Genomic DNA, 144,179 nt, shown 5'->3' with positions numbered 1-144,179 from the left:
CAGGGGTCAAAGGGAACAGAGATGCCAAGTATAATCTGCAGCCACGTCCGAATGTCTTCCCAAAGCGGGGCCACTTTGGTGCAGCTCCACAGCATATGCAGCAAGTCTGCCTGTTCTCCACATTGTTTAGGACACAAAGGGGAGTATCCTTTGCCAAACTTCGCTAATCTTGTTGGGGCCAGATACCACCTCATAAGCACTTTATATGCATTCTCCCATAACGTGGTGCATATGGAGCTCTTTGCTACCGCCAGCAGAATATGGTTCCAGTCTTTGTCTTCTAAATTCTCGTCTAAATCTATTTCCCATCGTTTTTGGTAACTAAGTCTGGTGTCATTGTCGTTTGCCGTACACACTACCTCCCGGTATATCCTAGATGTGAGTCCCGCTGTTACGGCTCTTCTAGAGCAGAGCTGTTCAAAATTGGTTCTTTAGGTCGATACAGCAGATACAGTATAAGTACTACAATTCTAAGGTGCTAATACAATTATTATTATATTTTATATAAGGATGATGCTGACCACAATTATTTAAGGTATTACATTATATCAATATTTCAAATGTAGAAAATAATTTGATACCATGCAGTTTTTCCACATAGTAATGCCAAAATACGGCCCATATACTTGCAGCCCTTTTACAAGGATAATAATAAAAAGTAACCAGAATAAACATAGCAGGATCAATACTGTCATCTATTCAGCAAACATTTAACTAATGTATACATAATTTGCAGTTTACAGAAAATGGGACAGCTCCCAATCCACATTCAGACCTTGTGGATGGAGGCTGTCCATGCAAAAAATCCAAGACATTTCTTTCTGATTCAGTGTTTTAAGTATATTGCCACCTCTTGTTGAGTTAGGAACGTGTTCCAGTCCCAAAAAGGAAAAACCTTTTAAGCCCCCATACTGACATGAGGAGAAATGTCGAGGAACCGGGTGCAACAAGTCCTTTTTCTTTATTAGCCGTACATGTTCCTGTAGGGAATGGATAGAAGTGCAGCGCAACTGCGCATGTCTGAAAAAGGCTCCCGGATGTCTTGTTCCAAAAAAACTTTATTAGCACACACCAGGGCTACACCAGCATCTCCCCCTCAACGCGTTTCACCCTTACGCAGAGGGCTTCGTCTTGGAGTGGGGAGAAGTGGTGACAGCCTCTTAAATACCTAAAAGCCCGCGAAAGCGGCATTAAAAATTTAACCCCTTCAGTGCTTTTAGCCCATTAGCTAATATCAATGCTGTTAAATCCTAATGTCTGTACAACTCACTTTAAACATATTCTATGCATAGAGAGCTTGTTAAATATATAGTCAGACATACATAATTGCAAAAATGATAAGACTGTTTGGCTGCACATTCCAGGTATATAAATGCAATAAAATACTGTTGTCAACACTGCAAAAATGATGTAAGTATGCTCAACACTTAATTCACATTAAACAAGGTCATACACTTATAAGTCAATTATACAAATAAGGGCTTCCTAGTGCTTGAGTTTAAACACATTTATTGACCCATGACTTATAGACCAGTGAATGAAGGGAAGGCAGGTTAAGGGAGGAAAGAAAGACAAGGGAAACAAGGGAAGAGGGGTAGGAAAGGAGGGGGGGGGAGATGGGAGGGGGTCAAAAGGAGGGGGGGAGGGGGGAGGGAGGGGAGGAAAAAGGAACGGGGAGGAGGGGGGGAGGGGGGGAAGAGGGGGGAGGAAAAAGGGGGAAGAAAGGTTGGAATTGAGAAAAGGGACAGTGCGGAGACTAGATCAGTTCAAAATGCACACTAGACGTTCTGTTCCAAAGAGGACTGTAATATATACATATAAGCATTCCACATGTGACACTCCTAAATATATATCTTAGAGAAAACACCGTAGATCCCAATCCACATTAAGTCCATTGGGTTGTAACGTGTTAAGTGTGTGGATCCAGTGCGCCTCCCTTTGATGTAGGAGCTTGGTTCTATCACCTCCCCGAGGGGGGAGGACTATGTGTTCTATAGCGCAACAACTGAAATTGTCCACAGAACCCAATGGACAATTATTAAAGTGGATTGGGACCGGATGTGTCATGTCTAGATTTTTGATGAGCCTTAAGTGTTCTAGAATGCGGATTTTTAAGGCTCTACTAGTAAGCCCCACATACTGTTTCTTACATCCGCATTGTAGCAGGTATACGACATAGTTAGTCTGACATGACATAAAGGTTTTTATCTGATATTTTCGTGTTTCCTATTTGTCAGTGAAATGTGTAACTTTCTTCATTTTGGGACAAATCTTACAATGCCCACATTTAAATGATCCAATCAATTTTGGAAAAAAAGACAGTTTATTTTGGTTGGTATTAGTTGTTTTCAACAAACTGGGTGACAAGAGATTCCCTAGCGTAGCTGCTCTACGAAACACTATTTTGGGTCCCACACATGCCATTTTATTTAATAAAGGATCTAGCGATAGTGTGGCTCAATGTTTGCGTATAATAGTTTTAATTGAGTTCGCTTGTTCGCTATAATTTGTAATAAAGAATGGCGCTTCTGTGTTCTCGGCCTTGGTGTCTATCTGTGTACTACTGGCTGACATATTAGTAAGGGTATTCCTATCTATGTTCAGTGCATGCTGGTATGCCTGGTCAAGGTCTGCACCATCGTACCCCCTCGACAGGAACCTCTCTCTCATCTTGTTCGCCCTGTGGATAAAGGCCTCCAATGTGGAGCAGTTCCGGCTCAATCGCAGGAACTGCCCCTTTGGAATGCCTCTAACCAGAGGGCGTGCGTGACAACTTTTATAATGAAGCAATGAATTCCTGGCATTCTCCTTTCTATAAATGTCTGATTGAATTTTATACTCCATATCCACATATAAATTTAAATCTAGAAAATAAATTTGGTTTTTATTATATGTGTGAGTAAATTTCAAGTTGAGAGTATTATCTGCCAGGTATTCAAAAAACCTCAAAAGGTCCTCCTCCCCACCACTCCAGATCAAAATCAGGTCGTCAATGTAGCGTTTGTAGAACACCACATGACGCCTGAAAGGATTGGAATCTCCAAACACGTGGGACATCTCCCACCAACCCATGAACAGGTTGGCGTAGGAGGGGGCAAAGGATGTCCCCATAGCTGTCCCACGTGTTTGGAGATAATACTGCTGGTCAAAGAAAAAATAATTATGCGTGAGTGAAAATCTGATACTATCCAGAATAAAAACTATGTGTGCTGGCGAGAGAGTGGAGTGATGTTGTAAAAAGTACTCAGTGGCTGTGAGGCCGTGCTCGTGATTAATAATGTTGTATAGGGAAGCCACATCCAGGGTAACCCAGATGTAGCTAGAGTGCCAAGTGATAGGTGCTAAAAGAGATAAAACGTGCTTGGTGTCAATAATGTGTGAGGGTAAAGAAACGACCAGTGGCTGTAAAAAGTGATCTATATATTGTGATAAGTGTTCACCCAGGGAACCAATAGATGAAATAATGGGTCTACCTGGGGGTGCAGTGAGTGTTTTGTGTATTTTGGGCAGGTGATGAAAGATGGGAATGATAGGATCTGGAGTAGTGAGGAAGTCCCGTTCACTAGGCGAGAGAACATGTACACTGGCGACACACTTTATTCGAGCTCGGCTAGTCCCACGAATTCGGGTATACCCGGGTGTATTGAGGTTTGTGACTGTTTTCTGCCCGAGTGCATTGAGGTATTTTCCAGGCAGGGATTGAAGCATTTTATTCCCGCTGGCTGCAATACTGCACAGTATATATATATATATACTGCATTACAATTCATGAATTTATGCCATCTGGTAGACACGCGAAGCATTGCAGCCTATTAAATCCTAATCATTATCATTTAACAGATCAGACGCCCGTCAGCCAGGCATGAACCCAGGCTGGGAAGGCAAATGCAACGGGGCTTGTCAGAGGTGAGGAGCGGCGCATTCCAGGTATCTGCCAGGTACATACTGGGTATTTGCTCGAATAAAGTGTGTCGGTGCAGTAAAATCTCACCTTCGTCCAAGAGGTCCTGGAACTCTCTAATGAAAATAGGAGTAGGGTCCCTGTCGAGGGTATGGTACGCTTCTGGATCCCCCAGCTGCCGTTTGGCCTCCGATACATAGTAATCTCGATCGAGCACCACTGTAGCGCCACCCTTATCTGCTTTCCCAATGAGAATAAGGTTATTGTTACTCAGAGATTTTAAAGCTGCCCTTTGATCCATTGTGAGATTGTCTCGCTGCAAACCCCTAGGTCATATGCCTTTGGCTAGGAGTGAGAGATCTCTCTCAATGCCCTTCTGGAAGATGTCAATGTACTGACCCCTCATATGTGAGGGGTAGAACACCGACTTCTTCTTAAGGCCAGAATTTATACTCCCCAGGAAATCCACAGGATCATCTAGGGTATTGTTCTCCATGAAGAGATCCCTAAGGTCCTGCTGATTACATTGATCCTGAAAACCTAGAGGAAAGGGGACAACTGTATTAGCATCATAAATGGGTAACAGAGTATTGGACACATTACTTCTGGTGGAGAAAAAACGTTTCAGGGTTAGTTTCCTTGTAAATTTGAAAAGATCCACCATTGTGGTAAACAAGTTGAATGATGTGCTAGGCGCAAAAGATAGTCCTAGATGTAGAACGGACAGTTCTGATTGCGTCAGTTCATACTTGGAAATATTAATAACATTGCTGTTCTCAATACTTAAGTTTTCAATCTCTTTGAGGGCATCCCACTGTAGATTCTTCCTCCTGCCCCTTCTTGTCTTTCCTCGTTTTTTGAAGACTTCTTACTGGCCGGTCGATATGGATGCATCATCTCACTGGTGCCCGCCTTCTCATCTCCAGAAGATGGGTAGAAATCGCTCTCAGAAAGTGAAAAAGACACAGCATGTGAAGTTAAATCATTGTCCCTGTTACCTTTCAGGATGGATCTATTACCCCCACCCTCCTTATAAGGTTTCTTCGCTTTGGGTTTTCCTTTGCTTCTAGAGGGTAATTTCTGCCACATATACACTTGATTCACCTCATAATCTGCCTTATCGCGCTCAAATTTTGATTGTTTACTTAACATGATGGTTTTTTCTTGTTTATTGAGCTTGCTAGCTGTTTTCAAATCTAGCTCTTTAAAGTTCTCCATGTGCGAAAAGGCTTTTAATTGGTGTTGCAATTCTGCTATTTGTTTGAACACAATTTTGTTTTCTTCAGATTTAAATCTGATGATCAAGTCCATTAATTTAAATGAGCAATCATTGAGAATGTGGCACCATTGTTGCTCAAACTCCCCATTCACAAAGCCAAAGGAGGGTGTTTTGGTATGTCTTAACCCCCTGGGGATACGCTTGACGCGGCTGTAATTCTCCATAGTAGTGATTTCCCACCATGTGCGTTGCCGTGATAGTAAGCATTTCTCCAACTTGTTGAAGTGTGCCTTGAGGTCTGCAGTGTCCTCACAAAACAATTCTTTGGTGTTGCTAAAAATAGCCTCAGCTCTGTGCAACCGGTTGGCAGTGTTGCAATAGCTAAATAAAAATTTGAGCGCGATAAGGCAGATTATGAGGTGAATCAAGTGTATATGTGGCAGAAATTACCCTCTAGAAGCAAAGGAAAACCCAAAGCGAAGAAACCTCATAAGGAGGGTGGGGGTAATAGATCCATCCTGAAAGGTAACAGGGACAATGATTTAACTTCACATGCTGTGTCTTTTTCACTTTCTGAGAGCGATTTCTACCCATCTTCTGGAGATGAGAAGGCGGGCACCAGTGAGATGATGCATCCATATCGACCGGCCAGTAAGAAGTCTTCAAAAAACGAGGAAAGACAAGAAGAGGCAGGAGGAAGAATCTACAGTGGGATGCCCTCAAAGAGATTGAAAACTTAAGTATTGAGAACAGCAATGTTATTAATATTTCCAAGTATGAACTGACGCAATCAGAACTGTCCGTTCTACATCTAGGACTATCTTTTGCGCCTAGCACGTCATTCAACTTGTTTACCACAATGGTGGATCTTTTCAAATTTACAAGGAAACTAACCCTGAAACGTTTTTTCTCCACCAGAAGTAATGTGTCCAATACTCTGTTACCCATTTATGATGCTAATACAGTTGTCCCCTTTCCTCTAGGTTTTCAGGATCAATGTAATCAGCAGGACCTTAGGGATCTCTTCATGGAGAACAATACCCTGTATGATCCTGTTGATTTCCTGGGGAGTATAAATTCTGGCCTTAAGAAGAAGTCGGTGTTCTACCCCTCACATATGAGGGGTCAGTACATTGACATCTTCCAGAAGGGCATTGAGAGAGATCTCTCACTCCTAGCCAAAGGCATAGGACCTAGGGGTTTGCAGCGAGACAATCTCACAATGGATCAAAGGGCAGCTTTAAAATCTCTGAGTAACAATGACCTTATTCTCATTAGGAAAGCAGATAAGGGTGGCGCTACAGTGGTGCTCGATCGAGATTACTATGTATCGGAGGCCAAACGGCAGCTGGGGGATCCAGAAGCATACCATACCCTCGACAGGGACCCTACTCCTATGTTCATTAGAGAGTTCCAGGACCTCTTGGACGAAGGTGAGATTTTACATGTTCTCTCGCCTAGTGAACGGGACTTCCTCACTACTCCAGATCCTATCATTCCCATCTTTCATCACCTGCCCAAAATACACAAAACACTCACTGCACCCCCAGGTAGACCCAATATTTCATCTATTGGTTCCCTGGGTGAACACTTATCACAATATATAGATCACTTTTTACAGCCACTGGTCGTTTCTTTACCCTCACACATTATTGACACCAAGCACGTTTTATCTCTTTTAGCACCTATCACTTGGCACTCTAGCTACATCTGGGTTACCCTGGATGTGGCTTCCCTATACAACATTATTAATCACGAGCACGGCCTCACAGCCACTGAGTACTTTTTACAACATCACTCCACTCTCTCGCCAGCACACATAGTTTTTATTCTGGATAGTATCAGATTTTCACTCACGCATAATTATTTTTTCTTTGACCAGCAGTATTATCTCCAAACACGTGGGACAGCTATGGGGACATCCTTTGCCCCCTCCTACGCCAACCTGTTCATGGGTTGGTGGGAGATGTCCCACGTGTTTGGAGATTCCAATCCTTTCAGGCGTCATGTGGTGTTCTACAAACGCTACATTGACGACCTGATTTTGATCTGGAGTGGTGGGGAGGAGGACCTTTTGAGGTTTTTTGAATACCTGGCAGATAATACTCTCAACTTGAAATTTACTCACACATATAATAAAAACCAAATTTATTTTCTAGATTTAAATTTATATGTGGATATGGAGTATAAAATTCAATCAGACATTTATAGAAAGGAGAATGCCAGGAATTCATTGCTTCATTATAAAAGTTGTCACGCACGCCCTCTGGTTAGAGGCATTCCAAAAGGGCAGTTCATGCGATTGCGCCGGAACTGCTCCACATTGGAGGCCTTTATTCACAGGGCAAACAAGATAAGAGAGAGGTTCCTGTCGAGGGGGTACGATGGTGCAGACCTTGACCAGGCATACCAGCATGCACTGAACATAGATAGGAATATCCTTACTAATATGTCAGCCAGTAGTACACAGATAGACACCAAGGCCGAGAACACAGAAACGCCATTCTTTATTACAAATAATTGCGAACAAGCGAACTCAATTAAAACTATTATACGCAAACATTGGGCCACACTATCGCTAGATCCTTTATTATATAAAATGGCATGTGTGGGACCCAAAATAGTGTTTCGTAGAGCAGCTACGCTAGGGAATCTCTTGTCACCCAGTTTGTTGAAAACAACTAATACCAACCAAAATAAACTGTCTTTTTTTCCAAAATTGATTGGATCATTTAAATGCGGGCATTGTAAGATTTGTCCCAAAATGAAGAAAGTTACACATTTCACTGACAAATAGGAAACACGAAAATATCAGATAAAAACCTTTATGTCATGTCAGACTAACTATGTCGTATACCTGCTACAATGCGGATGTAAGAAACAGTATGTGGGGCTTACTAGTAGAGCCTTAAAAATCCGCATTCTAGAACACTTAAGGCTCATCAAAAATCTAGACATGACACATCCGGTCCCAATCCACTTTAATAATTGTCCATTGGGTTCTGTGGACAATTTCAGTTGTTGCGCTATAGAACACATAGTCCTCCCCCCTCGGGGAGGTGATAGAACCAAGCTCCTACATCAAAGGGAGGCGCACTGGATCCACACACTTAACACGTTACAACCCAATGGACTTAATGTGGATTGGGATCTACGGTGTTTTCTCTAAGATATATATTTAGGAGTGTCACATGTGGAATGCTTATATGTATATATTACAGTCCTCTTTGGAACAGAACGTCTAGTGTGCATTTTGAACTGATCTAGTCTCCGCACTGTCCCTTTTCTCAATTCCAACCTTTCTTCCCCCTTTTTCCTCCCCCCTCTTCCCCCCCCCCCCTCCCCCCCTCCTCCCCATTCCTTTTTCCTCCCCTCCCCCCCCTCTCCTTTTTACCCCCTCCCATCTCCCCCCCTCCCCCCCCCTCCTTTTCTACCCCTCTTCCCTTGTTTCCCTTGTCTTTCTTTCCTCCCTTAACCTGCCTTCCCTTCATTCACTGGTCTATAAGTCATGGGTCAATAAATGTGTTTAAACTCAAGCACTAGGAAGCCCTTATTTGTATAATTGACTTATAAGTGTATGACCTTGTTTAATGTGAATTAAGTGTTGAGCATACTTACATCATTTTTGCAGTGTTGACAACAGCATTTTATTGCATTTATATACCTGGAATGTGCAGCCAAACAGTCTTATCATTTTTGCAATTATGTATGTCTGACTATATATTTAACATGCTCTCTATGCATAGAATATGTTTAAAGTGAGTTGTACAGACATTAGGATTTAACAGCATTGATATTAGCTAATGGGCTAAAAGCACTGAAGGGGTTACATTTTTATTGCCGCTTTCGCGGGCTTTTAGGTATTTAAGAGGCTGTCACCACTTCTCCCCACTCCAAGACGAAGCCCTCTGCGTAAGGGTGAAACGCGTTGAGGGGGAGATGCTGGTGTAGCCCTGGTGTGTGCTAATAAAGTTTTTTTGGAACAAGACATCCGGGAGCCTTTTTCAGACATGCGCAGTTGCGCCGCACTTCTATCCATTCCCTGACTTGCATCTCGGCGGCGGCACGCAGGAGGAGGCGAGGAGAGCGGTCCCACAACCGGAGGAGCAGGTGAGGTTAATCTTTCCCCCTGCACCGGTTGAATTAGTGGCCTTGTTCAGCTCCCTCACGCCTACCCCAGTGTCTGATATCCTCAGACCTGCCTCACACTGAAGCGCTTGACAGATTTTCAGTACATGTTCCTGTATTCTGATTTTTAAAGTTCTGACTGTGCGGCCAATATACGTCTTGTTGCACCCGCATCTAATCATGTAAACAATATAACTGCTGTTGCAGTTAATAAAGGATTTTATTGTTTTTCGAACCTTCGGTTTGAGGCAATCAATTGCCTTTGTAGGTCTGGCATATTGGCACATATTACACCGTCCACATTGAAAGAAGCCTTTAGGAATAGTCCTGATTTTATCTGCACTTTGCGTTGAAAAAAGGCTAGGTGACAGGTACAGTAGAGGCAACGTTTATTCTTTTTTTTTTATAACTTGCTTTTATTGGTTTTTCAAAGGTATTACATACAAGTGTCATATTTGTACCATTCAATACTTTGCTTGACAAACAACAGCTAGACAAACTTGGGAGGGGTAGACGCGACATTGTTGGGGAGATGGGGAGGGGAGGGTTACTAGGGGTGGAGGGGGGGGGGGAAGGGAAGGTAGCCCTGAGCAGGTATCTTTGTTCTCTTTCTTCGCTGGTCTTTCCATGGCACTGTGTACTCGGATTGATCAGTGTGCGTATCGCTCATGACTTGATTTTTGGAGGAGGGTCATTTAAGTCGCCTTGTTCTATTTTTTAAGCTTAGTTTTGGCGTCGCATTTCCTGCTTTTTTGCTCCGACCTTGAAGGAGAACCCATTTGTCACTATTAAAGCCAGACGGCGGCATTGCTCATCCCTGGGATATCTGTCTGCGCCAACCATAGCGACCAGAATTTGTGCCAGTGTCGTTGACCAGACTTGTCAACTTCTCCATCTGGCAAGCGAACCAAATTCTGTTCCGGATTTTATCTATTGATGGAATTGCGTTCTGGTTCCACAGTGCTGCGGTCTCGCACCTCATTGCCGTGGCAAAATGTGCTATTAATTTGTTGCCCGATCTAGAGACCTCATCTGTGGGCTTACCCAACAGGAACACCCATGGGTCCAGCTGAATTTTGAGGCCTAAAAATATCCTCTGTAGCCAATCTCTAATTTGTGTCCAGACAGGCATAAGTCGTGGACAAGACCACAGTATATGTACCAGATCTCCCCGTTCCCCGCACTGTCTGGGACAGAGCGGGGAAGCACCCGCGACAAATTTTGCTAATCTAACTGGGGTGAGATACCACCTCATTAGTACCTTATATGAGTTCTCCTTCAATGTCGTACATATCGAACTACTGGCCGCAGCCTTGAAGATTGCTGTCCAGTCATCGTCTTCTAATGGTCCTGTCAAGTCCGTCTCCCATTGTGCCATGAACCTGGTTTTATGTGAGCTGTCTACTGTATATCTACCCTGACCACCTCTCTGTAAAGAGCAGAAATTAGTCCCCGCGTATCGGTTCCCCGATCACAGAGCTTCTCAAAATTGGTTAGCGGCGGCCTAGTCGGGTGTTTGGTATAGAATGCCCGGACCTGGAGGTATCTAAGAAATTCAGTGTTGGGTAGGTCTGTTTCTGACTGAATTAGGTCGAATGGTTTAATCGTGTAACGCCCCTCCAGGTCTTTTAGTCTTCTCAACCCCCATTTCTGCCAACGTATGAAGTTCTTATCAATCAGCCCTGGAGCAAAGTCTGGATTTCCGTATAGGGGAGTCATCAGGGTATGTTTTGAGGTTAATGAGTGATTATTTTTAGCCGTATCCCAGACCGAGAGTGAGTTAAGCACAGAGGTCAGCGGGTTTCTGAGATCTTTTAATCTAGATTTAGGGTACCAAATTAGGTCCCCAAGCTCTAGCGGGGCGCATACCTCCCGCTCCAGTGCCACCCAGCGCCTTTGCTCTGGATCACCATGCCATTGTGTAATTTGGCATAGTTGTGCCGCTTTGTAATATGCCATCAAACTCGGTACCGCTAAGCCTCCAGTTTCCCTAGGTCTTTGCATAATTGACATTTTTACCCGCGGTGTTTTGTTTTTCCAAATGAATCTAGTAACTGCATTCTGCAGGTCTTTAATGTCTGATCGCACTACGGGTATCGGAAGCGTTTGGAACAGTTACAGTATCCTAGGGAGGAGGTTCATTTTCACACAATAGATTCTGCCAATCCAGGATATACCGTACTCGGACCAGTCCTTTAATTCCTTCGTGAGGGCTCTTAATAGTCTTGGATAGTTCTCTTGATATAGATTGGAGCTACGATTGGTGAGATAGATCCCTAAATATTTTATAGCCTTGGACTGCCATTTAAACTGGAAGTTAATTTCCAATAGTTTCTCTGTTTCCTTTGGGATATTTAGATTTAGTGCCTCCGATTTAGCTTGATTTATTTTAAAACCAGAGATTCTACTGAATTTTTCCAGTAGAGCAAACAGATTGGGCAGCGAGGTAAGCGGTTTCGTCAGAGACAAAATGATGTCATCTGCATATAGAGCTATTTTATGCTCTTGGGAGTGGATTTGTATTCCCGATATATCGGGACTGCGACGTATGTGAGCCGCTAGCGGTTCCACGCATAACGCGAACAACAGGGGCGAGAGTGGGCATCCCTGTCTGGTCCCGCTTTTGATTTTAAACAACTCTGATGGGAAACCCTGATGTACCACCCTGGCAGTCGGAGTTGTATACAATGCTTTTATTGCCCCTAAGATTTTACCTCCGAACCCAAATGCTCCAAGCGTGGACTCCATGTATGGCCAATCAATCCTGTCGAAGGCTTTCTCTGCGTCTAAACTTAGCACTATTCCGCGGACCCCGTTGGCGTTGATGTAATTAATTATATCTATTATCCTTCTAGTGTTGTCGGCCGCTTGTCTATCTCTAATAAAGCCAACCTGGTCCGGGTGGATAAGCCTTGGCAGGATCACGCTCAATCTATTGGCCAGTAATTTGGAGTATATCTTAACATCCGAATTGATTAAGGAGATCGGCCTATAGCTTTGACAGTTTGTGGGATCCTTGTCCTTCTTGTGAATTATAGATATCGACGCCTGGAGCATCTGTTCCGAAAAGGGTTCCCCCGCCAAAACTCCGTTAAATAACTTGAGCATGGGCGTTGCCAGAACCCCGACAATTTTTTTGTAGTATAAATTCGAGAACCCATCGGGTCCTGGGGCCTTAGAGGGTTTTAGATTCTTAATGACCGCGGTCAGCTCCTCCAGAGTGAAATCAGTCTGAATTGCCTCGCGCTCCAATCTGTTCAGCCTGGGAAGGGATGCCTCCTTTAAGAAGGTCTGTAATAATTTGTTCGTTTTAGGGTTGTGTGTTACCTTCTCCCCATTATAGAGCTGTTCATAAAAAAGTCTAAACTCTTCCACTATACGTTTAGGATTGGAGGACATCTCCCCCGATTTAGTTTTGATGGCCTGTATGTTATACACTGGCGACACACTTTATTCGAGCTCGGCTAGTCCCACGAATTCGGGTATACCCGGGTGTATTGAGGTTTGTGACTGTTTTCTGCCCGAGTGCATTGGGTTATTTTCCAGGCAGGGATTGAAGCATTTTATTCCCGCTGGCTGCAATACTGCACAGTATATATATATATACTGCATTACAATTCATGAATTTATGCCATCTGGTAGACACGCGAAGCATTGCAGCCTATTAAATCCTAATCATTATCATTTAACAGATCAGCCGCCAGTCAGCCAGGCATGAACCCAGGCTGGGAAGGCAAACGCAACGGGGCTTGTCAGAGGTGAGGAGCGGCGCATTCCAGGTATCTGCCAGGTACATACTGGGTATTTGCTCGAATAAAGTGTGTCGGTGCAGTAACTTGGTTGTCTATTCCTGATCCTGTTAGCTAGCATGGTATCCGGTTTGTTGGCTTTCTCAAAAAATTTCCTCTTGGTCCAACATGACATGAGTCTCTCTCAGCCTGGGATGTGAGGAGGAGGTTAAGTTCTATCCTTGCATCCTTCAACTCCTTAAGAATGTCCCCTCTACCTGATCGGCTATGTAGTATAGAGAGCTCATGTAACCCCTTATATAGCTGTGTCAATTTTATTTCCCTCTGTTTTTTCCGTCTTGCTGCTAGGCTAATCAGCGTTCCTCTCATCGTGGCCTTATGGGCCTCCCACAGTGTTATATGGGAATCCACTGTGCCTGTATTCGTAACAAAGAATTGCCTGATCTCATCTTTAACTGTCTGGGCTAATTCAGGGATCTTGATCAGGGACTCGTTTAGTTTCCAATTTGCCCCCGGGCTGATTGGCCTAATTTGCGTGCATCGTAGCTCGATCGATGCATGGTCCGACCATGAGATGTCATGGATTAGAGTTTCGGTGATTTGTGGGACCATTCTGCTCGATACAAAAAAGTGATCCAGTCTACTATAACTGTCATGTGGGTGTGAGTAAAAGGTGTAAGTGCGCTCGCCTGGGTGTTGTTCCCGCAAGATGTCTACCAGGCATCCTCTTCGTAACCCTTCTATAAGAGCTGATGCCCCATTTGTCTTGTTTTTTCCTTTCTCGGTGATCTATCTATTCGCGGGTCCAGAACCTTGTTAAAGTCTCCCGCTAATATTATGTTGCCCACAGCCCATTGTTTGAGCTTAAGAAAAAATCCCTCAAAGAACTGAGGGTCGTGTTCACATGGGGCATATATACATGCCAGCGTGGTTCTACATTGTTGTATCTGGCCCACCAGTATTATATATCGGCCTCCTGGATCACGTTTTATCTTTTCCAGCTCAAACGGGACTCTGTTATGGAGTAAAATGGCAACTCCTTTTTTCTTTTCTTTGGCTGAGGCGAGATAAAACCTTCTAAAATTTTTGTCTATAAACCCTGGGTTTTTGTTAGAGCAATAATGCGTCTCTTGAAGAAACAGAATATCAATTTTCCTACGCTTAAATTCTGCAAAGGCGATTCTGCGTTTTTGGGGGGAATTGAAACCCTTAACATTTTGTGACAGGAACCTTAGAGCCATGTTTGTGTGTGTAGTGAGTCTCTGTGGGTGCGGTGCTTTTGCCTCCTACCCGTGCCTTGGAATTTCTGTGACTGCCAGTAGCTGTGTTGTTGACCTCTTGTCGTCGGACGACCTCCTGTTGGGTTACCTGAGGAAGGAGTGGGAAAACACAGAAGGAGATGACAGGGAACATATAATCCCGTAACAAGTACAGGGGAAACCACCTTGGTCCTAGCTGACCTGTGGTTTGCTGCCTGGGAAATCCGCCAGTATTCTGGATACTCTTCTTTTTCTGTCCTAGATTTTGAGATGTGTACCAGATCACGGGTTCCCAGGTCTTTGACCGGGTTGCAGCTTAAGGCTGCAGTCCAGCCCCAGGGGCACATGCCAACGGGTGGGGATAAAGGCAATCACCAGCCCCCCCCCGCCGGCAGTGTTAACATTGTCTTATGATAACAATATTCCTTAATCATCTAAAGTTTAAACTCAACTGTATAATTAGTTAGCTAACTAGAGATTATCTCCTGATCTTAGCCTATGTATCTGTCTGACTGTTCACGACTACTCTGTATTATCTATACTATAATTCTCCTTAAAGTGTCCCCTCTGCTCCTCAGCCGGGGAATGCGCGCACCCCTCTGCGGAGACCCCCCTCCCTGCTCGGCGTGTCTTTCATTCGCCTCCTTCGGTTTTCCGCATCAGGCGGCTGTCCCTTCTTCCTGGTAGACGCTGTCTCTGACGTCAGTTCCCCTGCGACGGGGCTCAGCGAAGGACCGCCTCCCGACATCCGCCGGATCCAGCGCGCATAACCGCCTGCGCGCAGCTGAAGAAGGAGGTGTGTCTCGGAGGTGGAGCTGACCGGAGCTCCCAGCTTTCGCGCCCAAACTGCGTCCGCCATTCTGAATTGGCGCTTCTTCCTCAGCTCGTCCCGCGGATCTTGCTGGGACGCCATTTTGGTAGGTAAATGGAGTCTCGCTTCCCTTAGTCTTTTTTTTTTTTTTTTTTTCCCTAGATTTTCTGTGTGTATCAGCAGGGACTTTACCGCTTGGGCCCGGACTATCGGGGGGGGTAGTCGTCAGGCAGCTTATAGGTAGGGTGATAGTCTCTTTATTAGTGGAACAACCGGGGTGTTAACAGTAACTCCTAGTTCTGCAGAAACTAGAAAACAGCCAGGAGACTCTTCTTTCAGGCAGGTCTTGAGGGTCTCGCTTTATCCTGCCGGTGGCCGGCTGGAGGGCCCACCTTCTCCCATTCTGCCTGCCTTGGGGGGCGTTCTACCGGGGGTTCGATCTGCAGCATGTTCGGTATGTCCAGTCTTTTCAGGAACTCCTGGCCGTCCGATAGGTGTTTGAGGACATGAGACCGTCCATGCTGCACCACAATCAGGGCGAAGGGAAAGGCCCATCTATATTTTACGTTTTTGTCTCGTAAAATTCTAGTAACCGGTTGGAAGGCCTGGCGTCTGGATAGCGTGATCGGGGAAATGTCCTGATAAATGGCCATCTCTACTCCCTCGAATTTCACTGTAGGGGTGGCCCTGGTGATTTTGCAGATTTCTGCTTTTGTGGTGAAGTGGTGTAAACGTAGGATTACATCCCGGGGGGATTGTTAGGCAATGGACGTGCCCTCAGTGCTCGGTGGCACCGGTCCATGACCAATTCTGCCTCTGTCTTTCCCGGCATGATGGAAGTCATCCACCTATTCAGCATTGCTTCCGGGTCTTGTATCTCTTCAGGGATCCCCCTCACCCTGAGGTTGTTTCTTCTGTCGCGGTTCTCGCTATCCTCGTGGCGTTCTTCCAATTCTGCCACTTTCCGTTCCAGCATGGTGACCCTGGAGTCTGTCTCTTTTTGACCTCGTGTGGATTCCTCCATTTTTTCCTCGAGGTCGTTCGTGCGGTTTCCAATATTTAAAATGTCTTTCCGCAGGTGTTCCACCTCGCCTCTGAAAAAGGTTTTCAGATCGGAGAGAAGCTGCGCTATCTCCCGTTTCATGGCGCCTGTCGGGTCGTCCGTCCCTACCTCTATCTCCGGTGCGGAGTCAGAGTCTGATGCCGCCATGCTGTCCGTTTCCCTAGGCTTTTTAGCCCCCACGAAGTAAGTGCGGACATCTACCTTCTGTTTTGACTTTTTCTTGTGGCCGCCATGGAATTGTATGCTGTGGGTATTCCTATATTGCGTGCTGCTAATTTGCTGCAGCTGAGTTGAGTTTTGCTATCAATATTTATTTAATTCTTGCCGGCGGGTTACGGAGCTCTCAGTTCAGACCTCCATCTCCGTTCCCGTCGCGCATGCGCCTCGGCAACGTTTATTCTAACATTTGCCGTAAACTAGCCGGGTTACATTCTGGGTATGTGCTGGGTATGTGCTGGGTATGTTCTGGGCTAGTTTGAGGCACGTTTAAGGCATTTCTGCATTGACTAACGACCCATAGGATTAACACAGCAGGGATCCCTGGCAGTCCAATTCAGTTTGAATGGGACTGCCAGGGACCCCCGCTGTTAACCTGATAGGCCATTAATCAATGCAGAAATGCTGGGGCTAGTTTAAGGAAAATTTAAGGCATGTATTCAGAATGTACCTGGGTGTTTCCTGGGTTTTTTGGGGAATTGCCACTGGTTTTTGTTCGAATAAGAGTTGCCTCTACTGTATGATGATAGGGGTTTGGCTCTGTGAAAGACGAATTTGGGCTTTTCACTTGTGATATCATGTAAGTCACCGTCCAATTTAAATTTGTTCCAGTGCTTAACTATGATGGAACGAATATCATTTGATTGACTAATCTGTCTTGTAATAAACAGAGGCACGGATTGGGTACGGTTACCCCTTTTCTCCTTGACCTTTGTTGAAAGAAGCTCTTCCCTTGACATTGCCCTGACCAGGGTATAGGTTTCCACTAGATCCTTTTCTAGGTATCCCCTGTTTTTAAATCTAGTAATCAACAATTTTGCCTGCTTAGCAAAATTATCCTCAGTTGAACACAATCTTCTGAGGCGCATGAATTCCCCCATTGGTATACCTTTTTTGAGGGGCAAAGAATGGTTACTATTCGCCGTAAGATAAGTGTTTCTTGAGTTGGGCTTTCTGTACACATCAGTCTGAATCTCTCCCCTTATGTCAATATAAATAAGAATATCCAAAAAGTGTATGTGATTACTACTGTTCTCATACGTGAAGATGTAGGTTATAATTATTAGAATTTAACGACTGGATAAACAGATCCAGAGTGTGTGTGTCACCCTCCCAAATAAAAAACAGGTCATCACTATACCGACGATAAAAAAGAATGTGCTGCCTAAACAAATTCAAATCACTATAAATAAAAAGTGATTCCCAAAACCCCATAAAAAGATTTGCATAAGATGGTGCAAAAGACGTACCCATTGCAGTGCCAGTGAGTTGCAAATAAAATTGTGAGTCGTAACTAAAATAGTTGTGCGTGAGCAGAAAGGTGATAGATTCAATCAAAAATACACAAAGTGCAGGGGAGAGATCAGATCTATTCAAAAAGTGTTGTGCAGCCTCTATGCCCTGTCTATGATCTATAATGGAGTACAATGATTGAACATCCATTGTGACCCAGATACAGTTAGTATTCCATTTTGTTGTTTTTAAATCTTCAATTAAATGTCTGGAGTCTTTTATGTAAGAGGGCAGACTGAGCATTAGATGCTGCAAAAAGAAATTGACATAATGTGATAAAGCATCTCCCAAAGATCCAATTCCTGACACAATAGGCCTACCTGGAGGCTGCGTCAGGGTTTTATGGATCTTTGGGAGATGATAAAAAATAGGTGTAATTGGATCTGGTGTGTACAGAAAGCCCAACTCTTTTGGGTCCAAGATATAAAGGACTTCACCTAATTCCAAATGTGATTTAAGTTGGTCAAGGTATTTTTTGGTGGGATCGGTGCTAAGTTTTTTGTATGAGGCAACGTCTCCTAACTGCCTGAGTGCTTCTTTATTATAATCTTCCGAGGACTGAACAACAATAGCTCCTCCCTTGTCTGCTTTTTTAATGACAAGGGATTTGTCTTGTTGTAAATTGGCAAGTTCTTGTCGTTCAGCCCTCTAAAGATTATCCCCTTTTGGGTAACCAATCCTAATCCCCTCCGCCAACACCCTAAGGTCCCTCTCGACTAGTTTCTCAAAGGTAGAGATAAAGGGACCCTTAGAGTTATTGGCACAGAAGATTGATTTTCTTTTAAAGCCCGTACGTTCGTGTTGGAAAAAATCCATGGAAAGATCATATGGGGGTAAGTTACCAACTTGGTCATCAAGGAGACCCTCCAAATCCGCCACTGCACAGTGCTCCCTATAAGAAAGAGTTTCTCTATTAATATCACATACATTCAAATCAACATCCTCAATAATGCCAGGAGCCTCTCCTGATTCGTTTGCTGAGACTTTGTTTGCTGAAAAGAATTTAGTTAGGGCCAGCTTACGAGTGAAACACTGCAAGTCTATGATGGTGTTGAAGAGGTTAAAGTTACTTTGCGGAGCAAAATTAAGCCCCTTATTCAGGAGTTTATGTTGATCTAAAGTCAATGTGATGTTGGAGATATTTATAACATTGTCCTCCATCAATTGTACTTTTTCCTCTTTGTGGCCCCTCTTTGGAATTCTCCTCTTCCTTTTGGACCTCCGCGTCCTAAAAAAGCAGGTACAGAGGAAGAGGTGGATGGTCTTACATCATCTTCACTGGTAAACGTGGTATGGCTCAATCGATTCGAGGTAGAGGAATCACGATATACCCCACCTGGGTTTTTCTTCCTCCAAAGATCATCCTGTTTTTCTTTTTCAAACGTGATTGAGGTAAATCTATTTTCCCCTTCTGAAAGATCTGAGTCCGCACTTGAGACTTCAGCATATTTATTTTTAAGAATGGATTTCTTAGGGGTTGGATGGTTTACACCCTTGCTCTGATTACTGTTATCATTAGATCTATTCTGGGGTGATTTTGATCTACCTCTAAATCTGTTTGTATTGGGATTTGGGGGTCTTTCCCAATAATACACTTGATGTCTAAGATAATCTTGCTTGTCTCTCTCAAACTTTGACTGTTTTTTTTCCAGGATCGTGTTCTCCACCTCGTCTATATTCTGGGACAGGATAAGATCATTGTTAGAAAAATGTTCCATTTTATTAAACGATTTTAGTTTGGTTTTCAGATCATTAATTTCTTTTTCTAGAGCAGATCTCTCCTCCTTTTTATGAGTTATAATTAATCCCATGAGCTTGAAGGAACATTCATCCAGAGCTGTCCACTTATTTTCAAAGTCTTTATTGACAAATCCAAAGGTGGGAGATTTTTTGATACGTAGCCCCCTTGGAATTCTATTAACTCTCACATAGTTATCCAAGGAGGTTATGTCCCACCATAATCAGATATTAAGTGATAGTAGTTGTTCTAACCTCTGAAAATAATTAACCAGGTCAGATGATTCCTCACAGAACACTTTACCAGTTTCATTGAAGACATGTTCAGCTTTTCTACTTCTTTTAGTGTGATCGCTGCATCTAAACACAAATGTATCTGCGCCATCCTCCTGGACACAATCTTCAAATGTGTCATCCATTAGAAAAAATAATGAAAAGTCCCTATGTAGCAGTCCTGATTAAAAAGAACTCCAAATACTCAGTAATTGTGAAAATAATTTCAATGCATGAAAAAACAAAATGACTTAAATAATGTGCACAAAAAAGCCACAAGCCAGCCTGCAATACCTTTAGAAGAAATATATATATATAATATATGCCACTGTAATCCATAAGAATTAATCCATCCTGAACAGAACAATGAGCTACCACAATGCCTATAACATAGGTTGGTAAGGGAATAAACCCTAATAGGGTGCTGCAAACCGGTGTCGGTTGAAGACCGTTATCACAGTCTTCAATGAATTAGTGGTTAGTTTTACTTCATGAGCAGTGTGAGAGGTTCCCCCATTGAAATTCACCAGTTCATAGAGACAGATGTATGGTATATAATACTCAGGCACATTTGGGGTTAACCGCTTATGGGGAAAGGGAGACCTCTAACCTGACCGGAGTGCTTGTCCCATCCGGCTGTTCCTTCTCTGGCGGGTCACGTGTTCCCAGCGGGTCCTTGAGCAGGGAGTGCAGAGACTCACAGAGCTGTCTCAGTCGTGCCTGTTGAGCTGTCCGTTGGGGGGAGAAAGAAACCTCACCGCTGCTCTCCTTTTGGCGTGCATCCGTCCCAGCAATAGAAGACAAGGTAAGTGAAGAGGAGGGGGGGGGGGGTTTGGAGCACTGCAGTAAAAAGTACCAGGCTGGTGGCAGCGTGCAACAAAAAAACTTTAATGCGGCATATAAGCCCTGATTAAAAAGACAGAACAATTCTCTGATGCGTTTCGTCTAAGCGACTTTTTCAAAGAATGCTATACTACAGCCAGAGATGTGCCTTAAATACCCATGTATTCCCGCGCGAGGATTTGAAACTCCCCGCCCACTGTGATGTAATCTAAACCACTTAGTGATTATGCAAATTTAGAGGGAACGGCTCACAGGACCTAATGCAGAAGGGTTTTAACCCTTCTAATGCTGGATGCAATAAGGGAAACAATATCTCAATAATATCAGGGGATGGGTATTTAAAAATAGGGACAATCTTCTGGCTGTCAAAGCAAACTGGTATGTGAAGGACAATACACAACAGGACAAAACAACAGACTTTACAAAAAATAAACATAAATTAAGTAAGTGATACATAGTGTCATAACACCATACAAACATAGGTGACAATCTTAACATATTAAACTATATAAACCTCTAAACAACTATTCTAAAAAACTAAATATATTCATATCACCTATTGTGCAAATAATTAAAAAACATGTAAAAAGCATGTTACAGATCAAATGTCCATTAAAAAGCTCATTGTTCTGTTCGGGATGGATTAATTCTTATGGATTACAGTGGCATATATTATATAATTTTATATTTCTTCTAAAGGTATTGCAGGCTGGCTTGTGGCTTTTTTGTGCACATTATTTAAGTCATTTTGTTTTTTCATGCATTGAAATTATTTTCACAATTACTGAGTATTTGGAGTTCTTTTTAATCAGGACTGCTACATAGGGACTTTTCATTATTTTTTCTAATGGATGACACATTTGAAGATTGTGTCCAGGAGGATGGCGCAGATACATTTGTGTTTAGATGCAGCGATCACACTAAAAGAAGTAGAAAAGCTGAACATGTCTTCAATGAAACTGGTAAAGTGTTCTGTGAGGAATCATCTGACCTGGTTACTTATTTTCAGAGGTTAGAACAACTACTATCACTTAATATCTGATTATGGTGGGACATAACCTCCTTGGATAACTATGTGAGAGTTAATAGAATTCCAAGGGGGCTACGTATCAAAAAATCTCCCACCTTTGGATTTGTCAATAAAGACTTTGAAAATAAGTGGACAGCTCTGGATGAATGTTCCTTCAAGCTCATGGGATTAATTATAACTCATAAAAAGGAGGAGAGATCTGCTCTAGAAAAAGAAATTAATGATCTGAAAACCAAACTAAAATCGTTTAATAAAATGGAACATTTTTCTAACAATGATCTTATCCTGTCCCAGAATATAGACGAGGTGGAGAACACGATCCTGGAAAAAAAACAGTCAAAGTTTGAGAGAGACAAGCAAGATTATCTTAGACATCAAGTGTATTATTGGGAAAGACCCCCAAATCCCAATACAAACAGATTTAGAGGTAGATCAAAATCACCCCAGAATAGATCTAATGATAACAGTAATCAGAGCAAGGGTGTAAACCATCCAACCCCTAAGAAATCCATTCTTAAAAATAAATATGCTGAAGTCTCAAGTGCGGACTCAGATATTTCAGAAGGGGAAAATAGATTTACCTCAATCACGTTTGAAAAAGAAAAACAGGATGATCTTTGGAGGAAGAAAAACCCAGGTGGGGTATATTGTGATTCCTCTACCTCGGATCGATTGAGCCATACCACGTTTACCAGTGAAGATGATGTAAGACCATCCACCTCTTCCTCTGTACCTGCTTTTTTAGGACGCGGAGGTCCAAAAGGAAGAGGAGAATTCCAAAGAGGGGCCACAAAGAGGAAAAAGTACAATTGATGGAGGACAATGTTATAAATATCTCCAACATCACATTGACTTTAGATCAACATAAACTCCTGAATAAGGGGCTTAATTTTGCTCCGCAAAGTAACTTTAACCTCTTCAACACCATCATAGACTTGCAGTGTTTCACTCGTAAGCTGGCCCTAACTAAATTCTTTTCAGCAAACAAAGTCTCAGCAAACGAATCAGGAGAGGCTCCTGGCATTATTGAGGATGTTGATTTGAATGAATGTGATATTAATAGAGAAACTCTTTCTTATAGGGAGCACTGTGCAGTGGCGGATTTGGAGGGTCTCCTTGATGACCAAGTTGGTAACTTACCCCCATATGATCTTTCCATGGATTTTTTCCAACACGAACATACGGGCTTTAAAAGAAAATCAATCTTCTGTGCCAATAACTCTAAGGGTCCCTTTATCTCTACCTTTGAGAAACTAGTCGAGTGGGACCTTAGGGTGTGGCGGAGGGGATTAGGATTGGTTACCCAAAAGGGGGTAATCTTTCGAGGGCTGAACGACAAGAACTTGCCAATTTACAACAAGACAAATCCCTTGTCATTAAAAAAGCAGACAAGGGAGGAGCTATTGTTGTTCAGTCCTCGGAAGATTATAATAAAGAAGCACTCAGGCAGTTAGGAGACGTTGCCTCATACAAAAAACTTAGCACCGATCCCACCAAAAAATACCTTGACCAACTTAAATCACATTTGGAATTAGGTGAAGTCCTTTATATCTTGGACCCAAAAGAGTTGGGCTTTCTGTACACACAAGATACAATTACACCTATTTTTTATCATCTCCCAAAGATCCATAAAACCCTGACGCAGCCTCCAGGTAGGCCTATTGTGTCAGGAATTGGATCTTTGGGAGATGCTTTATCACGTTATGTCGATTTCTTTTTGCAGCCTCTAGTGCTCAGTCTGCCCTCTTACATAAAAGACTCCAGACATTTAATTGAAGATTTAAAAACAACAAAATGGAATACTAACTGTATCTGGGTCACAATGGATGTTCAATCATTGTACTCCATTATAGATCATAGACAGGGCATAGAGGCTGCACAACACTTTTTGAATAGATCTGATCTCTCCCCTGCACTTTGTGTATTTTTGATTGAATCTATCACCTTTCTGCTCACGCACAACTATTTTAGTTACGACTCACAATTTTATTTGCAACTCACTGGCACTGCAATGGGTACGTCTTTTGCACCATCTTATACAAATCTTTTTATGGGGTTTTGGGAATCACTTTTTATTTATAGTGATTTGAATTTGTTTAGGCAGCACATTCTTTTTTATCGTCGGTATATTGATGACCTGTTTTTTATTTGGGAGGGTGACACACACACTCTGGATCTGTTTATCCAGTCGTTAAATTCTAATAATTATAACCTACACTTCACGTATGAGCACAGTAGTAATCACATACACTTTTTAGATATTCTTATTTATATTGACATAAGGGGAGAGATTCAGACTGATGTGTACAGAAAGCCCAACTCAAGAAACACTTATCTTACGGCGAATAGTAACCATTCTTTGCCCCTCAAAAAAGGTATACCTAAGGGGGAATTCATGCGCCTCAGAAGATTGTGTTCAACTGAGGATAATTTTGCTAAGCAGGCAAAATTGTTGATTACTAGATTTAAAAACAGGGGATACCTAGAAAAGGATCTAGTGGAAACCTATACCCTGGTCAGGGCAATGTCAAGGGAAGAGCTTCTTTCAACAAAGGTCAAGGAGAAAAGGGGTAACCGTACCCAATCCGTGCCTCTGTTTATTACAAGACAGATTAGTCAATCAAATGATATTCGTTCCATCATAGTTAAGCACTGGAACAAATTTAAATTGGACGGTGACTTACATGATATCACAAGTGAAAAGCCCAAATTCGTCTTTCGCAGAGCCAAACCCCTATCATCATACAGTAGAGGCAACTCTTATTCGAACAAAAACCAGTGGCAATTCCCCCAAAAAACCAGGAAACACCCAGGTACATTCTGAATACATGTCTTAAATTTTCCTTAAACTAGCCCCAGCATTTCTGCATTGATTAATGGCCTATCAGGTTAACAGTGGGGGTCCCTGGCAGTCCTATTCAAACTGAATTGGACTGCCAGGGATCCCTGCTGTGTTAATCCTATGGGTCGTTAGTCAATGTAGAAATGCCTTAAACGTGCCTCAAACTAGCCCAGAACATACCCAGCACATACCCAGCACATACCCAGAATGTAACCCGGCTAGTTTACGGCAAATGTTAGAATAAACGTTGCCTCTACTGTACCTGTCACCTAGCCTTTTTTCAACGCAAAGTGCAGATAAAATCAGGAATATTCCTAAAGGCTTCTTTCAATGTGGACGGTGTAATATGTGCCAATATGCCAGACCTACAAAGGCAATTGATTGCCTCAAACCGAAGGTTCGAAAAACAATACAATCCTTTATTAACTGCAACAGCAGTTATATTGTTTACATGATTAGATGCGGGTGCAACAAGACGTATATTGGTCGCACAGTCAGAACTTTAAAAATCAGAATACAGGAACATGTACGGCTAATAAAGAAAAAGGACTTGTTGCACCCGGTTCCTCGACATTTCTCCTCATGTCAGTATGGGGGCTTAAAAGGTTTTTCCTTTTTGGGACTGGAACACGTTCCTAACTCAACAAGAGGTGGCAATAGACTTAAAACACTGAATCAGAAAGAAATGTCTTGGATTTTTTGCATGGACAGCCTCCATCCACAAGGTCTGAATGTGGATTGGGAGCTGTCCCATTTTCTGTAAACTGCAAATTATGTATACATTAGTTAAATGTTTGCTGAATAGATGACAGTATTGATCCTGCTATGTTTATTCTGGTTACTTTTTATTATTATCCTTGTAAAAGGGCTGCAAGTATATGGGCCGTATTTTGGCATTACTATGTGGAAAAACTGCATGGTATCAAATTATTTTCTACATTTGAAATATTGATATAATGTAATACCTTAAATAATTGTGGTCAGCATCATCCTTATATAAAATATAATAATAATTGTATTAGCACCTTAGAATTGTAGTACTTATACTGTATCTGCTGCCAGAATCACGTTACATGATTCTGCTTCATTGTCCCTATAAAAGCTTTCCTGTTTTAATGGACATTTTATCTGTAACATGCTTTTTACATGTTTTTTAATTATTTGCACAATAGGTGATATGAATATATTTAGTTTTTTAGAATAGTTGTTTAGAGGTTTATATAGTTTAATATGTTAAGATAGTCACCTATGTTTGTATGGTGTTATGACACTATGTATCACTTACTTAATTTATGTTTATTTTTTGTAAAGTCTGTTGTTTTGTCCTGTTGTGTATTGTCCTTCACATACCAGTTTGCTTTGACAGCCAGAAGATTGTCCCTATTTTTAAATACCCATCCCCTGATATTATTGAGATATTGTTTCCCTTATTGCATCCAGCATTAGAAGGGTTAAAACCCTTCTGCATTAGGTCCTGTGAGCCGTTCCCTCTAAATTTGCATAATCACTAAGTGGTTTAGGTTACATCACAGTGGGCGGGGAGTTTCAAATCCTCGCGCGGGAATACATGGGTATTTAAGGCACATCTCTGGCTGTAGTATAGCACTCTTTGAAAAAGTCGCTTAGACGAAACGCGTCAGTGAATTGTTCTGTCTTTTTAATCAGGGCTTATATGCCGCATTAAAGTTTTTTTGTTGCACGCTGCCGCCAGCCTGGTACTTTTTACTGCAGTGCTCCAAACCCCCCCCCCCTCCTTTTCACTTACCTTGTCTTCTATTGCTGGGACGGATGCACGCCAAAAGGAGAGCAGCGGTGAGGTTTCTTTCTCCCCCGAACGGACAGCTCAACAGGCATGACTGAGACAGCTCTGTGAGTCTCTGCACTCCCTGCTCAAGGACCCGCTGGGAACACGTGACCCGCCAGAGAAGGAACCGCCGGATGGGACAAGCACTCCGGTCAGGTTAGAGGTCTCCCTTTCCCCATAAGCGGTTAACCCCAAATGTGCCTGAGTATTATATACCATACATCTGTCTCTATGAACTGGTGAATTTCAATGGGGGAACCTCTCACACTGCTCATGAAGTAAAACTAACCACTAATTCATTGAAGACTGTGATAACGGTCTTCAACCGACACCGGTTTGCAGCACCCTATTAGGGTTTATTCCCTTACCAACCTATGAATACAAGTGAACCCAATTGTACTGCGTGCTCTGAGTAGGGCAAACTCACTCCCCTGCCACAGCATAAACACATCATCAACGTAGCGCACCCACATACACCATCAGCCCATGAACTCAGGATGACAGAAGACATGCTCTTTCTCAAACCAGGCCATAAAGATGTTGGCATATGTGGGTGCGACATTGGATCCCATCGTAATCCCCTGTACCTGCACATAGTAGGAATCCTCAAACAGAAAATAGTTTTCTCGTAAAATTATGTCTAGTAGATCAATAATGAGCTTTGGTGTATATAATCCATATCATATGAGAGAAAAAAGGACCCAGTCTTCCAGCACTCTGTCACAACAAATGTAGAATTATAAAATTAAAATACTTTATTGATAACCAAGAATAAAAAATAGGGTGTTAAAACGTAATTAAACGGTGTGTTATAACAGCACTTGACTGTATCCTTCATAACCCATCCGAGATAAGGTGGGTAGATATAGTGATAAGATCCCTTATAGATATTCGGGATCAAGGCGCTATCTGTTATAGCTTCCTAAAAGATATAGGAGATGGGTCTATTGGAGCTCACTTAGAGGTTAATCTCAGTATTAGTGTATCAGTGCATGTGTTGCGCACTCAAGTGACACACCAATAATATAAGCGTTTTATGGCATAGTAAGCGACAGGTTAGACCATATCTGCCCCTGCTTGAAATAGCGCTGCTCGCTTGATAATCTGGCTAACATTGAAGGTGCTAGGTCTATGGTGGAATCGTATTGTGCCCACAGATGAAATAAAGCGCAGGCTACTAAGCAAACAAAAGGTAAGGTATAATTCCGTTGGCATTGATCAGGTGTGTATTTGATATACCATGGACACCTATACTGCAGAAAAGTAATTGATGCAGACCACCATATGTGCTGCTGATATGTCGTAGGATTTATGGATGTGCTCTTAATCCACAGGGCTCACCTATATTATCAGTTGAGTATGGCTGCATCAATATTGAGCTTGATGGTGCAGTGTGATTACCAGTCATACATTAGCCATTCTGTTTGAATCCACATAAATACACCTAGTGCACATTCACAGTCACTGATCCCAGGGCTGGGTGATATGGTGCATAAAGGAGGCGGCTAATGTTGAAGCAACCTCCACTATAATTGTGGTGGCTAGAGCTGGTATCAACGCTGTAAACTGCTCAAAAGTAAGTCTGCCAGTATACGGTGAGTACACTGACAAAATGCCAACCGTGTCAACCGGTAGGTAAAGCGGGTGTATGTGGGGTTGCTGATGGGATGAAAAACACACTGTATGATCACCCCACCCCCCTTATTAACCCTTGATGACAGATAAAAACCTAATACCAGTTTGTGGGGGGGAGCGGTCTATCTGTGAATCGCATGGTCCCCTATATCAGCGCTGATCTTGGTTATATCAGCGCTGATATGCTCGAGGACCTGCCTGTCTGTGAGTGAATAGACCCTGTGAGGTAGTAGGATCCCGCGGTACAGTGACACAGCGCGATCCTAAGTAAACATACACGCCGGGGGAAACCGCAAGTCTAACAAGAGGTTGCTTCAACATTAGCCGCCTCCTTTATGCACCATATCACCCAGCCCTGGGATCAGTGACTGTGAATGTGCACTAGGTGTATTTATGTGGATTCAAACAGAATGGCTAATGTATGACTGGTAATCACACTGCACCATCAAGCTCAATATTGATGCAGCCATACTCAACTGATAATATAGGTGAGCCCTGTGGATTAAGAGCACACCCATAAATCCTACGACATATCAGCAGCACATATGGTGGTCTGCATCAATTACTTTTCTGCAGTATAGGTGTCCATGGTATATCAAATACACACCTGATCAATGCCAACGGAATTATACCTTACCTTTTGTTTGCTTAGTAGCCTGCGCTCTATTTCATCTGTGGGCACAATACGATTCCACCATAGACCTAGCACCTTCAATGTTAGCCAGATTATCAAGCAAGCAGCGCTATTTCAAGCAGGGGCAGATATGGTCTAACCTGTCGCTTACTATGCCATAAAACGCTTATATTATTGGTGTGTCACTTGAGTGCGCAACACATGCACTGATACACTAATACTGAGATTAACCTCTAAGTGAGCTCCAATAGACCCATCTCCTATATCTTTTAGGAAGCTATAACAGATAGCGCCTTGATCCCGAATATCTATAAGGGATCTTATCACTATATCTACCCACCTTATCTCGGATGGGTTATGAAGGATACAGTCAAGTGCTGTTATAACACACCGTTTAATTACGTTTTAACACCCTATTTTTTATTCTTGGTTATCAATAAAGTATTTTAATTTTATAATTCTACATTTGTTGTGACAGAGTGCTGGAAGACTGGGTCCTTTTTTCTCTCATATGATATTATTAGTCTCCATCCAGTCAGCACCTCACTGTGGTTAGCATAAGCTGTGCGGGTTTTTTCTGTGTGTATATAATCCACCCTGATCAAGAGTGTCCCTCACTGCTAATATGCCTTCTGTATGGGGAATAGATGTGTATAAGCTATTGACAGCTAGTGTCACAAGGATAATGTAATCTGTAAACGGGGGTATAGTTTAATTTTCCAAAGGAAATTAGATGTATCCTGTATAAAGGATTTCGAATTAGACACAAATGGTCTCAACAATTTGTCTAAAAAAATGGCACATGGCTGAAAAATAGATTCAGTACTGACTACGATAGGTCTACTGGGAGGTGACCAGATTCTTATATATTTTAGGAAACGGGTAGGGTATCAGTGTAATAGGGTCTTCTGCCCTTCTGCTTTCTAGACAGGACGCCACCCTCATGTGCAAGGCACACAATCTGTTCGATCTTCATGGCTACTGCAGCAGTAGGATTTTGTGTTAACTTCCTATAGCTATCAACATCACTCAATTGTCTAAGAATTTCAAGCCTGTAATCACATCTATTCATAATGACAATAGCTCCGCCTTTATCGGCTGGCTTTATGATGATGATGGATTCTAATTCAGAGATAATATCTCTTTGCTTCCTCGAGAAATTCAAACGTTCGTATGGTCTTCTGTTCTTTTTTAGCACCTCTATATCATTTTGTACCTGGTTGATAAATGTTTCAATAGTGTGATTAGTGGGTAGAGGGTTAAATTTACTTCTGTTCTTGCTTTCCTCTGTCATCAGATGAAATGGAGAATCCGGCTTCACCTCAACTGATGAGGGTAGTGAAAATGTGGTGTGTGTTAGAGAAAAACCTTTTCAATCTCAGGTTCCTAAAGAATTGTGCCATATCAACATCAATGTCTAGATAATTGGTAAAGTTAGTGGGGACAAAAGACAACCCTTTATTCAACACTTCTACCTGTTCGCTAGATAATATCTTATTGGAGATGTTGATCACCAGTTCACTTTGCATTCCTCTCTGAGACGGACCTGGAGCTATGATATTTGCGCCCCGCCCTGCGCGTCCTCCGAGTTGTCCAGGGGTGGTCTTTGTTCTAAAAAAGTACGTACCCCAGTGAATGATTCGCTTTCCGTGGATTCTAGCAAATCTTGTGTTGGTTGTGAACCTTGTTGGAACCAACGTCTATCGTCTCTTTGTTGTCCCCTCCATTGCCATTTATATACTTTGTTGTTGGTGTAATCTTTGGCATCCCTAAGGTACTCACTCCTTTTACGTGCCTATATTTCCTTGCTAAAATTAGCCAGACTCTCATCCAGTTCTTTCTTAAAAGTGTTCAAATCTGATTCGGATAGTGAGGTTTTAAGTGTCTCTTGCAGGGTTGTGATCTGAGTTTGAGTGTCAACCAGGTCTTTTTGAATATGTTCTATTATGAGTATTATTAAGTCGAGACAGCATTTATTAAGAATGTCCTCCCACTTAGTGCAACAATATTTCTGATCTGCAAACAGAGTTGGCCTCAGATTACACCTGAGGCCCCTGGGAATACGCTTAACCCTATAATATTCCGCTAATGTGGTGGCATGTACTGTAACTCCAAGTTTATTTTAGGCCTCAGTACTTTCTCCAGATCTTTCGGAGCATCCGAGGAATGATTTTCAGATAGAAAATCCCTACTGCCCAGACATAGAGTGGCTATGCGTGTAGCATCTAAATGTGTATAAGCAAATGTGTTAGCACTCGAAGTTATTTCCTGTGATAGAGACATCAGGTCTCAATAATGGTACAAGTCTATCCAAGGGTAAATAAAGGACAAAAACAAGTGATTGACAGCACTCAAGACTATGAAATGGTAACTGAGTATTGGGTGCAATAGGAACAAGTGGGACCCAGGCTCCCCCTACAACAATAAAATAACACAACCAATGTTCCAGCACGCTCAACATGTAAAAAACGTGAACCAAGGTGAATGCCAAAATGAAAATATTTAATGTAAGTACCTGACAATGATAAACTTGGAGATATGCAGAGCAAGACTCAGGCGCAAACTCTAAAGTGGGTGAGCAAACGTGGGGGGGGAGATAAAATCAATAAAATATTACCGTAAATGCTGGAAGCTAGTCGCTCCACATGGAGTGACACAAACTGGAACAGAGAATCCTACTGCTCAGACCCCGAAAAGGATATATCCGAGATCCTTAGTGTGCAGACGAAACAAAGGAGGAAAAAGGGGAGAGCAAAGGATCAATCAGCTGCTACGGTAAATAAATAATAAATGAATAATCAAAGAATAATGAAAAGTCCATAGTATATAAATGCACAATCAGCGTGACGTTGAGCAAATAAGACAAAGTTAACACAAGGGAGTTGTGCATGCAACACTGATGGTGGAAGGGAAATGATGGAAATGAAATAATATTTGAGATATGTCACATAAGCGGAAAACAAATGTCAGTGAACCCTAGCTTCGAGCCAGCTGCTGAGACTCATAATGGAGTGCACCTAACAAATAATATGCCACTCTAGTAGGAGGGCACCTGACTCGCTGGATCCTGTGAGGATCTTCTTCCGCTTCTCCCTCTAGAAGATAGTGGTCGTGAGCTTGAAGCTCTGACTATCGCAAAAAGGGTATAACAGTCTCTATAAAGTATCTTAATGGCACAAAACTTGGACTCCTGGGGTCCACAGGATGGCATGTTGAAGCAACCGGTGTACGTATATGCGGCACAGGCCCATTACCCGGTGCTCCTTTGGGAGGTGTCCCTTCATCTCTGTTCGCATTATGAGAGGGTCCTTCCATAGGATCCTCACTTTGTTGCATCACGGCTCTGAGTTCTCATCGGATCCCTCTGGCTCACTGGCCAATGCTCCAGTCTCAATTTCGGGATCTTTTGTCTCCTACTTGCACAATGGGTAGCAGATGGTTACAGTGCCAGACCTGTACCCTGCCATCCGGGTCTCGTATGCAATAGACAGGGAGTCCCAGCCTGTGTTTGCCAGGAATCCCTAGCTTGCGCAGGAGAACGGCGTAGCCAGGCCGATGTTCCCGATGGCGGACCTTGTGGTCATACTGCCGTTTGTTGCAAGCATTCAGATGAGCTGATGCTTTATCTGCTAGCTGGTAGGCACATTGTAATCTGTCTTGGGGCCATTGTATGTACTTGCAGTGCGTCCTGTTGGGTTCCCCCATCGGTAGATACCCTCAGACGGGTGACCACAGGCATTTGTGCCTCTCACCCGAACATTAGGAAATATGGAGTGTATCCTGAGGATTCGTGTCTCGTGTAATTATAAGCGTGAAATGACTCCACATGTTTGCTCCACTCAGTCTTCTGAGAGCTCTTTAGGGTGCCGAGCATGTCGAGAAGGGTTCAGTTGAACCTTGTAATGCTTGCGCTCACAACGAACAAGGGGTGACCCCGGTACTTAACTGTGGTGGGAGAGTATAGAACACGCCCCCACAGCAGTGGAGGCACGTCTGGAGAGTGGATAGTCAAGGTAGCTGGGTCACATTTAGAGAGAGTTGAATGGTCTTGATACTTGCCGAGGTCTGATGTAGGAGCAAGGAGAGTAGTCGGTAGCCGGGTGCTGTTGTAAAGGGGTTGGAGCTAGTAGAATAGTCACTGTTCGTGTGCCGTGGTCAGGGATGGAGAGATACGGAAGGTTAGAGGCAAGCCGGGGTCGATATCCAGAGAAGGGCCCAAAGTCTAGCCGGGTTGGTACACAGGAGATCAAACACAGAGACAGGCATGGCAAGGCAAAACAGCAGGAACAGGGACGTGGGAACAGCAAGGCTACAATAAACTATGTTCAGTCAAAGAAAGAGTTTGACCGCTGAGCATATATGTGTGTAAGAGTCCAATGAGACAGGGGGGTGGAGCGGAGGAGCGGCCTCTGCATAGGCAGGGATAGGCTGTGAGGTGCAGGAGAGAGGTGAGCGAGATAATAAATGTTGACATGCAGCTGGGGAGCGGTGCGGTCGTGCGTCGCATGTGGGGGGTGGAGCCAAGTTCCATAGGGACATTGAAAACCCTCCGTGGGTGCGCGCGCTCTGTAAGGTGCGCGGGAGGCTGTAAAGCAGCAGGTAAGGAGGGAGCAAGCCACGGGGGATGCGCTCCCCGATTCCTTACAGTAAGGTGTGCGAGAGGCTGTGAGCAGCAGGTAAGGAGGGAGCACGCCGCGGGGGACACGCTCCCTGATTCCTTACAAACCTTTCCGACGGCTCCGGATGAGAAGGCGTCATTCTGGACTTGTCAATATAGCAACTCCCGGATGAGTTTACTTATGAAATCCCGTCCTTGATCCATGTGTAGGCAAATCGGTAGCCTGTTCCAATAAAATCTTTGCCCTTCTGGTCTTTGGTGGAGACGGCTTGGGCGTAGCGGGTGTAGTGGTCCTTTATCACAAGCACATTCACAATACCCCTCGAATCTGGCTCAATACATAAGAAGTCCATACATATGTGGTCTAGGGGACCAGAGCTCTTCAGATGACCATAGGAGCTGCTCTGGTAGGCAATGTCTTCCACTGTATACAACACGAGAATATGCAACAGTGGTGCTCTAACGATTACATCATCCATGGCCAGAAGAACCGGTCCCGAGTTAGGCCGAAAATCTTGTCCACTCCCAGATGTCCATGGTCATCGTTTAGAGATCATAGGACCATGTGCTGTAGGTTCCTGGGTAGAACCTGCTGCCTTCTATCCTGATGGTTGTGAAATGGAACCATCCGATGAAGTAGACCATGATGGCAGGAGCACGGTTCACCAATAAAGTTTATCTTGATGGAAGGCCTGGCGTATGGCTTTAGCCACCGTATCCCGCATCTGGTATATCACCATTTCTTTACAAGTGATAATTTTATCTTGGGTGATGTTTATGCCTTCTAGGCAGCAATAGGCGGCAGTTAGTGCCTTTGATTGGCAGGCTAGCGAGTTGGCAACCCTCAGCTCAGAGAATGTCACTTTGCCCTCCATGATGGCAGCCGTTGAGCACATGGCTCGAATCCAAGGTCCAGGGATTTTTTCCCAGAGGCAGTCGTCCTGTGTTGTACTCAGCCCAGGTCTTCTGGACAAAGCATTGGCTCTGATGTTTAAATGCCCCAGTTTTTACTTCAATGTAAATTGAAAGTTGGAGCAGGAAGCTAGCCACCTGTGGCCCGTGGCATCCAGTTTGGCCGACGTCAAAATGTACATCAACAGGTTGTTGTCCATTCATACTTCAAAGGAAATTTCATATAGGTAATCATGGAGTTTGTCAACTACCGCCCACTTGAGGGCTAGGAATCCCAGCTTGTGGCTGGGGTAATTTTGGTCACTGGGGGTCAAGCTATGACTCACATATGCCACGGAGTGAAGACAAGCAAGGTATTTCTGGTGCAGTACCGCTCCCAGTCCTTTGAAGCTTGCTTCCACATGCAGGATATATGGATGCTCGGGGTCGGCATAAGCCAAGACAGGGGCTTCTGTGAGACTCTTTTTAAGACAGACAAACTCCTTTTTGCAGGCAGATGTCCACTTGTCTCCGAAGGGTAGCTGTGTGGAGGTGGCCTTCTGCCGAAAATCGTCTGGATATAGTTTCAGAATATTGTTGAGGACCTTGGATTTGCTAGAGTATCCTTCCACGAAGCGATGGTAGCACCCGCAGAATCCCAGGAAGGAGCATAGCTCCATTATGTTTTCTGGTCTTGGCCAGCTCACCACGGCTTCGTCTTTAGTGGGGTCGGTGGCCACTCTGTCTGCAGACACTATGTGACCCACGTAGGTGACTGACGTGTGGCAGAACCGGCACCTGCCCAGTGACAACTTCACGCCCTCCTTGCCCAATCTATCTAACACCTTTAGAAGGCGTTCCTCGTGTTCTTCAAGAGTCTTGCCAAAGACGATAATATCGTCCAGGTATACTAGACATTCCCGGGTTTTCATATTACCGATGGTCTTCTCCATCAAGCGATGGAATTTTGCCGGGGGAACCACAAATGCCTTGGGGCATGCGGGTAAACTGGTAGAACCTGAGGGGACAGACAAATGCCATCTTCTCCTGGTCTTCAGAGCTCATAGGTACCTGGTAGAACCCAGACCTTAGGTCCAGCATGCTGAACCCCTGGCTTCCCGACAGCATGTTGAGGAGATCTTCGATCCATGGCAGGGTGTACTGGTCTGGTACGGTTCGGCTGTTCAGGGTCCGGTAGTCCACGCACAAGCATACTGACACATTGTTTTTGTGTACTACCATGGTCGTGGATGCATAGGGGCTACGAGATTCAGTCACAATGCCTGCCATCTCCAATTCCTATAGGACATCCCTCACATCCTCCACATCTTGGGGGTCGATGCGTTGGGAATGCTCCCAGAATGGCGTGGTTTCATTCAGCCGGACGGTGTACTGGGCGGTTTTGCTGCAGCCCACATCCATTTCTCTGGTGGAGAACACTTCTCGGCCATCCTTCAACTTGACAATTAGCTGTTCCTTCCATTTGGCTGACAGGGTCGATTCTCCAAAGTCAAATGGCAACACGGCTGGCTGATTTTGCACGGTAGCGGTGTTCACGTGTGCCAGCGTCTCTACGGGTGTAACTGGGTATATTCGACCCAGTCTTTGACCTTGGTCGAATGGCATGGTGTACGGAGCGATATTCTGAATGGATCACCTTGATCTTCCGAGGAATCAAGGACTTCCACTCTCGTACCACTGGCACTATCTTGTACCCTCTATTGACGTCTTCCTCAGGCTTATCTCTCTATAGGGAGATGTACTGGTCGGCCTCATCACGGCCCGGGTAGAAGCACACTCATCCATGTACTTCACTCCCCCTTGTGGAATCTCGGTCAACCCGCATTGTTACTGAAGAGTTCCCCATATCCCTCTTGGGCATAGACCCTGCAGCACTCTTCTTTCAGTACTCAGAGCTTTCTCTCAGGGCCCAGAGCGTCCTGAAAGGTAGAGACTAACTAACTATACAGTGTGCAGGAGCTCTCAGGACTTTTACATATGGATCTGTTTAGGATAAAGGAAGAAAACCTACATCAGTGGATGTGATAAGTTTAAAAGTAATTATTTTTATTATGAGTATTTATTTGGCTTATGCCTATTTTTTTAAATGATATATCAAAATGTATAACACTACGGGAAGCTCTTGCGCTGTGTTTTATTGCAGAATTTTTTCAGCAATGCCAAATAGTGGATTTATATGCACTCTGTGGGCCTCATTCAGAAAGCCTCGATAAGGCCCTTATCGAGCACTTATCGACCAAAATGGCTACTCGTATTCAGAAAGCCTCCATAAGTGCCCGATAACAGCCTGTATCGACGCAAAATTTTATGATCAAAAGAAAATCGCCAATTGAGCGGCGATCAGCCGCTTATCGACCATTTTCGTGAGGATCATAAACTCGCGTGATTCAGATACCCGCGAGTCGCCTTCCACGGCCTATCGCAGCCCTAAAAGGCGTTTTTCCCCCTCAAATGCAATTCACCTCAAACTTTAGGTAAATTGGTGGGGAGATGGCCTCGATGAGCTGCGATGTGTCGGGACTTAGAAAAAATTAGGCCCTTTACCTGCCTCGGATTGATGCCGGGGGTCTCCGGAGCTGATAGCCATTAGTACCAGCACAGGAGCCCCCCGGCATGCATCCGATGCAGGAAAAATGCATTTACAGCAACTTCATTACCTTAGCGGCTATCCGCAAAGGCAATGAAGGGGTTAAACACCCGTGCCAGGCTTACTGTGGCTAGGGAGGGTGGGTGAAGGGGGAATTTGGCCCTTAGTGGCTGTTTAGGCCTTGCGGGGGGGTTGCGGGGGGACTTAACCCTTTCATTACCTTAGCGGTTTATACCGCTAAGGCAATAAAGGGGTTAACCCAACCGCTACCCACCCGCAAGGTCTAGACACCCATTCTTAGGGCTAATACCCCCTTCACCCATCCGTGAGGCCTAAGCACCCACCCCTGACTGACTATACCCAACCTGTACCCATTGAGTAGTATAGTGGTACATCATACCCATATAATAATAATATGGGCATGATAAGCCTCTATAGCACTCAATGGGCACCCTAATTACAATACATTAACACACAAGACACACAAAAATAAAACATAACTAAACTCCAAAAAAAACACACTTCACTAAATAAAAACAGTAGCCAGCTAATCCAATCAATACAAGCAATAACAACATCAACAATGAATTAATTAAACCATTAACCAATCAAACAAATGAATTCCTAAACCGACTCAAAATGAATAGTAACACTAACCAATCAAAACAATTAATTACTACAACATTATTGAATTTAAACAGTAAAATAGAAAGAAAGAAATTCTAACAATATCTGAACTAACCATAAAACGCATTAGCTAACATACTGTAATATAACATTAACTACAAACGAACACCAATCGCAAACCTTATATTAGCATTAAGCATGAACAAACAAACAATCACATCCACATAATAAACTGAAATGAAAAAAAGCAACAGCAATACCAAGTGAGAAATGCCCCCCCAAATATTGGCATAATAATGTATTAATCTGTACCCTAAAGTGGTACAGATTAATATATTATCAGTCAATGTGCCTCCCCCAAAAAATCAAAAAACACATCCAAAGAATAAACCTGAAAAAAGAGACATTTACAAACATTCAATATATTACTTACCATTAGAAGCGGTGGCCCTCCGACTCCCGGGGTAACAGGAAGCTCACGTACCTTGAAGGCCTCCAACAGCATACGATGCCATCCGCCATGAAGATCCGGATCAGGTACCCAAATCTTCTTTTTTCTTTCTTTAATCACCTTCTTCTATCTTCATCTGTAACCATTTCTTGATCTTCTTTATCTTCTTTCTTCATCTGTCAATGCAAAATACCCCATGGTAAATCCCAACCGATGTTGTCTCGTCAGCTTCTTGGACTCAAATGAGGCGTCACGGCCTTAAATAGGGCTTGTGACGTCACATTAAGCATCAAAATGGTTAACAGCCACCTGATTGGCTGTTAAAACCATGTTCCAACTTTATTTTTATTTTTTTGGACATGACGTCACTTAAAGGGAATGATGCCAGCCAATCAGAATGGCTGTGCTTCATTTGCCTTTAAGATGACGTCACGAAGCATGGGAACCAATTCCACACTCTGATTGGCTGAAATACCTTGTGATACAGCGGCCATCTTGGATTTCGTGACGTCATCTTAAAGGCAAATTAAGTACAGCCATTCTAAGTGGCTGGCATCATTCCCTTTAACCCCTTAATTACCTTAGCGGTTAATAACTGCTATAATCATGAAGGGGTTAACCCACCCTGCCTCGCTATCCACCCGGGAGGCCTAAGCACCCACCCCGGACTGACTATACCCACCCTGTACCCATTGAGTAGTATAGTTGTACATCATACCCATATAATAATAATATGGGCATGATAAGTCTGTATAGCACTCAATGGGCACCCTAATCACAATACATTAATGCACCAGACACACAATAATAAAACATAACAAAACTTTAAAAAAAAACACTTCACTAAATAAAAACAGTAGCCAGCTAATCCAATGAATACAAGCAATAACAACATTGAATTAATTAAACCATTAACCAATCAAACCAATTAATTCCTAAAACAATTCAGAATTATTTTAAACAGTAACCAATCAAATCAATTAATTACTAAACCAACTCGAAATTAATAGTAACATTAATAGTAACATTAACCAATAAAACCAATTAATTTATACAATATTAATGAATTAATTGAAACATTAAACTACAAAGAAATAAATAAAAAAATATCTGAAATAACCATTAAACACATTAGCTAACATAATACATCATTAACTAAAAACGAAAAACAAACATTTGATTTCAATCAAGCAGAAAAAGACCAAACAATGACATACACTTAATATGTACATGTAGAACACGTAGTTAAACCTTTATTGCCTGGCCTTGATTTTACATTTGAGTGACCTAAATGACAACTTCGTGCCAATTTTGACTTAAAGTTAGCGGCCTTCCTAAAAATAATATATGGTCTAGATGGTAGAATTTCTGATAAATCACTATCCCTTAGTCCATATAATAAACCAATTCCACAATCTGATTGGTTGTTGTACACATGGTATACAACAACCAATCAGATTGGGGATTTAGTTCCCACAATCTCATTGGCTGAAATACCATGTGACGCCGGCCATCTTGGATTTAGTGACATCATCTTAAAGGCACAAAAAATTATACCTGCGCCTCAAAAGTCAATAATATAGTGAAAGTCCTGACCATATAGCATGAACCAGTCCTGTTGAACTGAATTGCTTCTCCTTCCGCATATGCGGGCTCGATTTCTCATAGGAGTGTACGGCCGATACACAGCTGCACGTGGAGGTGGAGAGATAACGGGGAGCTCCGTTTGAGTGGTTTTTCGCACGGCCGGGGACGGTCTTTCACCGGTGGAGATTTCAGTCCCTGAGAGTGGACACTACCCGTGGAGATACTACTTGCTGTGCCTACCTTTATCTAGCTTCTTGTAAATAGGGTTTCAATTTTGCCCTATCTAGAGCAGCAATCATAGTCCACCTTTTATGTGTATGTCACATTTTTTATTAAATCAGTCTATTTCAATTAGCTCATTGTAGGTTTTTTAGTTTTTTTATGTTTGCATAATCTATGTTTGTCTATTTGTAAGTCACATTTTGTCTATCAGCAGTTTCCTGGGTCTATAAGTGTTATACATGTATCTATTTGTTATTATTTTAATTTGATATCCTATACAGTTATACACTATGACTGGTTTCTGGTTTTCTTTCCATATGTTGTGAGACTACTATCAAGAATCATCAGAGGATTTCTAGTTCAACAGGACTGGTTCATGCTATATGGTCAGGATTTTCACTATATTATTGACTTTTGAGGCGCCAGTATATTTTTTTGTGCCTTTAAGATGATGTCACTAAATCCAAGATGGTCGGCGTCACATGGTATTTCAGCCAATGAGATCGTGGGAACTAAATTCCCAATCTGATTGGTTGTTATATACCATGTGTAAAACAACCAATTAGATTGTGGAATTGGTTTATTAAGTGGATGTCATAGTCTGGTCTTTTTCTGCTTGATTGAAATCAAATGTTTTCGATTGTTTTTCATTTTTAGTTAATGATGTATTATGTTAGCTAATGCGTTAAATGTTATTTCAGATATTTTTTTAATTTATTTATTTGTAGTTTAATGTTTCAATTAATTCATTAATGTTGTATCAATTAATTGGTTTCATTGGTTAATGTTACTATTAATTTCGAGTTGGTTTAGTAATTAATTGGTTTGATTGGTTACTGTTTAAAATAATTCTGAGTTGTTTTAGGAATTGTTTAGTCAGTCCGGGGTGGGTGCTTAGGCCTCCCGGGTGGGTAGCGGGGCAGGGTGGGTTAACCCCTTAATGACTATAGCGGTTATTAACAGCTATGGTGATTAAGGGGTTAAGTCCACCCGCAACCACCCCCGCAATGCCTAAACACCAACCAAGGGCCAAATACCCCCTTCACCCACCCCCACTACCCACAATAAGCCTGGCACGGGTGGTTAACCCCTTCATTGCCTTAGCGGTTAGCCGCTATGGTAATGAAGTGGCTGTAAATGCCTTTTTCCTGCATCGGATGCATGCCGGGGGCTCCGGTGCTGGTATTAATGTGTATCAGCTCCGGAGACCCCCGGCATCAATCCCATGCAGGAAAAAGGCCAACATTTTTCTAAGTCCCCACTTATCACCGCTCATCGCCGCATCTCCCCATCAATCTGCCAACATTTTGTGGTGTATAGAATTGGGGATAAGATCGCCTTTTTAGGGCGGCGATAGGCGGCGATTGACGGCGATAGGCGAATCACGGCTACTAGAATCGCGCGAGTTTATGATCATTCCGAAAAGTGTCGATAAGTGGCTTATCGCCGCTCAATCGGCGATTTGATTTTGGTCATAAGATTTTTCGGCGATACAGGCCGTTATCGCCCACTTATCGAGGCTTTCTGAATATGAGTAGCCGTTTTGGCCGATAAGTGGTCGATAAGTGCCTTATCGACGCTTACTGAATAAGCCCCTATATCTTTACTATATGCACCTACATCCTGCAGGCACAAGATTGCTGTACAGTATATCAGGAGATTGCACACACCACGATCTCAATAGCATTTATATTTAATTGCTATTGCAACTGAACTAAGCACACCATGTTTGTATTGTATGAATGTATGTATTTTTATTTTATTAATTTATACAACAACAAGCTTAATAAACATTACATTCACAAGAAAAGCCAGACACCTCATGATATGGGACGGAGAGGACACTATCCTAAACAGTTTTTTTTCTCCTAGATAAATTAAGGGATACCTTATATAACCCCCCACCTGAAACTGAGTGCTCAATATCAGTCAATCACAATCTAGCTCCCTTCTTATCTAAGCACCAGCTATTCTGCCCAGATGCCTCTCTGACCAATGGGTGTACACCCCAAAAATGTTGGTTAGTAAGTGGGGCTGCTAGTTGAACTCTTTGTTGGGAAGTAAGTGGGGCTGCTAGTTGAACTATTTGGGCTACCTGTAGCTACGTACTTACTGTAGCACATTGTTCCCAGGTTGTAATAATTATAATACCACATACTGTAGCACAATAACTATTCAATATTTTCATAAATACCTTATGCATACAATGTACTGTAGTAAATGTTTTCTTCTTTTTGTGATTGTAACATTTGAAGTAAGTTTCTTAAGAAGGCAAGGTAAAAGTCAGCTCTGATTTAGAAGTTTTTATAATCCCTGTGAAATTGGCATGAAAACATAGAAATTGACAGTAGATAACGGCTGCTTAGTCTTGTCTGTTTATTTTTTCAACTTCTTGCAAAACCCTTTACTATTCTTATCTCTGGCTGTTTTCTTCAGTTAGGGTCACCTTGACCGTGCAATTTAGTTTAGTCTATTAACCTATATATCTCTTGAGGGATGCCACTCCATGCATTTCCTACACTGTGAACAAGAATTTTCTAACACAACTTGAGTCTTCATCTAAACCAACATGGATCCTTGTTATAGTATCTTTGTTTTGTATCTATTTCATTTTCCACTGTTTGTTAAATAGTCTGAACAGATGCACATTAACATACCTGACTCAAGTACAGTAATTATATATACACTAATACAAATATTGCTATGCAGATGCAATACACGCAAGAGCAAGTACTGAACAAAGCCATTAAGTAGTCGAAAAAAATCCAAAAGGGTACGGCATGTGTGTGTGTTCACATTTCATTCCAAAGGGCATTTATCAAAAAAATATGAAATTACTCAGTGAAGATTGAAATGTAAAATTGTGCTTAATCACATTTATTTGTTTTTTTGTCTTCTAAACAATATTCATGGTATTATCCTGATAAGAGTGAGTTTTTGTACAAAATAGTATGCACTTTGGCCCCTACATAATCTGTCAGAGAGGCATCTGAACTTAATTTATTTGGATTTAAGAGCCTAGATTCATACCCGGCAAAGAGAAGTCACTTTACACCATACTAGATAATAACCTTAGGCCTGGATTGATTAAAGTTTGATAAATCCGCTATAATGTTCTTTGTTATGGAAAAAAGAAATAATAGAATCATTTTTCTGATTTAACATCATATTCATTAAGAATAATATATGCACAATAGCCAGAAATTAATAATTTAATTTGCATATGGCAGTTTGGTGGTTATGCAAGATTACCTCAATAGTCACTATCGCAATTTGAATCGCCTGGAAAAAAAAATTAACATGCAAATACAAAACAAGGCTAACCTTCGGTAATGTACTGTACTATAAATCATTACATTATTTTATGGAAGGAAAAAAACCATGTAACCCCTTGAAACCTGAAGGGCTTCCAATGCATAGAAAAGGAAGCCTGCAGGCAATGAAGGGGTTAAAGGCCTACACAAACACCCTACCATTACACTAACTACCCTCCCCTCTTTTCATAGCAAATAGATTTAGAAGGCATTGCTTGGCAATGCCTTACTAAGACCAATGGTGAATAAGGGGTAGCACCAACCACCCTCCTGGGGCCCTAACCAATGTCCGCAGTATAGTGTAAAAAAAATAGTGTGTGTGCCGAGCACACAAATTTGAAGTGCATCTTCTTTGTCTTTGGTCACTGTTTTGTCACAGATATTGTATTTGTGATGGTGAAATTTTTAATTCAAATTCAAAACACAATGTCAGTGACAAAATGCAAAGAAGTTTGACTTAGAACACGCATGCTTGTCACACACCTCTGTTTTAGTTGTTTGCAACTAACTGTTTGTGTGTGTGTGCGTTTGTGTCTTTGTGTGTGTGCATGTGTGTGTGTGTGTGTGTGTGTGCATGTGCATCTGTGTGTGTGTGTGTGTGTGTGTGTGACTGTTTGTGCGTGTGTCTGTGTGTGTGTGCGTGTGTCTGTTTGTTTGCGTGTTTGTCTGTGTGTGGGTGTGGGTCTGTGTGTACAGTATGTGTACGTCTGTGGTGTGCCTCTGGTGCGTGTGACTCTGATGTCTTTGTGCGTAACTCTGGTGCCTCACGTGCCTCTGTTGACAAGCTGGGTTGCTGTTGCTCCTGCGCATGAGCGGCATGCCGAGCCGATGGCTGCTGCTCACGTTCACTCTGCCCGGCCACCACTACACATACGCTGAGTCCGGCCACCGCTGCGCATGTGCACCGAGCCCGGCCGCCACTGAGCATGTGCGCAAAGCTCGCCCGTCACTGCATTTATGCGAACCTGGGGGGTGACAATTGGATCATGTGCATGAGTAGTGTGCTGAGCCAGCAGTTGCTGTGCATGTGCGCCGAGCCCAGCCGCCACTGAACATGCGCGCTGAGCCCAGCTGACACTGCGCTTATGCGATTGTGTGGGGGAGGGTTGACTATTGGGTACTGTTGATGCGCTCTATGGCCCACAACCTCCTCTTCTGCACATATAGTGTAACTTCCGTGCGGCTTGAAATGGTGCTTTTTTGCGTATGTGTGAGTGCAACGGCTGCACATGATGGGCACGCGCCCTTTAGTAGCGTGACGTCATTTATGTTACTGTTTTTCGTTACAATGCAAGGATTTTTTCCCATGAAAAAACTGTATGTGCCAGTGTTGCAGGGTACATGCAATCACACATGCGGGTTCTCTTGATAAGGCTTATTTATTGAGCCTTAAAAACATACAGCACACAAAAACAAAATTGCTTCTCTTCAGCATACAAAAACAAAATAGCTTCTCTTCAGCATAGAAAACAAGGCAGCTTCTCTTCAGCATGCAGGACACACTTTTTTGTGAGGTCTTTTACTGGGGCTGCAACTTCCGAGTAGTTGGGGATGAACCGCCGATAGTACCCTGCTAAACCCAGCAGGGAGCGTACCTGCGTTTTTGTTTGGGGGGTCGGAACTTCTTTCAGGGCAATTACCTTGTCGGCTAGTGGCCTTACTTTTCCACCTCCCACTGCATACCCTAAGTATTTGGTTTCCGCCTTACCTAAGGCACATTTATTAGGGTTTGCTGTGAGCCCTACCTCTCTTACAGATTTGAGGACCGCTTTCAGCCTATTTAGGTGGGCCCGTCAGTGTTTACTATAAATGACAATGTCATCTAGGTAGGCTGCGGCATAAGCCCTATGGGGTCTCAGCACTTTATCCATGAGTCTCTGAAATGTGGCTGGGGCTCCATGCAGTCCAAATGGCATTGTCACAAACTGGTATAAACCCATGGGAGTGGCAAAGGCTTTTTTGCACTTGTACTTTTCCTCTAAAGGTATTTGCCAGTATCCTTTTGTTAAGTCCAGCGTGGATATATATTCCGCGTTACCAAGGGCGTCAATTAACTCGTCCACCCTTGGCATCGGATATGCGTCAAACTTGGATACCGCATTGACCTTTTCGGAGGTCCATATAAAATATTACCTTCCCATCGGGTTTAGGGACCATAACTAGTGGACTACACCACTCACTGCATGATTCCTCAATCACTCCTAAGTGTAACATTTCTTGTACCTCCTTCTCTACCAGGGCCCTACGACTTTCAGGCAACCTATAAGGACGGGAACGTACTTTTACCCCAGGTACTGTCTCTATCACATGTGAAATTAAATTAGTTTGCCCTGGTAAATCAGAAAAAACATAATGGAATTGTAACAAGTCCCCTTTTTTTTTCAGAGGACAACTGTCTACCCATTGGGATTTTATTGTCACCCACGATGTTCTCCCGTGGGGGCTGAGGACCCGGCTTGCAATAATGGTCCACCGTCAGTGAAAACCCAGTAACCGGCAACCCTTGCTATCTGTCCCCGTAAGGAAACCTGCAAAACTTCCAGCCTGAGCCTGATTTCATGTACAGATACCAGCAAGCTTGCATGTATCAAAAAGATTTCCAGCTTCATCAGCTGTCAACTACAGCAGGCCCACTGTCACCTGTCAACTACATGACACATGTATAATGGAGAGTACGGCACTCATTGCTCATCATCACCACCCATTTGGCAAAGTCTATAATGAAGGTAAATACAGTATCATTTCTTAAATTAACTACATGTATTACAGTACACTAAAGTGAGTGTGTTACGGTACTTACACTAGCTGCAGTTCAAGCTGCCGAATTTGATTCTTTTTTTAAAATAACAATACATTATGCACACAGACAAGTGATTAGTTACTGCAGATCGGTCCGTTTTCTTGTAATCAATCGCTTTGCTCATGGTTATTTAGTTCTATTATTTTATTCACAATTCTAGAAAATGTAGTCCAGCAATATGATTGGCTGGGCAGTTTCTACAGTAGATACTGAACAATTGGTGGACAGCTAGGCGCTTGCGTGTATGTCTCAAGGTTGTACTGTACCTTGTTGAAACGCATATGCATATCATCACATCCCCACCCCCCACCCACCTCGCACACAAAGTCTTTCTACAGTATCAAGACAACGGTAATGCAACCGCTTATCAACACCCCCCTTCTTGTAACCTTCTTGAAGGAACCATTATGTGAAATGTTATACGTTACTCACAGTACTGTATGTTTTATAAAATGTGACACAATGAAACAATGAAACAATTTTAAATATGCTACTGTTTTTATTTTTTTTGGAGTTAAAACATTATTTTATAAATTTTGAATAACAGAACAATCAATCAGCAGCAATAACGGAAATATATAATATTTTATTTTTCTTCATAAAAGAAACTTTGACATCAAGCGGAGAACGGCAAATTGAGGGATTTCGATGAACCTACAATATAATATCGCTTTTTTGAAACGTTGCTTGCGCATTGATGAATCTGATTTAAAAATCCAAATACTGGAGGCAACAATTTAGTGACAGCCTAATTTTTGATTAGGATAGAATAATTGTGAGCTTTTTAGAAAACCTTAAACAGAATGCTGCTGTTTTCATATTCAATACTTTTCTACATACAGTACTGTAATATAGTACACTTGCACGTTTAATTAACTCTTACTGTATAAGAAATCCCCAAAATAAAAAGTTATAATCTTTATTCTATACAGTACAGTATGTATTTATTGTACAGTATAGTATATGTATAGTGTTATTTAATTCTACACTAGTCATGTACTGTACGTACTTTATGAGGTGGGTGGCATAGTACTGTGATTTTTATTTGGGGGTGTGGGGTTCAAAACATTATGACATTTCTTTGAACTAATAATCCAGCATACAGCCCTCTCCCCCTCCCCTTCCCCTCCCCCCTCCAACCCACACACAAGACCAAACCATTCATTTGAAATTGGTGGCTTTGTGGCTTTGTTTAATAGTTTAATCTACCCGAGAATGTTCTCACATTTATGCGTGTATGTCTCATTGGAACCTTGTTGAAACGGAGACAGTATGCGTGTCATCACATTGAGGCGCCTGCGTGTATGTGAACAAGAGACACCACACACACCACACCTCCGAGCCATTCATTCAAATTCTTGTAGGCCCTTACTGTGGAATGAATCCTCCCCCAAACATATTCATTCGTACACAACGGTAATGCAAACGCTTATCAACACCCCCCACCCGTCCTCCCGAGCCAAATTCTTGAAGCCTTCTTGAGGGACTGAATGATTTTAAACAACCATTATGTGAAATGTTATACTTATGATTTATAAAAGGTGACACAATGAAACAATTTAAAACAATCAACTTTTTTTTTTTTTTGTAAAACAATATTTTATAACTTTTGAATCAAGCAGCAAAGTCCATCTCCATCAGTCTTTCCTTCCAGGGACGAGCATTTAGATGCCTCAAAATGCCATTGAAGTGTCTCTCACTGTTCTCATTGAATGATCGGTAATAGTAAAATACCGCTGCACTTCCGCAAAATTGCTCCGCTTAAATTTTCTGGCAGAGCCTTTTTGATTATATTCCCTTCGTAATTAACGTTGTGGGTCCACCCGCTGTAACTGATGTGGTTTTTGAAGATGTACAGGGCATATTTCTGGGCTATACCAGCACATGAAACCTTGTATTTCACCCTGACTTTCTGGGTCAGGTCACGCAAGGTGATGTCTGGCACTGTCTCAATGCAAGCGTGTGTGCTAGGAGCGGGTGTGCTTCTTGGGAGTGGGTGTGCGTTTGGCAGCGGGCAAGGCTAGGTGGTCTTGGAGGATGTTTTCCTCTTGTAATCGTGGCCTTATCGGGGATGTCATCTCCTGTCGTGGTCTTACGGGGGTTGTCATGTCATCCTCATCAATGACATACAGGCACACGTATTCTGCAGACGGAGGGTGTGCGCTTGGTAAGGACCCTTACTAGGAAACGTTTTTTCCTCAATAAAGATATAGAAGTAAGGAATTGGACCAGTTTAACTAATACAGAAGCAACTATTGCTCAAAATGATGAGGATTATATGCATTCAAAATTTAAACCGAAATCGAAATTCTTTCCCACTTTTGCAAAAGGTAACCACCTTGATGTGTTCTTTCAATTAATAACCAAAGATTTAGAAAAACTTGCAGATAATAAAAGCAAAACACATTATAATCTGACCAGAGCACAAAAAGAAGCATTAGATGAGTTAGCATCAGACACAGATATAGGGACTCATGCACTAAGCTCCGAAAAAATATTTTTATCAAGTGTTGCCGATAGGCATGATTTTGGCGATTTGCCCTCGCAGTATTCAGTAAGGACCGAATCCATGCCAATCCCTGCCGAATCTCTGCGAAAGCAAAACGCCGATGAGCCGGTGATAAATAAACCTGGCTCCCGATAACCTGCCGATAGGCCGTCCCCTGCCGATATGTGTTTGCAGCAGAGAGAGAGACCCGCTGGTCTCTCTGCGCAAACATCGGCACAATAAAAACATATCAAAACCACTTTTACTGATAGTGTACATGTGCAGGGGGTCTCCGGAGCTGAACCGCATTGGTTTCAGGTCCGGGGACCCCCTGCTTCCTGAGATACAGGCCCCTTTATGAGGTGCCGGTATCCCTCTGCATTTAAAGGTCCCAATCACGTGACCGTGGAATTTAAACAAAGCAGAGGGATACCGGCACCCCATAAATGTGCCTGTATCTCGGGAAGCAGGGGGTCCCCGGACCTAAAACCAAAGCGGTTCAGCTCCGGAGACCCTCTGCACATCTACACTATGAGTAAAACATAGATCAATAAACACTCATTCCTTACCTTTGTGGCTATGTGCTACGGTAACGAAGCAGCATGAATGTATTTTTAATAATAGTGTAATGTGAGCAGGGGGTCCCCTGAGCTGAACCACGTTGCTTTGTGGACCAGGGACCCCTGATTCCCGAGTTACAGGCCCCGGTATGTGTCATCGGGTGGCAGTGTCGCCGCCATCTTTATAGCATCCCACTCGCGCTGTGTCCGCTATAAATATGGCGGCGACACTGTAACCGATGCCCCAAACTGGGGCCTGTAACTCGGGAAGCAGGGGGTCTCTGAGCCACAAATCAATGCGGTTCAGCTCAGGGGACCCCCTGCTTCCGCACAATATTATTAAAATACATAAATGCTGCTTCATTACCATAGCGTATAGCCGCTAAGGCAATGAAGGGGTTAAGGCAGAATAGCATGTTTATTGGGGACATTTGCCCCCAATTAACATAGCAATAAACAACATACACCCCCTATGTATTTAAAATACATAAACAACAATAAATACATTAAATACATATAGCACTCACCCATTTCCGGCTACCATGATGAAGGCCATCCTCATCTTCATCCTGGCCATGCCCCCTCTGCTGCTGCAAAACAGACACAAGAATGAAAACATCCAATGTAATGTCCCCTAACCCCTTAATCACCATAGCGGTTATTAACCACTACAGTCATTAAGGGGTTAACCAACCCTCACCCACCACTCGGGATGCCTACATACCCTCCCACACTCACCCCCACCCTGTGAGGCCTAACCACCCTCACCCACTACCCACAAGGGAGGCCTACCCACATACCCTTGGGGCCAATACCCCCTCCCCCCACCCCCAGTACCCACAATAAAAACAATACACTGCCCCACAATAAACATCATTATATTTATTAAATACATTACCCACCCCCTGTGCCCCCCATAAATACATGATTTATCCTTTTACATACAGGGTTCATACCCCAGCCCCACGCGAGTCCCCGGTGGGCTGGCGGGGCACTTGACAGACCTACAGGGTACCCGCAACTTGTTTCACACAGGTTCTGGAGGCCTGTTGGATGGTCCCGCCTAGCACCATGGCCCCCAGGTGGTCTCCTTGGGTCACCGTGGGCCACAATTGGGTCCCCACGGTAGGCTCGTGGATGTCTGGGAGCCCCGGGTCAGACCCACAGGTGTCTGCGGGGCCTCGGGTGGTTCCCACGGGGGTCTGGGAAACTCACGAGTGCTCACTATGGTCCGCGGTGCCCCCACGGATGTGGGACAACCGCTTCATCCCCGCAGACTACGGGTCCTCTGTGCCCCCACAGATGTGAGGCCACCGCTTCATCCCCGCAGGTGTCACCCGTGGAACCACCAGCCTGATACCCGTGAGATACCTGAGGAGACCGCAGGTGGTCTCCAGAGGTCTCACGCAGAACCAAGTAACCAACCCTGAATGTAAAAAAAATAAACCTGGCCTATACATTCAATACATACATCCCCCACCCCAACACCTACAGTACAATAATGTGCATAATAACTATTATCCAGATAGGGATAATAGATTATTTGCCCATTATTAAACACATTAACTAGCATATTCAAATAAATAAAGTAATACTGACCTCATCAATAAGAAGCCCCCGTCGCCAGCAACATCCTTGTCTTTCGTTGCCCACAAAATACATAGCCAATACAAAGCCAATAAATTGCAATTACATTCAGATATCAATTAACCCCTTAAACACCTTATCGGATAATAACCGCAAAGGTAATTAAGGGGTTAAGCCACACTGGCCCGATACCCACCCTTCACCCATTCATTTGTACAGTGGCTTCATCATGCAACTATATATATATATATATATATATATATATATATATATATATATATATATATATATATATATATATATATATATATATATATATATATATACACACACATGATGAACCAATATTCAAATAAATGTAGAAGGGTTATCAAAAACATGCTGTACTACAAATACCACTTCTCCATATAGACACACTACAATACAATACATTACCTTTAATAATCTAATCTGATCTTTCAATCAAAATCCTCAAATGCCAATCAAAAACCTCAAATGCCACTCAAAACATTGCATTTACATTGTATATATGAAGCATACAATCTATGCACCATATACATTCTGCAAATGAATGTTAACAATAACATATTCAAAACAAAATACCAATACATCCAAACAAGTATACTATTTAAACCAATCCAGTAAACATAAATCAATTAGCATTTGTCAGGGTCTCCTAGACCTCCTGCCTAGCCATAGTTCTTCTTTGTCCACTGGGTGTGCTGCTGTCTTCTGTTTCCTCTGGGCTCCTCTGTCTGTCTGTCTTCTTGTTGCTCCTGTCTCTGTCCTTTATAGCTTCTGCTTCCTGGTTGGTTCAATTGCCTTTGCTTCAAGTCAGACTCCTATGCACATGCCTGTCTTTGATTCCTGATCTGTTCCTGTACCTGTACCTGTATTTGTAGTCTGTTCACAGTAAAGGCCCTTGCTAGTAATCTGGCTTGTCCCTGTTTGTTCCTTCTCCCCGGTCTCAGTCCCTGCTCCCCGGTCTCAGTCCCTGCTCCCCGTTCTCAGTCCCTGCTCCCGGACCTGTCCTGCCCCGCCTGTCCTGTTCCGGTCTCCTCATTGCCGACCTCTGCTTGTTGCCTGACTTCGCTACCTGCTGCCTGCCTCGGACCCCTGCTTGTTGCCTGACTTCGCTTCCTGCCGCCTGCCTCGGACCCCTGCTTGTGACCCCTACTACGCTCGTGCTGTTCCGGCCACCAAGATCCTACCCGCCACAGGAGTCTCCCGTGACAGAAAGCAAAGGCCACTTCTGGATCTCGCTGGAACAGATTCTTCTTCTGCCTGCACCCTTTCCTGCCTGCTGCAGCAGACCACATCCGCATGGTTGAAGATAAGTACTTTCATTTCTTTTTTGGAAATCCAAGTTGGGATCTTGAAAGGTTTTTTTTTGCTGCTAAGTGTTCTGCAAGAAGTATTGCGTTCATAACGAAAAAACATTTTTGCTGAGACTAGAACTGTTGCTGCAGAGACTAGTGCACCTTTCTTTGAGATTTTTCTTTTGTGCAGTGCCTGGGTTAACCCTTGCAGTACCTGTTGCCACCTTTTTAGACTCTGACTTTTCATTCCCTGAACAAGGCTTGTCTCTGCATCCCTGGTTGGACCACTGCTGTTCACAGGGTTCCCGTTTCAAAAGACAAGAGTGCTTCCATTATTTTGTTACTGCTTACTGTGATTTTTTTCTTGCAATCTGTAGTTCTTCCTATGATTGGTTCTAAGGTTTCAGGTTTACCTGCAAGTTCCCCTAAAGTGTGTTTTCTCTGTAACCTATGAGGTTCTCTCTGTCTGTCTGATATCCCTACACCTGATTTCTAAAGTTTCAGATATAACTACAGGTTTCTCTGTCTATGTTTTTTCCTTGCATTTATAAATCTCCGTGATTGATGCTAAAGTCTCAAAAGGTCAGCTCTCCTATCTTGTGTCTCTCTGTGTCTAATATTCCTGTTGTTCATTCTAATGCTTCTGCTTTAAAAACATATTTCCTCTTTACTGGTTTCTTGGGAAGTGTGGTTTCCCCATGTCTGAAATTATGGCTCCCACTCAAACAGTCTTGAGCAGTAAATGTGAACACAGTACCACTGATTCTTCAGAACTTCTCAAAGCAAGGAAATAGAAGAAAAAGAAGGGAGGCATTACTGTGGAAGTTGCAGAAGGAATTAAGAATGAAAATTTAACCTCAGAGTCTGCATTTGATGAAAGAGATATGCTGCAGCTTAAGACAACACACAGACGTATCCCAAGAATAGTGGAAGAAAAGAAAGATGCCCCTACTCAGACGCTTCAAGCTGCACAGAAAGCTATTGATTGTCTTTATGGACGTTTAGATAAGGAGCAAGAAGCCAACGCTGCACTACAAAGCTGTCTATCCTCAGCAATTGCTAAGTGTGTTCTTCAGGAGAAAGAAAAAGAGCAGTTGGAGAGTGACCTTGATGTCATGTCAGGTGAGCTGGAGAAGGCATATACTGATGCAGCTGAGAATCGGCGCCACGCATCTAAAAGTAACGAATTCCTGGAAATCTCTATGAAGGAAATTGACAGGCTTAATACAGAGCTTAAAGTCTCCCAGGAGGAGATTTGCTACTTCAAAAAAGAGATGGAAGTCGTTCGGGAGGAGAGATGCTACTTGAAAACAGAGATACGTTCTATGAGAGACGCCTCCGAAGAGTTAAATAGTAGGTTTGAAACTATAAACCAAATGAGTAAGAACTTCTCTGTCCAAGCCAGTGAAGGAGATAAAAGACTCCATGAATCAGAAGAGGAGAAGAGACTATTGATAGAAGAAAAGTCAAGGATGCATTTAGCGCTGGAAAAAGCAGAGGGTGACTGGGAAAAAGAAAAATATCAGTTGGAGAATGACAGGTTGATCTTGTCAAGTAAGCTGGAGAAGGCCTACGCTGATTCTGCCCAGTACCAGACTTTCATGGCTCAAGTTGATGAAGCACTGGAAGCATCTCAGAAAGAGGTTCACAGGCTTACTACAGAGCTGGAAGCCTCTAAGGAGAAGAGTTGCCACTTCAACACAGAACTATGTTCATTGAGAGAAATCTTCGAAGGGTTAAATATCAGTTTTGAAACTGTAACCCAAGAGTGCAAGAATCTCTATGTCCAAGTCAGGGAAGGAGATAAGAAACTCCATGAATTAGGAGAGGAGAAGAAACAGTTGGCCCAGGAAAAGTTAGACGTACAAACAGCACTGCAGAATGCAAAGAGAGTGCTGCAAGAAGAACGTATCTCTCTGGAGCGGCGCACACAAGCAGAAAATATGCTGCAGAGTCAGCTGCGAGAACTGCGTACACATCTGCAGGACACCAAGGAGAAATGGGTGAATGCTGAAGAAATGCAGCAAGTTCTACAGGAAGAAAGTTTCCAGACTGCCTACAAAATAAAGATGCTGCAAGATTATTTGAGTTCCCAGTGTGTCCCCAAAGAACAGCATGAGGAGCTGAAGGCCACACTGAGCATAACCAGAGCCTCGCTGGAGGAAGAGCTAAAGCTAGCAGCTGAACACACATCTCAGCAGCTCACAGCGCTGCAGGCGCAGATCGCTGAGCTCAAGACACAGCTTGCCAAAAAGGAGGAGAGAGAGAAGGTGTCCGTCTGTCAAGTGGCTGGCCTGACACAGCGCAATGAGGTCAAAATGGCCGATGCCTGCAAATTATTGGACCACACAGCCCTTGATAAGGTCCGGCTGGAGCTGTACAATGCCCGGGAGGAGTACTGGCAGCTGCAGATCAGAAATGCGCTGAAAAGCTGAGCTGAAAACTCAAATAGCTGGTCTTAATGAGAATTTAGGTGATACCACGAAACGGCAGTCACAAAAGGAGACCATGGAGCGTGAATTCTATGTTCCCACTTACCCATGTGAAAAGTCTGCACCAGTCCTTGATGCCCACATTCCTGATGTCCATGCCTCTGCAATAGAGTTGAACGTATCCATTGGGAAGTTCCAGATTCCAAAACTAAAAGAGATATATTGGTCACAAAAGGAGACCACGGAAAGTGAATATGTCCCCTCTGCCGCATGTGAAGAGCCTGATGTATCTGTTCCTGATGCCCCTGCTATGACGTTAGACGGATCCCTGGTGAAGTTCCTTGCTATGCGTAATGTTCTTGATGCTGATGCCAACGCTCTTGTGATGAGGATAAATGCACATCTCACAGATTTCCCATCAGCACTTGACGTACACATTAAGTTGGCCTTCCATCAAGGTTTCCCTGAAGAGCCTGGAGGATCGTCCGGAGAACGCTCTTGAGAGGGGGGAGTAATGTCAGGATCTCCTAGACCTCCTGCCTAGCCATAGTTCTTCTTTGTCCACTGGGTGTGCTGCTGTCTTCTGTTTCCTCTGGGCTCCTCTGTCTGTCTGTCTTCTTGTTGCTCCTGTCTCTGTCCTTTATAGCTTCTGCTTCCTGGTTGGTTCAATTGCCTTTGCTTCAAGTCAGACTCCTATGCACATGCCTGTCTTTGATTCCTGATCTGTTCCTGTACCTGTACCTGTATTTGTAGTCTGTTCACAGTAAAGGCCCTTGCTAGTAATCTGGCTTGTCCCTGTTTGTTCCTTCTCCCCGGTCTCAGTCCCTGCTCCCCGGTCTCAGTCCCTGCTCCCCGTTCTCAGTCCCTGCTCCCGGACCTGTCCTGCCCCGCCTGTCCTGTTCCGGTCTCCTCGTTGCCGACCTCTGCTTGTTGCCTGACTTCGCTACCTGCCACCTGCCTCGGACCCCTGCTTATTGCCTGACTTCGCTACCTGCCGCCTGCCTCGGACCCCTGCTTGTGACCCCTACTACGCTCGTGCTGTTCCGGCCACCGAGATCCTACCCGCCACAGGAGTCTCCCGTGACAGCATTCATTAATTACATCCCTAAACAATTTACATTCCATCCCTAACAATTAAACAATTAACTAATTCAAGCGTTGAACAGAACAAGTTATCGTGTGAAAAAATATAAGTACCAACAAGAATACAATATACAAAAGCAAGCCTCACCCTGACCTAAAGTACACCATACAATAGCAACAATTACATCTATCTAATTTTAAAATAAATTATACACACATTTATGCATAGCAGCATAGCCAAATTAATTTAAAACACAGCAAATAAAGCTTTTAAAACAATATCATTTCTTACCCTGTATGTATATATCGATCTAGACATACATACATACATAATACAGTGGCAAGAAATGATATACCAAAAATAAATAAATACACATGTTAAAAAAGCTTTAAAAAAAGTAACAAGTTAAATAAAATACATTTCTTTAGTTCACTTACCATTACTTGACCCACTCACCGACTCCTGTTGAACAGCTTACTCTCGAACCAATCCACCAGGCACAGGAACCCATAAAATAACAAACCATAAAATAATAAACATTAAAATAAAAATCCAAAACAATCCACGGGTCTTCTATTTGTAATCCATCTTCATCTGTATTCTTCTTTCTTCTATTTGCGGCTCTCTTCCGGGGTCTTCTTGTCTTCTACAGCCACGCCCATGTCTTCTTCTTCTTTAGGAGGTCTTTCCTCCTCGACGTCTGGCTTCAAAATGAGACGACATAGGCTTTTAAAGGCCTATGACGTCACTTTTTCATCATGGTTCCCACGGCCCTGATTGGGCCGTGAAAAACATGTGTTTTGGCCAAAAAAAAAAATGATGACGTCACTTAAAGGCAATGAAAGCACAGCCAATCAGAATGGCTTTGCTTCAATTGCCTTTAAGATGACGTCATTAAAAGAAACATGGCAGTCCTCACATGGTACGGTAGCCAATCAGAGTGTGGGAAGTCTGAATATTCACCCCCTTCCCCCCCCCCTTCTCCCCACCTTTGGAGAACACATTATCCATTCAGGTCTCCAATATTCATATTGGTGTTGATGTAAATATCATTATTAATATTAATCACTCTTTCAATGATCGAGAATTGTATAACTACTGTTGCCGTTCATGTTTCAATTTCCATTATGAATTGTGTTGGTGTTAGTAATATTAACATTTTCTATTTATATTGATTAGGAATTAATTGAACTTCCCATATAAATGTACTGACTATATGCTTATGAATTTATTTGAACATCAAGATTCATGTTATTGGAAATAATTATTACCCCTTGCTAGTACTTGTTTTTAATCAAACATTTTTTTTGCTATCCACAGCTATCCACAGTTACAAATATAGATAATCAAATAATCTTCTCTATATACTACTATATTTATATATATATATATATGTCATCTATTGTTCAAGACATAGATTAAATTAATTAATTAACATCTACTGTTAGCATAGCTATATGTGGATCGCAAGATGAATTTACTTTGTTTTTAATCCTTTGTATTTCTACTGCGCATGACACTGATGCCTCTGTATGCCGCACGAGCGCCCTCCAGCCAGGGACTCAGTTTCCCATCATGCTGTTCGCAGCATACTGGTAGTTCATTGGCTGGGTGACGTCACGTCCGGTCTACATCCGGTATATCAGAGCTCAACAGACACGGGTATGTTACTCTTTGAAAAAGCCCAATTGCTGGGTGAAACGCGTTAGAGGTGCAGGGGTATGTCTCCCCTCCACTTTTAACCATTTTTCAATAAAGGTTTTTGTATGCAGCACAGTCCAGCCTCAGAAACTTCCTTCCTGCATTTGTCACATGGTATACTAGAGCCAATCATACATCCGCCGGCCTACCGTGGGGACCCAATTGTGGCCCATGGTGACCCAAGGAGACCACCTGGGGGAAATAGCACTTGGCGGGACCCACCAACAGGCCTCCAGAACCTGTGTGAAACAAGGTGCTGGAACCCTGTAGGTCTGTCAGGTGCCCCGCCAGCCCGCCGGGGACTCACGTGTATTGTTTTTATTGTTGGTACTGGGGGTGGGGGGAGTGGGTTTTGGCCCCAAGAGTATCTGGGTAGGCCTACCTTGTGGGTAGTGGGTGAGGGTGGTTAGACCTCACGGGGTGGGGGGTTAGTGTGGGAGGGTATGTAGGCATCCCGAGTGGTGGGTGAGGGTGGGTTAACCCCTTAATAACTGTAGCGGTTAATAACCGCTATGGTGATTAAGGGGTTAGGGGACATTACATTGGATGTTTTCATTCTTGTGTCTGTTTTGCTGCAGCGGAGAGGGCATGGGCAGGATGAAGATGAGGATGGCCTTCATCTTGGCAGCCGGACATGGGTGAGTACTATATGTATTTAATGTATTGATTGGTGTTTATGTATTTAAAATGGGCACATTGACTATTATCCATTTGTGGATAATATTAATTGTGGCCATTACTGTACTGTATGTGTTAAGGGGGGGTTATTTATTTAGAAGTATGTATGTTTTGTGACATTAATTTGGGGGGGGCACATAGTTGTTACTGCAGGCCTGTGGGTAACACCCGAGGGCCCCCGCCGGCCTATAGTATCATTGATGTGCATATATGTGTATGTTAGGGTTTATAGGGGTTGTTGGGGTACTATATATATATATATATATATATATATAATCAAAAAAAAAAAAATGATACCGTTCTGTATCATCTATTTATTTTTTGATTATTGAAGCTCGGCTATCACGGTACTGATACCTCTACATGTATATATATTTATATATATTTATTTAATTTTAATTATTTATTTATTAATTTAGATATATTTATTTATTTAGTGTGGGGCTGTTGTGTGTAATTTTTTTTTATTGTGGGTAGCGGGTGTGGGTGAAGAGGGTATTAGCCCCATCGGTGATTATTTAGGGCTTGCGGGTGGGTTACATAGTTACATAGTTACATAGTAGATGAGGTTGAAAAAAGACGTACGTCCATCAACCTATGCTAAATTTAGACAAAAGATACTTTATTCTATATCTATACATACTTATTGATCCAGAGGAAGGCAAACAAAAAACCCCATTAAGGGGAAAAATTAATTCCTTCCTGACTCCAAGAATTGGCAATCGGATTTATCCCTGGATCAACATCCTTCCCATGTATACTTATTTGGTATATCCCTGCATACCTTTCCCATCTAAAAGATGTCCAACCTTTTTTTGAACAAATCTATTGTATCTGCCATCACAGTCTCCATGGGTAATGAATTCCACATTTTAACTGCCCTTACTGTAAAGAACCCTTTCCTTTGTTGCTGGTGAAATTTCCTTTCCTCCAACCTTAAGGGATGGCCCCGAGTCCTTTGTACTGCCCGTGGGATGAATAGTTCTTTTGAAAGCTCCTTGTATTGTCTCTGAATATATTTGGATATAGTTATCATATCCCCTCTTAGACGCCTCTTTTCTAATGTAAATAAATCTAATTTAGCTAGCCTCTCCTCATAAGTTAGAATGTCCATCCCCTTTATTAATTTGGTGGCTCTTCTCTGCACTCTCTCTAGTTCCATAATGTCTTTTCTTAGGATTGGTGCCCAAAATTGTACTCCATATTCAAAGTGTGGTCTTACTAATGCTTTGTAAGGGGGCATAATTATGTTTACTTCTCTTCCATCCATTGCCCGTTTGATGCAAGATAAGATCTTGTTTGCCTTTGCAGCTACTGCATGACATTGGGCACTATTGCTAAGCCTGCTGTCTACAAGCACTCCTAAATCCTTCTCCATCAAGGATTCCCCCAATATATCTCCATTTAATTTGTAAGTCGCCTTTTTATTCTTGCATCCCAAATGCATAACCTTACATTTATCTGTATTAAACCTCATTTGCCATTTACCTGCCCACGTTTCCAGTCTCTCCAAGTCCTTCTGAAGAGAAATTACATCCTGCTCTGATTCTATTACCTTACACAATTTAGTATCATCAGCAAAGATGGAGACTTTGCTCTCGATCCCAACTTCAAGGTCAATAATAAACAAGTTAAAAAGCAGGGGTCCCAGTACCGATCCTTGAGGTACTCCACTCACGACTTTAGCCCAACCTGAAAAAGTTCCATTTATGACAACCCTCTGTTGTCTATCCTTTAACCAGTTTTCAATCCAGGTGCATAAATTATTACTGAGTCCAATTTTCTTTATTTTGTACACCAACCTCTGGTGTGAAACCGTATCAAAAGCCTTTGCAAAATCTAAGTAGACCACATCAACTGCATTACCCTGGTCTAAATTCCTACTTACCTCCTCAAAGAAACAAATAAGGTTAGTTTGGCAAGATCTATCCTTCATAAATCCATGCTGACTATTACTAATAATTTTGTTTTCCATTAGGTATTCCTGAATATTATCCCGTATTAAACCTTCAAGTAGTTTCCCTACTATTGAAGTCAGGCTTACAGGTCTGTAATTCCCCGGGTGTGATCTAGCTCCCTTTTTAAATATAGGCACCACTTCTGCTTTACGCCAATCTTGTGGTACTGTGCCTTTGGAAATGGAGTCCTTGAATATTAAATATAATGGTTTTGCTATTACTGATCTTATCTCCTTGAGAACTCTTGGATGTATGCCATCGGGCCAGGTGCCTTATTTACTTTAATTTTTTCAAGTCGCTTATGAACTTCTTCCTCAGTTAACCAATTGGTCATTAATATGGAGGTTGTGGCTTCCTCCTGTGGCGCTACTATTGAACTTGATTCTTCCCTGGTAAACACAGAGGCAAAGAATTTGTTTAATACCTCTGCTTTTTCCTTATCGCCAATAATCTGCCTACCCATCTCACACTGAAAGGATCCTATATTTTCTTTTCTCATTTTTTTGTTATTAAGGTACTTAAAGAACTTTTTAGGGTTGACCTTACTTTCTATTGCAATCCTTTTTTCATTATCCATTTTTGCTAATTGAATTGCCCTTTTGCAATTTTGTTACATTCCTTATAATTCTGATACGATGTCTCTGTCCTTTCTGACTTAAAGAATCTAAACGCCTTCCTCTTCTTGTCCATTTCCTCCCCTACCTGTTTATTTAGCCACATTAGTTTTGACTTATTTCTTTTATACTTATTACCCAAGGGTATACACTGATAAGTGTGCTTTTCTAACAATGTTTTAAAGACTGCCCTTTTATCTTCTACATTTTTTCCCTAAAAAACATCATCCCATTGTATTACTACTAGATTAGACCTCTACAGTTTAAAGTCTTTGTTGAGCCCAAGTGATCTGTTTTTTGATAATTTATTTCTAATGAGACCATGTTATGATCACTGTTACCCAAATGTTCCAGGACTTGAATATTTGTTATTACTTCTACATTGTTTGATATGACCATATCCAGAACTGCCCCTCTCCTGGTTGGTTCCTCAATAATTTGGGTCATATAATTATCTTTAAGCACCCCCAAAAACCTGTTTCCTTTTGTTGTAACGCTAATCTCATTGCCCCAGTCTATGTCTGGATAATTAAAATTCCCCATTATGCATACATGACCCAGTTTTGATGCCTTCTCCATTTGCAAATGTATTTTAGCTTCCTCAATCTCACATATATTTGGTGGTTTGTAGCTTATTCCCACAAACATTTTCTTTATACTTTTACCTCCACTGCTAATTTCTATCCACAAGGTCTCTACATTTTCATCATTCCCTTCATAGACATCATCCCTTGTAATAGGTTTTAGATCTGGTTTAACATATAGACATACTCCACCTCCCCATCTATTTGTTCGATCCTTCCGAAAAAGAGAATACCCCTTTAAATTAACTGTCCAGTCATGAGTTTCATCCCACCATGTTTCAGCAATGCCTATGATATCATACTGCTTCCTTGTAGCTATTAATTCAAGCTCCCCCATTTTATCTGTCAGGCTTCTTGCATTAGCAAGCATGCATTTAAGTTTATTTTCAGCCTGTACTATTATCTTATCTGCTCCTTCCTTTCTGCTCCCACTTGGTTTAGTCTTTAGAAGTTTTCTAGTATTACCTCTATTTACTATGGGTATCTCACTGCTTGTCAAACTTGCACTTGCCTCCATTCTACCTCCATACCACCTTGTATCCTCATCTATTCCATTTAGTTAATTATCTGGTTCATTCCCCTCCCCCTCCATCCTAGTTTAAAATCTCCTCCTACCTTTTTAGCATTCTCCCTCCTAGCACAGAAGATCCCTGTTCATTGAGGTGCAATCCGTCCCTAGAATATAGATGGCACCTCTCAGAAAAGGAGTCCCAGTGCTCTAAAAACCCAAACCCCTCCTACACCACTTTCTTAGCCATGCATTAATCTCCCTGATCTCTGACTGTCTCCCTGCAGTAGCGCATGGCACTGGTAGTATTTCAGAAAATACTACCTTGGAGGTCCTTGCCTTAAGCTTTTGGCCTAGATCCCTGTAATCATTTTTTAGGACCCTCCATCTTTCTCTAACTTTGTCATTGGTGCCAACATGTACCAAGACCGCCGGGTCAATCCCAGCCCCCCCCAACAATCTGTCTACCCGATCCACAATGTGCCGAACCCGAGCACCCGGGAGACAACAAACTGTTCGGTTCATGCGGTCCTGGCAACAGATTACCCTATCTACCTTCCTAATAATGGAGTCCCCTACCACCACAATCTTTCTTTGCATCTGAGCATCCTGAGTCCCCACTGTGCTGGAGGAACTATTCCCCTAGCTGCTAGAGGAATTAGTCTCCCCAGCCTTGCCATTTCTGCTCCAACATTCCCAATATCTTCACTCAACATGGCAAATCTATTGGGATGTGTCAGCTCAGAAACGACCTGCTTCTCCCTATTGCCCCTGCTTCCCCTTCTAACTGTCACCTAGCTACCTACCTGCTCCTCACTAACAGCAACTAAGCTACCTACTTGCTCTACACTAAAAGCGCCACCATCTGCACCACTAGTCGAAGTAAGGGCCTGCTCAGTGAGCTCTAATTCCCTTTCAAGATTGCCAATGTCCCTCAATATTGCAAGTTGCCTCTTCAGATCAGCAATCTCTGATTCTAAAGAGACCACCTGCTCACACTTCTCACAGCGGTATGCTCCTTGGAACAGCTGCTCCAAGTGCACATAAGGTAGCGGGATGCGGGATGCCTTAACCCATTCATAACCATAGCGGTATTAACTGCTACGGTCGTGAAGGGGTTAAGTGCACCCGCAACCCCCCCACAAGCCCTAAACAAACAACAAGGGCCAAAGACCCCCTTCACCCACACCCGCTACCCACAATAAAGCTGGCACGGTGGGTTAACCCCTTCATTGCCTTAGCGGTTAGCCGCTAAGGTAATGAAGTGGGCTGTACATGCATTTTACCTGCCTCGGATGCATGGGCTCAGGTGCTGGTATCAGCTCCGGAGACCCCCGGCATCAATCACAGACAGGAAAAAGGCCAGAATTTTTCTAAGTGTCGCCCTTGCCGATGCTTCTCCCCACCGACCCGGCAACTTTGAGTTGGCGGGACGATTTGCCGAAAAAATGGCTTTTCGGGACTGCCAATCAGCTCCGATCAGCACCGAAAACAGGATCGGGGCTTCTAGAATACAGCCGATTTAAAAAAAATGCCGAAAGGTGCCGAAAAGTGGCTTATCGGCAGCCGCCTGCCGATAATTTTTTATCGGGGACAAAAAATGCCGATTTGGCCAAATTATCGGCGCTTACTGCATACCAAAGGCATTTTGTGCCGATAAAAATCTTTTTGACGCTTTGTGCATAGAGCCCATAGTCATTAAACAGACAGACAAAGGGGGAGGAGTGGTCGTGATGGACCGAAGTTACTATATGAAAGAATCAGAACGCATTTTGCGTGACCATATGACTTATAAAAAATTAGGGTCTAATACTACAGGAACTTTTATTAAAGAACTCAAAGTGTTATTAGAAGAAGGGAAGAGAATGGGGATACTAAATGAAAATGAATATACATTTCTGTTAGTTGAACATGAAAAAAAAGATTGGTGCAAATAGCGCTAAAAGCTAAACAATATATATAGTGTGTGGTGAAAGCTAATAATCTAACACTCAAATATACCCAGTAATAACTGGGCAAGGCTGCCAGGAATAATTGACCCAAAACGAAGTCAAACAGAACCACAACAAAAACAATACAAACCGGCGCCTACAAATGTGTCAAAAATCAGTCTGATTGAAGTCCAAGTGAAATAACTATTTCAATGATGCACTTGAACTTCTGTGATTCCAAACTTTAATGAGTCCACTGCCACTTGACTCGTGATATGTGGAATAAAGAAAAAAGATAATAGTGTAATACAGTAGATCAAACAAACATGTACCACAAACACAGGACAAACACCACTAACAACAATAGACAATAGAAAGCAAGGCTGAAAAAGAAGAGTTAATTTAATCCAAAATAAAACACATAATTGACAAATAAAAACAATGAACAGGCAACTGGTCCGGTTGATGTAAAACTGGAATCCTACTCACAAGAGACTGTGAGGAAAATCACAGTGAATGGCAGTCTTTGGAAGCAGCTTGTCCTCCACTTGTGTCTGACTCCGTTTGACTCCGTTTTCAGACACTCCCACACGCTCCCGGATCTAAACGTCCTTAGTTGGAGGTGTGCTGGGATCTTGCTTCTACTGCTGCCGAACACTGCACCTTACTGCGTCGCCTGCGACTGTTTACAATGACGCACTCTTACACTCTGACCCTACGTGTTTCGTGCACTTCATCAGGGTTACCATAGCACTGGAATGTGGATGTACTTATACCTATTACTAGTGAATCGGATTGCAGCAAATCTCAAATTTCCAATCCTTACTACAGGCGTGCTAATTGGCTCAATTCACTGCCCATCAAATCCAGTGCTAGAGAGAAAGCCTAGCTTTTAACACATAAAAAGAAAAACCTTAAAACATAATAATACATAAAGATTCATAAAAAAACACACCCAACAATAACATGCATCATAAATGAACATAGAACAAGCATAAAAATAAGCATAAAAATGCCAAATACATAAATATATATATAAAAACATGAACATTACTAATACCCACATTTTAAACATACAGTGACAATTATATAGTTTATGAGGAACCATACTGAAACCAACCTTAGTTTAAAAAGAATATATATTGATTATAAAACACCTTTTTGTTCGATACTTCACATGTACCTTAGTATAATGCGTGCACCTCAACCTAATGCTGGGAATTTGCACAACACTGCAAATATATAGTGTTTTATTTTAAAAAGTTTTTATTTAAAAAAAAAAAAAAGTTTTGTATTTTTAAAAACACTCCCAGCTCAAAATCAATATTCAGGCCATTTGGAGAGAGGGTTTTCAACGGCCATTTGGAGAGAGGGTTTTCAACTTGTAGTTCCAATAGGCTTCACTAAGCCGGTCCCCCGCTCTCCAACTGGCCGGCACCAGTTCAATAGCCTGACATTTCAACCCTACCGGATTTTGATTATGGTGGGTATAGAAATGATGGGATACACTATGGGCCTCATTCAGAGAGGGTTGATAAAAATTATCACCAGGGCATTTAAAATGATGTTTTTTTGGGTGTTTCTATCACGGTATTCAGAAAGCCTTCATTACCTGTCATAGCAAAATTCACAAAACGGGTGATAAGCCGGTGATCTGATGAACGACCCTCTGAAAAGGCCTTACCCGGCGAGTTGTATCTGCTGCAGAGAGAGCTGCTCTGAGAGAGCCGTCTCTCCCTGTGCAAATATCTCCCAAAATTTCTGTGTATAAATTTTAATTTTGTTAATAGTTTAGATGAGCAGGGGTCTCCTGAGCTGAACCGCATTGGTTTCAGCCTCAAGAACCCCCTACTTCCCGAGATACAGGCCCCGTTATGGGGTGCCGGTATCTCCTGTGCATTTTATTCCCATGGTCACGTGACGCGGACATTTAAATGCATAGGAGATACTGGCCCCCCGTAACGGGGCCTGTATCTCGGGAAGTAGGGGGTCCCTGAGGCTATCCGCTATGGTAATGAAGTTTAATGTAAATGCATTTTTATTGCACAGGATTAATGCCGGGGGTCTCTGGTGCTAATATTAATGGATATCAGCTCCAGAGATTCCCAGCATCAATCCTATGCAGGAAAAATGCATTTTTTTTCTAAGTCCAATCTCGCCGCTTCTCTGCAGGTTTCCAACACCTTTAATCCCAATTGATTAAACCCAATCGATTGTATTATGATTCAATTGTTACTATATACAAGTTTATATCAAATTTATATGTATTATGAATCCATTTATCTTTATACTTTATTTGGTATTCATACTCTAATTGCATTACCATCAATTTTTATGCATATATTTGATTGTATAATGATAAAATAAAGTACCGAATTATAAGTGCTATGGACAGACTGGTAACACTATGTTATATCAGTTACACTATAAAATATTCATCCTCAAGTCTGTAAATGGTTAAGAATATGATCTGAAACACATGAATCCATATCAATACCTTAGGAGTATAACCTACATACAATTGTATAGGAAAAGGCATATATACTAATTATTCATTATATGTTGATATAGTAAGGGAATATATTGACTAAACTATGATGTATGTTGGTTATTAAATCTATTGTAAAATCTTGGTTATGGATATGTGGATTCATGTGTTTCACAACCCAATGAATAAATAAATATTTTTTTTAAACTGTAACGATCAACGTTTTCTTCTCTAAACCTTGCTTGTATATTTTATTTTTCTTTAAACTTGCTTGTGTTTTTTTTATTGATTTTATCCGTATTATATGTTTGCATTTGTATTTCTAGTTAATAATTCTTATGTTCTAATGGATTAATAAAGTTGTTTAAAGTCGTGTTAGGTTTGTTTAGGTTTAGATTGTTAATAAAGTTTGTTATATTTCTTGACGCGCTGACGTCACCACGACACCCGCCGTGGAGCGTGATACTTGTGACGCGCTCTGGCAACAGGACGCATCGCAGGTGATACAGCTTAGCGACGGGTTAATGGGACGCTTGGCGGGAAAAGGAGACTATATTAGGTAAGGGGGAATATTAGATCATTGTACACCTTGATAAAGAGCGCACGCTCGAAACATGTCGGTGGGGGCCTGAGGGCTCTATTTTTTCTGTACCATGCTCTGACCCAAATAAACCTCTTATTTTGGGACACACTCTCTAGCGATTGTTTTTTCATGTAGCTGTGCTCCAATTCTCCTTCCTGGATATCTGCTCCAACACCTTTAAGCCAACTTTTTATGGTGTGAGAATTTTGTGATAAAATCACCATTCTAGAGCGGTGATAGGCGTTCATAGCCAAATCACTGCTACTAGAATTGCACGAGTTTATGAACATGCCGAAAAGTGGTGATAAGTGGCTTATCACCGCTGCCTCTGTGATTTTTTTTATGACCATTTTTTTTTTAGCAATTAGGTCCTTATTCAGAGAAGGTTCATAAAAAAAATCACCAGTGAATTTAAAATGAGTGTTTTTTGGGCGTTGCTATCACGGTATTCAGAAAGGCTCGATTACCAGTGAAAGAAAAATGCCCAAAATGGGCGATTTGCTGCCAGCGAGAGCATCAACCCTCTGAAAATGCCTAAACCAGCGATTCATTTCTGCTGCAGAGAAAGCGGCTCTGAGAGAGCCGCCTCTCCCAGCTGAAATGTCACCCGAAAAATATTTATTTAAATATATATTTCTTTAATAGTGTAGAGGTGCAGGGGGTCTCCGGAGCTGAACCACGTTGGTTTTATGTCCATGGACCCCCTGCTTCCCGAGATACAGGCACCTTTATAGGGTGCCGGTATCTCCTATGCAAGGAAATGTCCCGGTCACGTGACGCGGGACATTTCAATGCAGAGGGAAACCGGCACCCCATAAAGAGGCCTGTATCTCGGAAGGCAGGGGTCCCCGGACATAAATCCAACGTGGTTCATCTCCGGAAACCCCCTGCACTTCTACACTATTAAAGAAATATATATTTAAATAAATATTTAGAAACACATCAATACACGCCCCCCCTCCTCCCAAACCCATACAGTACAGTAATGGGCAAAATAACTATTATCCAGATATGGATAATAGATTATTTGCCCATTATTAAACAGTGCAGTAGCATACATATATATAAAAAAAAAATAAAGTTATACTTACCAGAACAGCAGTCCCTCTGTCCTCCTTTGCCAGAAAGCATATATACAAAATAAATACATTCTAATTGCCCCTAACCCCTTAATTACCTTAGCGGTTCCTAACCGCTATAGTCATTAAGGGGTTAACCCACCCTGGTCCGGGAGGCCTAAGCACCCACCCCAGACTGACTATACCCACCCTATACCCATTGAGTAGTATAGTGGTACATCATACCCATATAATAATAATTTGGGCATGATAAGCCTCTATAGCACTCAATGGGCACCCTAATAAAAATACAGTAATACATAAGACACACAATAATAAAAGCCAACTAAACTATCAAAAAACTCACTTCACTAAATACAAACAGTAGCCAGCTAATCCAATCAATATAATCAATAGCAACATCAACATTGAATTAATTAAACCATTAACCAATTTAAACAATTAATTTCGAAAGCAACTCAAAATGAATAGTAACACTAACCAATGTAAACAATGAATTAATCCAACATTAATGAATGTAACCATTAAAAGACAAATAAATCAATTAAAACAATCTCTGAAGTATCCATAAAACACATGAGCTAACATAATATAACATTAAGTACAAGCGAACACCAATCGCAAAGCTTTTATTACATTAACCATAAACAAACAATCACATCCACATCATTAACTGCAATAACAAGTGAGAAATGCCCCCCAAATATTGGCATAATAATGTATTAATCTGTACACTAAAGAGGTACAGATTAATATATTACCAGTCAATGTGCCTCTCCCAAAAAATAAAAAAACACATCCAAAAAATAAACCTGTAAAAAGAGACATTTACAAACATTGAATATCTTACCATTAGAAGCGGTTGCCCTCTGACTCCCGGGGTAACAGGAAGCTCACGTACCTTGAAGGCCTCCAACAGCATCCGATGACATCCGCCATGAAGATCCTGCTCAGGTACCGCAATCTTCTTTTTTCTTTCTTTACTCACCGTCTTCTATCTTCATCTGTAACCATTTCTTGTTCTTCTTTATCTTCTTTCTTCATCTGTCAATCCAAAAAAACCCATGTTAAATCCCAGCCGATGCTGTCTCATCGGCTTCTTGGGCTCAAATGAGGCGTCACGGCCTTAAATAGGGCTTGTGACGTCACATTTAGCCTCAAAAAGGTTAACAGCCACCTGATTGGCTGTTAAAACCATGTTCCGACTTTATTTTTTTACATGACGTCACTTAAAGGGAATGATGCCAGCCAATCAGAATGGCTGTGCTTCATTTACCTTTAACATGACGTCGGTAAATCCAAGATGGCCACTGTGTCACAAGGTATTTCAGCCAATCAGATCGTGGGAACCAATTCATTTATGGGTAGCTGGGAGGAGGACTACATTTGGAATAACTGTCTCCTCGGGGCAAACCTGGTGCTATGGCGCTGCTTCATTGATGATGTTCTATTTGTCTGGTCGGGCAGTCAGGAACAATTAGATATATTTTTTGAATATTTAAACCAGAACGATAGGAACCTTAAATTCACTTTTAACCATAGTAGTAGTCATATTGAATTTTTAGATCTGAGTATTTTAGTTGTAGATAATCTTATACAGACAAAGACTTTTTTTAAGCCAGTGCAGGCTAATAATTACCTAAGAGCAGACAGCCAGCACAACCCTAGCTAGATACGAAATATCCCTAAGGGACAATTAATACGCCTAAAGCGGAATTGCTCAAACAAGGAGGCATTTTTGGCTCAGGCTGGTGAATTAAAACAAACATTTCTGGAGAGGAAATACCCAGGGAGCCTCATTGATGAGGCTCTTGTACAAGTAGATAAACTGGAGAGGGAGACACTTCTAGAATATAAAAAAAAAGCAATTATCAATCTCAAAGGGAGCCTAATCAGACTGTATCTGTTATAATGTAGAAAGTGGCTAAAGCGCTCAAATGCAGGTACAATGAATAAAATAAGCCAAACCACTAAACCAGGGTACTAATAAAAAATAATATAGTACTTAATGTGCAATAGTATGGGTACTATCCTCCTGATGACAGGTGGTAGATGGTAAAATCCCACTCACCCTCAGTCTCATCGGCAGGTTCCCCTGAAAATAAGCAATACTCACATCCTGGTGGTAGGTAGGCAAGCTGTGCAGCTACAATTATGCAATACAGGAAAAGGGAGACCAAAAAGCGCACCAGCAAAAACGGAGCAGGAAGGACACAAAATGAAAAAATAATTAAAAGGGCACTTTAATGTGACAAGAGACCCATCCAATGCGTTTCGAACGTCACAGCGTTCTTTTTCAAGGATAAAACACAATGTGATAACATCCATTAAATACCCTCTTACCTGTGGGCCGTTTCGCGCCAAAAAACGGAACCTAATGACGTCATTGCGCATGCGCAGAGCGTCCCAGTGCCGTTCTAAGGGCAAAGCAAGTCCCACAGGCAGTGTGGCCATCTTGGTTAAGGGCAAGTCATAGAGAATCACTGCCCCACTAATACAATACATCCCTATGATGCATACATGCAGTGCTAATCACTGCGCATGCGCATTGCGACGATGCAAACATCAACAAGGCTAAAATCAAAAAGTTAAGAAAAAAAGAAAAAAGAAAAGGAAAAACATTCTATTGATAAGAGAAAATATTAAAAAAATTAAAAAAACCATAATAACTTACATCTTATGCTAACACATAAAGGGAAAATAAGAATATATGAAACATATAAACACAATTTGAACGAATAATTTGAAGCAACTAAATAACTTGAAAAACATGTTAATACATAAATACTGCATAACATATATTGTATATCTAGAACCTAGGAACACGGAAAATATAACCAAATATAGTACATAAAAACATTATATAATAAAGGTATCATCAACACAATACATTAAAAAAACAAGTTTATCATATACTATATGAAACTTATGCAACTTGAAGGGCTAATTTGATCAATCCATAATCGTTTAAGCAAAATTGAACTGTAGTTTAATTAACTCATGAAAATTAGCAAATTACAAAAAAAGGGTTAACTGACAGTCAATATTCAGACCCATAGGGAAGCGCGTTTGGAGAGTGAAAATCCAATACGCCTCCCTACGGTTCAGAAGGTTGACATGATCACCTCCTCTAGATTTACAATTAACTAATTCAATTCCCAGGAAGGAAAAATTACTTGTTCCTCCCTGACCACATTCCGTGAAATGTTTGGAAACAGGATGATTGGTGTCTTTCAATCTTATGAGCCTTAAATGCTCTAACATCCTGACCTTAAGAGCTCTAATCGTTCCACCCACATATCTTTTGCCGCAACCACATGTTATGAGATAAACAACAAATTGACTTTTACAATGGAAGCCTGTTGGTGGGTCCCGCCAAGCGCCATAGCCCCCAGGTTGTCTCCACGGGCTACCGTGGGCCACAATTAGGTCCCCACGGTAGGCCCGCGGATGTCTGGGAGCCCTGGGTCAGACCCACATGTGTCTGTGGGGCCTTGGGTGGTTCTAACGGGGGTTTGGGGACTCACGGGTGCTCACTACGGGTCCGCTGTGCCCCCACGGATGTGGGACCACCGGTTCTTCCCCGCACACTATGGGTCCGCGGTTCCCCCACGGATGTGAGGCCACCGGTTCTGGGGTATGAACGCTGTATGTAAAAGAATAAATCATGTATTTATGGGGGGGCAAAGGGAGTGGGTTATGTATTTAATAAATAGAATGATGTTTAATGTGGGGCTGTGTATTGTTTTTATTGTGGGTACTGGGGGTGGGGGTATTGGCCCAGAGGGTATGTGGGTAGACCTCCCTTGTGGGTAGTGGGTGAGGGTGGTTAGGCCTCATGGGGTGGGGGGTTAGTGGGGGAGGGTATGTAGGCCTCCTGAGTGCTGGGTGAGGGTGGGTTAACCCCCTAATGACTGTAGCGGTTAATAACCGCTATGGTGATTAAGGGGTTAGGGGACATTATATTGGATGTTTTTATTCTTGTGTATGTTTTGCAGCAGCGTAGGGGGCGTGGCCAGGATGAAGATGAGGATGGCCTTCATCGTGGCAGCCGGACATGGGTGAGTGAAATATGTATTTAATGTATTGATTGGTGTTTATGTATTTTGAATACACAGGTGGTGTATGTTGTTTATTGCAATGTTTATTGGGGGCAAATGTCCCCAATAAACATGCTATTCTGCCTCAACCCTTTCATTGCCTTAGCGGCTATCCGCAATGGTAATGAAGCAGCATTTATGTATTTTAATAATATTGTGCGGAAGCAGGGGGTCTCTTGAGCTGAACCGCTTTGATTTGTGGCTCAGAGACCCCCTGATTCCTGAGTTACAGGCCCCGGTTTGGGGCATCGGTTACAGTGTCGCCGCCATATTTATAGCGGGCACGGCGCTTATGGGATGCTATAAAGATGGCGGCGACACTGCCACCCGATGACACATACCGGGGCCTATAACTCGGGATGCAGGTGGTCCCTGGTCCAAGAAGCAATGCAATTCAGCTCAGGGGACACCCTGCTCACTGTACAATATTATTAAAAATAAATTCATGCTGCTTCATTACCATAGCAGATAGCCGCAAAGGTAAGGAATGATTGTTTATTGATATGGGTGTTTTATTCATAGAGTAGATGTGCAGAGGGTCTCTGGAGCTGAACCGGTTTTGGTTTTAGGTCCAGAGACCCCCTGCTTCCCGAGATTCAGGCCACTTTAGGGGGTGCCGGTATCCCTCTGCTTTGTTTACATTCCGCGGTCACGGGATCGGGACATTTAAATGCAGAGGGATACCGGCACCTCATAAAGGGGCCTGTATCTAGGGCAGCAGGGTGTCCCCGGACCTGAAACCAATGAGGTTCAGCTCAGGAGACCCCCTGCACATGTACACTATGAGTAAAAGTTGTTTGGATATGTTTTTATTTTTTCGATGTTTGCGCAGAGAGAGCGGCGGGTCTCTCTCTGCTGCAAACACATATCGGCAGAAACGACCTATCGCCAGGCTATCGGGAGACAGGCTCTTTTATCACCGGCTCATCAGCGTTTTGCTTTCGCAGTGATTCGGCAGGGATCGGCATAGATTCGGCCCTTACTGAATACTGCGAGGGCAAATCGCCAAAATCATGCCTATCGGGAACACTTGCCGAAAGCATTTTTTCGGCGCTTAGTGCATGAGGCCCTATATCGTTCTCCAATTCGTGATCCGTTCGAATAACGGCCGCTGCATCAGTAGATGACATTTTCTTTATTTGGAAGGGTCATATTGAGGACCTTGATAGTTTTCTCATATACTTGAATGCAAATCAAGTCAATTTGAAATTTACCTCTGTAATCAGCAACTCCTCTGTCAATTTTTTAGATTTAACAATTTATATTGAAGGAGATGAAATAAAAACGAAAAATTATTTTAAAGAAGTGGATGCCAATAATTTCATCCTCACATCAAGTTGTCATCATAAAAATTAGATCAAAAATATCCCTATAGCCCAATATAGGAGAATCAAACAAAATTGTACAGATGATCAAACATTCTTAGAACAATCAGGGGTCTTAACTAAGAAATTTATGGAAAGAAAATATGATAGTTCAAGTGTAAAAGAATCCCTAGATAAAACCATCTCCACTACGAGAGACTCCATTTTGGCCCCTAGTATAAAAACTAAGAACAACAGGTTCGAGATACCCTTTTTAACACAATTTAATAAAGCAGCGGGAGGTGTTAAATACATCCTTAATAAACATTGGCATATATTAAAAAATGATCCAATACTAGGTGACTTCCTTCCAGATAGAGCTCAAGTTCTTTATCGTAAAGCCCCTAATATCAATAACCAACTGGCTCCAAGTGGCCTAAGGAAAACCAATGACACTGCCTCAAACTACAGGCCAATCTCACTTCTCCTAATTTATCCAAAGTCATGGAAAAATGTGTCCACTCCCAATTAAACGACTACTACACCAAGACAAATTTCCCTGGCCAATTCCAATCTGGCTTTCGTCCCAAACACTCCACCGTAACTACCCTGCTAAAAGTTTGCAATGAAATCCAGTGTGGAATGGAACGGGGACAACTCACTGGTGCAGTATTCCTAGATTTTGCAAAAGCTTTTGATACAGTTAATCATGCTATCCTGCTTAACAAACTCCAGAGCTCTGGAATAGGGAAGCATGTTTTAAACTGGTTTCAGTCCTACCAATCAGGAAGATCCCAACATGTGTCCATCTCAGGCTCTAATCCCAACCCCCTGGATATCACCTGTGGTGTCCTGCAAGGCTCTGTTCTGGGCCCCTACTCTTCTCAGTGTTCATTAATGATCTTCCCACAGCTTGTAAGGAAGCCTCAATACACCTAGAGCCAATATGCACACAGCCATACCCTCTCTGAACTTCAACACATAATTCAGTCTGACTTTTTGAGACTCGAAAACTGAATTTCCCAAAACAAACTGTTTTTAAACACAGACAAGACTGTAACAATGGTATTTGGGACCAAGACTACATTTTTAAAGCTTCCAGCAACTGAGCTCCTGATTAGAACCAACGCTAACACCACCCTAATCCCTGTCACTAGTTTTAAATACCAGGGCTTATAGTTTGACTCCCAATTAACATTCGGAATGCACTTTGATACCCTGACAACGAAGACCTATGCCAAACTAGGGGTACTTTACAGGAACAAATCCTCCCTAAGTCTCCTGGTCAGAAAGTGTATCGCACAGCAGATGCTAATGCCAATTATTGACTATGGAGACATAGTATATGGCACGGCACCCCAAACCCAACTTAGCAAACTTGATACCCTCTACAATTCAATTTGTCATTTTGTTCTCCAATGCAACTACAGTACAACACACATCACTGCAAAATGCTCAAAGAACTAGATTGGTCATCACTAGAGTCTAGGTGCAAAGTTCACCTTTCCTGTCTTGCCTTTAAATTCTTTATGGGCAAGCTACCCAGCTATCTGAACAAGCTCCTCACCCCTACCACATGCAGCACTTATCACCTAAGATCAGACTCCAAAAGACTGTTCATGGTCCCAAGGCTCAACAAAGTATCCGGCCATTCCTCCCTCTCTCACCGTGCACCCCAAAACTGGAACAACCTACCAGAGACTCTAACATCCACCACCAGTTTAAGTTCTTTCAAATCTAAGGCTGTCTCACATTTTAATCTGGTCTGTAACTGTTTCATACGCCCATAATATATATTATCTTTAACTGTGCATGCAATGTCTTGTATATAATGTATAATGTTCATTTATGTAACTGTATTTGTAACCATGTATTATTTGTCTTAACTCGGTGCCCAGGACATACTTGAAAACGAGAGGTAACTCTCAATGTATTACTTCCTGGTAATTTTTTTTATAAATAAATAAAATAAATAAACCAATGAGGTCAAAACACAAGGATGGTTAGATCTTCCAAAAAGTTTATTTGAGTGCAAAAATTGTCTAGCCTGCCAACAAGGCATTTCATGTGATACATTCACATCAAATGCAACAGGCAGAAATTATAACATCAAAAAACACATTATTGTAGATCTAAACACTGAGGGGGCTATGCACTAAGCTCCGATAAGTCACTTTTAGACCGCAAAGTGCTCTTAGAACGTGCTTTTGCGCTCAACCCGATGCACTAAGCAACGCAAACAGGTACTTAGCGATCTAAAAATGACTTTTTTCAGGAATTTTTTCTATGTCCAACTTTGCTCGTACGCAACCCTTGTTGCGTTAAATTCTGCCCTTAAGCGGGATGCACTAAGCAATGCAACCTTAACGTACGCAAAAGTTGCGTTGATCAGAACATGTCACGTCATAGTAGACGCAAAGAAATCTGGACTGAAAAAAATATTGCTTTTCATCTTTGCATGTGCAAAACCCATACAGCAGGCCGGCGGGTGTCCACGGATGACCCCGCAGGGGTCCCCAAGGGAGCCCGGGGTTCGCGTGGGTGTCCCTGGCTGACCCCGCGGATGTCTGGGGGTCCCCGGCTCACCAAGCGGGGATCCCTGTGGGAGTCCAGGGGTCCCTACAGGAGTCCGGGGGTCCCCGCGGCCATCCCGGGGTCCCCGCGGGAGTCCCGGGGTACACGCGGGCCTGCGGTACCAATGTTGCACCTCCAAAAATAATAAACAAGAATTATAACTAAATACACCCCCCTAACACATACTATACAGTAATGGCCAAAATTACTATTATCCAAATATGGATAATAATGCATTTGGCCATTTTAAATACATATAAATTACAATAAATACAGTCAAAACATATTACACTTACCTTTTACAGGCACCCACGATGAAGGCCATCTTCATCCTCATCTCCATTCTGTCCATGCCCCTCCGGTGCTGCAAAACATGCACAACAATCACAATAGCCAATGTAATGTCCCCTAACCCCTTAATCACCATATTGGTTATTAACCGCTACAGTCATTAAGGGGTTAACCCACCCTCACCCACCACTCAGGAGGCCTACATACCCTCCCCCACTAACCCCCCACCCCGTGAGGCCTAACCACCCTCACCCACTACCCAGCCAGGAGGCCTACCCACATACCCTTGGGGCCAATACCCCCTCCCCCCCCTCCCAACACATACAGTACAATGATGTGCAAAATAACTATTATCCAGATATGGATAATATATTATTTGCCCATTATGAAACACATAAAACATGCATAAATCAAAACATGAATTTTTAATCTTAAAATCACCACAATGCATGTTACAATAAATCCAGCATCTATTGTAACTACCATAAAGAAGGCATTACCTAAATATAAATTACATTATTCACAACAATGACAAAATAAAGCTGCTAAATACATAATCCATACATTAAAAGAACCTAAACATGAGCCAAACAATCAATTATTATCCCTGTATGTCTATCTATACAGATAGATAAACATAACATCCAGGCGCAATAATAGAGCATAAAATACAAAGCATTTACATACAAAATTCACATACAATACACCCATTCAGTGTCCGTGAATGTACATAAATATACATAGATACATAAACGGGCATTAAATGGGACTGAAAAAATAAAAGACATGAATCAAAAATCATAAAAACCTGTAAAAGTAAAAATAATAAACTTTTCTTTTGTTTACTCACCATTAGATGTCCACTCACCGAAATCCAAGCGAGACGGAAGCACAGGAACCAATCCACAGGTAAGCCATAAAATAAAAAAACATACAAATCCACGTCTGTGTCTTCTTTCTTCTTTGGGGTCTTTTGGGGTCTTCTTCCGTCTTCTTCCGTCTTCTTCCGTCTTCTTCCATCGTCTTACGCCACGCCCTTCTTCTCTTCTTAGGAGGGGAGATGTTCCCTCCTCGGCGACTGGCTTCAAAATGAGGCGACATAGGCTTTTATAGGCCTATGATGTCACATTTTGGTCAAATGTTTCACACGGTCCTGATTGGGCCGTGAAAAACATGTGATTTTGCCGAGCAAAAAAAAAATGATGACGTCATTTAAAGGCAATCAGAATGGCTTTGCTTCAATTGCCTTTAAGATGACGTCATTAAAAAAACATGGCCGGTCTCACATGGTACGGTAGCCAATCAGAGCATGGGAAATACATCCCACCTCTGATTGGCTCTAGCAGACCATGTGACAGAGGCTTGGGGGAGAACGGATGTGACGTCTTTGAAAGCCTGTCACATGGTAGTAGAGCCAATCAGAGTTGGGATGTATTTCCCACGCTCTGATTGGCTACCGTACCATGTGAGGCTGGCCATCTTTCTTTTTATGACGTCATCTTAAAGGCAATTGAAGCACAGCCATTCTGATTGGCTGTGCTTTCATTGCCTTTAAATGACGTCATAATTTTTTTTTGCTCGGCCAAATCACGTTTTTCACAGCCCAATCAGGACCGTGTGAAACATTTAACCAAAATGTGACGTCATAGGCCTATAAAAGCCTATGTCGCCTTATTTTGAAGCTAGTCGCCGAGGAGGGAACATCTCCCCTCCTAAGAAGAGAAGAAGGGCATGGTGTAAGAAGATGGAAGAAGACGGAAGAAGACCCCAGAAGACCCCAAAAGACCCCAAAGAAGAAAGAAGATACAGACGTGGATTTGTTATGGTTTTTTATTTGATGGCTTACCTGTGGATTGGTTCCTGTGCTTCCGGCTCACTTGGATTTCGGTGAGTGGACATCTAATGGTGAGTAAACAAAAGAAAAGTTTATTATTTTTACTTTTACAGGTTTTTATGATTTTTGATTCATGTCTTTTATTTTTTCAGTCCCATTTAATGCCCGTTAATGTATCTATGTATATACATATATTCACGGACACTGAATGGGTGTATTTTACTTGAATTTTGTATGTAAATGCTTTGTATTTTATGCTCTATTATTGCCCCTGTATGTTATGTTTATCTATCTGTATAGATAGACATACAGGGATAATAATTGATTGTTTGGCTCATGTTTAGGTTCTTTTAATGTATGGATAATGTATTTAGCAGCTTTATTTTGTCATTGTTGTGAATAATGTAATTTGTATTTAGTTAATGCCTTCTTTATGGTAGTTAGATTAGATTGATGGTGGTTACTTTAAATTAGAATTTTTTGGCAATGGCTTTAGGAATTGAATAGGGAATTGTATAATTGATTTGTATTGTATTTTAATTGTTTGAGGAAATGGATTAATAGATTGATGCTAATTGTATTGATGTTGGTTAGTTTCTAATTGATTTTCATGATGGCATTGGTGGTTAGGGGACATTGTTCATATTGTATTTTATTGTTACATATATTTTGCATAGTGTTACATGATGCACAGATTAATTGCATCATGTACACACTCAATGCAATTGTGTGACATTTCATATACATTTGTGGAACTGCTGATTTGTTGCCTTATATTTACAATAGATGGTGGATTTATTGTAACATGCAATATGGTGATTTTAAGATTAAAAATTCATGTTTTGATTTATGCATGTTTTATGTGTTTCATAATGGGCAAATAATATATTATCCATATCTGGATAATAGTTATATTGCACATTATTGAACTGTATGTGTTTGGGGGGGGGTGTATTTGCCCCAAGGGTATGTGGGTAGGCCTCCCTTGTGGGTAGTGGGTGAGGGTGGTTAGGCCTCACGGGGTGGGGGGTTAGTGAGGGAGGGTATGTAGGCCTCCCGAGTGGTGGGTGAGGGTGGGCTAACCCCTTAATGATTGTAGCGGTTAATAACTGCTATGGTGATTAAGGGGTTAGGGGACATTACATTGGCTATTGTGATTGTTGTGCATGTTTTGCAGCACCGGAGGGGCATGGACAGAATGAAGATGAGGATGAAGACGGCCTTCATCGTGGGTGCCTGTAAAACGTAAGTGTAAAATATTTTGACTGTATTTATTGTAATTTATATGTATTTAAAATGGGCAAATGCATTATTATCCATATATGGATAATAGTAATTTTTCCCATTACAGTACTGTATGTGTTAGGGGGCGGGGGGGATGTGTGTGGTTTATTGGGGTCAATTGTCCCCAATAAACATGATAATGTGCCTTAACCCCTTCATTGACTTAGCGGCTATCCGCTAAGGTAATGAAGCTGCATGAATGTATTTTTATTAATAGTGTGCGGGAGCAGGGGGTCCCCTGAGCTGAACCGCATTGATTTCTGCCTCAGAGACCCCCTGCTTCCCGAGTTACAGGCCCCGGTTTGGGGCATCTGTGCCAGTGCGAACGCCATCTTTATAGAGCCCACGTCGCGGCATGGACGCTATAAAGATGGCGGCGACACTGGCACCCGATGCCCCATACCGGGGCCTGTAACTCGGGAAGCAGGGGGTCTCTGAGGCAGAAATCAATGCAGTTCAGCTCAGGGGACCCCCTGCTCCCGCACACTATTATTAAAAATACATTGAAGCAGCTTCATTACCATAGCGGATAGCCGCTACGGTAATGAATTATTGTTTATTGTTATGTGTATTTTAATACTAGTGTAAATGTGCAGGGGGTCTCCTGAGCTGAACCGCATTGGTTTCAGGTTCGAGGACCCCCTACTTCAGGAGATACAGGCCCCTTTATGGGAGCCGGTATCCCCTGCAGAATGTAAATAACCCGGTCACGTGACGCGGGAGATTTAAACTGCAGGGATACTGGCACCCCATAAAGGGGCCTATATCTCCTGAAGTAGGGGGTCTTCGGACCTGAAACCAATGCGGTTCAGCTCCGTACACCCCCTGCTCATGTACACTATTATTAAAATGTTTTTATTTAGTGTACGATCGCCTGTAACAGCCTTGCATGGAGATACAGAATCTCCATGCAAATGTTACAAGCGGCTTTTTTTTCTATCAGCTAGCGTACGTAAATGTTAAGAATGCTAGCAGGGGGAAAAAAAGCATCATGTACGCTGTGGCTGTTTTGAGCTATTTTGAGCAGGTACGTTAAAAAATGGCCTCAAGGCCTTAGTGCATCGCGTCCCCGGCTTCACTTTTTAACGAACCTGCTTTTTGGCCAAATCAGAACGCAAAGCCATTGAGCTTAATGCATAGTCCCATAGTGTACCTGCTTGTATGCCCTTGAGGCTTACAATACGTAGGGAAGACCATCCGTCCTCTTAGGACCCGAATTTTAGAGCACATTGGGAATATCAAAAGGAAATTGATTACACATAATGTATCTAAACATTTTTTGCATGTTCACAATGCAGATCCAGTATGGGCATAGAACAGCTTTTGTCACATTGGAGGGGAGGTGACAGAGATGTAGCTTTAATTAAACGAGAATCCTTTTGGATCTATGAATTAAAGACTTTGTCCCCCTCAGGTCTAAACATTGACCTTGATACTGTATAAGTGTGTTTCTTTAAAATGATATCCCCTGTTCTTCTGTAACAGTTCAGCTCCAAATTTCTGTTTCCTGTATCCACAGATCTTAACCAGCATCTCATATTTCTATTTCATTCCATTCCACACTTCATATATTTTTTAATAATTTGTATACATTGTGTTTTTTATACATTGTGTTTTTATATATAGTTATATCATTTCTTATACTTAATTTGTTAATCATGTTTTTGGACTACAAACATGTTCAGTTTGTAGGTTTAAATTCTTTTGAGGCCCTCATATGGGTGATTATATGTGCCAATATGCTAATTAGCACATTGTGGTTGGTTGATTATTCTACCAATTGTCAACGTAGGTTAGGTATATATGGAGTAAATATACTATAATTCAATACTCCTGATGAAACCTCCAAGGAGGAGAAACACGTAGAGTGTAATCTATTTCCAGTGCCCAGCAGAGACCGAGGGGAGGACTCCACACAGTATCATCTGTTTGCTGCAGAGAGCCTCCAGGGTCTACATCCGGGGATCGAAACCGGAAGTGCGGGAGCCGAAAGATGCAGACGTCACACTATACCGTGAGCATCGAGCAGGGAGACCACTCTGCAACCTCCGCGGCGGCTGTTTGATTATGTATTGATCTAGCTGCGCATATTTTTTTAGGAACCATGTGAGTGTGTTTTTACCCTTTCATGCAGATAAAATAAGTGTCTTGCAATTTTGTACTATGTTTGTTCCTCTTCTTTTAAACCGGTACTGTATATGCGTTGAGGATCCTTTACCTTAAGCGGTTCCATAGATGTTACAACCCCATAAAGATTGAAAGAAACCTTTACGTACATCTTAACACAGAGAAATCTGTGAGAATAACTTGAATCGGGGGATTGAAAAAAAAAATAATTGAAAAGAAAAGACTTAAGACATATTGCACCATTTGTATATGTTTTTTATTCACATAACCTTGCGCTCCCTGATCTTCCTGGACATTAATGCAAATCATGGATTGAGAAAGCAATCCCTATCAAGGGTCGAGCAGCATCGGATTAATTCTGTATTTTTTTCAACTATTAGCACAAAAATCACCATTTAAGTCGATTTTAATTTGAGCTCATCACAGCACTATTTTCCTTGGGTTATTCACTTATACCCTTACACTGTTTGTTTTGTGCATTTACGTAGATTTAAGCGCTATTAGATAACACGTTTTTTTCTCACCCTCCTGCTCCTGCATCCGACATACAGGGGCAGGAGCTCCAAGCAAAGAATTTATACCCGCTATGTTACTCTCCATGGTCTCCATCTTCTTCTCAATCTTCTCAACTGCCTATCCATACTTAGCATGGTCTTCAGAAGCAGATTGATCTTTTGCACCATAGAGTTGTCAGGGATATCGACACAACTTAACCCATTCAGCATGAGCTGGATCTGGTGCGAGGAGTGCTGTTTATATCGGCGTGGGTGGGTGCTGGAACAGATGACCAGGGTGTTCCCAGCAGCAGAGCATCGTAGGGGATGGGTGCTGGAGCAGGTGACCTGGGGGTTCCTGGTTGAGCAGCGTCGTGGATCGGTGCTGTAACAGGTGACCTGGGGGTTCCCAGTAGAGCAGCATCGTGGATGGGTGCTGGAACAGGTGACCTGGGGGTTCCCGATAGAGCAGCGTCGTGGATGGGTGCTGGTGGATTCCAAGCCTGTTGCTTTCTTTGTATGCCAGCAAATTTCTTCTTGACATAATAAGGCCCAGTCATCTGAACGTTTTCTTTATTATCCTTTCACTTTGGCTTTGGCTTGGGAAAGGCTTCCGCCTTTCGCTTTTCGTGGTCGGTACGACAGAAGCAAGCGGATTCCTGTGTCCATAGAATCGGGGTCGATCCATGGCAGAAGATGGCATAATGCACAATGCAGTATCTTGACAAGGGCAAGTTCAGATACAGATCAGCGTGTGGTAGGTTGTGCAATTTGTGTCACCTTTTATACACTGTGCCCGTTTGATTTTTTTGCGTGCATGGCCACAAGGTGCAGGTGTTAAAAGTGGGCGTAATGTGTACTAAACCTGTCGAGTGAGGTTGAGACTCATTAAAGTATAAATACACCCTCCATTTTGTTGATTCACTGCACATTGAATACACATCGACTACACATCAGATATACATTCTTGTGCTTGTATTTCTTTCCAAAATGCAGCGATGACGATTAAATAGATTTCAAAGGATCTCAGCATGAGTATACAGGATATGTACAAGAAAGGACAACGAATTTCACAGATACAACGCTGGTTAAATACTTCGGGCCTCGTTGTTCCAGCAACCACTGTGAGGTATCATGCCCATGGTAAGGCCAGAATTGTCAAGCGCACACCAACAGTCACTACTGAGTAAGTATTTAGAGTATGTTTTCTTTACTGTACAGTACAGATTAAATGCATTTTTTTAATATTTGATCAAGATTTACATTCTTATAATCAATTAATTTTAAGACACCCATGACACCCATTGTATTTCAAAGTGAGTTGCATCTTCACCCTTCCTTAATTATCACTCACTTCATTATTACTCATTATGACTCACTCACTCACAACCCCCAATGCAGTAAACAGTACAGGCATACCACGTTTTACGTACACCCGCTTTACATACACTCGCAAGTACCTACATTTATTTTTAGTTGCACCATACCCCTGTGTACGAACGCGTGCTTTGCGAGTACGGACACCAGGGGGCGGCGTGCGTGCGCACCTCAAGTCACAGTGACAATTGGTCGATGGTTGGGAAAAAGGGCAAACCAAAAGAAATTAAACATAAATTTAAACATCAGAGGAGAGATCAATATGCTATAAAAGATGACAAGCGTATTGCCTTTGAAATACCGGTTGCCAATAAGTTTCAAAAACTTAGAGATAGCTGCAGTGAGAGTGAAAATAATGATGATAACTCTGATTGTTTTTTTCAGAAATCAACCAAAACAAGGCACAAAAGACCAAGTTGGGATTTAGACAACCCTCCCTCAAAACCTCTGACAAAACTGAATCACAAAAGGGGGTATTCAGATGAGGTAAGAGAGGAGGGAGAAAGTCCACCCACAAAGAGGGGATCCCTGAGCCAATAACACTAATCACTAATGGGATATTCAATTTATCCACTCTTATTATAGACCAACACCTCTTCCAAGTATTAAAAAGGTTTAACATTTGCTCCCACAAGAGAATCCAACGAATTTGATCTATATATAGATTTACAAAAATATTTAAGAAAGATGACTCTACATCGTCACTTCAGTAATATTAGCACCATACCACCAATACCAACCAATGCCAATCTACTGCACCGACACACTTTATTCGAGCAAATACCCAGTATGTACCTGGCAGATACCTGGAATGCGCCGCTCCTCACCACTGACAAGCCCCGTTGCGTTTGCCTTCCCAGCCTGGGTTCATGCCTGGCTGACGGGCGGCTGATCTGTTAAATGATAATGATTATGATTTAATAGGCTGCAATGCTTCGCGTGTCTACCAGATGGCATAAATTCATGAATTGTAATGCAGTATATATATATATATACTGTGCAGTATTGCAGCCAGTGGGAATAAAATGCTTCAATCCCTGCCTGGAAAATACCTCAATGCACTCGGGCAGAAAACAGTCACAAACCTCAATACACCCGGGTATACCCGAATTCGTGGGACTAGCCGAGCTCGAATAAAGTGTGTCGCCAGTGTAGATGCCTCGGTTCAAAATGACATTGATCAGATGGCGGTCATTGAAGATCTTGAGGCTCTATTAAGAGATAGTGATCCAGATTTTGTCAATTTTGGGAGTTACATGCATTCAGGCTTCAAACCTAATTCGGTATTTTTTCCATATGCCTCTAGGGGACAACACATAGATTTGTTCGGCAAACTGGTCGAACACGACTTTAAAGAAATGTGTAAGAGAAAATCCACTGGGTCATATTCCAATCTTACCTGGGAGGAACAAAAAAGTATTAGAAAACTAAGATCTAACCCTAATGTTGTTTTAAGGTCAGCAGACAATGGGGGGGGGGAATAGTTCTTCTGGATATTGAAGACAATTTTCATGAAGCCCACCGTCTATTGCATGATACAACTTCATATGTCATTTTAAAGAAAGACCCTACAAGGGAATATTTGGGTATGATTAAGGCACATCTTAATGAGGCACAAAATATTGGAATTCTGTCTAGATCAGAATTTAACTATCTTTATATCGAAACTCCCACTGTCCCTATTTTTTACTATGTCCCCAAGATACACAAATCACTCACTTCCCCACCAGGACGTCCCATCATTTCTGGGATCAATTCCCTCACTTCCAATTTGTCCACGTACATTGATTTTTATTTACAACCACTTGTCACATCACTCCCATCACACCTTAAAGACACCACTATGGTTTTACAGGTCCTGGACAGCTTTATATGGCATGAAAACTATCGACTTGCCACTTTGGATGTCCAGGCCCTGTACACCAGTATCCCTCACCAAAAAGGAATAGAGGCCACTAGACACTATTTGATGACACCACAAGTCTTACCAATAACACAGATTGATTTAATTCTAACATCTATTAATTTCATTTTGAGTCACAATTATTTTTTGTTTGATTCAATTTATTTTTTACAAATCTTGGGGACGGCGATGGGGACTACATTTGCCCCATCGTTCGCCAATTTGTATATGGGACAGTGGGAGTCTTCTGTAGTCCTTCAGTACCCTCCTCCACTGCTCAAACTGTGGAGGAGGTATATTGATGACATTTTAATTGTGTGTGAAGGAAGTGAGGAGTCTTACCTGGATTTTGTTTCCCTCTTGAATGTGAATGATTTTAACTTAAAATTTAGTGGTGAGAATAGTGAGGTCAGTATCAATTTTCTCGACTTAGAGATTTACATTGAAGCTAACACCATTCAAACAAAAACACATTTCAAAGCCACCAATGTCAATTCATATTTGGACCCATTCAGTTGCCATGACAAAAGATGTGTCAAAAATATTCCCTTCAACCAATTCTTGAGGTTAAAAAGGAATGATTCTAAGACCAAGGAGTTTGAAGAGCAATCCTTGTTTCTCAAAAAAAGGTTTCTGGATAAAAAATATGATGAAGATTTAATAGATCCCTCACTAAAAAGAATGGATAAAATCCCAAGGAAATCTTTGTTGAAATACAACCACAAAATGGCAGAAAAGAACAAAGGTGGGAATGATAAGGGTATACCTCCATTCATAACTCAATTTAGTGATATGCATACCAATGTTAGAAAAGTACTGCGGAAACATTGGGGGATACTTAAAATGGACCCTGTGCTAGGTCTGCACCTAAAATCTCAGCTGGGTATAGTTTTCAAACGTGCCCCTAATTTGAAAAGCTTGCTAGCCCCCAGTCAAGTGATCAAAAACACCAAAAAATCTGGTGACATTAGGACACGTTTGGGAATTACAGGTACATTCAAATGTGGCAAATGCAAGGCATGTAATTATGTCAGTAAGGATAAAACTGTCATGTCTTGTGCCACTAAATCAGTGTATAATACTAAAACCTTTATAGACTGTCTGACAACACACGTGGTCTATGTTCTACAGTGTAGCTGCAATTTACAGTACATTGGCAAGACAAAAAGACCGTTTAAGATGCGTATGTTAGAACATTTGAGAAATGTGAAAAATATACCCAAAACATTAGAAAAAGGAATGCCACTAACTATTAAAACACTTCAAAGAAATTCATAATAATGATCCAAGCTGTATTAGGTTTAGAGGAATTGAAAGTGTACCATTGAATACTACACAGGGTAATAGGGATAATCAATTATTAAAACGGGATCAATATTGGATTTATGAATTCCAAACAAGATATCCAACTGGTTTTAATGAACTCATTGAGTTAACCCCCTTTTTAAGGTTATAAGATTCATGATTACTATATGACTTTCAGGTGTTCTTTTTGTTCTTTTGTATTTACATTTTTATATTTTCATTTTTATATATGCATTTGATTGAAATTGTAAATTTGTAAATTAGCTTTAATAACAGTAATTTCATTGTCTTGCTAGATCTGCAATAGATTTCTTTGTTTGCACTTCAGCATGGAAAGAGTTAATTATTTTATTTAACTATTCATCTAATGATGTTGTGTATGTCTATGGATGTTTATGAGTATTCATGCTGTGTTGTAAAGTTATGTCACATTGACTGTTGCACATTAACTTTGATTCATTCTCCGCAAGTGCAAGACACGTATGGGGTGCTTGCTCTGGGCCAGGCCATTTGATTGGCTGTGGTTTGCATTAATACGCGCGGATGACGCTGTACGTGTACTCCTGACGAAGCACGTAGTGCGAAACGCGTAGAGGTAACGACAGGTCATCCTGCGCGTGTTTGCTGACGGGCTGAGACGGCGCCTGCGGGAAGCCCATGCGGTGATTCCATCTCTGCGGTGCCGTGATCCGGATCTTCATACGGTCACCGTGGACCCGCATTCGGCTTCAGTGTAAGTATCTGTCTCCCCCTGCCAGTTTTAGACAGTTATTTGTAGGTGTGTTACTATACACTAGTCAGGACATTTGTTCCGTCTCTACTTGTTCCATTCTGTCTTATTTTTATTGTTTTTTATCGTGTGTTATGCTAATTATGGATTGAGATCATATGTTTGTATTCCATGGTGCATGTTTATTGAAACTGTACCTAGTTGTATCCCCATTGCTACTGTGGTGGGGTTGTATCCCCTCAGTAATATATTTTTATTTATTTTTTATTAATAAATGACACTTTTAAAATCCCTGGTGCGCATTGTGTGCACTGTATTTTCTTGTCTTTTAGGGTGCCTCCCCCCCATTCCAGGGGGGATCACCTTGATTTAGGAACTGTTCAGGGAGACGCTCCACACACTTGCAGCAAGGGGATTTCCTTTTAACATACATCTGCAGCACGAGCGCTGAATACTCCACATTACCTGCGTGCGCACCTCATCAACACTGCAACCTCCTTCATTGTGGTCCCTAACTGAGTGGGAGTGCAGGTAAGGGGGAAGGGGGAACTGGGACAAATGGCAGGGGGAACGGGGAGATCGGGCGTGCCATCAATCAGCAGCTATAGCAGTGATTCCGCCCACACTGCAGCTCCTGGCTCTTCTCCCTCTGCTCCCCTTCTCCCTCGCTCCTCCCTCCTCTCTCCTCCCTCCTGCAGCCTGCTGCTGCTGCTGCTGCTGCTGTAGAGCGGAACTTTGCATGTGAGCTACAGGCTATGGGGGAATGGGGGAGGAGGAGGTGCTCTTCTACTGCATTCTCTGCGTGTGTGTGTGTGTGTGTGTGTGTGTGTGTGTGTGTGTGTGTGTGTGTGTGTGTGTGTGTGTGTGTGTGTGTGTGTGTGTGTGTGTGTGTGTGTGACTGAGTGTGTGTGTGACTGAGTGTGTGTGTGTGACTGAGTGTGTGACTGAGTGTGTGTGTGACTGAGTGTGTGTGTGTGTGTGTGTGTGTGTGTGTGTGTGTGTGTGTGTGTGTGTGTGTGTGTGTGTGTGTGTGTGTGTGTGTGTGTGTGTGTGTGTGTGTGTGTGTGTGTGTGTGTGTGTGTGTGTGTGTGTGTGTGTGTGTGTGTGTGTGTGTGTGTGTGTGTGTGTGTGTGACTGACTGTGTGTGTGTGTGTGTGTGTGTGTGTGTGTGTGTGTGTGTGTTGGATTGGATAAAATGCCTATTTCTTCTCTGTAATGTGTACCTTGCTATGATTCCTTACTCAAAATGGCTACCGCAGCTACCCCTCCCTTCAAGTAAGGAAGATGGCACAGAGGAATTCCCCTCAAATGCTGATGTGTCCAAGAAAACCTACAATAACAAGACCATAAATCATAACAATAAGACCATACAAGGACAAGACCTAACAAAGAACCACTGAGACAGCTCTTTTGCATACAAACCCCCTCCCATACAGCCCCTGTATATGAACACAGGCTGTGTAGGAATAAAGTCAGACATTATCATTCTGAACTCCTGTGTGTCAGCGTGATCTTTTCTCAGTGCATGCACTATATATATATATATAGGGAAAATAATCTGGATGGGGACAGATACTCTGCAGACAATTGTTCTGATCCAAATCAGCTGGCGCCCAACGTGGGGCCCTGGGTTGTGAACCAACAGACAGCCGTGCACAGAGGGACCGAGGTGGACCAAGTGCGGACGCGGCAGGAGACTGATCACCTCTGGAATACGGTAAGATAACATTTATTATCTACCGATACGCACTGTCTCCGCTGTTGGTTTATTTCTGTGTCTCATACGGCTCTCCGAAGGTCACCTAAAGACAGGTAGATATCTTGCCCAGAGCCCGTTTTAAACTCAAACCTGTTACCTAGACTATCTGTCACCCGGTATATGTTTACATGTTGTATATATGTTAGTCAGTGCCGCAAGTGGGAGCCCGAAGTGGAGTGGGATTTTTGCCGGCTGACTAGGGGTCTTGTCATTGTACGTTGTAAACTTGGTGGAAGGAGGGGTAAAGGGGGAGTAAGGTATAGACGGTTCAGAGAGGAAACACGGTAATCCCGGTAGTGACTGTGCGGTTGGCGCGTTGCAAGGGAGGGGTGTTAAAGGCGCGTTACGGTTGGTAGCAGCGCGGAATCCTGCCGATTGATCCCTGAACAACTTTTTCCTCTCTCTCGTAATCAAGTTGTATGTTATGTCCAAAATGTGTTTGTGTATTAGTGTTGAGAATTCATGAGGACGGGTGGGGATTGTTGAGAGTAGAAGAGATAGCCCATAGGTGCTTGGGCGATAACCCCTAGACTTTAAACTGCCCGAACTCCTGTTTTTTCCGCGTTAAGGTACGCTTTGCAGTAGAAAAAAGAAAGTGAATAGGAAAGAAATAGCAAGTGAATTTGCCAATAGTTGAGGAAGTTGGTATTGAGGGTTATTTTTATGAAAGGTTTATATGCAGAAATTGGGATACAATTAGATACTGTGTATATTATTTGGAAGGGAAAGAAAGTATTATAAGTGATGGGAAAGAAGGAAAAATAAAAAAAAAGGCAGGATATATTTTGCAAGTAATTGCAGTGTAGCTTGAAAAGGAAAAAAAAAAAAGTGCAGCTTTAACATTTGAGCACAGGCAAGTAAGACAGAGAAAGGAGTCTTAGCCTGCCACCTAGTGGCCGAGAGAGAGAAGAGAACGGAAAAGAATGGGAGTAGCCCTGGTAACATTTATTTGAAAGGTTTGTTCGTACTGGCCACACGAATGGGTCTTTTAAAACCAGAAAATATTCTTTTTCCTTCTGTTCTAATGGCAACTAGAAAGAGGGGTCTTTTTCTGTGGGAGGGAGAAGTTCAGTGAGAGCAGTCTTCTGTGTTTTTTGAATCCCACAGGGAAACATACCTTACGTTAGTATGAGTCAAAATAATTCTGTTGAGGGACAGAAGGGTCCCGCTGAATTTATTTTATCATTGCCAGGACAGAAGTTAATATAATAACAAGTGAAAAACAAAGCAAGTAGACTGTTTAAAGTATGTAGTATTACTGCAGCAGAAGGCAGGTTACAACCAGAAATGTGTCGAAAGATATTGAAAGAAAAGAGAGGAATTTTGAGTGATGACAACCTGCTGAAGACAGCAGAAGCCTGGTTTAATGTTGCCAAGGCTGTCCAGAGAAAAATGGACCGAGCAGGAGATTGAAAAGGGAGGGAAGGTTGTATTTCTTTATCCCCCTTGCGGTGACTGTACAAGTAACCCCCCTGAAAATGACCAACCCCTACCCTATGTTGGTGCTGACTCACCCCCATGGATATGTTTAAGGTGTGGTATTTTTTACAAATCTTGGGGATGGCGATGGGGACAACTTTTGCCCCATCGTTTGCTAATTTGTATATGGGACTGTGGGAGTCGCTTGAGGTTTTTCGATGTCCTCCTCCACAGCTTAGGCTGTGGAGGAGATATATCGATGACATTATCATTGTGTGGGAGGGTTCTGAGGAATCATATCTTCTATTTGTTGACCAACTTAATGCGAATGACTGTAACCTAAAATTCAGTAGTGTTAACAGCTCAGTTAGCATAAATTTTCTTGATTTGGAGATATATATTGAATCCAATACTGTTCAAACAAAAACATGTTTCAAGGCAACAAATGTTAACTCCTACCTTGATCCCTTTAGCTGTCATGATAAAAGATGGGTCCAAAACATCCCCTTCAACCAGTTTCTTAGATTGAAGAGAAATAACTCTAAAATTGAGGATTTTGACAAACAATCCCAATTCCTCAAAAATAGGTTTCTTGACAAGAATTATAATGAGGAACTGATAGATTCCTCTATAAAGAAACTTGAGAAAATACCGAGGAAGTCACTGACACAATATAAGAAAAACAAGAAAGTTAAAGGCAAAAATACAAAAATTCCTGCTTTTATAACTCAGTTCAGTGACATGCATTATGGGGTTAGAAAAATCTTAAAAAAACATTGGGAGATATTGAAAATGGACCCCATACTGGGCCCTCAGCTAAACTCACAACCAGGGGTAGTGTTTAAACGTGCGCCAAATTTAAAAAATATGTTAGCCCCTAGCCAAATCACCAGAAAAACTGCTGTATCTGGTGACATTAAAGATCGCTTGGGCATTAAAGGCACGTATAAATGCGGGAAGTGTAAGGCGTGCAATCATATTTGTAAAGGGACAACTGTTACGTCCTGTGCTACAAAAAGGATGTATAATATCAACAGTTTTATCAACTGTCAGACTACGCATGTGGTGTATGTCCTGCAGTGTAACTGTAATTTACAGTACATTGGCAAGACAAAAAGGCCACTAAAAATGCGTATGTTAGAACATATGAGAAATGTAAAAAACATACCTAAAACTTTGGCTAAAGGTATGCCGCTCACCCCGCTACTAAAACACTTTAAAGAAATACACAATAATGACCCCGCTTGTATTACATTTAAAGGGCTTGAACATATACAAATGAACAGCAGACAAGGAGATAGAGAAAATCATTTATTGAAACGTGAACAGTATTGGATTTACGAAATGCAAACTAGACACCCCATTGGTTTTAATGAACTCATTGAACTTAAACCTTTTTTAAGATAAATCATGTTTATTTTCTTTCTTTTTTCTTCTTTTTATTAAAATGAAATTAATCTCTCATTTTTATAATATATGTATTAGGATTATGTATTGCTTTTTATGTGTGCATTTATTATGTTTAATTAATATATATATTGGCATTTGTGTGTTCTTATTCATTTTCTGTCTGTATACTTAGTGATGGTCTTTGGCAGTGCTGATATTGCTGTGTTACAGTTCCCGTTTTGTATACACTCTGGTAGACCTGTATCACGTGACTATCGTACATGTGACACTGTCAGAGAAAGAGGTAGCATCACTTTAAGTATTCAGCTGCCCATCTAAGGGCGTTGGATCTGGCGTCTGAAGGGGCTGTCCTTACTAACTCCCTTAATTCCATAAATACGCGTGGATGACGCTGTACGTGACCTCCTGACGAAGCACGTGGTGCGAAACGCGTAGAGGTCACGACAGGTCATCCTGCGCGTGTTTGCTGAGAGGCTGAGACGGAGCCTGCCTGAGGCTCTAGTGGTGGCTGTTTAATCTTCCCAGGTGCCGCGATCCGGATCCTGTGTGGTCAGCTGTGGACCCCCACCTTTGCCCTAGTGTAAGTGTCCGTCTCCCCCTGTCAGCGGGTATTTAGTCCTCTATGGCGGTTTTTATTTAAATCCCCTTGGGCTGTTAGTACTTTCTCTGTTTACTTTTACATTGAATGTTTTTTGCTGTATGTGATGTATTTTTCCTAGACATTTTATGTTAAGAGACCATATGTATGGCTTTAATTTCTGGGCATTTTACTTTTACCTTTTGAGCTGAGAAGGGATTGGATCCTCTCAGCCATTTATGTGTTTGTTTTATTAAAATACTGTTATTAACTCAATCCCTTGTGCGCTTCTGTGCAATTTTCTTTCTCTACAATTAGATACTGTGTATATTATTTGGAAGGGAAAGAAAGTATTATAAGTGAAGGGAAAGAAGGAAAAATAAAAAAAAAGGCAGGATATTTTTTGCAAGTAATTGCAGTGTAGCTTGAAAAGGAAAAAAAAAAAAGTGCAGCTTTAACATTTGAGCACAGGCAAGTAAGACAGAGAAAGGAGTCTTAGCCTGCCACCTAGTGGCCGAGAGAGAGAAGAGAACGGAAAAGAATGGGAGTAGCCCTGGTAACATTTATTTCAAAGGTTTGTTTGTACTGGCCACACGAATGGGTCTTTTAAAACCAGAAAATATTATTTTTCCTTCTGTTCTAATGGCAACTAGAAAGAGGGGTCTTTTTCTGTGGGAGGGAGAAGTTCAGTGAGAGCAGTCTTCTGTGTTTTTTGAATCCCACAGGGAAACATACCTTACGTTAGTATGAGTCAAAATAATTCTGTTGAGGGACAGAAGGGTCCCGCTGCATTTATTTTATCATTGCCAGGACAGAAGTTAATATAATAACAAGTGAAAAACAAAGCAAGTAGACTGTTTAAAGTATGTAGTATTACTGCAGCAGAAGGCAGGTTACAACCAGAAATGTGTCGAAAGATATTGAAAGAAAAGAGAGGAATTTTGAGTGATGACAACCTGCTGAAGACAGCTGAAGCCTGGTTTAATGTTGCCAAGGCTGTCCAGAGAAAAATGGACCGAGCAGGAGATTGAAAAGGGAGGGAAGGTTGTATTTCTTTATCCCCCTTGCGGTGACTGTACAAGTAACCCCCCTGAAAATGACCAACCCCTACCCTATGTTGGTGCTGACTCACTCCCATGGATATGTTTAAGGTGTGGCACCCAAAACCCCCAATGCATGGGAAGATTGTTTTAATTGTGGTGTGCAGTGCCATGGTGTGACTGATTTATCTATACTCACTCCTTTGTTACCTTCGCTCACAGACCCAGCAGCAGTGTCCACTATAGTACGCCCGGTAGTTTTGACTCAGATAATGAGTCACAGGCCGTTGCACAGGAGGCAAACATGACCTGTAATATTAGCCCCAGACACCCCCCAGTACCCGACCGCTGCCCAAGGTTATATGGGCAGACGCCCAAGCAGGTAGAAGGCGCCCCAATAATGTATGTCACCTCACCCCCTTCCTGGTAGACACAGGTGCAGCCAGGAGCGTAATTAGAGCTGCAGACATACCTGACCCTTCCTATTTGTCTGATATTGATGTTTCATGTGTGGGGGTAGATGGCACACCACGCTCTAGCCCATTAACACGACCCCTGCAGATAGGTCCCTACCCTGAACTATTTGCACGATTTGTAGTTTCCTCTACTTGCCCGCTTAATATGCTTGGCGCTGATGTTTTATCCAGGTTACAGGCCTCCATAATATTCTCCGAGGACGGCACCATTGATGTAACCTCCCTGCTCTGGGAGTCAGATGTCTCTGCCCTTTGTTCCCTTCCAATACTTTTGGCATTAGCGGACAAACCCTCAGCTGCCAGTATACCACCCGCTGTCATGGATAGGATCCCGTCCAAATTATGGTCCACAGGCCCTGAGGATATCAGGCACCTAATGGTACCGCCCATTGTTGTACAGCTCAAACAAGGGGCCCCGCTTCCCCATAAACTGCAATAACCCTCTTTTCCCTGTAAAGAAACGCACCGCGAAGGGTGAACCTGATAAGTATAGAATGGTTCAAGATCCTCAAGCAGTAAATGATGCAACCATTGTATGATGTTTTAACAACAAATCCCTTTCAGATGACCGCAGAGGCTTCCAAGAATTTCACTGTTCTCAAACAGGTAATATCCTCGGCCCCTGCCTTGGGCCTCCCAGACTATGATTTACCCTTCAAGCTTTCCGTATCAGAACGAAATGGACATGCAACTGGAGTGTTAACGCAGCCACACGCTGGCCGATGTCGACCTATTGGTTATTACTCCAGCCGTCTCGACGCTGTGGCTCGTGGTGGACCGTCCTGTCTTCGTGTTGTCTTTGCTGCTCAAGCACTGCTGGATAAAACTTCGGACATTGTTCTAGGGCATGACCTCATTTTCCTGGCACCACATGACATTGCTGCTATTCTCAATCAGACACAGCCAAAACATCTGTCCGCTGCCAGACACCTCAGGTTGCAATGCTCGCTTCTCATTCCAGACAATGTCACCCTTCTCCGGTGCCAAGTGCTTAACCCCTCCACTCTTCTTCCACTTCCCGAGGGGGGAGATGTGCAGGGACACGAACAAGAACAAAGCACAGCTGGAGTCGACCTACCCCATGATTGCTTCGAACTCATGAAGCTAGAAACAGCTCATCTGCCCACTGTGAGTGAAACGCCGATACAGAACCCAGATCTAATCCTGTTTGTGGATGGTTCTCGATATGCTGATCAACAAGGCACCTACCATACGGGTTATGCTGTCACCACAGACTCTGTGGTCCTACTGGCAAGCACACTACCGTCAACAGCATCTGCACAAGAGGCCGAACTACAAGCTCTCACTGCAGCGTGTCAACTGGCAGAAGGACAAACGGCAAATATCTACACTGACTCTAGATATGCCTTTGGTGTAGCACACGATTTTGGCGTCATTTGGCAAACCAGGGAATTTCTGACAGCAGCAGGAACACCAGTGAAACACAGCTCAGCCTTACAAGCTCTGATGGACGCCCTACTCCTTCCAAGCCATGTGGCCATCCTGAAGGTAAAGCCCATGGGAAACTGAACACAGAAGAAGCCAGAGGAAACCATCTGGCAGATGCTGCGGCAAAACAAGCTGCCAGCGGGATACGAGAAGTGGAAGATATCGAGTGGACACGACAAGGATGGTTCCGTTAATGCAGAACCTCCCAGTAAATCGAGAATATCTGAAGAAGTTGCAAGAATCTGCAACAAAGGAAGAAAAGGAAAGCTGGAAGAGAAGAGGTGCATCGCCCCAAGAAGGAATTTACGAGTACAAAAAGAAACTTTGTCTGCCACGGGAACTGTATCCTGCTGTGGTACAATGGGCACATGGAGCAGCACATCTCTCAAAGACTCTTATGAATGCACTGATCGACAAATACTATGTGGCGCCTGGAATTACCCCAATGACTAGTAATTTCTGCAAATCATGTACAATTTGTTCAAAGTGTAACCCAGGACGTGTGGAAAAACCACCGCAGAAACACCTTGCAAGGCCCCGCTTTCACTGCTACGTTAGCTAAAGAAATTTGGTGCGCGCTAGGGACCACCCTTGCTTTCCACACCCCATCCCATCCCCAGAGTAGCGGAAAGGTAGAAAGAATGAATGGCACACTGAAAACTAGAATGTTGAAAATGGCCCAGGAAACAAATATGCCCTGGCCAGATAGTCTACCCATTGCTTTGTTCAGTGTTCGATAAGCCCCACGAGGGGAACATCTCTATCCCCATTTGAGATACTGTTTGGTACTGCCCCCAAACTTGGTTGTTACTACCCACAGCAGTTACAAATGCAGTCTGATATTTTGACCAAATATGTAACTGCCCTAGCGCAAGAACTAACCAATATGCATGGTCGAGTTTTTTTTCTTCTATTCCAGATCCAGATCCAGATCTAGATACCGGGACTCATAAACTCGTGCCCGGAGACTGGGTGCTCATGAAGAAATTTGTAAGGAAACACTCCCTAGAGCCCAGATATGATGGACCTTTCCAAGTTCTGTTGACCACAGCGACATCAGTCAAACTAGCTGGCAAGAACACCTGGATACACGCCTCTCATTGCATGAAGGTTCCAGCTCCCAACGAGGACACCTCAGAAGGAAAATGATGCTATATATCTTTTGATTGTTGGGTCTAGGGGGGGGGGGCACAAAAGATTGCTATCACCCAACATGAAGGGGTAGTCACGTTTTGGTATAATTCATCCAATACTCATGTAGCTACCTTCTCCTTTGATTATTATAATATAGTCCGCTGCCCCTCAACACATTGGCAATATAATCGATACAGCAATTCCGGTTCCAGGTCCACTTATATATGTGTAACGGATTCCTACTGGGGAAAGGAATGTGATTACTGGGGAGCAGTAGGATGGAACACGGGAACAGATTGGGGATACCGACCACAAAATGGTCTAGCAAGGAAAGACAGGATGGCAAAAGATTCTTGCCCAAATAGGCATCGCAATAGTTATTATTTTTGTTTTGTTTATGATTATTGTCTGCTGTGTTCTCCCATGTTTTATAAAGTTCATGACCAAAGCTGTTGACAATAGCACACCTACCTTTTTTCTGCAGTCAGATAATAATACTCCACTCTCGGAAGATGGTCCATTTACTCCGTAACAGTCCCTCCCAGTTAAGTACAATAGTATAAATCCATAGGGACAGCATCTGACTTCCTTATGTGCAAAGTCTGTGGCAAGGGGGGTCATGGACAAGCCATGACTCGTCTAACGTACAGCACAAAAGAGTTCCCAGGCACATCTGGACAGATGAGTTAGGACACATCTAGGGACAAACTCAGAAATAGACAATTCAAGGGGGGACTGTGATGGATTGGATAAAATGCCTATTTCTTCTTTTTCTGTAATGTGTACCTTGCTATGATTCCTTACTACAAATGGCTACCGCAGCTACCCCTCCCTTCAAGTAAGGAAGATGGCACAGAGGAATTCCCCTCAAATGCTGATGTGTCCAAGAAAACCTAAAATAACAAGACCATAAATCATAACAATAAGACCATACAAGGACAAGACCTAAAAAAGAACCACTGAGACAGCTCTTTTGCATACAAACCCCCTCCCATACAGCCCCTGTATATGAACGCAGGCTGTGTAGGAATAAAGTCAGACATTATCATTCTGAACTCCTGTGTGTCAGCGTGATCTTTTCTCAGTGCATGCACTATATATATATATATATATATATATATATATATATATATATATATATATATATATAGGGAAAATAATCTGGACGGGGACAGATACTCTGCAGACAATTATTCTGATCCAAATCATGTGTGTGTGTGTGTGTGTGTGTGTGTGTGTGTGTGTGTGTGTGTGTGTGTGTGTGTGTGTGTGTGTGTGTGTGTGTGTGTGTGACGGAGTGTGTGTGACTGAGTGTGTGTGTGTGTGTGACTGTGTGTGTGTGTGTGTGTGTGTGTGTGTGTGTGTGTGTGTGTGTGTGTGTGTGTGTGTGTGTGTGTGTGTGTGTGTGTGTGTGTGCGCGTGTGTGTGTGTGTGTGTGTGTGTTTGTGACTGTGTGTGTGTGTGTGTGTGTGTGTGTGTGTGTGTGTGTGTGTGTGTGTGTGTGTGTGTGTGTGTGTGTGTGTGTGTGTGTGTGTGTGTGTGTGTGTGTGTGTGTGTGTGTGTGTGTGTGTGTGACGGAGTGTGTGTGACGGAGTGTGTGTGACTGTGTGTGTGTGTGTGTTTGTGACCGTGTGTGTGTGTGTGTGTGTGTTTATGACTGTGTGTTTGTGACTGTGTGTGTGTGTGTGTCTGAGTGTGTGTGTTTGACTGAGTGTGGGTGTGTGACTGAGTGTGGGTGTGTGACTGTGTGGGTGTGCGACTGTGTGTGGGTGTGCGACTGTGTGGGTGTGCGACTGTGTGGGTGTGCGACTGTGTGAGCATGCGACTGTGTGGTTGTGCAATTGAATGTGTGCAAGTGTGTGTGACTGAGTGGGTGCGTGACTGAGGGAGAGAGTGCGTGCGTGACTGAGTGAGATCGTGCGAGACTGAGTGAGAGCATGTGTGACTGAGTGAGAGCGTGCGTGACTGAGTGAGAGCATGCGTGACTGAGTGAGACCATGCGTGACTGAGTGAGAGCATGCGTGACTGAGTGAGAGAGTGCGTGACTGAGAGAGAGTGCACACGAGAGTGTGCACGCTAGAGTGTGCACGCGAGAGAGAGTGTGCGTGAGAAGGAGAGAGAAAGTGTGCGTGAGAAGGAGAGAGAGAGTGTGCATGAGAAGGAGAGAGAGAGAATGTGCGTGAGAAGACGAGAGGGAAATAGCAGGGAAACAGCAGTTCGCGCGTGTGCCGTTCAGCGCTAGCTAAACCGACTCCCTACCTGTACTGGAGCTCTGATCAAGCGGGGAAACTACATGTACAGCACATAGAGGCTGTGAATTTCATCACTGTAAGCCAAGCTGATCAAGGACCTGAGTAAGGACCTTATAGTAAGTGCGACAGCGGCAATGCGACGGAGCGGACTTTGGAAGCCGTGAATTTTTTATTTTTCAAGGGCTGTCGCCTCATGTGACAGCCCCCAAACAAATCAAATGCCCGGGAGCCCGCAACGCTAGCGCAAAGCGAAATATAACTTTCGCTAGCGGGGATGGGTGACATCATCCGTCGCGTCGCCGGCACTATACGCGCAGCCTATGGAAGCACAGCATTGTAAAACACTACTGTACTGTACTGTACAGTATTGTACTGTATTGTTTTCACCAAAGTCACAAATCAAAGTCCCAAAAATATATCAGTCAGTCAAATAAATGCACCTCACCTTCATGCCCTTTCAGTAAAAATACTGTACAGTAGAAGATATGCCCTCTCCTTCATCCTTCCTACATATTTTTTAAATAATTTTCCGTTCATCCATGTTGTATCTGTCAGCACTAGTAAGAAAAATCAGCTGACATTAAAGATTGTATTTCAATAAAGCCTACTGTATTTATTTTGGTTACAAAAGCATTATTTACATCAGTTATGCACATATATGATGTTTGCAGTACAGTACATGCATTGTAAAGTGGAAAAAAGGTAATGCTTCATTTTAAGTACATTTTCACTTTACATACATGCTCCGGTCCCATTGCGTATGTTAAAGTGGGGTATGCCTGTATACTGTTTACAGTATGACACACACACATAAAGTACATGTACAGTAATATATTATAATATAGTATTTTTCTATAGCTGTACAGTATATTTATATAACAATATCAAATATTATACAGTATATTATAATTTATATAGCTGTATATTTATATAACTATATTATATATTATATATTATACAGTATATTATAATTTATATAGCTTTTTTATATATATATTTTTATAACTAATAGTGCCCGAGATTGTGGAATACATTACACGTGAATTCCCAGATGATCACCGGTTCTACCAGGACAATGATCCGAAACACACCGCGTCTACTGCGCATATGCTTGCCAGGGGTATCAACTGGGTTAAGATGCCAGCGGAGAAGAGGCGCATGCGCGAAGGTGGGGTGGATGGCAGCATAAGCCTTGAGCTCTGTCCCCCACCCCCAATAAAGCAATAAAAAAACACTGAAAATCTCACCGCTGACACCCCAAATCACCCTGGTACAAAGGCTAAAGCAACAGGGATGGCGCCGCTGAACCCAAAAAAGAAAAAGGAAGGCGACCTCCGCAAATATTTGGGCCAATCGAACTCGCGGAGCGCCGCGGCAAAAATGGCGCCAGGTTCGAATGCAGGCTCGGAATCGGAGCGGGAAGAAGACAACCCTGAAGGGTCAGAACAACTGCCAGTTCGCAGATGTGATTTTGAGTGGCTATACAGGGATATGAAAGCCCTAATTCATGTAGAAATGCAGGACTTAAAAAAAGAGGTGCAGGGGATAGGAGAACGAACCGGAGCACTCGAAGAGAAGATGGCGGCCAACTCAAAGCTACTCAAAAAATCTGACAAACGTACATCGCACATCCAAAAACAATAAATGAGTTAGCAGACAGACAGGAGGACGCGGAGAACAGGGATCGCTGCAACAACATCAGAGTCCGCGGCATCCCTGAGACCATTTCTGATGTTGAGGGGTTCATCTCCCGCTGGCTAGAGGAGCTGCTCCCTGACTTTCCTGTCAACGAACGGATAATGGACCGCTGCCATAGGGCCCTAAGAAGCAGACCCGCAGAAGCAGAGCAGCCGCGAGATGTAATCGCCAGGCTGCACCATTTTAGAACCACCTTACAGCTTTTCCAGGACCTCTCCCTGGTCACCTTGGCCAGGAGAAGAAAGCTGCAGCCCATTACTAAGACACTGAGGGACCGGGCAATTCGCTTTAGATGGATCTTCCCGTTTGGCCTGCTGGTCATCAGAAACGGGAAGGCCATCTCTATGAGGGAGATTGAAGAAGTTGAAGAATTCCTACATAAACTAGGAGTGAAGGAGAACTCTTCCAACAGTCCCCGCAAAAAACAAAAAGGGGAGGCAGACTGGCAGGTGGTAGGGGCGCCACGGGAAAGTCGGGACACTACAGACTAAGGAAAGGGATAAAAAGGTCCCCGTTTGATTGCTTCACGTTTGAAGGCTCGCCAGTTATTGCAGTTCCAGGGGCAGTTATAGTTAACCCCTAATTCAACTCCCTTCGATGTATACCCCCAAAGTTGTGGAGCTCACCAGGGAAAAGTGACCCTGATACATATATCACTACCTTCCGGATAAGCTGGTGGCCCGAGAGGCCCGTAGATGCTGTGGGAGACAAAACTACAGTGCTACCCCAAAAAGAAGGGGTAAAAAACAAAAAACTCTTACCTGTGTACATCATGGCGGCTGGTGGTGGAACGCACGACGACCAACATGGCGATGGTACAGGACTTGGTCCTCGTGGCAGCACCGCGAAAGTGGAGCTCAATCGGGCGGGAGAGCTGGTGGGAGGACTCCCTCCTTCGCGGGCTCCGGGTAAGAAAATAGCGCCCGCCAGAAAAAGGTCACCGGAAGTAGAAGGATCGCCATCTTGGAGGAGGCAGCGGAAGGACCAGGATGGACGTCAGCACGCAGCGCCGGCCATATCCAGATCCCGCGAGATGTGGCTAGAGGACAGGAAACCCCGGAAGCACGGGCTACGGAGCACAGGACTCACCGGGAACAGAGGACAATGTGCCCGGAGGGCCCCAAGAAGAGGGGGGAAGGCAGGATAGAGACGCCCCACTGCGAGAAAAGGTGGCTACGGCAGGATAAAAATAAAAATAAATAAAAATAAAGAGGGGGGGGAGGAATACAACATAGGGGGGGGGATTTTAAAAGACAGGAAAAGATCAGCAGTAAGCAGTGAGAGGAGAGGGGGGTACGCGAAGATCAGACAAGGAAAGAAAGGCTTTCGACACTTGCAGGTGTCGATGCTGCCCGCTCTGTCCTCTCCTGCCTTATTATGTAAGAGAGGGTTACCACAAATCAATAAGCAGCAGCCAAAATTCCGCAATTTACTAGCTCCTCACCTCCTAAAGCTGTGTAACTCATTTCTAGACGGTGCCCCCATCCCGGGCTCGATGCTCCAAGCGTCTATCTCTGTGATCCACAAACAGGGGAAGGACCCAGCGTATTGTAAAAGCTATAGACCCATCTCACTGATTAACTCAGACATAAAAATATTTTCCAAACTACTGGCTAACCGCCTTAACCAGGCGTTGCCGAAGTTGGTCCACACCGATCAAGTAGGGTTCATCTGTGGGAGACAGGCGTCAGAAAACACCAGACGGATTATAGATTTAATCGATTTGGCACAAAAGAAACATATACTGCACCGACACACTTTATTCGAGCAAATACCCAGTATGTACCTGGCAGATACCTGGAATGCGCCGCTCCTCACCTCTGACAAGCCCCGTTGTGTTTGCCTTCCCAGCCTGGGTTCATGCCTGGCTGACGGGCGGCTGATCTGTTAAATGATAATGATTAGGATTTAATAGGCTGCAATGCTTCGCGTGTCTACCAGATGGCATAAATTCATGAATTGTAATGCAGTATATATATATATATATATACTGTGCAGTATTGCAGCCAGCGGGAATAAAATGCTTCAATCCCTGCATGGAAAATACCTCAATGCATTCGGGCAGAAAACAGTCACAAACCTCAATACACCCGGGTTACCCGAATTCGTGGGACTAGCCGAGCTCGAATAAAGTGTGTCGCCAGTGTACCGTCTATGGTGCTCAGTCTAGACGCAGAAAAAGCATTCAATAGAATCGACTGGCCCTACTTGAGGGAGACGCTTGGAGAGTTCTGTCTGGGTGGGAGAATGATGGAGGCATTTCTTGCTCTGTACCAGGGACCGACGGCGAAGGTCAGGCACCAGGGCTTCCCCTCGGGGGAATTCCTGATAAAGAGAGGCACCAGACAAGGATTTCTTCTATCTCCCCTTCTCTTTGCGCTATGCATCGAGCCCCTAGCGGCGCACATCCGCCTCAGCCCAAACATAGCAGGAATCCAAATTGGAGAACAGCCACATAAAGTGGCCCTGTATGCTGATGACGTGATACTAACACTATCACAGCCCCTCACCTCTCTGCCTAATGTCTTCAGTCTATTAGGGGACGCGTTATCAGGGTTCAAAATTAATCAGGCAAAGTCAGAAGCCCTGAGCATAAATCTACCTAAAGTCAGTGAAAAATTGATCACAGTGAACTTTAACTTTAAATGGCAAACCTCCTCTATTAAATATCTAGGGGTAAATATCACGAAACAATTTGGCGCCCTGTATAAAGCAAATTACCCCAGACTGATACGGACACTGAAGGAGGATCTCAGGAAGTGGGCAGGGTACAGTATATCCTGGATCGGCAGGATCCAGTCTCTTAACTTAAAATGAATCTCCTCTCCAGAATTCTGTACCTATTTCAGACCCTACCGATCCCTATAATCATGGAAGTCATCCTCCAGCTACAGTCTGCAATGGTAAAATTCGTCTGGGGTAATAAGACACCCCGAATCAAAACCAACACACTCATTCGGCCCACAACAAGAGGAGGGTTAGCGGTACCTTGCTTGTTATCGTATTTCATAGCGGCCCAATTATCCAAAATTACCCAGTGGCACACCCACCCAAGTTTAAGGCGCTGGGTGGAACTGGAGACGGACTGTTGTGCCCCAGTGGCACTACAGGACTTAATATGGCTTCCAAAAAAGGTGCATAAAACCATCAATAACCCGCTCTCCGCGGTAAGCAGCTTGTTATCATTATGGGACAAGAGCAAATATAAGTTTGCCCTTACAAGGCAACACTCCTTGATGACCCCAATTTTGGGAAACCCTGATTTCGCTCCGGGCCTGCAAAGTAAAGATTTTGTAATTTGGAGACAGAAAGGCTACACACGCCCTCTACACCTGGAGGGAAGAATATGAATCAAACCTTTCAAGCAAATTAAATCTGAAAAAGCAGTACCACATTCAGAATTCTTTAGATACATCCAATTAAGGGCATTCTATGCTAAATTTCCAAACCGCCCCAGGCGAACTAATTTTGAACAGCTCTGTTCCAGAGGGACAGATTCCAGGGGACTTATCTCTGGTATATACAAAGAGGTGGTCGGCCCGGCAACAGATGACGACGTGGTACTTAGTTACAGGACCAGGTGGGAGAGCGACCTAGAGGAAACATTAGACGACGAGGACTGGGACTATATTGTTATGCGGCTTCCAAGAGCTCTATATGCACAACATTAAAGGAGAATGCATATAAGGTCCTGATGAGATGGTACTTGACCCCGCTACGATTATCTAAGTTTGTCAAAGATTACCCCCCATTGTGTCCCAAACAATGTGGGGAACAGGCAGACTTGCTGCAAATGCTGTGGGGTTGCTCCAAGGTAATCCCAATCTGGGATGACATTAGGAATTGGCTTCAGAGAATTCTCGGCCGCACAATTCCTTTGGACCCCTGGTTGTTTCTGCTGGCCAGACGCACCCCGGGGCTAAACAGATCGGAGCACAAATTAATTGCACATTTTGCAACTGCCCTGAAGTTTGAAATGGCAGCATTGTGGAAGCAGCCCGAGATACCCAATATCCTACAAATTAGGAATAGAATCTGGTATGTCTGTCGGATTGAACAGTTAACGAGTCTGGTTAACGACACTGGCACAAATTTCCTAAAAGTTTGGGCGCCTTGGTTAGCCCAAATCGATATCCCAGGGATCAGTGCCTCCAATATATTGCTTTGATAGTCATCAACGCATTCTCTTCTGATGTGTGGAGACATTGGAAAGACGTATATAGATTAACCAAGCAGGACAAGATGCTAGGCCGGACAGATAGAGGCTTAGGATGGCTAGCCTCAACACAGCGTAACCGTCAGATGAAGGGCGGGAATCTTAGGCCGAGACCGCACCCCGGGCTCAACAACGCTGGGCTCACCCCGTAAATACCCGAGGATTCGAAACTTTCTGAGACTGATGCCCCCCCCCCCCCCCTCCCTCCCTCCCCTCCCTCTCCCTTCCCTTCTGTGTCCCTGTCTATGGTTGTGTACATCAGTGTGTCAGTTATGGTTACTCACAACAAAGGAGTCAACGTGGTTACCTCTATGTATGACATTGTGTTGGTAGATACTGTTATGATTGTACCATGCACTCAATAAAAACATCTTTGGTTGAAAAAAAAAAAGATGCCAGCGGAGTAAGTACGGTAACCGTTTTACACTGTTTACTGTGTATCTCTTTATCTAATTCTCCTTCTTTCCCCCCTCCAATTTCAGATCACCAGATTTCAATCCTATCGAAATGGTATGGCATCAGCTCAAGGATCATATCCGAAAAGTGGTGAAACCGTCAAAAAAGGATGAATTGGCGGATGGCATAATGAGTTTTTGGAACAACGTACTCACCGTAGAAAGATTTAATAAATATATTGATCATATTGTGACCGTGTTGCCCTATGTAATTCTGCTTAATGGGCAGGCATCAGGAAAGTAGTAAGGTACAGTACAGTACTGTAGTATGGTAAGTACAGGCACCCCAAGTATGATACAGGTAAGTATGGCACAGATGGTTTTATATGCACTTAACTGCACTCATTTTTTATTTTTTTTTCAGAGCTGCTGCACTAACACTCTTTTTATAAAGTAGTTATACAGTAGTTATAATGTAGTATAGAGTTACAGTATACAGTATAGTTTGACAGTAGTAACTGCATAGTCCAATATGGTGTAGTGATACTGTACATAATGCCATTATATACAATTTACTGCACTCATTTTTTCTTTTCTTTCCAGAGAGCTGCACTAAAAAAGGACGGGCGGGGGGAAGGGGGTATCATGTGTAAAATTAGTGAACTGTGTGTATTGTGTACAGTAGTATCAGTCATAATTTACACAACCCCCCCCTCTCTCAATGACCTACAGAATGCAATGCGGCCATGACGAAGAAGATAAAGACTGTACATTTGTATTATTCATGATTATTTGCATTTTTCATTTTTCCATGATTATCCTGATGAAATAAAAAAAATTACCTTTAAATTCCCGAGAATTATTTAAACACCCCCAACCCCCCAAAGAAAAAGAAATAATGGCAAAAATTGTTAACGTATAAAAAACCTGATTCAGATTATGGTTTATTTAAATCAGTCCTTAAAAAAAGGGTTTATTTTATTTTGAGCTTGAATTTCAATTTAAATGTGTGGGGTATTCTCCACGAAGGGCTCTGTTGCAGGGTACATGCAACTACACACGCGGGGTCTCTTGACAAGGCTTATTTATTTAGCCTTAAAAACATACACCACACAAAACAAAATAGCTTCTCTTCAGCAGACAAAACAAAATAGCTTATCTTCAGCATGGCAAATAAAGCAGGTTCTCTTCAGCATGGCAAACAAAGCAGTTTCTCTTCAGCACGCAGGACACAACAGTTCATAAAACATGTACTTTGCAAACAGACCTTTTATCAGTAATCTCTTCAGTAACTCACTCCTGTCTCCTGACCAGCTAGGATGCATGTGTGCACATCCTGGGGTTTTTAACACACCTTGATTAGGCAGCTGGGGTCCAACTAATTGCCATGAGCTTCCCAGCTGAAATTAACCTATTCACTGCTGCACTGCAGACTAAACATATGTCTGCCAGGCATATAGCTGGTGGCTTTTATTTACCCTGTCACATTAGTCCCCTGTTAGTGTGTGGCTGGAGCTATGCACGGCTGAAGCCTGACCATCCACCCCTTCTCTAGAAAAGAAATCAGCATTTGCGTTCTCTTTTTCTGGCCTGTGCTGAATCTCAAATGAGAAGGGTTGTAGGGCCATATACCACCTAGTTAATGTAGCATTGTAATCTTTCATACTATTTAATCACTTCAGTGGAGCATGGTCCGTCACCAGAGTAAAATGGACTCCTGCCAGGTAATGCCTCAAAGCCTCGATTGCCCACTTTACTGCGAGGCACTCCTTCTCAATCACTGAGTAGTTTTTTTTCCCTTGGGAAAAATTTCCTACTCAGAAAAAGGATCGGATGTTCCACTCCCTCAAACTGTTGTGACAACACAGCCTATAGCCCTATCTCTGATGCATTGGTTTGCACTACAAAAGGCCTGTTAAAATCTTGGCTTCTAAGGACGGGACCCTCTGATGGACATCTTTTTATGTCCTCAAAGGCTCTCTGACACTCCCTTGACCATACCACTTGTGTAGGGGCACAGGTTTTTGTGAGGTTCGTTAATGGGGCTGCAACTTCCGAGTAGTTGGGGATGAACTGCCGGTAATATCCTGCTAAACACAGCAGAGAGCGTACCTACGTTTACGTTTGGGGGGTCGGAACTTCTTTCAGGGCAACTACCTTGTCGGCTAGTGGCCTTACTTTACCACCTCCCACTGCACACCCTAAGTATTTGGTTTCCGCCTTACCCAAGGCACATTTCTTAGGGTTGGCTGTGAGCCCTGCCTCTCTTAGGCCTCGGCCAGGCTCCCTGCTTGCTCGCTGAGGCGCACTGAGGCTCAGGGAAAGCGGGTACTTTCCCTGGCCTTTCGGTTGCTTACCGCACGCGCTGTCAGGGGGCCGTCAGGGGGCGGGCCGGGGGCGGGTACGTCACTGGCCGGGGGCGGGCCAGTGACGTCACGGAGCTGGTTCGCCCTCATTGGGCGAACCGCTCACGTGACCGGTCTGTCGCGCCGGCAAGAGGGGGAATTTTAAATTCCCCTAAGACCTACGCTTCCGCGTGCTTGCGGAAGCATAGGTGAGCCCCTACTAAAGCTGCTCTAATTGCGGCTATAGGGGCTCAGTGCTGAGCGGGAGCGCGCGTTAGTGCGCTTCCGCCAGCAAGCAGGGAACATGGCAGAGGCCTTAGAGATTTGAGGACCGATTTCAGCCGATTTAGATGGGCCCGCCAGTGTTTACTGTAAATGACAATGTCGTCTAGATAGGCTGCGGCATAAGTCCTATGGGGTCTGAGCACCTTATCCATGAGTCTCTAAAATGTGGCTGGGGCTCCATGCAGTCCAAATGGCGTTGTCACAAACTGGTATAAACCCATGGGAGTGGCAAAGGCTGTTTTGCATTTGGACTTTTCCTCTAAATGTCTTTGCCAGTATCCTTTTGTTAATTCCAGCATGGATATATATTCCGCATTACCTAGGGCGTCAATTAACTCATCCACCCTTGGCATCGGATATGCGTCAAACTTGCGTCAAACTTGGATACCGCATTGACCTTTCGGAGGTCCACACAAAATCTTACCTTCCCATCGGGTTTAGGGGCCATAACTAGTGGACTACACCACTCACTGATTCCTCAATCACTCCTAAGTGTAACATTTCTTGTACCTCCTTCTCTACCAGGGCCCTACAACTTTCAGGCAACCTATAAGGACGGGAACGTACTTTTACCCCAGGTGATGTCTCGATCGCATGTGAAATTAAGTTAGTTTGCCCTGGTAAATCAGAAAAAACATCATGGAATTGTGTAATTATTGCTAACAAGTCCCCTTTTTATTTCAGAGGACAGCTGTCTACCCATTGGGATTTTATCGTCACTCATGATGTTCTCCCGTGGAAGCTGAGTACCCAAGTCCGTTTCCTCCTCCACCGGGTGGATGAATAGAGACTGCTGCATCTTCCAGGGTTTCAGCAAGTTCACATGGTAAATTTGTTTACCCTTCCTGGACCCTGGTTGAGCGATCTCGTAATCCACATCACCCGTGCGGCGGAGTAATTCGAATGGGCCCTGCCATTTGGCCAGGAGTTTACTCTTGCAACTGAGTAATAATAACATCACCTGGTCTCCCGGGTGAAACACTCTCATGCGAGAATTCTGATTGTAATGTCTCTCTTGACTGTCCTGGCTTGTTGGCTACTTGCTTCGCCGTTGCTGTTCTCAGGGGGAACGCCTCAGGATACCTTGTTGCATAGTCAACTATTAAAAGAATAAACCTGTGTCCTTTCGCAAAAGGTTCTAGAGGTCCTACCAAGTCTCCCCCAATCCTTTCAAAGGGTACTGACACCAAGGGTAGAGGAACCAAAGGGGCTGGTTTTTGTCCCGTCGGACTAGTTAGTTGGCACTCCGGACATGCCGCACATAACTTAGCAATATCACTATGCATCCCTGGCCAATAGAATCGGGACGAAATGCAGTCCAATGTTTTATCCCTGCCCAGGTGACCACCCCATGGGACAGTATGGGCTAGAGTGAACACAGATTTAACAAACGCCTTGGGAACCAATATCTGTCTGGTGACCTCCATTGTTTGTGCCTGCCTATTCACCCTATACAGGATATAATTTGATAATTCAAAATGGGGGAATAATATCACCCCCTGTGCATTTAAAATCTGCTCATCAATTTTTACCACCTTGTCATACTGTCTAGCAAGGACTTTGTCTTCCCTTTGCCTCTGGCGAAAGTCAGGGAGGTATAGGTCTGGTAAATCTCCAGAGCACATACCCCCCTCCCTCTGGCCATCGCCAGCCATCACTTGTGACCTCTGGCTACTAGAATGGTCACCTTGAGACCCAGATTTCTGCAACCAGTCCTGTTTGTCAGAGCGTCTTTGCTTCCGAGTCTTTCGAATCCGGTGTCGGCTGGGGAAAAGTTCTGCCGAGAAGGGGAACAGTTTGCCAGGGTTCTCCTGAGCCACAGAATAAGGCTCCTCGTGAGAGACTGGGGCCATTAGGTCCAAAAAGAAAGGCCAGTCCTGGCCGAGCACAACGGGGGCAGGGAGCCAAGGAGCGACTCCTACTTCAAGGTAGGCCTCCTGACCTTTTACCTGTAGCCGGATTTTGGCCGTCGGATACCGTTTTACATCGCCGTGTATACATTCTATTCTCCACGGGGAGTCAAAAGAACACACGTTAGGCGGTAACAGTTCCTGGAAGACCAGAGTTTTCCCAGAGCCCGAATCTACAAGGGCTTGGACGTTTTTCCCCCAACCTGGGCTGGAAGTAGCCAGGGCTTATACTTTTCTCCAGTGAAGGCCGAGGTGACGGCCCTGCTGAATGAACAATCCATCTGTGGACAGTCCACATGCCGGTGGCCTTGTTCTCAACAGGCGGAACATGGAGAGGGTTCCCTCGCAGGAGGGGACCGTGGATAGCGCTTCGCTGGACCGGATACTGGATACCAGGCATCTGGTGGGTCTTGTGGATGACGTCCTCGGAAGTTCCTCTCGTTTTGCGACGAGCCAACATCAGGAAGGAGATGAGGGTCTCGGCGGGGACCAGTATTTGGACTCCGTCCCTGCTGGAATGACTGCTCCTTCTGTTGGACTTGGCGGTTGCGCATGGATGGGCCGTAGGTTCCCCATTGATCCGACCTCCCTCTTTGGGCGTCCGCAGGTGCTGGTGGAGTCGGATCTGTCGGGTCCAGGACACTCGCCTGCTCCTCAGCCCCAAGGAAGTTCTCCAAAGCTAGGGTTTCAGCAGCGTGGCGTTTTACCCATGAGCGTGCGGAAGGGGGTATTATTTGTAGGAATTGTTCCAAAACCACCTGCTCAAGAATTACCTCCTTTGTGCACTCCTCGGGTTGTATCCAGCGCGTACGCATGTCCAATAACCGCTGAGCGAGGACTCGGGGTCTCATCTTAGCGGTGTACTTCATGTTCCAGAACTGCTGCCGGTAGGTCTCTGGGGTCAGACCTAAGCGATCAAATATGACGGCTTTCACTTGTCGGTAGTCCATTGCCTGATCTGCAGCGAGGCCCTGATATGAGGCCTGGGCTTCTCCTATGAGGAGCGAGGCCAAAGCAGTTGCCCAGCGATTTGCAACCCAGCCCATCTGCAGCCCAGCCCAGCCCTGAGCTTCGGCAACCCTTTCAAATGTCAGTAGAAAAGTCTCTGGATCCTCGTTCGGAGTCCTGTTTTAAAAGAATTACCCTCCTGGCTTGTACTATAAATTTCTCTTGGTATGTCCCTGATGATATGCAAGTCCTGTTTTAAAAGAATTACCCTCCTGGCTTGTACTATAGATTTCTCTTGTTATGTCCCTGATGATATGCAAGTCCTGTTTTAAAAGAATTACCCTCCTGGCTTGTACTATAGATTTCTCTTGGTATGTCCCTGAAGATATGCAAGTCCTGTTTTAAAAGAATTACCCTCCTGGCTTGTACTATAGATTTCTCTTGGTATGTCCCAGATGATATGCAAGTCCTGTTTTAAAAGAATTACCCTCCTGGCTTGTACTATAGATTTCTCTTGGTATGTCCCTGATGATATGCAAGTCCTGTTTTAAAAGAATTACCCTCCTGGCTTGTACTATAGATTTCTATTGGTATGTTTGAATATCAAAAGGTGTTTTTTTTTCTTTTTCCCCTCTTAATTCTGTGCTGTTAATTGACCAACTGGAACAAGCTGATTTATTGGGGCGGGGGAGGGTCATGTGACTGCTTTAGATGTATAAAAACACATAATCACCTTGCATTGGCAAGGAAGCATTGGCATCTTAAGAGTGATGCATTTAAAGTGATCATTTTAAGTGACAATAATAGTTAGACTATAGTTTGACTAGAGGTGACTGGGGACTGCATCCTTTCTGCAAATTCTCTGACTCAGGGCAATAAACGGTGAGCTTATATGATCACACTTTGATCCCATGCTTGTTAACCTGCATATTTTAACCCCACACCCCTTTACAACTTAATTCACTGCAGGCTCTCCCAAAACTGACTGCACAAATATAACTCCCACACCAACTCAGCCCACTGAAACCCAGAACTGACTAGCATTGCAATGCAGCAAAACATTTGACAAGGAACAGGCATACCTCTGCTGTTTAGTCTGCACACACTCACAACAGCTCCATGTAGCACTGCCTACCTCTGGCATCATGAACCTGCTATGTATATTAACTTTTTTCTTTCTCCTGGCCTCGTGGAGATGTTACTCCCTCTATACACTACAAACTCCACCATCCTGGCCCACACCCAACATCACCATACACCCTGGACTACTCAAAAGCCTTTCACTATCTATGGAATGTTGGTGGAGAACTCTTAAAACCAGCACACCAACCACTGCTCACTCTAATGGCAAACACCACAAATCTACAACTTGCAAACAACTACCCAAATTTCTGCTCATACTATTACTCTCTTTAGCAGGTGATATTGAACCAAACCCAGGTCCTCCCATTTCAAATCTGTCCCATGCCCCTGAGAATTCCACCTTTAAATTCCAAAAGGGGCTATCTGTCGCCCATATAAATATTAGGAGCCTGCTGCCCAAACTGGACGAACTAAGGGCATGGTGCCTTATTCATAAACCCAAAGCCATCGTTCTTACAGAAACATGGATAACCCATAAAACCCCTGATGCAAATATCGCCATTCAGGGATACTCCATTTTTAGGAGAGATAGGTCAAAGAGAGGAGGAGGGGTGTTATTTTATATTGCAGACACATTACAATTTACACTGTTAAATTGCCCCCCAAACCCACGCTCTTTTGAAATTCTAGTTGGCAAAATCTGCCTCCCCTTTTCTAAGACCATCTTGCTCGCTGGCATCTAAAGCCCCTCTACAATCCCTGGCTGATATCACCCAGTTTCTTGGCTCCATTTCTTCTCTGAACGAGAAGAGTGAGCTGCTAGTTCTTGGGGATTTCAACTTCAACTGGCATGACCCTAAAAACCATAAAATCCAGATACAACTCAAGTCACTTAACCTATCACAACTCATTTCCCAACCCACACGGACAAATCTGAAATCGCATAACCATTCCTTGCTAGACTGGATTCTCTCCTTAAACCCCAGCAGAATCCAATCCTCTGGCATCCTTCCGGACATTTTCAGTGACCATGCAATAGTGTACTGTGTAAGGAAAATTAAAACGCCCCATTCAAGCCCTAAAGTTCTCCTCACTAGAACATTTAAAAAATTTAACCCACAACAGTTTCTGGATGACCTTACCAACTGCCCATGGCACAGATTCGACTTAATTCCCGACCCTGATTCTGCGCTCGACTATTTCCAATCCGAGTTCTTAAAACTCTGCGATACCCATGCTCCACTACGCAAAATAAGGGTACGGGGGGGCCCATCTTCCATGGGTTACAACTGACCTTATTGCACTCTACCAGCTCAGGGATACCTTGTGGAAAAGCTACAAATTAACTGGCACTCCCAAGGATCTCAATCACTACAGATGCCTGCGGAACATGTGCACAAGGCAAACAAGGCACGCAAAAGCACAATATTACTCTGACAATCTCCACCAAAATACATCAAACCCAGCTAACTTCTGGAAGGTTATCAACAATATATTCCAGCCTCCTAACCATCAACAACCAAGTAATATCACTAAGGGGGATATTACTCTGACAAACCCCACTGACATTGCAAATGCATTCAATGATTACTTTGTGGGGTGTGCCACTAACTTATTAGCGAAATACAGCCCAAACCACAAACCTGAATCTCATCCTGGGAGTGCCCACATAGCCCCACACCTTCCCAACACTGCCCACAATTTTCAATTTGGCCCAGTATCTGAAGAGGAGATTGCACAAGCGATCCTCAAACTAAAACTAAGCAGCCAATGCGGACCTGACTTGCTACAATCTAGGTTCCTACGACTTGGTGCCCCAGCCATTGCCAAACCAATTGCTTCCATAGTCAACTCTATCCTGTCTGCAGGCCATATCCCTAAGACCTGGAAAACTGCCACAGTTGTCCCAATCTTCAAAAGTGGGGACAAAAACACTGTCTCAAACTACAGACCAATCTCACTTCTCCCAATTCTTTCCAAAGTCATGGAAAAATGTGTCCACTCCCAATTTAACGACTACTACACCAAGACAAATTTCCCTAGCCAATTCCAATCTGGCTTTCGTCCCAAACACTCCACCGTAACTACCCTGCTAAAAGTTTGCAATGAAATCCAGTGTGGAATGGAACGGGGACAACTCACTGGTGCAGTATTCCTAGATTTTGCAAAGGCTTTTGATACAGTTGATCATGCTATCCTGCTTAACAAACTCCAGAGCTCTGGAATAGGGAAGCATGCTTTAAACTGGTTTCAGTCCTACCTATCAGGAAGATCCCAACATGTTTCCATCTCAAGCTCTAACTCCAACCCCCTGGATATCAGCTGTGGTGTCCCGCAAGGCTCTCTTCTGGGGCCCCTACTCTTCTCAGTGTTCATTAATGATCTTCCCACAGCTTGTAAGGAAGCCTCAATACACATGTATGCAGATGACACAATCCTATATGCACACAGCCATAGCCTCTCTGACCTTCAACACATACTTCAGTCTGACTTTTTGAGACTCGAAAACTGGAAATAGCTGAAGCGCTCAAATGCAGGTATAGTATCAAAAATAATAAGCCAAACCACTAAACCAGGGTACTAACAATTGATATAGTACCTATTGTGTGATATTATGGGTAGTATCCTCCTGAAGACAGGTGGTGTGTGGTGCAACCCACTCACCATCAGTCTCATTGGCAGGTTCCCCTGAAAAATATACAAATACTCACATCCTGGTAGGGCAGGTAGGCAGGCTGTGCAGCTACTCAATGCAATACAGGGAAAAAGGAGACCAAAAGCACACCAGCACAAACGGAGCAGGAAGGACCCAAAACAAAAAATGATTAAAAGGGCACTTTAATGTGACAAAAGACCCATCCAACGCGTTTCGAAACGCGTTGGATGGGTCTTTTGTCACATTAAAGTGCCCTTTTAATCATTTTTTGTTTTGGGTCCTTCCTGCTCCGTTTGTGCTGGTGCGCTTTTGATCTCCTTTTTCCCTGTTTTTAAACAGTGACAAGACTGTAACAATGGTATATGGGACCAAGACTAAATTCTTAAAGCTTCCAGCGACTGAGCTCCATATTAGAACCAACACTAACACCACCCTAACACCTGTCACTAGTTTTAAATACCTGGGCTTATGGTTTGACTCCCACTTAATATTCGGAATGCACATTGATACCCTGACAACCAAGACCTACAGTATGACAAACTAGGGGTACTTTACAGGAACAAATCCTCCCTAAGTCTCCTGGTCAGAAAGCGTATCGCACAGCAGATGCTAATGCCAATTATTGACTATGGAGACATAGTATATGGCAAGGCACCTCAAACCCCCCTTAGCAAACGTGACACCCTCTACAATTCAATTTGTCGTTTTGTTCTCCAATGCAACTACAACACACATCACTGCAAAATGCTCAAAGAACTAGATTGGTCATCACTAGAGTCTAGGCGCAAAGTTCACCTTTACTGTCTTGCCTTTAAATTCTTTATGGGCAAGCTACCCAGCTACCTGAACAAGCTCCTCACCCCTACCACATGCAGCACCTATCATCTGAGATCAGACTCTAAAAGACTGTTCATGGTCCCGAGACTCAACAAAGTATCCGGCCGCTTCTCCTTCTCTTACCGTGCACCCCAAAACTGGAACAACCTACCAGAGACTCTCACATCCACCACCAGTTTAAGTTTTTTCAAATCTAAGGCTGTTTACATTTTAATCTGGTCTGTAACTGTTACATACGCCCATAACATATATTTTCTTTAACTGTGCATGCAATGTCTTGTATATAATGTATACCCTGTTCATTTATGTAACTGTATTTGTAACCATGTATTATTTGTCTTAACTCTGTGCCCAGGACATACTTGAAAACGAGAGGTAACTCTCAATGTATTACTTCCTGGTAAAATATTCTATAAATAAATAAATACATTTTCCTCAGGAGTACCGGGGGTTTGTTTGCAAGTTCTGGACTGGCTTGGCCATCCGCTCATCTTGTGCTGCCTGCTGCTGGGTTAGGAGCTGGGTTTGCTGCTACAATAGTCTTTCATCTCTCTCTGCTTGTAGTTGAGACTGCTCCTGCATTAACAGTCCCTGCTGTTTGGTCTTCTCCTGCATTATCTGTCCCTGCTTTCTGGTCTGCTCGCACATAAACTCTTTCAAAAGTTCTTCCATTTTTCTCATTCTTGTGTGTGTGTGGCCCTTTAACTGCAGGTGTCTTTCAAAATCCCGTCACTTCTGACACCATATGTTGTAGGGTACATGCAACTACACACGCGGGGTCTCTTGACAAGGCTTATTTATTTAGCCTTAAAAACATACAGCACACAAAACAAAATAGCTTCTCTTCAGCAGACAAAACAAAATAGCTTATCTTCAGCATGGCAAATAAAGCAGGTTCTCTTCAGCATGGCAAACAAAGCAGTTTCTTTTCAGCATGCAGGACACAACAGTTCATAAAACATGTACTTTGCAAACAGACCTTATATCAGTAATCTCTTCAGTAACTCACTCCTGTCTCCTGACCAGCTTGGCTGCATGTGTGCACATCCTGGGTTTTTTAACACACCTTGATTAGGCAGCTGGGATCCAACTAATTGCCATGAGCTTCCCAGCTGAAGTTAACCTATTCACTGCTGCACTGCAGACTAAACATATGTCTGCCAGGCATATAGCTGGTGGCTTTTATTTACCCTGTCACAGGCTCATCACAGGTAAATTGCTTTGGGTAAAGTTTGGCTTTGTGTGTGAAGTGGTTGAGGGTGGGCTACAGTAGGTGCTGCAGTCGCAGTTTGTACGGGATTAGTGGTTCAGAGAAATCTTATGGATAGTGGTTAAACTCATCCCATGCCAAAAAAAAAAATGAATGACTGTTATCGCGCGTGAGCGAACGGGGGAGATAACACAGCTCAATAAAGCTTCACAAGTTTTTGATGAATGGCTCTGTCTTTCGGTGTGGTAAAGCATTTCTATTCACGTTGGTTTGTTTGCAAGGAAGGCTTTGTGTGTCAAGTGATGCTGAAGTGAGCACCGGCCCTTAAATTAGAACTGACAGAAGAACTACAGTACAGTACAAAGAAGATAATAAAAAAGAAGCCAATAATAATAATTTTCCAGAGTATATTGCGGTATTTTAGCACTTGTAATATTAGCATTTTATTAGCGCTGTCTGCAATACTTCAATACCGTCTAAAAACTCAGGGGGGCTATAGACGGACGCTCACAGAGGTACACAATTGGAGACTTTTGTAAGGTGAAATTATAACAAGGCTTTATTGTGCCTTTTCCTTAATATCAGGAAACCATCCAAACACAGAGGGGGGGAACAAAGCTTCTATTCACTTGGGAGTATTTCTAGTGAATACTATGCAATTAATTCACAACTCCCTTAGATAAGCATGTTTCCCAGCCCCAAACACATAGTATGAAATGAACAGATATAAAAAGTCTTGTTAATAAAAGTCTTATCTGTTAGCTGCTGTAGAGTAAGCTTCTCTGCTCTCCTGGAACCGCACCCGTGTGTGCACAGAAAATGTCAGCATCCAGGTTTAGAAGTCTTATTTGTCAGCTCCAGAGATCTGTGTTCTCTTGGTCAGTCTCTCCTGGGAGACTCAAGAACCTCTGCTCTGTCTCCAAAGTTCAGCTCACAAGTGAGCTAAGGAGTCACTTCCTGTATCAACAGACAGGCTTTTGTAAGCAATCTAAATCAGACAGGTGGTGTTTATTAATTGACTACCAGCAGTTAACCACCACACTGCTAGATTAAAGGACCATTACTTGAACAGGGATTACTCCCCTATTACAGGGGCGTTCGCGAGCTGTTGTCTTCAAAGGCTAATACTTTAGAAGTTCAACCTATGTTAGTACACAGTCTGCGTGTGTGCGTGCAGTAATTGTAAATTTGCATATTTAAACATGCATTTGCAGTGCTGTATGTCTCATTTGAAAATTGTTGAAACGCATAGGCGTGTACGGTACTGTAACAGTATCCCATTTTGGCATATACAGTACAGCGCTCTCCCCTCGCTCGCCCCCGCACGCACACAGGATAATTTACTGTACTACAGTACATAGCTGATAATTACTGCGCATGCGTCTGTAAGTTCACCACTACTTGCTTGCGAAGTTCAAAAGTGAGTGACCAAAAAAAAAAAAATTATTTTTATTTTCTCCACAAGCCTGCCTAAACCATCTTGATATTACGATATTCAATCTGTGCTGTAGCTTTTGACTGCGACACTGTGCATTTGACTGCACATGGTTGATTTGTGTGCTTTTTATGTACTGTATTTGAGGGTGTAGGGATCAAATTATTATGATGACCTGCCTTTTGAAAATATGCCATCTCTTTGAACTGCAGTACAGCTAATCTTTCATGCAGCGGTACCCTGTACCCCCCTCCACCATGCACACACACAAGACTCGCTCAAGGATTGATTTGAACCTCTTATCGACAGACACCTCTCCAGAGCCATCCCGTTTCTAAAGCTTGCCATTGTGCTTTTAAACGTCCATCCCTAGCCGAGCATCACCTTTCTGCACCTGCGTGTAATCCTCTTTGGGATGGGAGCAACAGTACATAGCTGATGATTACTGCGCATGCGTCTGTAAGTTCACCACTACTTGCTTGCGAAGTTCAAGAGTGAGTGATCAAAAAAAAAAAAAATGTCTCCTCATTTTTTTTAAAATTTTCTCCACAAGCCTGCCTAAACCATCTTGATATTACGATATTCAATCTGTGCTGTAGCTTTTGACTGCGACACTGTGCGTTTGACTGCACATGGTTGATTTGTGTGCTTTTTATGTACTGTTTTTGGGGGTGTAGGGATCAAATTCTTATGATGACCTGCCTTTTGAAAATATGCCATCTCTTTGAACTGCAGAACAGCTAATCCTTCATGCAGCTGTACCCTGTACCCCCCTCACCCACGCACACACACACAAGGCTCGCTCAAGAATTGATTTGAACCTCTTATCGACAGACACCTCTCCAGAGCCATTCCGTTTCTAAAGCTTGCCATTGTGTTTTTAATCGTCCATCCCTAGCTGAGCATCACCTCTCTGCGCCTGCGTGCCTAATTTTCCTATTGTTGGCTTAGAGTCACCTCTCTGTAATCTTCTTTGGGAAGGGAGCTAGCTGATGATTACTGCGCATGACTCACCCATCCACCCCCCCAACCCTTTGAGGCTTTGTTTACGGTAAAGCTTTTGATAATCCCTTTTTGAATTTAATATGTAAATCTGATTTGCACAGCACTGTGAAATTGAGAGTTAAAAAAACCATTATCTGATTCATGTTGTTGATGCAGTAAATTACCACTTTTTGTCATTCTTTCTTTTTCTTTGGTGTAGGTGTGGGGGGGGGGGGGGTTGTCAATGATTATGAATATCAAGAACGTAAAGAAATATTTAATTTATTTTATCAGGAACAAAAAATACAAATATAAAAATAATCATGAATAATACAAAATGCAGTCTTTATTCAGTTCTTCTGTCAGATGAAAATTGAGGGCCGGTGGATAATCATGAATAATGCACATTGATAATAATATTAATTAATAATGTATAATACATAATATTATATATATATATATATATATATATATATATATATATATATATGCATTTTTCCGTCTTTACCTTCTTCCTCATTCTGTGTACAGTATAGTAGTTCATTGAGAAAGGAGAGGTTTTTTGTACATCATGACTGCAGTTTAGATACTGTTCACTTAACTGTACAAACAGTTCACAAACTTTACACGATACACCCCTCTCCCTCTGTCCATCCTTTTTTTCTGAAAAGACAAGAAAACAAATTAGTGCAGTTATGTGCATACTGTATTATGGCATTGTGTGCTTTATAGTACTGTCAAACTAGTCTATACTGGAACTACTGTATACTGTGACAACTATTAAATGCTTTGTAACCAGATGGCTGGTGCTGTTCTCTCTGGAAAAAAAATATTTGAGCAGTTAGGTGCATACTGTATTATGGCATTGTGTACAGTATAGCTACTCCATATTGGACAACAGTATGCAGTTAGTACTGTCAAACTAGTCTATACTGGAACTAATGTATACTGTGACTTCTGTTAAATACTTTGTAACCAGATGTGCCATACTTACCTGTATCATACTGTACTTACAATACTACAGTACTCAATGTATTACTTCCTGGTAAAATATTTTATAAATAAATAAATAAATAACAGTACAGTACTATACCATACTACCTTCCTGATGCTTGCCCATTACGTGCGATCACAATGGGCAACACAGTCGCAATATGGTCAATATATTTATTGCATCGTTCCATGGTGCGTACATCGTTCAAAAAACTCAGTATGCCTTGCGCCAACTATCCTTTTTGGAGGGTTTCACAACTTTTCGGATATGGTCCTTCAGCTGAAGCCAGACCATTTCGATAGGATTGAAGTCTGGCGATCTGTCATTGGAGGGGGAAAAAAAGGACAATTAGTTAAAGAGATACAGTACACAGTAAAAACAGTGGAAAAAATGAGACACGGTTACCGCACTAAGGGGGTTATGAACTAAGCTTCGTTAAGTCACTTTTAGAGCGCAAAGTGCTCTTAAAACGTGATTTTGAGCTCAACCCGATGCACTAAGCAACGCAAACAGGCACTTTGCGCTGTAAAAATGACCTTTTTCAGGAATTTTTTCTAAGTCCAACTTTGCTTGTTCGTAACCCGTTCAAATCTGCCCTTAAGCGGGATGTACTAAGCAACGCAACCTTAGCGTACGCGAAAGTTGCGTTGATCAGAACACGTCAGGTCAGAGTAGACGCAAAAAAGCTGGACTTAGAAAAAATTATTGCTTTTCATTTTTGCATGCGCAACACCCATACAACAGGCCGGCGGGTGTCCCCGGCAGACCCCACGGCCATTCCGGGGTCCCCACGGGAGTCCCGGGGTACCCACGGGCCTGCGGTACCAATGTTGCACCTCCAAAAATAATAAACAATATTTATAACTAAATACACCCCCCTTAACACATACTATATAGTAATGGGCAAAATTACTATTATCCACATATGGATAATAATGCATTTGCCCATTTTAAATACATATAAATTACAATAAATACGGGGTGTAGGGATCAAATTCTTATGATGACCTGCCTTTTGAAAATATGCCATCTCTTTGAACTGCAGAACAGCTAATCCTTCATGCAGCTGTACCCTGTACCCCCCTCCCCCACGCACACACACACAAGGCTCGCTCAAGGATTGATTTGAACCTCTTATCGACAGACATCTCTCCAGAGCCATTCCGTTTCTAAAGCTTGCCATTGTGTTTTTAATCGTCCATCCCTAGCCAAGCATCACCTCTCTGCGCCTATGTGCCTAATTTTCCTATTGTTGGCTTAGAGTCATCTCTCTGTAATCTTCTTTGGGGAGGGAGCTAGTTGATGATTACTGCGCATGACTCACCCATCCACCCCCCCAACTCTTTGAGGCTTTGTTTACGGTAACGCTTTTGATAATCCCTATTCGAATTTGATATGTAAATCTGATTTGCACAGCACTGTGAAATTGAGAGTTAAAAAAACATTATCTGATTGTAAGGAATCCGCTCCTGGCTTTTATTATAGCTTTTGCAGACTTCTGTATTTGCAAAAGCTTCCTCTAGCAATCAATGGCACATGTGCTGCCTCTCATTGCAGCTTCTGCCATGTGCTTCATCATTGGAGGAATACTCACACACCCTCCTCCTGTGATTGGATCTCCGCACTTTATATCCTGGGCTTTGGCACTGAAACAGTGGCGGGGGTGGGTACATTTTTTACTGTACCTATGTCCCAGGCTGCGGAACAGTCCCTGTTTGGAAGACCATACCTGTTTGAGAGACTGCCTCCGTCTGAGAGTGCGTTCTTGTATGAAGGTTTAACCCCTCAGGAAAGACTGATTCATAAGGAACTCCTTACTACAGTAGATCTCAGCGATTTAATGAGGAAAGAAAGTCTCAACAGGCCCTGCTCTCCCAACGGTCCTGGGTTTTGTCCTCTTCAGAACAAAAGACTCTAGATCAGATTCTAGATGCCACCTGTGTGTTATGCCAAGATCTTGACTTAATCATAAGTGAGCGGGACCCTCTTCTCGCTGCCTACGCACTTTCTAATCACAATTTCTATGCCGCCAGTCCTGTTACTAAACCTGTGGGGTTACCACCCTCTCCTAAGAAAGGCCAAACCATTTCCCTGTCACTCCCCGCTAAGGAAGAAGCTGCCACGGTCCCTAGTCCTGAGTTAACCTCCCTGGGTTATTTCCCCGAGGTTATTCCTGTCTTAATCCCTGCTAGTCAGGCCTATGAGTCCCCCACTGTAAATCCCTGCATCCCCCAGGTCAGTGTGTCTTCCCTAGCACCAGAAAATGAATCCTGTTTGCCCTCTCTTTCTAAACCAGAATTTCTAAGCTCTGTTCCTGAGGTTATTTCGGATTTAACCCCTGCTAGTCTGCTATTTGATGTCCCCATTGTTAACCCTTGTATCCCGCAGACTAAGCTGAGGTCTCTAGGGCATGAAGCTGAAAACCCTATGTCCCCACTCTCGGAGAGTAGCGTATCTTTTCCTGATTCTCAGGTACAGCCTAACTTAACCCTTGAGGTTTTTCCTATGTTACCCCCTGCAGGTCAGCCCTATGAACCTCCCATGGTAAATCCCTGTAGTCCGCCAGACAAGGAGACCTCCTTAGCTTCAGAGGATGAACCCCTTATGTCCCCTGACTCAGCTAAAATTCTCGGGGCTACGCCCCCTGAACTTTCAGCAAATATACTGGCTCCAGTTAAAAGTATACTGGAACCGTTTGTTTCCCTAAGCCTGTTCGCAGAATCCCCACTCCTAGGTATGTCGCTGACCCAGTCTGTCACTCAGCGACCTGAAATCCCTGCTTCTGATCATAGACCCCTTTTTGTGGAATCTGTAGTCGTATCTGATGTCCCAGACACTCTTTCCCAAATACCCACTTCAGAGACCAGCACAGTTGTGGTTGCCCCCCTTGTACTGTCTGTGTTCTCCTCTTCTCAAATTCTAGGGTTAAAAGCGAACAGTACATATTATGCCCCTTTCCAAGTGACCCCTTCTGAGATCAACGTATCTGCTATTGCTCCCTTAGTACAATTACAGTTAGGGCCCTCCTTTTTGAAGGATCAGGTTTTCAAATTTAAAACTCCCTTTTCCCTCGATTTTGTAAACCTGCAGTCCCTTCTCACTGTAGTTAAAAGTTTTCCAGCAGTCGCTGAGTTAAGCTCTGCCGCTGCTAAAACTTCTGTTGTAGAAGCAACCTTCCCTAGTTCACTTCCGTTTGTCCTATCTGTTATTCCTGTCCTTGACTCGAAGTCTGTCTCCTTGGGACCGGTGACAGCTATTAGCCTCCCTTCTACGGTCCCTCAGGCTATCACTTCAGAGATCAGCTTATCTGCCCCTGATCCCTTACTACGCTCTGAGTCTCCCCTTATAGCTTCTAGGGTCTCCCCAGTACTCCCTGTATTAACACTTGGCTTCTCTCTGACTCCTGAGGTAGAGCCTGACTGCCTGCTCTCCACCTCTGTGGTAGTCTGTGAGATGCCTATCACCTTTTCTAAGATTCCTGTTTTGCAAGGTATTTCTCCTATTAAGTCTGTGACACCTGCAATTCCTGTAATGGGTTTTAAGACCCCTATCACTGAGTCTCCTATGAAGTCTGATGCCCTCACTAGGGATTCTCAGGGACCCAATTCAGAAACAAGCACAATGTTCTCTGATCTTATTACAGTAGCTAGTTCAGTTCCTGCTGGTTCTCAATCACTCACTTCAGTGACAAGCAAGATGTTCCTTGTTTCTATTGGAAAGTCTACCCCAGTTTCTTTCATGGATCATGCCACAGCCTCCGGGATGATTAAAGATGACTTTAAGTCTGGGATGCCCACTCCTTTAATAATACTGTTTCACGCTGATTCGCCCACAGTATTTGGGGTATCCACTACTGACTGTATGTCTACTACCATGAACTCAGGGGTATCGCATTTGGAACTTTCAGTAATACCCGCTGTGTCCCTTTTTTCAAAAAACCCCGTCTTAAAGATGGACTTGTATTTCTCTGTGTCTCCCACAAGACTTGGGGTACTTACTATTGACTGTCCTGTCGCAAAATTAGGGTTACCTCTCAGGAAGGTGCCTGGAACTACCGATGTTAAGAACCCTATGTTTAAAACAGTAATATTTTGCATTGCTTCTCCCACAGTATATGTAAGAAAAAGTGGGGATTACCCCCAGGTGGTGCTACAAATATGCCAGGTAGTCCAATGAATAATTTATAAACACTTAAAAAATCGGTATAGCTGAATGAATAAAGCGGTCTGAGTGTCCCGTGGGTATGCCGATGGTGTGTGCGGGCCTGAATACCCTTACCTCACCTGTTTGGAGCCGTAGGAAGGAATGTCCCCACGCCGATGGAACACACCACCCCCTGGAAGATGGATGGTGGGGTGATGGTCTCCCAGCCGAACAAGCGGCAACCCGCTAGAAAGAGACTGACAGATGTAATGGAGACCTGCACGCAAAGTCTCCTGTCGTCTCACCGGCTGCCTGCTGGAAATCTCCTGATGTGCCGGTCTGTCGCTGCAGGGGGGTAGGTGGCGGCTGCTGGTGGGGAGGACGGAGCGCTCCAATCCTCCGCGCTGGGTCCGTCGGTGTTATAACTTCCCGGGACAGGTGAGGGAACAGGGTTATCGGCTGCACACTGGCTGAACCCGGTCCACTGCACAGCTAGAAGGGGGAATCCTCTCAGTTGAAAACAGCTGCTCCGCATTCGAAAGAACCGAGGCGTGCTGCGATGCTTAGGTAAAGGTCAGGAACGTGGTGAGAGAGCAGAGCACTGCCGCAAAAAAGAGAATCAAGGGGGCCTGATGCAAAAAAATAATAAATTATTTATTGGGCATACTGTAATAGCCAAAAAGAACAGACACACTAAGGTTTAAAACTCTGACGCGTTTCCCGCCGTGGAGGCACTTTATCAAAGAGTTTGATAAAGCGCCTCCACGGCGGGAAACGCGTCAGAGTTTTAAACCTTAGTGTGTCTGTTCTTTTTGGCTATTATGCCCAATAAATAATTTATTATTTTTTTGCATCAGGCCCCCTTGATTCTCTTTTTTGCGGCAGTGCTCTGCTCTCTCACCACGTTCCTGACCTTCTCCCACAGTATCATGCGAGACCTGGGTACCTGGGACCTCCACTCCTAAGCCAAGCTCTGGTTCTCTGTTTTCCTTCTCTGTGTTGGAGGTACCCAGCTTTAACCCCAAGACTTCTATTCCTAAGCCTGTTGCACCGCTTACGTGGCTTCCTGCTTTCTCGGATAAGATCTGTTTTCTCACCTTTCAAACAGAGTCTTTACTCGCAGGTTTCTGTGCAGTGGCTGAAGTGCCCTTTCTGGATGGCATGTCTTCATTCTCTAGGACGAAGAAACTCATGCTGGACCTCGTTGCTTTGCCTGAGGCGTCCATCCCTGTGATTGTTGGTCCCACTATGGGTTTGGACGTGCTGTCCCCTACTGTCTCCGTGATGCTTTCTATGCCGTTCGCCAAGATCATAACTTTGGATTTGATTCCCCCCAAATTTCAGAGGCCAAAGGAGGTGGATCCTGCAACTGCATGTACCACAACCAACAATTACGTAACCACTACTACCAGCTCTCTCGAATTGCTTGGGATTACAAGCCTGGTTCGTATCAAGACTACTGCTCCAATATCTTGCAGTGAACCTGCCCGCCCTATACCCTCGCTAACCACCACCCTGAATTCCTTGGGAGCTAAAGACTCTCGCAACTTCTTACATGCTGATTCCACCAAGTCCATTGTCTGCCCCGGATTCCCCAATGTAATTTTTGTCCGACAATCAATGTCCTGTGTCCCGTATTCTTGGATTATTACTATGCACCGGACACCTGGCTGCTGCCCTTCTGATTTTCCTATTCCGGAGTCCCCTGGTCCCATTGCCCATGTACCAAAAACCACAGTGCCACCACTGTTCCTTGCAGCACTCGCCAATGTACACCTGGATTTTGGACCTAAATCTCGCCTGAGATACTTCAGGAACCACTCAATGTCTCCCAGACCTATGAATGGTCCTGTCCACCCAGGCTTCTCACCCAGTGGTGGAGGTAATGTAAGGAATCCCAACAAACCATGGGCTTTCAATGCTACCTCTCGCCTAAGGAGGTTTAGAAACAACTCCATGTCCCCCAAATCTGTGATGGACCCTGATCGTCCGAAGGTCTCACCTGAAGGCCAAGCATCACCTCTCTGTGCCTGTGTGCCTAATTTTCCTATTGTTGGCTTAGAGTCACCTCTCTGTAATCTTCTTTGGGAAGGGAGCTAGCTGATGATTACTGCGCATGACTCACCCATCCACCCCCCCAACCCTTTGAGGCTTTGTTTACGGTAACGCTTTTGATAATCCCTTTTCGAATTTGATATGTAAATCTGATTTGCACAGCACTGTGAAATTGAGAGTTAAAAAAACCATTATCTGATTGTAAGGAATCCGAACCTGGCTTTGATTATAGCTTTTGCAGACTTCTGTATTTGCAAAAGCTTCCTCTGGCAATCAATGGCACATGTGCTGCCTCTCATTGCAGCTTCTGCCATGTGCTTCATCATTGGAGGAATACTCACACACCCTCCTCCTGTGATTGGATCTCCGCCCTTTATATCCTGGGCTTTGGCACTGAAACAGTGCCGAGCATAAATTCCTACCCTGGACGTTACTGTCTCTGCCATAAGCCACCCTGGCTTGTATCCTGGTGTACTAACCTTTCTGGTTCTTGACCCTAGTTCCTGAGGCCTGCTGCTAGTTCCATGCGGGGGCCTGTTCCTGACTTCTCTGCTGAAGCGTTGTTTCCTGAGGCTGCCTGCTAGTTCCATGCGGGGGCCCGTTCTTGACTTCTCTGCTGAAGCATTGTTTCCTGAGGCCGCCTGCAAGTTCCATGCGGGGGCCCGTTCCTGACTTCTGTGCTGAAGCGTTGGTTTCCCGACGCTGCCCTGCGGTGTACTTCGGCCAGCCTGCTCTCTCCCCCTGCTGAGACCGGCGTCATGGGCCGAGGCCGTTCCTCACGAAGTGGCCACTCCAGCGCTCACGCTCCTAAGCTGAAGCGGGGAACTCCTGACTACCTGTTGCCGAACTCCTGCTTGAATAACGACGATGCTGCCTTCTCCAATCCTGACCCTGCTATGTACGACTACGAACTGCGCACTCTGGATCAGTCTGCGTGGACTAAGGTCGGTGATTATATAACCCCACCTCAGCCCCGCGGTCCGGTCCCGGTTTGTGGCGAGCACAATCGTAACACTGATTCATGTTGTTGATGCAGTAAATTACCACTTTTTGTCATTCTATCTTTTTCTTTGGTGTAGGTGTGGGGGGGGGTTGTCAATGATTATGATTATCATGAATGTAAAGAATTATTTATTTTATTTTATCAGGAACAAAAAATACAAATATAAAAATAATCATGAATAATACAAAATGCAGTCTTTATTCAGTTCTTCTGTCAGATGAAAATTGAGGGCCAGTGGATAATCATGAATAATGCACATTGATAATAATATTAATTAATAATATATAATATATACTATTATAAATATATATATATATATATATATATATATATATATATATATATATATATATATATATATATATATATAGCTGTGACCATGCAGCGAGCTTAAGCCTATAGGGAACCATGTTAAAAATGGTTTTTGAGGCAAAAAGTGACACTGTGTGCTCATTTGCATGTAATTTCCCAGAATCCCTTGCTGCAGAGGAAGTGCTGTATGCTGGGTGATAATGGGGAAAGGCGGGTTTGCAGACCTGCCTAAGACATGCAGATGAGCATACAGTTGTATTTGCATATTTGCTTTCCTGTGGAGGGTTTTTGTCACCTTTTTTACTCACCATAACTTAACTCAGTATTATGGTATAGCCTATCCCATAGCCTCTTTGCATACCCAGTTAAATTAACCCCACACTGATGAGACCCATTAAGGTCGAAACAGCTGTCTGTGGGTGGTTTTCTGGGTATGCACCTTAACCCTGGCTGTGCTCAAAGCTGTGACAATGCAGCAAGCTTAAGCCTATAGGGAACCATGTTAAAAATGGTTTTTGAGGCAAAAAGTGACACTGTGTGCTCATTTGCATGTCATTTCCCAGAATCCCTTGCTGCAGTGGAAGTGCTGTATGCTGGGTGATAATGGGGAAAGGCGGGGTTGCAGACCTGCCTAAGACATGTAGATGAGCATACAGTTGTATTTGCATATATATATATATATATATATATATATATACATTTTTCCATCTTTATCTTCTTCCTCATTCTGTGTACAGTACAGTGGTTCATTGAGGGAGGAGAGGTTTTTTGTACATCATGACTGCAGTTTAGATACTGTACACTTAACTGTACAAACTGTTGACAAACTTTACACGATACCCCCCCTCTCTCCCAGTCCATCCTTTTTTCTGAAAAGATAAGAAAACAAAAAATTAGTGCAGTTATGTGCATACTGTATTATGGCATTGTGTGCTGTATAGTACTGTCAAACTAGTCTATACTGGAACTACTGTATACTGTGACAACTATTAAATACTTTGTAACCAGATGGCTGGTGCTGCTCTCTTTGGAAAGAAAATAATTGAGCAGTTAGGTGCATACTGTATTATGGCATTGTGTACTGTATAGCTACTCCATATTGGACAACAGTATGCAGTTAGTACTGTCAAACTAGTCAATACTGGAACTACTGTATACTGTGACTACTGTTAAATACTTTGTAACCAGATGGCTGGTGCTGCTCTCTCTGGAAAAAAAATAATTGAGCAGTTAGGTGCATACTGTATTATGGCATTGTGTACAGTATAGCTACTCCATATTGGACAACAGTATGCAGTTAGTACTGTCAAACTAGTCTATACTGGAACTACTGTATACTGTGACTTCTGTTAAATACTTTGTAACCAGATGTGCCATACTTACCTGTATCATACTGTACTTACAATACTACAGTACAGTACTATACCATACTACCTTCCTGATGCTTGCCCATTACGCGCGATCACAATGGGCAACACAGTCGCAATATGGTCAATATATTTATTGCGTCGTTACACGGTGAGTACATCGGTCAAAAAACTCAGTATGCCTTGCGCCAACTCATCCTTTTTGGAGGGTTTCACGACTTTTCGGATATGGTCCTTCAGCTGATGCCAGACCATTTCGATAGGATTGAAGTATGACGATCTGTCAATGGAGGGGAAAAAAAGGACAATTAGTTAAAGAGATACAGTACACAGTAAAAACAGTGGGAAAAAATGAGACACGGTTACCGCACTAAGGGGGTTATGCACTAAGCTCCGTTAAGTCACTTTTAGAGCGCAAAGTGCTCTGAGAACGTGATTTTGAGCTCAACCCGATGCACTAAGCAACACAAACAGGCACTTTGCGCTGTAAAAATTACCTTTTTCAGGAATTTTTTCTAAGTCCAACTTTGCTTGTTCGTAACCCTGTTTGCGTTAAATTCTGCCCTTAAGTGGGATGCACTAAGCAACGCAACCTTAGCGTACGCGAAAGTTGCGTTGATCAGAACATGTCAGGTCAGAGTAGACGCAAAAAAAGCTGGACTTAGAAAAAATTATTGCTTTTCATTTTTGCATGCGCAACACCCATACAACAGGCCGGCGGGTGTCCCCGGCAGACCCCACGGCCATCACGGGGTCCCCGCGGGAGTCCCGGGGTACCCGCGGGCTTGCGGTACCAATGTTGCACCTCCAAAAATAATAAACAATATTTATAACTAAATACACCCCCCCTAACACATACTATACAGTAATGGGCAAAATTACTATTATTCACATATGGATTATAATGCATTTGCCCATTTTAAATACATATAAATTACAATAAATACAGTAAAAACGTATTACACTTACCTTTTACAGGCACCCACGATGAAGGCCGTCTTCATCCTCATCTTCATCCTGCCCATGCCCCTCCGGTGCTGCAAAACATACACAACAATCATAATAGCCAATGTAATGTCCCCTGACCCCTTAATCACCATAGCGGTTATTAACTGCTACAGTCATTAAGGGGTTAACCCACCCTCACCCACCACTTTGGAGGCCTACATACCCTCCCCCACTAACCCCCCCACCCCGTGAGGCCTAACCACCCTTACACACGACCCAGCCGGGAGGCCTACCCACATACCCTTGGGGCCAATACCCCCTCCCCCTACACCCAGTACCCACAATAAAAACAATACACTGCCCCACAATAAACATCATTATATTTATTAAATACATAACCCACCCCCTGTGCCCCCCCATAAATACATGATTTATTCTTTTACATACAGGGTTCATACCCCAGGCCACGGGAGTCCCCGGTGGGCCTGACGGGTCACCTCACAGACCTACAGGTTACCAGCAACTTGTTTCATACAGGTTCTGTAGGCCTGTTTGTGGGTCCCGCCAGGCACCATGGTCCACCAGGTGGTCTCCGCGGGTCACCGTGGGCAGCAATTGGGTCCCCACGGTAGACCTGCGAATGTCTGGGAGCCCCGGGTCAGACCCACAGGTGTCTGAGGGGCCTCGGGTTGTTCTCACGGGGGTCTGGGGACCCACGGGTGGGCACTACGAGTCCGCGGTGCCCCCACAGATGTGGGGCCACCGGTTCTTCCTCGCACACTACGGGTCCGCGGTGAACTGGTTCTTCCCCGCAAGTGTTCCCCATGGACCACGCAGCCTGGTACCCGTGAGATACCCGAGGATACCTCAGGTGGTCTCCAGAGGTCTCACGCAGACCAAAGGAAACAACCCTGTATGTAAAAAAAAATAAACCGGACCTATACATTCAATACATCACTCCCCCTCTCCCCCAACACATACAGTACAATAATGTGCAAAATAACTATTATCCAGATATGGATAATAGATTATGTGCCCATTATGAAACACATAAAACATGCATAAATCAAAACATGAATTTTTAATCTTAAAATCACCACATTGCATGTTACAATAAATCCAGCATCGATTGTAAATATAATCCAACAAACCAGCAGCTACTGTACACAAATGTATATGAAATGTCACACAATTGCATTGTGTGTGTACATGATGCAATTAATCTGAGCATCATGTAACACTATGCAAAATATATGTAACAATAAAATACACTATGAACAATGTCCCCTAACCAGCAATGCCATCATGAAAATCAAATAGAAACTAAGCAACATCAATACAATTAACATCAATCAATTAATCCATTTCCTCAAACAATTACAATACAATACAAATCAATTATACAATTCCCTATTCAATTCATAAAGCCAAACCATTGCCAAAAGAATTCTAATTTAAAGTAACCACCATCATTCTAATCTAACTACCAGAAATAAGCCATTAAAAAAACCTGTCACTAAATACAAATTACATTATTCACAACAATGACAAAATAACAGTGCTTCAATTGCCTTTAAGATGACGTCATCAAAAGAAAGATGGCCGGCGACACATGGTACGGTAGCCAATCAGAGCGTGGGAACTCCATCCCAACTCTGATTGGCTCTAGTATACCATGTGACAGAGACTTGGGGGAGAACGGATGTGACGTCATTGAAAGCCTGTCACATGGTACTAGAGCCAATCAGAGTTGGGATGTATTTCCCACGCTATGATTGGCTACCATACCATGTGAGGCCGGCCATCTTTCTTTTCAAGATGTCATCTTAAATTCAATTGAATCACAGCCATACTGATTGGCTGTGCTTTCATTGCCTTTAAATGACATCATCATTTTTTTTTCTTTCGGCCAAATCACATGTTTTTCACGGCCCAATCAGGACCGTGGGAAACATTTGACTAAAATGTGATGTCATAGGCCTATAAAAGCCTATGTCGCCTCATTTTGAAGCCAAAATATTATAATAGTTATTTTGCACATTATTGTACTGTATGTGTTGGGGGGGGGGGGGGGTGGAGAGATGTATTGAATGTATAGGTCCGGTTTATTTTTTTTACATACAGGGTTGGTTACTTTGGTCTACGTGAGACCTCTGGAGACCACCCGAGGCCACTCAGACACCTGTGGGTCTGACCCAGGGCTCCCAGACATCTGCGGGCCTACCGTGGGGACCCAATTGTGGCCCATGGTGACCAGCAGAGACAACTTGGTGGGCCATGGTGCCTGGCGGGACCCACCAACAGGCCTCCAGAACCTGTATGAAACAAGTTGTTGGTAACCTGTAGGTCTGTGAGGTGACCCATCAGGCCCACCGGGGACTCACGTGTGCCTGGGGCATGAACCCTGTATGTAAAAGAATAAATCATGTATTTATGGGGGGGCACAGGGGGTGGGTTATGTATTTAATAAATAAAATGATGTTTATTGTGGGGCAGTGTATTGTTTTTATTGTGGGTACTGGGGGTGGGGGGAGGGGGTATTGGCCCCAAGGGTATGTGGTTAGGCCTCCCGGCTGGGTAGTGTGATGAGGGTGGTTAGGCCTCACGGGGTGGGGGGTTAGTGGGGGAGGATATGTAGGCCTCCCGAGTGGTGGGTGAGGGTGTGTAAACCCCTTAATGACTGTAGCGGTTAATAACCGCTATGGTGATTAAGGGGTTAGGGGACATTAGATTGGCTATTGTGATTGTTGTGCATGTTTTGCAGCACCAGAGGGGCATGGGCAGGATGAAGATGAGGATGAAGACGGCCTTCATCGTGGGTGCCTGTAAAAGGTAAGTGTAATATTTATTGACTGTATTTATTGTAATTTATATGTATTTAAAATGGGCAAATGCATTATTATCCATATGTTGATAATAGTAATTTTGCCCATTACAGTACTGTATGTGTTAGGTGGCGGGGGGATGTGTGTTGTCTATTGGGGGCAATTGTCCCCAATAAACATGCTAATGTGCCTTAACCCCTTCATTGCCTTAGCGGCTATCCGCTAAGGTAATGAAGCTGCATTAGTGTAAATTTTAATAATAGTGTGTGGGAGCAGGGGGTCCCCTGAGCTGAATCGCATTGATTTCTGCCTCAGAGACCCCCTGCTTCCCGAGTTACAGGCCCCGGTTTGGGGCATCGGTGCCAGTGTGGACGCCATCTTTATAGAGCCCACGTCGCGTCTTGGATGCTATAAAGATGGCGGCAACACTGGCATCCGATACCCCATACTGGGGCCTGTAACTCGGGAAGAAGGGGTTCTCTGAGGAAGAAATCAATGCGGTTCAGTTCAGGGGACCCCCTGCTCCTGCACACTATTATTAAAAATACATTAAAGCAGCTTCATTAGCATAGTGGATAGCCGCTACGGTAAGGAATTATTATTTATTGTTATGTGTGTTTTAATACTAGTGTAGATGTGCAGGGGGTCTCCTGAGCTTAACCGCATTGGTTTCAGCCTCGGGGACCCCCTACTCAAGGAGATATAGACCTCTTTATGGGGTGCCGGTATCCCCTGCAGAATTGAAATGTCCCGGTCACGTGACGCGGGAGCTTTAAAGTGCAGGGGATACCGGCACCCTATAACGGGGCTTATATTTCCTGAAGTAGGGGGTCCTCGGACCTGAAACCAATGAGGTTCAGGACCTGAGACCCCCTACTCATGTACACTATTATTAAAATGAATTTATTTAGGGGGGGCGTGGCCTGGAGTCTAACAGCAAAGGCTGTCTAAAGCTCCTGCAGGCAAAACTTCAAACAAAGAAATAGCGATCATCAATCTGGCCAAAACAAATTAAAAACACCATATTATAAGACAGTAGGAGACGGGGGAGATTTTGACACAAAAAATAAAGAAATTGGACATTGCAAAGCCCCCCAATTATACAGAACAGGGGAGCAGAAAATAAAGTGAGTAAAAGAAGCTGCTGCTTGCTTGCAAAGTTCAAGAGTGAGTGACCAAAAAAATATATATATTTTTTCTCCTCATTTTTTATTTGTATTTTCTCCACAAGCCTGCCTAAACCATCTTGATATTACGATATTCAATCTGTGCTGTAGCTTTTGACTGCGACACTGTGCGTTTGACTGCACATGGTTGATTTGTGTGCTTTTTATGTACTGTTTTTGGGGGTGTAGGGATCAAATTCTTATGATGATCTGCCTTTTGAAAATATGCCATCTCTTTGAACTGAAGTACAGCTAATCCTTCAGGCATAGCAGATGGGGAGGCTGCCCTCGCTCGCCCCCGCACACACACAGGATAATTTACTGTACTACAGTACATAGCTGATGATTACTGCGCATGCGTCTGTAAATTCAATACTGCTTGCTTGCGAAGTTCAAGAGTGAGTGACCAAAAAAAAAAAACATTCTCCTCCTTTATGTATTTTTATTTTCTCCACAAGCCTGCCTAAACCATCTTGATATTTTGATTTTCAATCTGTGCGGTAGCTTTTGAATGCGACACTGTGCGTTTGACTGCACATGGTTGATTTGTATGCTTTTTATGTACTGTATTTTGGGGTGTAGGGATCAAATTAAGCGATGACCTGCCTTTTGAAAATATGCCATCTCTTTGAACTGCAGTACAGCTAATCCTTCATGCAGCTGTACCCTGTACCCCCCTCCCCCACGCACACACACACAAGGCTCGCTCAAGGATTGATTTGAACCTCTTATCGACAGACACCTCTCCAGAGCCATTCCGTTTCTAAAGCTTGCCATTGTATTTTTAATCGTCCATCCCTAGCCAAGCATCACCTCTCTGCACCTGTGTGCCTAATTTTCCTATTGTTGGCTTAGAGTCACCTTTCTGTAATCTTCTTTGGGAAGGGAGCTAGCTGATGATTACTGTGCATGACTCACCCATCCACCCCCCCCCAACCCTTTGAGGCTTTGTTTACGGTAATGCTTTTGATAATCCCTTTTCGAATTTGATATGTAAATCTGATTTGCACAGCACTGTGAAATTGAGAGTTAAAAAAAACATTATCTGATTCATGTTTTTGATGCAGTAAATTACCACTTTTTGTCATTCTTTCTTTTTCTTTGGTGTAGGTGGGGGGGGGGGGGGGGTTGTCAATGATTATGATTATCATGAATGTAAAGAAATATTTATTTTATTTCATCAGGAACAAAAAATACAAATATAAAAATAATCATGAATAATGCAAAATGCAGTCTTTATTCAGATCTTCTGTCAGATGAAAATTGAGGGCCGGTGGATAATCATGAATAATGAATAATGCATTGATAATAATATTAATTAATAATATATAATATATAATATTATATATATATATATATATATATATATATATATATATATATATATATATATATATATATATATATATATATATATATATATATTGGCAATACGATACCGCACGTGGACGAATATCAGAGGCAGCACTCCAAATGAATATCAAAAAAAAATTCCTGTATTATTCAACAAAACATCATATCCAACGTTTCGGTCCTGAAACGGGACCTTTGTCAAGGTGATGATTAACAGAGTGAACTAAGAACACATATAAATACCCCCAGAAAACCCAAAATCAACAGGTGCAGCATATAAATTGATTAAAACAAAAATCACATCCATAATGTTAAACCCCTGTGTCCTGTCAGTGTATCAGCCTTCTCTGCCGCTCCTGTTTACTTCCTGATATATAAAACGCATGTGCTGCACATACACCAGTAAATGGTTAATTAGCAGTGCTGCTAGTCTAAGAAACAAGTCAAATAACACTACACATCTAAAGACTACATATATGAAATGACAATGGTCTCTAGCTATAAGGAGCAAGCAGGACACACCAACTAATGAAATAAATAACTATATCAAATTAATGAATAACATTATGAGTTGCAAATGACATTAGGTACTATCAGTGACGTCTCAGAAGGGATAATTCTGGCTACCATGGATGTTGCTAGTTTGTATTCTAATATTGATCATACTGAGGGTATTAACGCAAGTAGAGAACATCTTCTTGAATGTGATACTATTTTTGGACCTCCAACAGATTTTTTGCTATTACTCATGGATGTAATTTTACACAAAAATTACTTTAAATTCGAAAATAATTTTTATTTGCAACTCATGGGTACAGCGATGGGGTCCAACATGGCCCCATCATATGCAAATCTATTTATGGACTCATATGAACAACTGCATTTTTTTGGTAATAAAGTATATAGTAAACACATCATCAGGCTTTTTCGCTACATTGATGACCTGTTTTTACTCTGGTCAGGATCAGAATTGTAATTATTAGCATTTGTCGATATGCTTAACAGTATTCCATCTACTATACGCTTCACACTGAATTTCAGCACAATAGAGGTTTCTTTTCTTGACACCGTGGTCTACAAGGCCAATGGTCATTTGGCGACAAGGATGTATAAAAAAGTCACAGATAAGAACACTCTTTTGCTAGCATCCAGTCACCATCCAGCACCAATGAAAAAAGGTTTACCTTTCTCACAGTTCTTAAGGGTCATAAAAAAAACAAGTGATCCTGCAAGATTAGAGGTAGCATTGGATGAAATGAAAGATTGTTTTCTGGCACGAGGGTATAGCACTAAGGATGTGACCTCAGCTTTAGAAAAAGCAAAAAACATACAAAGATCAACATTATTGATACCACAACAGAAACAGGCATGCGATAATTGCTTTAACATGAAAAGCACATACACGACAGCATCCAGCTTCATTAGAAAGATTATTTTACAACACACCCATATTTTATCCAAGGACAAACATATTGGACAATTTTTCAAAGAACCACCCCGTTTTTGTTACCGGATAGGTCGTAACTTGGGAGATCTTCTTGTCCGTGCGGATCCAAGTTCAAAATATGCTAAAAACCTGTCCTGGTTAAATAAACCTATTGGTGTGTTTAAATGTCGTGGCTGTGTTAATTGCCAATACATGGTGTTGGGAAAAACTTTTCCACATCCTCATCAAGGACATCGGATTAAGATCAAAGAATTTTTGAACTGTGACTCAAAATATGTGATATATTTTATTAGGTGTCCATGTGGCCTATATTATATTGGCAAGACGATACGTATGCTGAAGGAACGGCTGAGTCTTCATCGTTCAGCAATCAGGAAGGCTTTAGCAGATGCGGATAACAAGGAAGATTTAACACAGCAACCAGTGGCTCGTCACTTTAAGGATATGAAACACAGCCTCGCGACCTTGAGGTGTATGCCAATTGCACAGGTCAAGGCACCATCCAGAGGAGGAGATCGCAAGAGATCCCTATTGCAACTTGAAGCAAGAACAATCTATAATTTGGACACATTAAGTCCTCGTGGGTTAAACGAGGAATTTCAATTGTCTTGCTTTTTATAACAAATTTGTCCAGATAGTTCTCATCTGTAATAGGTGACTTTTCGTCCCCAGGATTGGAGTCTGTAGGACATCTTCTCATCTGCTATCCGGACTATGTCTGTGCATACAATTCGTTTGCTTACCACCAATAAGTTTCTTACTGATTATCCTTGATGATCTGATGGATATGTTTCTAGTACTGGCGGACGCACTCTTTATGCCTTCTACCATTCATGTTTTTGATTCCACACTACAGGTTTTCTGATCATCAGTTCATGACATAACATGTTCTATGTTTATTAATGATTCAACATGTCCATTAAGTTCTATCAGATAGACCTGAAATACTTTTTATACGTCAAGTCGGATTTTTTGGAAATTCATTGTTATATACTGACTTTATCTATGTGTATTGAGTGACAGCTGATGACTGCCATTGCGGTGTGTGGTCATGCTACAGCTGTTATTGTTCGATGCACTCTTAGTTCTATGTGTTTTAGGTTGATAACAAAATACCTATTTCCAATATGACAAATTATAGACAAACGTATGATTTATTTTGATGGTTAGTATAAGTTGCAGTAATGATTTGTGTTATTTCAGTTATTTATTATAAATCTTTTGGTCAGTACACATCATTATATATGTTCACATTTAGTATGTTTTCTCACTTTGATATTGGGTGTTTTAATTTTAAGTGCTGCATATGGTCATCTATTTAGACTCCCATAATGTTATTCATTAATTTGATATAGTTATTTATTTCATTAGTTGGTGTGTCCTGCTTGCTCCTTATAGCTAGAGACCATTGTCATTTCATATATGTAGTCTTTAGATGTGTAGTGTTATTTGACTTGTTTCTTAGACTAGCAGCACTGCTAATTAACCATTTACTGGTGTATGTGCAGCACATGCGTTTTATATATCAGGAAGTAAACAGGAGCTGCAGAGAAGGCTGATACACTGACAGGACACAGGGGTTTAACATTATGGACGTGATTTTTGTTTTAATCAATTTATATGCTGCACCTGTTGATTTTGGGGTTTCTGGGGATATTTATATGTGTTCTTAGTTCACTCTGTTAATCATCACCTTGACAAAGGTCCCGTTTGAGGACCGAAACGTTGGATATGATGTTTTGTTGAATAATACAGGATTTTTGATATTCATTTGGAGTGCTGCCTCTGATATTCGTCCACGTGCGGTATCGTATTGCCTATTTATTTGTACAGGATTTGCACCCAATTTTTCTATTCAGACGGAGTGCCTATGGTTCTTTATTACCTGATATATATATATATATATATATATGATACGAACAAATCCAAAGACCAGTAAAGAGACAGCAGACCGCACGGGGTTAATCCAAAAATCTATATTCACAACATGAAATACACGTAAGCCAACGTTTCGGTCCCACAGAGAGACCTTCCTCAGGGCCGTGCAACCCACAAGTGCAAGTGACCAAACATATATACCCTCACCCATAGTGCAATGCAAACAAAGGGAACCAATCACCAACATGCAATCAGACAAAATCTGCAACATAGCTGTGCTCCGTGCCCCCTCCCCTATTACCTGATTATCCAAATGACTCATCATGACATGAGAGTAGGCACTTAAACTATTAGGAGAGAGACACCCTTAGACACTGGTCCCAGGGTCTACTGCCATTGCGGGGGATAGTCGCGCGCCGCGCTTGTGCAGTGGGCCAAAACATATTGACTGCCGGAGCGCCAGCAGGGCGAGTGCGCCGCGCATCACAGCTGTGAGCAGACGCCTCATTAACTCTCCCTGGCCACCAGGGACGCCGGCAGCGCAAAACGCACATGCGCAGTCTGAAAAACCGCCTCGGTGCACAGTTACCCGCACACTGACAGTAATAATGGGCTAAACAGAATAGTAATACACAGAGCGTTAAGGTGAACCACAGGGGGACAGATGGAGGTATAGAGCACAAGGAGCGCATAGCATCACCATAATATATAAGGACAAAGGAAGTGCAAAAGTGCAGAGGGAGTGATGCAAAAGAGTATGAGTGACAAACATATAAAAGGCATAATGCAAAATTCAATGAAAGCAGGGAGACAGCTACAAAAAGCAGCTAAGTGAAAGTTCCTCATTTAGGCCACCAGGTGTCATAGTTCTTAGTTCATAAATAAGCCTTGCTTCCTGTTTAAGCAAGGTCCTGCCCCTGTCACCCCCACGGGGGGGGACTGGAACCTGCAGAATAGGCATACAACGAAGTGTGGCCAGTGTGTGTCTTTTTTCTTTGAAATGTCTAGCCACAGGTAGACACTTCAGATCTATATCAGCGGCATCACTCAGTAGGGCTTTTCTGATGTTTGAACGGTGCATGGCCATACGTTCTTTCAGCATCCTAACAGTCTTCCCGATGTACAGCAATCCACAAGGACACTTAATAAAGTACACCACGAATTTTGACTCACAGTTCAGTGGTTGTTTGATTTTAATCGGTGCGCCACTATGCGGGTGATTGTAGCTAGGGCCCAGCTGCATATAGTTGCAGTTGGTACAGCCATGACAGCGGTGCGAACCAGGTTTTTTGGCTAACCAAGTGGTGGGTGTGGCATATTTGTCTATTGGGTCAGATCCAGTGACCATGTCGCCAATGTTTGGTCCCCGACGAAAGCAGAATAGAGGTGGCTCTCTGGCATATGCACCAATCCTCTCGTCATTCTCCAGGATGCGCCAATTGCCCCGAATGCAGCGCTTAATGCTGTTAGTAGCAGTACTGAATGTACTGACTATATTGAGCCTGTTGCTCACCGGTCTGCCTGACGAAGGTGTCAATAGTTCACCCCTATCAACCTGTCCAACCTTTTGCAAGGCAAAGTTGATGTCCTTGGCCGAATAGCCCCTCTCCCGGAAGCGTGCGGCCATTTGGGCCAAGGCCCTTTGTGATTCTTCTGGATCAGTGGTGATTCTTTTCACTCGGAGAAGCTGGGAGTATGGGAGACCCCTCTTAAGTGGTACAGGATGGTGGCTGGCTGCACAAAGAAGGGAGTTCTTGTCTGTACTCTTCCGGTATATTCTAGTAGCCAGCGTGCCTCCAATTTTGTACACTATGGTGTCTAAAAAAGCGATTTCCTGGTAGCTGTGGTTGAGGGTAAAACGGATTGAGGAGGGGATTTTGTTTAAATCAGAAACAAATGCCAGCAGCTCATCTTCACTGCCCGTCCACAGAATGAAGATGTCGTCAATATAGCGAAGGTATTTGACGATATGCCGTCCATGCGTGGTGTCAGTTAATATGTGCAACCGTTCATACAAATCCATAAACAGATTAGCGTACGACGGTGCCATATTTGAGCCCATGGCAGTACCCGTAAGTTGCAAGTAGTAGTGTTTCTCAAATTTAAAGAAGTTCTTATGGAGGATGACCTCAATGAGCAACATGAGAAAGTCCACTGGTGGACCCTGTTCGACTCCCTGTTCTTCCAATTGTGTGCGTACTGCTTCTAGGCCCTCTGCATGGGGAATGTTGGTGTACAGGCTGGACACATCTAGCGTAGCAAGAATACATTCTGCTGTGTTAACGGAAAGATGACTGAGCTGCTCAATAAAGTCCGTGGTGTCCTTGATGTATGAACCCATTCCAGCCACCAGGGGCTGTAGATAGAAATCCACGAATTGCGAGAGGGGGTGGCACAGCGACCCACGGGCCGAGATGATGGGTCTGCCCGGTGGTGCGACTATAGATTTGTGTACTTTGGGTAGTGTGTATAATACTGGCATCACAGGGTGGTCCTGAGTCAGGAATTTGCTGGTTTCTTCTGTGATCCAGGCATTATTCAAGCCCAATCGGATGATGCCATCAATCTCCTTCTTGTAGGCTATCGTCGGATCCCCCGGGAGGCGTCTATAATGATGTACAACTGCAAGCTGTTGCTCAATCTCCAGCTTGTAGTATTGATAATTTAAAACCACAATCCCTCCACCCTTGTCTGCTGCTCTCACTATGATTCCCTTGTTCTCCCGTAGCATTTTCAGGGCAGCTCTCTCCTCTCTCGATGTATTAAAAAAGCTGGTCTTATGATTCTTCAGAATTTTCCGTGTGTCTTTAGTCACCAAGTTCATAAATGCAGCTATGTTGGGGTTCAGTGAGTGCGGGTCAAAGGTGCTCCTGGTCTTAAATGGATTTGGGGTAATGTCTCCAGAAGAGTTAATATCAATATTCTTAGAGAAGAAATCCTTTAACTTCAATTGTCTGTGCAGTCTGTACATATCAACCTCCCAGTCAAAGGAATCCTGCATATGGGTTGGCACGAATGATAAGCCTTTCTGTAGAATGCTAACCTCTGCCGGTGTCAGTGAGTGGTCCGATAGATTGTAGATCACCGTCTCGCTTGCCTGGTGCCCCTTGTCGCTTTTCCTTCGCGCACGGGATACCGCCGATCTCCGGCCACCTCTCCTGGTGGGTCTGTGCGCGTTGTGCCCTGCGGGAGAGTTCTCGCTCGACCGCCATCGCCCGGACCTAAAAAAGGCTCCATGGAGGCGTTATCCGGGGCATCTGATGCATCAGTATCACTGGTCGTGTAGCCCATCCTGGCGGCATCACCCCGCCTAGACCGAGGCTGGTATCGTCGCTGTGGACCGCTTCTACCGCTCTTCGTCTCACCCAGCCCCAGGAGCCATCGGTAGACGTTGCGCTCCTTGTAGTCCGCAGTCACCTGCCGGAGCTTCTCCTTCTTAAACTTGATTAAATTCGCCCTATAGGCATCAATTGTGTTCTGCATCTTGTCCAGCCAGTTGGTATCCGTGTCCGCTGCCAGGGTGTCCACATGTTTGGTTTCTATTACTGCAATGTCCTTCTTCAATTTGGCAATTTCCTTGCTTGATTGGTCAATGACCAGAATCATAAGTTCGAAAGAACATTTGTTTAAAATGGCTATCCAGCGTTTGCAGAAATCCATGTCACATCTGCCAATGGTAGGCTGATTTTTCACCCTGAACCCCCTTGGCAGCATCCTCGCTTTGTGGTAATGTGACAGGGTGAGGCCATGTAGATAAAAATCCACTTCACGTTTCTTTAATTTAATGAGCTCATTGAAAACATCAGCCGCCTTATCAGGTCCTACTACGTCATCAAAGGACTCTGTGAAGCGGATCTGTGCGACCTCTGCATCACTGAAACCCGCCACATCCGATAGGGACGAAAAAATGCCTGTGATGTCAGCAAATTCCTCCATTGCACATATAACAAATAGTCACAACTATATGCAGATAAAATATGTAAATGAGGCCAAGTGTTTCCTAAATACAACTCCCTGCTAGGCCATCGCAGGGAATGTACAGCAATGAAAAGAGTACGTAGGTGCACAACCCATAAAGCATAAATTCACTTTCGATCTTATGATTCTGGTCATTGACCAATCAAGCAAGGAAATTGCCAAATTGAAGAAGGACATTGCAGTAATAGAAACCAAACATGTGGACACCCTGGCAGCGGACACGGATACCAACTGGCTGGACAAGATGCAGAACACAATTGATGCCTATAGGGCGAATTTAATCAAGTTTAAGAAGGAGAAGCTCCGGCAGGTGACTGCGGACTACAAGGAGCGCAACGTCTACCGATGGCTCCTGGGGCTGGGTGAGACGAAGAGCGGTAGAAGCGGTCCACAGCGACGATACCAGCCTCGGTCTAGGCGGGGTGATGCCGCCAGGATGGGCTACACGACCAGTGATACTGATGCATCAGATGCCCCGGATAACGCCTCCATGGAGCCTTTTTTAGGTCCGGGCGATGGCGGTCGAGCGAGAACTCTCCCGCAGGGCACAACGCGCACAGACCCACCAGGAGAGGTGGCCAGAGATCGGCGGTATCCCGTGCGCGAAGGAAAAGCGACAAGGGGCACCAGGCAAGCGAGACGGTGATCTACAATCTATCGGACCACTCACTGACACCGGCAGAGGTTAGCATTCTACAGAAAGGCTTATCATTCGTGCCAACCCATATGCAGGATTCCTTTGACTGGGAGGTTGATATGTACAGACTGCACAGACAATTGAAGTTAAAGGATTTCTTCTCTAAGAATATTGATATTAACTCTTCTGGAGACATTACCCCAAATCCATTTAAGACCAGGAGCACCTTTGACCCGCACTCACTGAACCCCAACATAGCTGCATTTATGAACTTGGTGACTAAAGACACACGGAAAATTCTGAAGAATCATAAGACCAGCTTTTTTAATACATCGAGAGAGGAGAGAGCTGCCCTGAAAATGCTACGGGAGAACAAGGGAATCATAGTGAGAGCAGCAGACAAGGGTGGAGGGATTGTGGTTTTAAATTATCAATACTACAAGCTGGAGATTGAGCAACAGCTTGCAGTTGTACATCATTATAGACGCCTCCCGGGGGATCCGACGATAGCCTACAAGAAGGAGATTGATGGCATCATCCGATTGGGCTTGAATAATGCCTGGATCACAGAAGAAACCAGCAAATTCCTGACTCAGGACCACCCTGTGATGCCAGTATTATACACACTACCCAAAGTACACAAATCTATAGTCGCACCACCGGGCAGACCCATCATCTCGGCCCGTGGGTCGCTGTGCCACCCCCTCTCGCAATTCGTGGATTTCTATCTACAGCCCCTGGTGGCTGGAATGGGTTCATACATCAAGGACACAACAGACTTTATTGAGCAGCTCAGTCATCTTTCCGTTAACACAGCAGAATGTATTCTTGCTACGCTAGATGTGTCCAGCCTGTACACCAACATTCCCCATGCAGAGGGCCTAGAAGCAGTACGCACAAAATTGGAAGAACAGGGAGTCGAACAGGGTCCACCAGTGGACTTTCTCATGTTGCTCATTGAGGTCATCCTCCATAAGAACTTCTTTAAATTTGAGAAACACTACTACTTGCAACTTACGGGTACTGCCATGGGCTCAAATATGGCACCGTCGTACGCTAATCTGTTTATGGATTTGTATGAACGGTTGCACATATTAACTGACACCACGCATGGACGGCATATCGTCAAATACCTTCGCTATATTGACGACATCTTCATTCTGTGGACGGGCAGTGAAGATGAGCTGCTGGCATTTGTTTCTGATTTAAACAAAATCCCCTCCTCAATCCGTTTTACCCTCAACCACAGCTACCAGGAAATCGCTTTTTTAGACACCATAGTGTACAAAATTGGAGGCACGCTGGCTACTAGAATATACCGGAAGAGTACAGACAAGAACTCCCTTCTTTGTGCAGCCAGCCACCATCCTGTACCACTTAAGAGGGGTCTCCCATACTCCCAGCTTCTCCGAGTGAAAAGAATCACCACTGATCCAGAAGAATCACAAAGGGCCTTGGCCCAAATGGCCGCACGCTTCCGGGAGAGGGGCTATTCGGCCAAGGACATCAACTTTGCCTTGCAAAAGGTTGGACAGGTTGATAGGGGTGAACTATTGACACCTTCGTCAGGCAGACCGGTGAGCAACAGGCTCAATATAGTCAGTACATTCAGTACTGCTACTAACAGCATTAAGCGCTGCATTCGGGGTAATTGGCGCATCCTGGAGAATGACGAGAGGATTGGTGCATATGCCAGAGAGCCACCTCTATTCTGCTTTCGTCGGGGACCAAACATTGGCGACATGGTCACTGGATCTGACCCAATAGACAAATATGCCACACCCACCACTTGGTTAGCCAAAAAACCTGGTTCGCACCGCTGTCATGGCTGTACCAACTGCAACTATATGCAGCTGGGCCCTAGCTACAATCACCCGCATAGTGGCGCACCGATTAAAATCAAACAACCACTGAACTGTGAGTCAAAATTCGTGGTGTACTTTATTAAGTGTCCTTGTGGATTGCTGTACATCGGGAAGACTGTTAGGATGCTGAAAGAACGTATGGCCATGCACCGTTCAAACATCAGAAAAGCCCTACTGAGTGATGCCGCTGATATAGATCTGAAGTGTCTACCTGTGGC

The sequence above is a fragment of the Ascaphus truei genome, chromosome 4 (genome assembly GCF_040206685.1).
Source record: "Ascaphus truei isolate aAscTru1 chromosome 4, aAscTru1.hap1, whole genome shotgun sequence".
In the NCBI taxonomy this organism is placed as follows: domain Eukaryota; kingdom Metazoa; phylum Chordata; class Amphibia; order Anura; family Ascaphidae; genus Ascaphus; species Ascaphus truei.
This window is presented reverse-complemented; position numbering follows the sequence as displayed.